This window comes from Salmo trutta, chromosome 16 (assembly GCF_901001165.1).
Source record: "Salmo trutta chromosome 16, fSalTru1.1, whole genome shotgun sequence".
Lineage (NCBI taxonomy): Eukaryota > Metazoa > Chordata > Actinopteri > Salmoniformes > Salmonidae > Salmo > Salmo trutta.
Window position 1 is genome coordinate 31,302,725 of NC_042972.1, and position 144,179 is coordinate 31,446,903.

A 144,179-nucleotide genomic window follows, 5' to 3' on the forward strand; every position below is an offset into this window, starting at 1 on the left:
TGTGGTTGGCGGTTTCTGAAGCCAATGTAGCATGTTGAATTTTTTGTGTTCCTATGAATTTGTCTCTAGCGTTTGAACCGTTTTGGCTATAAGCTATTCCTGAACGTTTAGACTCTCTAGAACATGGACGTGCCTTCTGTTCCCCTCAAAGGCTGCGCCAGGTCTCCTGCATGTCACAGCACCAATATAACTACCTGGGTTCGAAATCAGGCCTACTGCACAACAGTAACAGTTTCTGTGGCAAACAAAGCAGACAGATTTGTGCACCCCATTTAATGAAAGTGCAACAGAGGTGGTTTGGTGATCCAAGCACTCATGTTCCAGAGAGTCTAAGAATACAGCCAAATTCATAGGAAGAAAATAAATGAAACATGCCACATTGGCTTCAGAAATCAAATCAATCATTAGGGTTATGTCAGGAGGAAGTTGGTGAAGAGCAGCCTCAGATATCAGCCTTAAGTATATATTTAGCGTACACATGAATCGCGGCAAAACAAATGTTTTGTGTAATGATGTAGGCTAATCTTTATAGTTGCTGTCATATCGTAGTTCCAAAAAAAAGAACACTACTTGACTGCCTGTCTGTCTCCTGAGCCGCTTAACCAATGTTTGCTATGATGATGAAAAAATAACATTCAATCACTAACTAGACCGCGTGTCTGTGGGCTTGTTCGACATTGCAGCCGACAGTGCAGGCGACTGCCAACTAACTGATCTACAAATAACCTTGCATCATAAATAATGACTTATTAGTATTTGTAGATCAATCAGTCAGTCATAATTTAGCCATGATACATCACGGTTGTGATGCTCTCGTACACAGCCTGTGTCTTGCTGTGTTCCACATCTGGGCAGCCGGACATTCTAGGCAGCCGAGCGTGTATCCGGACCAGTAAAAAGAGTCTGACAATGGGTCTTTTTTTTGCATTGCCCGGTGCCATAGTTATGCCATATGCTGATATCATGGTGAGAGTAAATAGCTGCATGTAACTCAGCAGCTGAGAAGAACATGAAATCACTAGACTGCCTGCACATGGGTAGAAATATCCATATTGGGATACAGAAACTCTCTATCAGTAGCCACTCCATATATTCAATATAAGGTACAATCGTTACCGCACTTTGAAATGTAGGTGGGGGCAATGTGCTGGCAGGGATTCATTAGCATATGTGGGGCATGGTCTAAAATATGTTGTATTTCTGCCAACCATTAATGAAAGTGTTGTACCACTTTAAGTGGTTTTATCATTATATTGATGAAGGTTGACCAACTCGTTTGTCCACTTCAGTTCTACAATTGTTGTAAAAGCTTGTGACAATCAAGAGCTGCACTGTTAAGAGGTTACTGTGCCTTTTCCAGTAACTTAATAGCAGTTGGCGACAGGAAGTTCCTGGTTATTTTTCAATAAGTTACTGTCAGCTTTCTGCAACTAATTATTGTAAAATTCACAGTAACTTACTATGGCTGATCTCTGTCACACACACTGACCTGATGGTGTGCAGAAAGGTCAGTTTGCTGACAACCAAGAGGTTGAGGCCAAGTCTGGCAAAGAATGCTTAGTAGTTGTCAACTAATATTAAGCTATCTTGTAATCAGAAATGTTCAGTGAAAGTATAGTCAGTTCTGGCAGCTAGTTGCAAGTACAGTAACCCACTAGGCACACACTTGTTGAATTAACGTTGTCTCCACATCATTTCAATTAAATTATACTAAGCCAACGTGGAATAGACGTTGATTTGATGTCTGTGCCCAGTGGGAAGTTACTAGCACTTACTGACTATTAAGTTACTGTGAATTTTACAAGAACTTACTGACAGCTGGTTGCCAGTTAGGTTAGATTAGTCTATAATTTTGATGTACAGCCAAAATTATTTTTTTGGCATGTATTCTACTGTAATACATGTTTGTTCCTGTCAAATAGCGTTGGTTCCTGTCAGATGGCACAAACAGTCTAATTTTAAACTTCACTTTTTGTTTCTAAAGATTTGTATGGCAGGAAAACCATTCAACAAAAGCATAAGAGAGCTCTGTTGTAAAGCAATGAACCATCATCAGACAGTGATAGATACAGTGCATTCACACCCCTTGACTTTTTCCACATTTTGTTGCTACAGCCTGAATTTAAAATTGATTGTATTGTCATTGGCCTACACATAATAAAAATGAAACGCTGAAATGCCTTGCCTGGAAGGGCAGCTATTGGTAGATGGGTAAAAAAAAGAAAGCAGACACTGAATATCCCTTTGAGCATGGTGAAGTTATTAATTACACTTTGGACGGTGTATTAATACACTAACTCAGTTGCCGGAGAGGAAGGAAACCGCTCAGGAATTTCACCATGAGGCCAATGGTGATTTTAAAACAGTTACAGAGTTTAATGGCTGTGATTAGGAGAAAACTGAAGATGAATCAACAACAGTGTGGTTACTCCACTATACTAACCTAATTCACAGAGTGAAAAGAAGGAAACCTGTACAGAATAAAAATATTCCTAAACATGCATCCTGTTCGCAAAAAGGCACTAAAGTAATACTGCAACAAATATGGCAAAGAAATTAACTTTTTGTCCTGAATACAAAGTGTTATGTTTGGGGCAAATCCAATACAACACATTGCTGAGTACCACTCTCCATAATTTCAAGCATAGTGGAGACTGCATGTTATGGGTATGCTTGTAATCGTTAAGGACTGGGGAGTTTTTCAGGTAAAAAAATAAATGGAATGGAGCTAAACACAGGCAAAATCCTAGAGGAAACCCTGGTTCAGTCTGCTTTACACCAGACACTGGGCGATTAAGTAACCTTTCAGCAGGACAATAACCTAAAACACAAGGCCAAATCTACACTGGATTTGCTTACCAAGAAAACAGTGAATGTTCCTGAGTGGCCGAGTTACAGTTTTGACTTAAACCTACTTGAAAATCTATGGCAAGACCAGAAAATGTTTGTCTTGTAATGATCAACCACCAATTTGACAGAAATTGAAGAATTTTGAAAAGAATAATGGCCAAATGTTGCACCATCCATAGAGACTTATAAACATACACAGAAAGACTCAGAAGTATTGACTCCGGAATGTGAATACTTATGTAAATGATATATTTCTGTATTTCATTTAAAATAAATTTGCCAACATGTTTTCAATTTGTCATTATGGGGTATTGTGTGTAGATGGGTGAGAAATAAAATGGATTTAATCCATTTTGAATTCAGGCTGTAACACAACAAAATGTGGAATAAGTCAAGGGGTATGAATACTTTCTGAAGGCACTGTAAATCTGCACAAGATGTGTGTTTCCCTTATTCTGTCCAACTCTAATGTGTTCATTTCTATACTCCAGAAATGTTCAATACTGAAATGTAATTAACTTTGAAAAGGGGACTTGGGGATTAATGTGTACGCTGCTGTGTTTAAGCTGACATGACATGTCTGCTGACAACAAGCCAGCACAGGCACTTTGCCACCTCTGCTGAAGAGAGCTCATGAACTGTCATCTTTTGTCACTTCTAGATTAGACTACTGCAATGCTCTACTTTCCGGCTACCCGGTTAAAAGCACTAAATAAACTTCAGTTAGTGCTAAACACGGCTGCTAGAATCTTGACTAGAACCCCCCAAAAATATCATATTACTCCAGTGCTAGCCTCTACACTGGCTTCCTGTTAAGGCAAGGGCTGATTTCAAGGTTTTACTGCTAACCTACAAAGCATTACATGGGCTTGCTCCTACCTATCTTTCCGATTTGGTCCTGCCGTACATACCTACACGTACACTACGGTCACAAGACGCAGGCCTCCTTACTGTCCCTAGAATTTCTTAGCAAACAGCTGGAGGCAGGGCTTTCTCTTATAGGGCTACATTTTTATGGAATGGTCTGCCTACCCATGTGAGAGACGCAGACTCGGTCTCAACCTTTAAGTCTTTATTGAAGACTCATCTCTTCAGTGGGTCCTATGATTGAGTGTAGTCTGACCCAGGAGTGTGAAGGTGAACGGAATGGCACTGGAACAACAAACCGCCCTTGCTGTCTCTGCCTGGCCGGTTCCCCTCTCTCCACTGGGATTCTCTGACTCTAACCCTATTACAGGGGCTGAGTCACTCTGAATGATTGGCTATGAAAAGCCAACTGACATTTACTCCTGAGGTGCTGACCTGTTGCACCCTCTACAACCACTGTGATTATTATTATTTGACCCTGCTGGTTGTCTATGAAAATGTGAACATCTTGGCCATGTTCTGTTATAATCTCCACCCGGTGCAGCCAGAAGAGGACCGGCCACCCCTCATAGCCTGGTTCCTCTCTAGGTTTCTTCCTAGGTTCTGGCCTTTCTAGGGAGTTTTTCCTAGCCACCGTGCTTCTACACCTGCATTGCTTGCTGTTTGGGGTTTTAGGCTGGGTTTCTGTACAGCACTTTTTGACATCAGCTGATGTAAGAAGGGCTTTATAAATAAATGTGATTTGATTTGATATTCCTTTAGTCAAAGACCTGAGTGTGCAGAAATATGTTTCACTCACATTCAGATACAGTACCTGCCGTATCAGTTAGCTAAGAGGAAATGGAGTCACCTGACCAGTAGGCATAGACCAGTGTAGAATATAGCATCTAATTGATCTGATCTTAATAGCTGACATTCAATGTCTTAAGGTTTTGAGCTCAGATTCACTGATTAAGGTCAATAAATCATCCTGAGCCAATTAATAAAAAATGGTTATTTCAAAAAAATGTGTTTTCATTCTGATCAGAATCGTGTGCACATCCAAGACCACAAGGGGAGACTCAAGAGCCATAAGTGGGTTGCTTATGCATACTCTGAATAAGAGCTTTGACAGTAAAGGAAATTATTATTTCTCTACGTACTTTTTACAAATGGTAAACAGTGAGAGCAATGTTGACAGGTCTCTTAACATGATGAGTTAGTCTTTAACAAGCTGAAAAGTATACTGAACAAAAATACTGTATAAACGCAACATGCAACAATTTATAAGATTTTACGGAGTTACAGTTCATATAAGGAAATCAGTCAATTGAAATACATTCACTAGGGCCTAATCTATGGATTTCACATAACTAGGAATACAGATATACATCTGTTGGTTACAGATACCTTTAAAAAACAAGGTAGGGGCGTGGATCAGATAACCAGTCAGTATCTGGTGTGACCACCATTTGCCTCATGCAGTGTGACACATTTCCTTCGCATAGAGTTGATCAGGCTGTTGATTGTGGCCTGAGGAATGTTGTTCCACTCCACTTCAATGGCTGTGCGAAGTTGCTGGATATTGGTGGGAACTGGAACACGCTGTCATACACATTGATGCAGAGCATCCCAAACATGCTCAACGGGTGACATGTCTGCTGAGTATGCAGGTCATGGAAGAACTTGGACATTTTCAGCTTCCAGGAATTTTAAACAGATCCTTGCAACATGGGGCTGTGCATTATCATGTTGAAACATCAGTTAATGGTGGTGGATGAATGGCACGGTATCTCTGTGCATTCAAATTGCCATCAATAAAATGCAGTTGTGTTCGTTGTTCATAGTTTATGCCTGCCCATGCCATAACCTCACCGTCACCATGGGGCACTCTGTTCATAACGTTGATATCAGCAAACCGCTCGCCCACATGACGCCACACACGTGGTCTGCGGTTGTGAGGACGGTTGGACGTACTGACAAATTCTCTAAAAAGCCGTTTGAGGCGGCTTATGGTAGAGAAATGAACATTCAGTTGTCTGGCAACAGCTCTGGTGGACATTCCTGCAGTCAGCATGCCAATTGTACGCTCCCTCAAAGCTTGAGACATCTGTGGCATTGTGTTGTGGGACAAAACTGCACATTTTAGAATGGTCTTTTATTTTCCCCAGCACAAGGTGCACCTGTGTCATGATCATGCTGCTTAATCAACTTCTTGATATGCCACACCTGTCAAGTGGATGGGTTATCTTGGCAAAGGAGAAATGCTCACTAACAGGGATGTAAAGAAATGTGTGCACTAAAATTGAGCGAAATAAGATTGTTGTGCGTATGGAAAATTTCTGGGATTTATTATTTCAGCTCATGAAACATGGGACCAACACCTTACATGTTGCATTTATATTTTTGTTTAGTGTAAATACTCCACTGAAAAGACTTGTTAGGTAGACCTAACAATGTGCGTCTAAAGAGTCCATAAAATGTTTGTTTTTTGTTATAAAGCCTTGAATCACGAGCTTAATTTGATTTCCCCTACAATAATGTATTATGTTTTCAAGACTAACTCAATTGATTTGTCCTTGTAAAAACTTTCACCCTAATGAAATTGGCCTTATGCTATGCATTGACATGAGGAAAATGTAATTGGCAATAACGAATTGTCTATGATAAATTAAATGAGATGAATGAGTAAATTAGATATTGTATTAATACTGCATTAATCATGTTTTAAATTTATCACTGACGACAATTTCATGAAACACTACATTTCCCATGAAGCAAAGTAGGTGGGCGATTCGCACTGGGTCGTCACTAGTTAATACAGCCACACAGTTATAAACCCCGCCTATTTCTACAATGTATCTTCTTAAAATCGGATTTTAAACCTACCCCCAACCTTAACACTAACCTTAAGCACACTGCTAATCGTATGCCTATCCCTACATTTAAATTAAGACAAAAATCACATTTTTAGCATATACTTTGTGGCTGTGTTATCTAGTGGAAACCCTGGCACTTTGCTGACTTGGGAGGTGACTGAACTGTCTTCGGTTTGTTGGGCAGAGAGGAACTTCACAGCTGCTACGGGTGTGGTTTTTAACGTGATAAATCTTAACGAAGAGAATAGTGCATAACATCACTCACACACTGAACGACCAAAGTATAACACAGAGGAAGAGGAGTAACAGCTCAGCGTCACAGCGGTTTATTGAATTTTGGTTCATTGCAAATTGGCATCGGAAATCGATCTGCTCCGCCGTCTTCACAGCTGGAATACTTTTGCTGAGGTTCCGTGACCCTTTTTCTTGGTCTAAAACGTGAACTCAACTGATTTTATTGACGCGCCCTCAAAATAAACTGTTGTTACTCAAAGTTTGTGTCCTCGTAATGACAAACAAATGACATTTTTGTGTCGGCTTGGATAGAATGTCACTGGAGTTTCAGAAATAGGCCTTAAACTTGGCTTACAAACGAGGAAACATCTGTAATAGAAAAGTGAATTCGGACTAAATTTAATAAATCATTTGGATGCTGGTTTGTGGGTGAATCAAACTTATTTGCCAGTCGTATTTCTCAAAGGGGAAGTTGCATTTCTCAACCCCACAACACTGGACTGGGAACTATTTAAAAAAGAAATAACACTCAGAAATAGAGCCCTAAATAGGCTACATCATTTTTGTGTGATATCGTTCCGATAAACAGCAGTCCTGAAGCGTGCACTTGGAACCATGGGGTGTACAGTGAGTCAGGAAGATAAATCCGCGGCCGAGAGGTCCAAAATGATTGACAAAAACCTTCGAGAAGATGGAGAGAAGGCGGCGAGAGAAGTGAAACTGCTCCTTTTGGGTATGTACCACCAAACATTATATTCCTTTGTCTAAATCCATTCAATGAAGATTCGCATGAACGTTGCATTGTATCCAGCTTTATGATCGTGAACTGGCAATCTAATTTGTTGCAATGTTGCGAGACATAGAGGAAATGATTCATGGTAAAAGCTTTGAGGTAGAGTGTGTGTGTGTGACGAGGAGTAGGCTGGGTAAACTCACGAATCTCCCTCATTAGCCATTTTGATGTAGCTACATGCCCGAGATTTTGTCCCATTTCAGTGGAGGTTCTCTAGCCTCCAGTGCACAACTGGAACAGATTAATCAGAACCAGTAAACATAAATCTGAGACTGCGCTGCTGCTTCTGTTATAAATCAGAGGATTGCCTCTCACCGCGGGAATTGTCTTAACTCTCCAAGTATTCAAAACAGAAAACTTGCTGTCAACGCACAATAGGCTACTTAGGCTATGTCAATGTTTAATTACACTCAAGTAGCAGGCAATACAAACTATCCTATCATAAGATGCCTTCAAAAAAAAGTGTTTGCTGATTGATTCCCATAATGTAGCCTAAAAGTGTAATCAATCACTAGCCTACAACTAACCACTGGATCGACCGTTCCATGTCATTTCAACAAGCCATGACACCACCGACTCAGATTGTTCTGAAATCGTTTCTGTAGTTAGAAACAGATAAAATAAGCATTCTGGCAACATTATTTTCATGAAATATAATTTGATCTCTGAGAAATTACACTAATTGCTTGCACCCAAATTGGCCATTTTAATTTATAAAATGTATATAATATTCAGTAATTATAGTACCTAACATCTGATTTGGACTAAACTTTTTTCTAACATATAAAGAAAATGCATATATGCATATAAAGAAAAAAAAATTGCTTTCAGTAGAACTGCATGCATATATATATATATATATATATATATATATATATATATATATATGCATGCATGCAGTTCTACTGAAAGCAATCTTTTTTTCTTGAGGGTTGTCAGACAGAGAACTGATACTATATACTCGTTGTTGGGGTGGGATGTCATATATATATATATATATATATATATATATATATATATATATATATATATATATATATATATATATATATATATACTGCTCAAAAAAATAAAGGGAACACTAAAATAACACATCCTAGATCTGAATGAATGAAATAATCTTATTAAATACTTTTTTCTTTACATAGTTGAATGTGCTGACAACAAAATCACACAAAAATAATCAATGGAAATCCAATTTATCAACCCATGGAGGTCTGGATTTGGAGTCACACTCAAAATTAAAGTGGAAAACCACACTACAGGCTGATCCAACTTTGATGTAATGTCCTTAAAACAAGTCAAAATGAGGCTCAGTAGTGTGTGTGGCCTCCACGTGCCTGTATGACCTCCCTACAACGCCTGGGCATGCTCCTGATGAGGTGGCGGATGGTCTCCTGAGGGATCTCCTCCCAGACCTGGACTAAAGCATCCGCCAACTCCTGGACAGTCTGTGGTGCAACGTGGCGTTGGTGGATGGTGCAAGACATGATGTCCCAGATGTGCTCAATTGGATTCAGGTCTGGGGAACGGGCGGGCCAGTCCATAGCATCAATGCCTTCCTCTTGCAGGAACTGCTGACACACTCCAGCCACATGAGGTCTAGCATTGTCTTGCATTAGGAGGAACCCAGGGCCAACCGCACCAGCATATGGTCTCACAAGGGGTCTGAGGATCTCATCTCGGTACCTAATGGCAGTCAGGCTACCTCTGGCAAGCACATGGAGGGCTGTGCGGTCCCCCAAAGAAATGCAACCCCACACCATGACTGACCCACCGCCAAACCGGTCATGCTGGAGGATGTTGCAGGCAGCAGAACATTCTCCACTGCGTCTCCAGACTGTCACGTCTGTCACGTGCTCAGTGTGAACCTGCTTTCATCTGTGAAGAGCACAGGGCGCCAGTGGCGAATTTGCCAATCTTGGTGTTCTCTGGCAAATGCCAAACGTCCTGCACGGTGTTGGGCTGTAAGCACAACCCCCACCTGTGGACGTCGGGCCCTCATACCACCCTCATGGAGTCTGTTTCTGACCATTTGAGCAGACACATGCACATGTGTGGCCTGCTGGAGGTAATTTTGCAGGGCTCTGGCAGTGCTTCTCCTGCTCCTCCTTGCACAAAGGCGGAGGTAGCGGTCCTGCTGCTGGGTTGTTGCCCTCCTACGGCCTCCTCCACATCTCCTGATGTACTGGCCTGTCTCCTGGTAGCGCCTCCATGCTCTGGACACTACGCTGACAGACACAGCAAACCTTCTTGCCACAGCTCGCATTGATGTGCCATCCTGGATGAGCTGCACTACCTGAGCCACTTGTGTGGGTTGTAGACTCCGTCTCATGCTACCACTAGAGTGAAAGCACCGCCAGCATTCAAAAGTGACCAGAACATCAGCCAGGAAGCATAGGAGCTGAGAAGTGGTCTGTGGTCACCACCTGCAGAACCACTCCTTTATTGGGGGTGTCTTGCTAATTGCCTATAATTTCCACCTGTTGTCTATTCCATTTGCACAACAGCATGTGACATTTATTGTCAATCAGTGTTGCTTCCTAAGTGGACAGTGTGATTGACTTGGAGTTACATTGTGTTGTTTAAGTGTTCCCTTTATTTTTTTGAGCAGTGTATATATATATATATATCTCTCTATGGACATCCCACCCCAACAACGAGTATATAGTATCAGTTCTCTGTCTGACAACCCTCATGACAAAAAGATTGCTTTCAGTAGAACTGCAGTTAGAGTGCATTATAACTGCAGTATGATGCAAATATTGTGTCCAAAATAACTTTTTTTTTACTGCAGTAATTTTGCAGTATAGCTGCAGTTCAAATGTAATATGCATGCAGCAGATATTTTGCAATTATTGCGTCCAAAATACCACTGTCGACTGCAGTTACTGCACTTTTACTGCAGTTTCAAAACAGCCATCTTTTTTTGTAGGGAAGTAGTATGGGGCTGCGGCTCTGTGTATTTTTATTCATCCAATATAATGTATTCTCAGTGAATTTGTTAGTTTTTTTCCCTCTTGTTCAGAGAAATTATTCATTGAAGTTGTTAGGTTTATGTTCCATCCTACATCTTGATATTACCAAGTTCTGAACACTAGATGGTTAACCAAAATTACAAAAATGACTTATTTATTTTCTTACCCTGTAAGCATTTTATGGAGCAGGTATGATGGCAACCAATGCTTTAGTTTTGTTTATCTGGCCACTGTTTTAAATGCAATTTTCTTTTTTAGCAATTGTGGCACGAGTCATTTGTACCTATATAAGCCTTTTTGCGCTTCATATCCAAATAATCTATAAGTAAGATAATTGAGCTACACAATACATTTATAGATACTTTAGGATGATTTGGACATGAAGAGTAAAAATTCTAATATAGGTACATTGGATTTGTGCCACAAATGCTAAAAACAGTATACTCGTTCTTGGGGTGGTATTTTTGGGGATTCCACATGTCTAACTCATTGTTAGAAAAAAAAAGAAGTTTGGTCCAAATCGGATGTTAGGTACTATATTTATAAAAAATTATGTTCATCCTATAAATTAAAATGAAAAAAAATTGTGCAATCAATTAGCTTAATTTCTCAGAGATCAAATTATATTCAACAAAATGATGTTGCAGGATTGCTAATCTGAGATGGTGTTGAAATACTTTTTCTTGTGCTTTTTGAGGTGGAACGACCCCATGAGATCTGGCCTCCCCTCAACATTTTAAACTAATGAAGAGAATATTCTAAATTGCTGTCATAGCTCTCCAGCTGTGCCTATTAATGACGAAGCCATTACATCCATAAATAGGTTTTCAGACCTCTCCAAGCAATGGCAGATCATTCACCTTATGGTGTCTATGTTGGTCCTATTAATGACTGATTAACGGCAAGCAATAGACTCTGGTTTACAGTTTTGCAGTCTGTAAAGTGCTCACTAAGTCAGAGAATTGAGCCATTTTTATAAGTCACTTTAGGTTAGGCAAGATTTTGTAATGTTGTCTGTACCATTGATCTGTTCAAGTTGCCTCTCTAACTCATAACACCCCCACTTGTTGCAATCAATGTGAGCCGCATGGTTAATAGTTGTGTCAAAGCTTATTGACAGTGACTTTAGTGGTTTTAGATCAGGTGCTTTGGGAATAGCAGAGTGAAATAAAGCTGTGGCCACCTTGGGGCACTGTAATAAAATATTTCATTAACGTGAAGTGAGTGGGTTTGTTTGCTGTTGAAAGGACTTGACCTCCTTTATCCCCTTCTTAGAGGACTTTCCTGAGCGTGTCAGAGTAGGGACTGTCGTGGAAGACAATCATTTGGATCCTGTCTTGTGTCAACTTTTGCATGACTCTGCTCTGAGAGGTTTTTGACAGAGGTCATATCATAGCCACCCTCACAACCCCCCATGCTGAACAGTGAAGTCTTGCTTGCTGTGTACTTTGCTCCCTTTCTCTGTATTGTTTTGACAGAAACACAGGGCTCCTGTTGGGAATGTTTTGAATAGGCTGGAGCCCAAACAGCCGACCAAATCATGTGCTTGAGCCAAAACAAAATATTCTGTTAAAATGTTGGCGGATGGTGACTGGCATGAGCCCCAGAAAGAAGCGTAAAACTCAAAATGCTTCCTGAGAACTGAATTCTGAAGTAAGAGGGCATCCTGGCATGTTGTTTAGCAGTAAACTAGAAACAAAGGGTGGTCCCACTGTATTCTTCTTCAACTTTCCCATTTTCAACCAATCATAGAGACATAAAGTCACATACTCTTTTTTATTTATTTATTATTTTTTAAATATTTTTTTTAAGAAAGCCATCTGACCAATGAGAATAAATGACAATATGAACAATTAACATAAATGCTATATTACAACACTCCCCTGTTCAGGTCATTGACATAGATATTATCATCCGCATACAATTCAATAACGGTGCACACATGCTTTAGCATAAATACTATCTGGAATATGAACATGTACATCCACACGGGATAAGAAACTTCTGCTTTCCCGTACCCTGAATAACTATTTGGCTCTTGAACGCATCCCATTGCCAGTCAATTCTCTGAACAGGAAATTAACAGACAACCCTCTACAATCAATGAGGAAATATCAGGTAATAATTGACCAAAAGGACATCACTAACCCCACGTTATACCATTAATAAATATACACTACCGTTCAAAAGTTTGGGGTCACTTAGAAATGTCATTGTTTTTGAAAGGCAAAACAAATTGTCCATTAAAATAACATCAAATTGATCCGAACGCACGCACGCACGCAGTCTCGCTCGCACGCAGTCTCGCTCGCACGCACGCAGTCTCGCTCGCACGCACGCAGTCTCGCACGCACGCACGCAGTCTCGCACGCACGCACGCAGTCTCGCACGCACGCACGCAGTCTCGCTCGCACGCACGCAGTCTCGCTCGCACGCACGCAGTCTCGCTCGCACGCACGCAGTCTCGCTCGCACGCACGCAGTCTCGCTCGCACGCACGCAGTCGTAGTCTCGCTCGCACGCAGTCTCGCTCGCCCGCAGTCTCGCTCGCCCGCAGTCTCGCACGCACGCAGTCTCGCACGCACGCACGCAGTCTCGCACGCACGCACGCAGTCTCGCACGCACGCAGTCTCGCACGCACGCACGCACGCAGTCTCGCTCGCACGCACGCAGTCTCGCTCGCACGCACGCAGTCTCGCACGCACGCAGTCTCGCTGTCTCGCACGCAGTCTCGCTGTCTCGCACGCAGTCTCGCACGCACGCAGTCTCGCACGCACGCACGCAGTCTCGCACGCACGCACGCAGTCTCGCTCGCACGCAGTCGCAGTCTCGCTCGCACGCAGTCTCGCTCGCACGCACGCAGTCTCGCTCGCACGCACGCAGTCTCGCACGCACGCAGTCTCGCTCGCACGCACGCAGTCTCGCTCGCACGCACGCAGTCTCGCTCGCTCGCACGCAGTCTCGCTCGCACGCAGTCTCGCTCGCACGCAGTCTCGCTAGCCCGCAGTCTCGCACGCACGCAGTCTCGCTCGCCCGCAGTCTCGCACGCACGCAGTCTCGCTCGCTCGCACGCAGTCTCGCTCGCCCGCAGTCTCGCTCGCCCGCAGTCTCGCTCGCCCGCAGTCTCGCTCGCCCGCAGTCTCGCTCGCCCGCAGTCTCGCTCGCCCGCAGTCTCGCACGCACGCACGCAGTCTCGCACGCACGCACGCAGTCTCGCTCGCACGCAGTCGCAGTCTCGCTCGCACGCAGTCGCAGTCTCGCTCGCACGCAGTCGCAGTCTCGCTCGCACGCAGTCTCGCTCGCACGCACGCAGTCTCGCTCGCTCGCACGCAGTCTCGCTCGCTCGCACGCAGTCTCGCTCGCACGCAGTCTCGCTCGCACGCAGTCTCGCACGCACGCAGTCTCGCTCGCACGCACGCAGTCTCTAACAAAGCAATGTTTACAATGTTTAAAAAAAATACTTGGCTAAATGTTAAACATCCATTCTAGCTGTATATCTGACTTAATCCCAAATATGAGGCACTGGATCTGATCGAATAGAGTTCTAGGCTGGGATTCGATCCAATTTTGCTTTGTGGACAATGCAGCATTTAAAGGTAATTTCTGGTTGAGCCGACATATGCAACGTTTACCATGAATGCGATCTCTGTGAACGCGGGAACATTGCCTTTTTAAAAGGTGCATTGCCGACAAAGCGCGATCAGATTGAAACCCGGCCCTAAAGTATGTAAGGTTGCATTGTCTTAATTCAAGAGATATCGCTGGAGTCTGCAGGATAAAGTGTGTTGGATCAATTCTTGACAGGTTACAATCACACATTCCCTCCTCGGCTTGGACTTGTAAACTAAAGTCAGTGTGCAGTCGGCCTGTCAGTGTGGAATAAGTGTGGCATCCTCTCAGAAGTGCAACATCTCGTCTCCCTCCAAGAAGCCCGTTTAGTTCCCACATCTGCTGCCGTGGTAACTTGCAGAACAGCTGAGATAAGCCTGTTTGCTTGAAGACACCAGGGAGAAACCTCTTCCCGCCTGTCTGCCCGTGATACGTGTCCTCTGAACTACCCTCCCCCCTCTCCCTTCCCCTCCCCTAAAGGAAACTTTTTGAGATTAGGAGTGCTGTGGGGCTGGAGATGAAGGATGGAGCCAGCTGCTATTTTTGGACCTATGGCAGATAGAACAAAATGCTGGATCTCTTCTCCCAGAACTGGGAGTAAGGGCTGTGGAGGAAGCAGGGAGTGCTAACCAGACACTACTACGTTACTAAAGAACCTCAGCTGTGACATGGGTGTTCGCATGTATGATTTAATGTAACAGAGAGGAGTTTATGCCTCCTCAAGGCTCCAGTGTTCATTAACAGGAAGCACACATTTAATGACTTCCCTTCAGATTTTGGACTTTGATCGACGTTCAATCTCCTCCCTCCAGCAACATGAGCCTCTGTGAATTCTGTCATTCTCTCTCTGTTTTATTTTTCTTGTACTTCGGTTTTTCTAACCTCACATTTTCAGTTCAACTGGGATGGATGTTTCTCTTGACAGCTTCTTCCTCTCCCTTAAACTGTGTGTGAGAGTGGCAGCTTGGTCTTCGCGAACATGTCTGTACAATTCACTGGCTTGACTGTAGACACAAACACGTTTCTCTCTCTCTTATTTATTTATATATATATCACAAACACATTGCTTGTAGGCATGCTTAGGCATGCATTTATGTAAAAATATAGACACATGGTTGCATGCCCATACAATATGGGGGGCAGGGCATAGTAAGATGTTATGTCATGTGTATTTAATGCTCAAGAATGTTTAAAAAGTGTGTGTTTGTGAACGTCAGAGAAAGATGCAGGTCTGAAATTGTGTACTGTGTACATCCACGTTCCTCCCCAGCTGTCTGATTGACAGGGATGATATGATAAATGAAGCAAGGCAGAAACAATGGATGGCTTCTTTACAGGAAATTACAAAAGTTGTTTTATTGGACTATGGACGAGGAATGCAGATCACGTTCTCGGGGCAGAAACCTTGTCTATTTAGAGTTGGAAAAACAGCTGATATGGCAGCCCTGTTATTTTTTTCCATTGGTAATGAAAGGATTGTTACTTTTATGACATGATACACGTTAACATGGCAACTAATAGTAACAATGTAAGGTTGCAATTCTGTATTGCCTCTGCCTTTTTTAGTCACAGTCCTAGGGGTCACATAATTGGCTACAGTGCTCATTAGTTATAGTACACCATAAGGACTGAAACTAACTTGACCAGGCTTTTGTGCTTCTAGGCCAAATGTATCAGGCCTTCTGTTCTGTGTGCGAGTGCTGTGGTGATGGGACTCAATTTATGACGCAGCGCTGATCACTTAGAGATGTGAGTATGCACCGGTGCTGAGCTGATCATTCATGTTTTAGAGATGTGAGTATGCACCGGTGCTGAGCTGATCATTCATGTTTTAGAGATGTGAGTATGCACCGGTGCTGAGCTGATCATTCATGTTTTAGAGATGTGAGTATGCACCGGTGCTGAGCTGATCATTCATGTTTTAGAGATGTGAGTATGCACCGGTGCTGAGCTGATCGTTCATGTTTTAGAGATGTGAGTATGCACCGGTGCTGAGCTGATCGTTCATGTTTTAGAGATGTGAGTATGCACCGGTGCTGAGCTGATCATTCATGTTTTAGAGATGTGAGTATGCACCGGTGCTGAGCTGATCGTTCATGTTTTAGAGATGTGAGTATGCACCGGTGCTGAGCTGATCATTCATGTTTTAGAGATGTGAGTATGCACCGGTGCTGAGCTGATCATTCATGTTTTAGAGATGTCAGTATGCACCGGTGCTGAGCTGATCATTCATGTTTTAGAGATGTGAGTATGCACCGGTGCTGAGCTGATCATTCATGTTTTAGAGATGTGAGTATGCACTGGTGCTGAGCTGATCATTCATGTTTTAGAGATGTGAGTATGCACCGGAGCTGAGCTTTTTTTTTACAGACCACCGTTGCTGCTCAAGAAAGAGGGACATCTGACGTAAGCTTTCTTCAAGCAGCAATTACTTCTCTCTTCCTCCCCAGCCCAGACTCTCCTGCCCACAGACAGGGAAAAAACACATGACACCAAGTCAGCATTCATTCTCTCTTCCTATTTTTATCCAGCCTTTCACAACATCTCTGGGTTTCTGAGGCTTTCTGATTGGGAAAAAAAGACATCATAGTAGGCTAACGTTACATACATACCATTTGTATTTAATATTTATAGCTTTGCCTATTCAATCTAGTTACTAACATAGGCCTATGCTATTGCACCAAATTCTTGTCTCAAAACATCCAATCGGTGCTTCAGAACGAAAAAGTTGTGCGTCTTGACTTTAGACCAATGACCAGTCACTAGCATTGGCATGCAAAGGCGGGTGCGAGTTTCCCAATTAGTGACCAAAAAGCACTTGTTTCATTTTATTCAGTTTAGTAATCTGCAACGGACACATCTGTGCCAGAACAATAGGCTACCAGGCGATTTCATTGATCATTTTTCATATTTCAGATAGGCCTAGTTTAGGTGGCTACTGGCTATTTCTAAAGATAGCTATAACATCACACTGCGGCCGGTAGCCTAGCTGTTAGAGAGGTGAGCTGTCAACTAAGGACAACCCTAGACAACCTAGAGTTCGAATCCCGGGTCCGATGTGAAAAATCTGGTGGGAACTGGGCTTGCCTAGTGGTTAGAGCATTGGACTAGTCACCGAAAGGTTGCAAGATCGAATCCCCGAGCTGACAAGGTACAAATCTGTTGTTCTGCCCCTGAACAAGGCAGTTAACCTAGGCCGTCATTGAAAATAAAAATGTGTTCTTAACTGACTTGCCTAGTTAAATAAAGGTAAAATAAATAAAATATCAAATCCTAGATGCCATTGCCTGCCATTGTACCCTTGAGCAAGGCACTTAACCCCTCACAACAGAAGCTCCACTGGGTGCCCAATGTGGCACCTCTCCCCCCAAAAAACAATGTTTATGTATGTGTGTCTTTTGAAGGGTTTAGGTTAAAAGCAGAAATCAGATTTCAGTTGGCCCTCGTGTAAAAATATACATGCAAAATGTAAAGTGTTGGTCTCATGTTTCATGAGCTGAAATAAAAGATCCCAAAACTGTTCCATACGCTCAAAAAGCTTATTTTCAAAAATTGTGCACAAATTTGTTTACACCCCTGTTTTTGAACAATTTATTCTTTATCATGATAATCCATCCACCTGACAGATGTGGCATATCAAGAAGCTGATAAAACAGCATGATCATTACACAGGTACACCTTGTGCTGGGGACTATAAAAGGCCACAGATGTCTCAAGTTTTGAGGGAGCATGCAATTGGCATGCTGACTGCAGGAATGTCCACCAAATCTGTTGCCAGAGAACACTGTTTTAGAGAATTTGGCAGTACGTCCAACTAGCCTCACAACCGCAGACCATGTGTAGCCACGCCAGCCCAGGACCTCACCATCCGGCTTCTTCACCTGCAGGATTGCCCATTTGTGGGGAAAAACTCATTTGGAGTGGGTGGGCCTGATAGTTTGGTGTTTTTCTAGATTGCAAGAACTGATATTTATAGAATGCAGAACGGTGAAAAACCAGCCTACATCTTGGAATTCCATATCACTGATCAAAGTAATCTAAGGACAACCCTAGACAACCTAGAGGAAATCCCTCAAGCCTAATACCAGAAATAGTTGCCACTTTCCATGCCTCAGCAGGCATTGATTTCTGCCCTCAATCTGATTTACAGCTTGAGCTGACATTTGCATGTGGCTTATTTCCCTATATATGACCAAGACCGTGCACTCCCTTATCTATCACTGTGAAAACACTACACCAGCCAAGTACCAAAGTTTGACGCACATACCTCTCCTTCTCTGGGAGTGCTTTCCCCCCAGAACGTGACATCAATTGTTGTGGCTGTTTGTGTGTGTTCTTCCTCTTAGAGAATAAAGGAGAAAGCCGACTGCTAGAGGATAGGATTTTTGCTGAGCAATTTCCTCCTGTAGCTTCATGGAGGATAAACGGATGCCATTATTTCTCTAAATGTTTTGATTGAGTCTCTTCTACAGACCTACACCCAGAAAACAGTATTGATCACAGTGAGGGGCTGTATTGACCTGCCTGCTGGTGGTGAGAGCTATCATCAACTGGAGCAAGGCCCAGGCAAAAATCTGAGAAACGACATTGGTGTGATCTTTTGAGCGGAGTGGTAGTGACTCATTTACATTACATTACATTTAAGTCATTTAGCAGACGCTCTTATCCAGAGCGACTTACAAATTGGTGCATTCACCTTATGATATCCAGTGGAACAACCACTTTACAATAGTGCATCTAAATCAGAGGCATGGCTGCCATCCTCATTTTGACCAGAAACCTGCAGACTATTGCATATGTATTATACAGAGCCTTCAGAAAGTGTTCAGACTCCTTGACTTTTTCCACATTTTGTTATGTTACTTCCTTATTCTGAAATTGATTAAATTAACAATGTTCCTTATCAATCTACATACAACACCCCATAATGACAAAGCAAAAGCAGATTTTTAGATTTTTAAGCAATTGTATTGTAAAAATAAAAAACATACCATCTTTACATAAGTACTCAGACTCTTTGCTATGAGACTTGAAATTGAGCTCAGGTGCATCTTGTTTTCATTGATCATCCTTGAGATGTTTCTACAACTTAATTGGAGTCCACCTGTGGTAAATTCAATTGATTGGACATGATTTGGAAAGGCACACACCTGTCTATGTAAGGTCCCACAGTTGACAGTGCACGTCAGATTGAAACAAACATGTCTGCAGCTTTGAAGATCCCCAAGAACACAGTGGTGTTTGGAACTACCAAGACTTTTCCTAGACCTGGCCACCCGGCCAAACTGAGCAATCCGGGGAGAAGGGCCTTGGTCAGGGAGGTGACCAAGAACCCGATGGTCACTCTGACAGAGCTCCAGTGTTCCTCTGTAGAGATGGGAGAACCTTCCAGAAGGACAACCATCTATGCAGCACTCCACCATTCAGGCCTTTATGGTAGAGTGGCCAGACAGAAGCCACTCCTCAGTAAAAGGCACATGACAGCCCGCTTGGAGTTTGTCAAAAGGCACCTAAAGACTGAAGCATGTTGGTGGCAGCATCATGTTGTGGGGATGTTTTTCAGCAGCAGGGACTGGGAGACTAGTCAGGATAGAGGAAAAGATGAACAGAGCTGTACAGAGAGATCCTTGATGAAAACCTGCTCCAGAGCGCTCAGGACCTCAGACTGGGCCGAAGTTTCTCCTTCCAATAGGACAACGACCCTAAGCACACAGCCAAGACAACGCAGGAGTGGCTTTGGGACATGTCTCTGAATATCCTTGAGTGGCCCAGCCAGAGCCCGGACTTGATCCCGATCGAACATCTCTGAAGAGACCTGAAAAAGCTGTGCAGCAATGCTCCCCATCCAATCTGACAGAGCTTGAGAGGATCTGCAGAGAAGAATGGGAGAAACTCCCCAAATTCAGGTGTGCCAAGCTTGTAGCGTCATACCCAAGAAGACTCAATGCTGTAATTGTTGCCAAAGGTGCTTCAACAAAGTACTGAGTGTAGGGTCTGAATACTTATGTAGATGTCTAAAAACCTGTTTTTTGCTTTGTCATTGTGTGTAGATTGAGGGGGGGGGAAACTATTTATCAATTTTAGAATAAGGCTGTAACGTAACAAAATGTGGAAAAAGTCAAGGGGTCTGAATACTTTCCGAAGGCACTGAACCTGTTAGAGCCCTACATAAACCAGGTTAGTACCCCTCATTACAGTTGGTAGCAGAGTTCTGTGGGCTGGAGCGTAATTACAGGACACTGATTACACAGATGGAGCAGTATTTCTCTGGAAGTATCAGAGTCTGTCTGCCGACATCAACAAAAGTCCCTCAGTATGTCTGCTGCTCTCAGCGACTCAGCCATGACTTCGAGCACCAGCAGAGATGGCAATAAAGATCTAGTGAAATCAGTCTAATCTAATGTTACATTATTACTGTTCACAGCCAGGCGCTGAAATTATAATGCTTTAGGGGAAGACCTGTTCACCGTCAAGTAAGCTCCAGATGTGATACAGTGCAAGCTGTAAGAATAAAGCCTGGTCCTGCAGACACTAGGTCTCAGTGTGGGTCCACTGGGATCACGCAGGCAGCACCATCCACCCTGCTCCCTCTAAGAGCACTGATAACAGGATGGATACATTACAGCTGAATGCTCTACTCTCTTCTCCTCCTTCACCCTCAACTTCCCCTTCCCTCTCTCTGCCTCAACATACACAATATCCTCACTGGTCTCCCTGGCTGCTTCATAAGAACACCAGAATAACATCCTCACTATTCCAGTTATAAGAATAGGCCACTGGGCCAATTTGGGCTTGCTGTTTTGCCTCTATGTAAAGACGTGAGAAAGCAGCAAGCAGCAGTATCTGTACTAAACACACACCCAGACAGCCCTTTGCTGTGTTCTGCTGAGCTAGGCACTGCTCTGCTCTGGTCACACTGGTGTGAGAGGAAGGGACAAGCAGAGAGAGATCACAGGGCAATGCCCTTCAGCTCTGATACTGTCTGTGTGTGAGGGCACTGCTGCATGCTTGTCTGCAGACAAGCCTGTACAGGAACTGTTGAGTAATTCCACATCTGAATCTTTTCTTTGTGTCAGACTGGGTTCAAACGCCTTCCGTAAAGTGTTTCTGTAGTTGTCTGTATTTATTTGTATTAATATTTTTACTGCTCTGGGGTTATTATTATTGCTTGGATAACCTTATTTATGTATTAAGTTATTTTTCATTCTTTATGCGCTAAACACTGGAAGAATTATCACTGTGAATTATTGTAATGTTTGTTTGTCAGTTAATCCCGTAAAGGATGGATTGCTAACTGGCAATTTGACAAGAAAATGCAATTAATGAATGTGTGCGTTTGTGTGTGAGAGTGGTTATGTGTCCACTTACCACTGCAGAGATATGTACTCGACGTTTATGTATTCCTATTGGTTGGATGAATTTACTTACCAATAAGGTGTTATGCCATTGGTCATGCTTACAGAGAGGGGGAGCTTGTGAATGTCAATTCTTCCCAGTCTGATATTGATATGCAAGTGATTCATGCTATCGACAGCCATCAACATCATTGAGCTCTGCACATGTAATGTGCTGTTTTCTATTGTCAGAAAATAAACTACCGATCAACTGGGACCGCTGGTTGGCATTCCTTTCTATATTACTCAATGCAAGAGAGAGTAAAGATCACATCTGTTACAAGAGCAAGAAGAAGAGATTTTGCTTGGCCCATAGGCAACACTCTACTAAAACTCTGCTTTACTCCACTGTTCTGTGTTCTGTCATTGGCCCTAGGACGAAATAAGCATTTGTCTATTCCAGATATAACCCTGGCTGCCCTGCCTGCCACCATACACTAGCATGACCCTTTCAATCTGTCAACTACTCTGAAATCAAAACAGATTTGCCAACAGCTGCAAACCACCAATGAAGCCCAAGACCTCTTTAGCATCATAGCACAGGTTTCCTCATCAGATTGTTTACATTCTCTCTCTCTCTCTCTCTCTCTGCATGTGTGTCCATGCCATTAAACACATGCAGAAACCCCCAAATGACATTAGCTCCCTCCACTTCCTCCCCTCATTGGATTAATATCATCACAGTTTGATTTCCTGCATGGAGATATGATGTAGGATGTTTAATGTGCTCCTGGGTTCCCCTCAGGTCACACTATCCTCTGCCTGTAGAAGTACAAGTGGGAATCAGCCCACAAATGTGTTCTGCCAATTGTAGGGCTGTCAGTCCTGCCAAGAAAAGAGAACAACGACATGCGATAAAGGCCCTCATAAGAACACGGCCTTCAGGAGACCATTGGTACAGGATGGGAGTGAATGGGATAGGATAATGCCATTAGGCAGACGCTTTTATCCAAAGCGATTTACAGTCATACGTGCATACATTTCACGTATGGGTGGCCATGGGAATCAAACCCACAATCCTAGCGTTGCAAACGCCATGCTCTACCAACTGAGAAATAGAGGAGAGGAGGAAAGGATATGAGAGGAGCGGTCAGTACTCCTGTGTATAACTCCTGGGCCCGGGGTGTGAGCTGCACTGTTTTATCAGCAGGGTGGCTTTGCCAAACTGCTACCATTGTTCACAGCTATGCCCTAATCTGATCTCCTCTAGTGTTGTCTTTTCCACCTCCAACACAATAATTCTGAAACTCCTTTAAATGCGTGTGTGTTCTGTGTCAGAGAGAGCTAGAGGGAGGGGAGGGGGGAGAGAACGATTAAGTAGCCGCCAGACTGCGTCCTGTCTGTCGACTTTATAATAGAGCAGAACAGCTCACGTAGATAACCTCTGGAAACATTTTAAAACATGTCTTACTGTGAGTGTATATCTGTTCTTTCCCCTCTACTGTCTTGGTGGGTCCTAGATGATGATGATGATGATGATGATGATGAACCTGTCAGAAACCTAACAGAGGAGTTAGTAATGTGCTCTCTCCTCCTTCCCCTCAACCCTCCCTGAGGGAGCATTTTATTGTATCCGGTGGAAGAACTTTAGCCCCACCCGTAACCCTAACCTTAACCTTGATGTAACTGTGCCACCTACACCTCTGCTCTGAGAAGTATTTTGATCAGCTAAAGCCCTTAGCTAGGGTCTAGTATGACTATTATAACTGTTTTATTATGACTTTTCCTGGTCAGTTCACATGGTCAGGAAAAATCCAGGGCACCAAATATTATGGGGACCACTTTTCCAGTTTGTGCGTTTTGTTTCCAGAGCTCTCATTGTTCATACTGTGTGGATACATAAAGCAAGTTGTGTCCATCTTGTACCAGTGAGGCTCCACATTGCTTCGGACAGGCTTGTATTGTGGTGGTAGATGGTGGTAATAGCTGGGCTGTCCCTGGGAGGTATGCTTGGACTGCAGCAAGCCAGGGGGCCTAGGTGTTAATGTTGTGACAGCTGACCCATCAAGACAGTAATTGAATGTCAATTTTGTTTTGATAGGATCTCCTACCACAGGACTGCACTGACATGACCTACAGCTATCCAGTGTCTGGAAACTGGACCAGTTTAGACCATTGGGATTAGGACAGGAAGGAAGTTAGCCACTCATCATACCTTTCCTTCCAGCTCATGTTAACCAGAAGAATCACTTTTTTTCTCCTGGCTGCTATCCTTTACTGACTTCTCACTTTCCTCTGTTTAGAATATTCTAGTATAGGACACTGGAGCTGTGGGGCTGTGTGTGCTCTGGCCAGTGTTTCCCTCCTTGTGCTGAACTCCTACTGGTTATGCACCCCTGCCAAATGCCCTGATCATTATAAATATTCCACTGAGGCTGCAATAAATCGATTTTAAGGGCACAATATTTGACTTTGGTTGAAATTAAATATGGGATTTTCTATGTGTAAATGACTTGCTACATCCAAACATTATGTTCACCTTCCAAAAGGAATCACAGCTCCCCTTGCACTGTGAATGAAGGGCCTCCCTGGATAGTTTTCAATTTCATGGTTGTAGAGTAAGATGTGCACATATGGAGAGGAAAAGAAGCCCCAAACCATCAGCGTGCACGAGCACATCTTTTCACTACATTCTTTTTCTGTTCGCCTTGACTCACATGGAAGCTATTTTAAACTCTTAATTAAGGTTGTTGAAATATCTTCCGAGGCCAGATGCCGATAAGAAAGCACTCTGCTTTATTACCTGAATATAAATCTCAAGTAATAAGCTTCCTCTACATTTAACCCCCCAAATGGATTATGTTCTTTTTTTATCAGCCTGGCATACCACCTTCAAGGCTTTCCACTCTCTCGGTTCCACATGAGATTTAAAGGCTATAGCCCATAGCCGAGTATTTTGTGGAGCCGATGGAGTGATGTCATTTCCTGTCCCAACCCCCCTCCCCCACGTCTGACTTCCTCTTTCGGCTGGCTGCAGTAACAAGAAGTAGATGCTTATCCTTTGTTCCGCTGGCTCAGGAAACCAGCACACCCATCCTGTGTCTGTTGGCTGAGCCATGCAGAGCTACAGGCTGGCTCTGACTGACACACAACTACAACTAAAAGGAGAAAGAGTGTTTTAAGTGCTATTAGCTTTTTAGCACTCAAATAAAACACCCAATGACTCAGTCTATCCAGTCTAAATCAGCTGTCTGGCTTCTCTTCCTTCGTGTCTGTTTTAGTGGTTTCTATTCTCCCACCTTTGGAGTAGACTCACATTTGCCATGTCAAACCAAAACATCTCTTCCTCTTTGTCAGCGTTGTCACTGCCCGTCTGCCTCGTTTCCAGTGTTGATATGTGTGTGTGTTACTTAGGGTCAATGGCCAGACCACAGCTGGATAAACTTCCTAGATGTGCTTTGCTAAACTGTTGACCCTGAGGTCACACAGAACTCTGCTGTCCCCTGGTCTTTTGCACTAATTGTTTTTCATTGCCTCCATGCGCTCGCTCATGATTCATGAACTATGTCATATATAGCCAGGGCTGTGGGCAGTACTGTATGTATAGGGTTCTCCAGTCATTTTGTGTATAGGACCTAACATGAAGTTGACTCCTATTTGACAAGTGAGAAGTTTACTAACAAATCCTCTTTTGCCCATAATTGAGACCTTAGTCTTTAGTTCGTTTAATGAGAACACCCCCAGGCTATTGATGATTTAGGTTTTGTCCTTTGGGTTTGCTCTTTTGTTTTCCACCCCATAAAAGCAGCTCTTAAAACGGTGGGGAGCCTGTAGGGAGCTGTGGGAAGGCCCCATACTGGTCCTGCTCCCCCATTTGGCCCGGCCCAGAGTGTGTAGTGTGTGTTTGGGAGGGGCGGATGGCAGTCTGATAGTGACTGATCCAGAGAGTCAAAACTCCTCCACACATTGCATGGTCAGTATTGGCCTGAGAGATGCATCTGGAGATGCAACAGAAAAGTGTAAGTCTCTCTGAGGCTGAAGCGTGTGCTAGTGAGTGTGATGCCTAGTGTAACACACACACTTTTGTTGGCTGATGTTGAGTTGGTTAGAGAGACATTTTTAAGGAGAAGTAGTACTGATAATTGTGTGTTATTACCTGAGTTTTGGTGGTAAAGAGAGAGGTAGAAAAGGCTGAGTCTGTGTCTGAATAGCAGCGTTATCTACACGGATGATGTGTCGTCACAGGGAAGGCTTTAATTAGACGAGCTGGCAGGCAGGGGGCTACAGGTACTCTGTCAACCAAGCTGTGTGTGTGCCTGTCCCCCGCTAGCGCCACACAGGGGTGTGTAAGGGCCACACACACAAACCTCTCTTCTGTGTGCTCCGTTTTATCGGTAATGTCTCCTGTTTGATCTCATCCCCAAATGGACACACCCAGAAACCTTCCAAACCAGGCTGGGCCCCTGTCCTATTGTGAGGCCCCAGGTTGAAACCTAACCCACTTCTCGTTAGCCATGGATAGGAGGTCAGAGCTGCGACGGGAAATCCACTGGAGATTGACTCTGACTCTGAGCACAGATCTAGTAGTACTAGTACTCACTCCCTCCAAAACAGTTGAGAGCTACTGAAATGTGATCCACTACATGTCATGAAAACTATGCGTCATCCTTAAAAGTAGCTGAGCTCTTTGAATGTGGACTCTGCACTTGCTTTTCTTTTTTTAATCTAGATGTTGACGTTTCAGGATTACAACCAACCATGAAATGTCTTTCTCTCACCTACTCGTTATACAGCAGGAGTTGACTCACATCATTGACTAACGTCTTGCAAGCCTCCCCCTTTTTCCTCCAAACATAACGATGGTCATTATGGCCAAACAAGCGGACATTTCTCCAAAAAGTACGATCTTTGTCCCCATGTGCAGTTGCAAACCGTAGTCTGGCTTTTTTATGGCGGTTTTGGAGCAGTGGCTTCTTCCTTGCTGAGCGGCCTTTCAGGTTATGTCGATATAGGACTCGTTTTACTGTGGATATAGATTCTTTTGTACCTGCTTCCTCCAGCATCTTCACGAGGTCCTTTGCTGCTGTTCTGGGATTGATTTGCACTTTTTGCACCAAAGTACGTCCATCTCTAGGAGACAGAACGCATCTCCTTCCTGAGCGGTATGACGGCTGCGTGGTCCCGTGGTGTTTATACTTGCGTACTATTGTTTGTACAGATGAATGTGGTACCTTCAGGCGTTTGGAAATTGCTCCCAAGGATGAACCAGACTTGTGGAGGTCTGCAATTTTTTCTGAGGTCTTGGCTGATTCCTTTTGATTTTTCCATGATGTCAAGCAAAGATTCAGTGAGTTTGAAGGTAGGCCTTGAAATACATCCACAGGTACACCTCCAATTGACTCAAATGATGTCAATTAGTCTATCAGAAGCTTCTAAAGCCATGACATAATTTTATGGAATTTTCCAAGCTGTTTAAAGGCACAGTCAACTTAGTGTATGTAAACTTCTGACCCACTGGAATTGTGATTAAGTGAAATAATCTGTCTGTAAACAATTGTTTGAAAAATTACTTGTGTCATGCACAAAGTAGATGTCCTAACCGACTTGCCAAAACTATAGTTTGCTAACAAGAAATTTGTGGAGTGGTTGAAAACGAGTTTTAATGACTCCAACCTAAGTGTATGTAAACTTCCGACTTCAACTGTAGCTGTTGAAATAGCTGTTACAGTTGAAGTCTGAAGTTTACATACACTTAGGTTGGAGTCATTAAAACACCATCCCAACCGTGTAGCATGGGGGTGGCAGCATCATGTTGTGGGGTGCTTTGCTGCAGGAGGGACTGGTGCACTATACAAAATAGATGGCATCATGAGGAAGGACAATTATGTGGATATATTGAAGCAACATCCCAAGACATCAGTCAGGAAGTTAAAGCTTGGTCGCAAATGGGTCTTCCAAATGGACAATGACCCCAAGCATACTTCCAAAGTTGTGGCAAAATGGCTTAAGGACAACAAAGTCAAGGTATTGGAGTGGCCATCACAAAGCCCTGACCTCAATCCCATAGAAAATGTGTGGGCAGAACTGAAAAAGCGTGTGCGAGCAAGCAGGCATACAAACCTGACTCAGTTACACCAGCTCTGTCATGAGGAATGGGACAAAATTCACTCAACTTATTGTGGGACGCTTGTGGAAGGCTACCCGAAACGTTTGACCCAAGTTAAACAATTTAAAGGCAATGCTACCAAATACTAATTGAGTGTATGTAAACTTCTGATGCACTGGGAATGTGATGAAAGAAATAAAAGCTGAAAAAAATGATTCTCTCTACTGTTATTCTGACATTCTTAAAATAAAGTGGTGATCCTAACTGACCTAAGACAGGGAATTATTACTAGGATTAAATGTCAGAAATTGTGAAAAACTGAGTTTAAATGTATTTGGCTAAGGTGTATGTAAACTTCCGACTTCAACTGTATATTTCCATGTTAAAATGTTATGCAATGCATTTTCTCCCTTGTTTTTTATGGTAGCCATCTCTGGTAGGCCTACATTATTATCAAATAGCCACAGTAGCCTACTTGGCCATTGTTAAAACTGTAACATAAAGCGGTGTGTTCACAGTAAATGCATGCCGAAAGTTGCACAGAGTTTTCACAACTTTCAACATTTTTTGAGGGAACATTGGTAACAACTCAGTATTGAGCCATGCCAGGCAGGCCGTGTGTGTGTGTGTGTGTGTGTGTGTGTGTGTGTGTGTGTGTGTGTGTGTGTGTGTGTGTGTGTGTGTGTGTGTGTGTGTGTGTGTGTGTGTGTGTGTGTGTGTGTGTGTGTGTGTGTGTGTGTGTGTGTGTGTGTGTTGTTTACACAGGCAGCTCAATTCTGATATTTTTCCACTAATTGTTCTCTACACATCAGATCTTTTTCAGAGCTGATCTGATTGGTCAATTAGTGAAAAAAAACTATTAGTGAAAAAAATATCAGAATTGGGCTTTTAAGTGCCATCATACTCATTGTTGACTCTCCTCTCTGCTTGCTTATTCTAACCCAGCCAGCATACACATCATCGGCCCCCAGGCTTCTCCAGACTAGTTACCCCCCCATTGAGCTTTAAAGTATGACGTCTCTACACATAGCTCTGTCTCTACTTGTTCTAAGGAGATGTTATTAAACGACGGGTCATCACTTGGAACTAACATCTTTAGATCTTTAAACAGGTCAACATTCACAAGGCCGCAGGGCCAGACGGATTACCAGGACGTGTACTGCGAGCATGCGCAGACCATCTAGCAAATGTCTTCACTGACATTTTCAACCTCTCCCTGTCCGAGTCTGTAATACCAACATGCTTTAAGCAGACCACCATAGTCCCTGTGCCCAAGAATACTAAGGTAACCTGCCTAAATGATTACCGACCCGTAGCACTCACGTCTGTAGCCATGAAATGCTTTGAAAAGCTGGTCATGGCTCACATCAACACCATCATGCCAGAAACCCTAGACCCACTCCAATTTGCATACCGCCCCAACAGATCCACAGATGATGCAGTCTCTATTGTCTCTACTGCCCTTTCCCACCTGGAAAAAAGGAACACCTATGTGAGAATGCTATTCATTGACTACAGGTCAGCGTTCAACACCATAGTGCCCTCAAAGCTCATCAATAAGCTAAGGACCCTTGGACTAAATACCTCCCTCTGCAACTGGATCCTGGACTTCCTGATGGGCCGCTCCCAGGTGGTAAGGGTAGGTAACAACACCTCCGCCATGCTGATCCTCAATACAGGGGCCCCTCGGGTGCACGCTCAGCCCCCTCCTGTACTCCCTGTTCATTCATGACTGCACGGCCAGGCACGACTCCAACACCATCATTAAATTTGCCGATGACACAACAGTGGTAGGCCTGATCACCGACAACAACGAGACAGCCTATAGGAAGGAGGTCAGAGACCTGGCCATGTGGTGCAAGGACAACAACCTCTCCCTCAACTTGATCAAGACAAAGGAGATGATTGTGGACTACAGGAAAAAGAGTACCGAGCATGCCCCCATTCTCATCGACGGGGCTCAAGTGGAGCATGTTGAGAGCTTCAAGTTCCTTGGTGTCCACATCACCAACAAACTAACATGGTCCAAGCACACCATGACAGTCGTGAAGCGGGCACGACAAAACCTATTCCCCCTCAGGAGACTGAAAAGATTTGTCATGGGTCCTCAGATCCTTAAAAGGTTCTACAACTGCACCATCAAGAGCATCCTGACTGGTTGCATCACTGCCTGGTATGGCAGCAGCTCGGCCTCCGACAGCAAGGCACTACAGAAGGTAGTGCGTACGGCCCAGTACATCACTGGGGCCAAGCTTCCTGCCATCCAGGACCTCTATACCAGGCGGTGTCAGAGGAAGGCCCAAAATATTGCCAAAGACTCCAGCCACCCTAGTCATAGACTGTTCTCACTGCTACCATACGGCAAGCGGTACCGGAGCGCCATGTATAGGTCCAAGACGCTTCTAAACCAATTCATCATAGCCTAACAGGAGCCTTTTCAAGTGATGTCAGTACAGTAATGTCCTACAGTGTATTATTACTTCCTGTGCATTCTTTCTCAGATATGGGCATACATTTGTTGAGTGGACTGTGTGTGTCCCATTCGATAAATAGGAAGGTTCTGCATTGTTTCTTTAAGCACCACTTCATTTGGACTGAAGGAGAAAACATCCTCTGATGAACACTGGAATGATTATACATAGAAAGGTGGTCAACAAAGCACAGGACAGGAGAATGAAGAGAAAGTCTGATTAGACTTTGCAGTACTCTTCTCTTCAAAAACTCCTCACTATTAATTTCCATGAAAAATCCATGGTTCTATTTCACGGCACATTGAGAGCTCATAGCCATGGATGTAGCTAGGCAGCATAGCAATAGCCCAGTCAAGCTGAAGCCTTTCCCATCTGTCCTGCTGTTTCTATGTGTACATGTAGCTGTGGGGTCGTTCCACCTCAGAAAGCACAAGAAAGAGGTTTTCGACACCCACCCTCTCAGATTGTTCTGAAATCGTTTGTTAGAAGCAGATAAGATTAGCATTCCTGCAACATGATTTTGTTGAAATATAATTTCATCTCTCCGAAGCTAGTCAATTGCACCCAAATGTATAGGATTCATGTATTATTCAATAAATGTAGTACATAACATCCAATTTGGATCAAACTTCTTTTTAACAATGAGTTGAACATGGGGAATCCAACTAAATTTTCAAAAGCCAGCCACATACCCCACACACACCATGCCAATCCCACTCCAACAACAGTTATATAGTATCTATGGAGCATGCGCTGACCAGCTGGCAAGTGTCTTCACTGACATTTTCAACCTCTCCCTGACCCAGTCTGTAATGCCTACTACACAGGGCCGGATTGCTGAATGGGCACACAGGATTGGGGCCCCCCTGGAGGTCAGGGGACCCCCTGATAGGATTTGATAGCAGAATGTGTAGAATTGCATGAAATTTGCTTTAAAATGGCTATATTTTCTCTCAACCTCATGGCAAAATGTGAACAAAAGCATTACATGAGCTAGAGAACAAATGTTTTTCTCAAGGCCCCATGGGACAACTGTAGAATTTCAGGAAATTAGCTTTAAAACTGCAACATGACAAAATGTGCAGAATATCATTATAAAAGTACACATTCTTCTCTCTGCACCATGCCAAAATGTGTTGAAATGCAGTAGTTGGCTGATATCCCCCCCCCCAAAAAAAGACCACCATAGTCCGTGTCCAAGAACTCCAAGATAACCTGTCTAAATGACAAGCCCCATAGAACACATCTGTAGCCATGAAATTCTATGGAAGGCTGGTAATGGCTCACAACACCATAATCCCAGACATCCTGGACCCACTCCAATTCACATACTGCCCCAACAGATCCACAGATGATGCAGTCTCTATTGCACTCCACACTGCCCTGTCCTACCTAGACAAGAGGAACACCTATGTGCGATTGCTGTTCATTGACTACAGCTCAGCGTTCAACACCATAGTTCTCTCCTAGCTCAGGACCCCTTGGACTGAACGCCTCCCTCTGTAACTGGGACGCCCCCAGGTGGTGGGGGTAGGCAACAACACATCCAGCACCCTGACCTTCAGCACAGGGGCCCCTCAGGGACATGCTTAGTCTGCTCCTGTACTCACTGTTCACCCACAACTGTGTGGCCGCGCACGACTCCAACACCATCGTTAAGTTTGACGACACGATGTTGGTAGGTCTGATCACTGACGATGATGAGACACTCTAAAAGGAGGAGGTCAGTGACCACAACCTCTCCCTCAATGACAGCAAGACAAAGGAGCTGATTGAGGACTACAGAAAACGGAGAGCCGAGCACGCCCCCATCCACACTGTAGTGGAGAGGGTCGAGAGTGTTCATTTCCTCTTTGTCCACATCACTAAGGAATGAACGTGGTCCACACACACCAACACCGTCGTGAAAAAGGCACAACAACGCCTCTTCCAGTACATCACTGGGGCCGAGATCCCTGCCATCCAGGACCTCTATACCAGGCGGTGTCAGAGGAAGGCCCTAAAAAATGTCAGACTCCAGCCACCCAAGTCATGGACTGTTCTTTCTGCTACTGCATGGCAAGTGGTACCGACGCACCAGGTCTGAACCAACATGATCCATACCAGCTTCTACCCCAAAGCCATAAGACTGCTAAATAGCTGCCCTGACTTTCTGCATTTACCGTTTTTGCACTAAATCTGTTGACTCATCACATATGCTGCTGCTACTGTTTATTATCTATCCTGTTGCGTAGTCACCTTACTCCTACCTATATGTACATATCTACCTCAATTACATTGTTTCCCGGCACATTGACTCTGTACTGGTACCCTGTGTATATAGCTAAGTTATCATTACTCATTGTCTATACTGAACAAAAATATAAACGGAACATGTAAAGTGTTGGTTTCATGATCTGAAATAAAAAGTCCCAGAAATGTTCCTTATGCACAAAAACTTTTTTTCTCATATTTTGTGCACAAATTGGTTTACATCCCTGTTAGTGAGCATTTCTCCTTAGCCAAGATAATCCATCCGACCTGACAGGTGTGGCATATCAAGAAGCTGATTAAACAGCATGATCATTACACAGGTGCACTTTGTGCTGGGGACAATAAAAGGTCACTCTAAAATGTACCGTTTTGTCACACAACACAATGCCACAGATGTCTCCAGTTTTGTGAGCGTGCAATTGGCATGCTGTTGCAAGATAACTAAATGTGCCCCTGCCCAGTCATGTGTAATCCATAGATTAGAGCCTAATTATTATTTTTTTAATTGCTTGATTTCCTTATGAACTGTAACTCAGTAAAATAATTTAGATTTTGGTGTTTATATTTTTGTTCAGTATATTTATTCCTTTTGCTCTCTGCATTGTTGGGAGGGCCTGTAAGTAAGCATTTCACTATTAGTCTGCACCTGTTGTTTACGATGTATGTGACAAATTAAAATTAGATTTGATGATTTGATCAGTTCTCTGTTTGACAAGTAGTATGGAGCTGTGGCTCAGGCTATTGTTTCTTCATCCTATATAATGTACTGTATTTTCAGTGATAAAAAAAAATGTATTTACTTTTTTCTGTTCAGAGAACTGATTCATTGAAGTTGATGGGTTTTTGTCCTGTCCTACATTCTGATTTGACCAGGTTCTGACCACTAGATGGTGCTGTTCCTGTTAGGCGATACATTTTTTTAAAGAATCCCCCCCAATTGTTAAAGGGATAGTTACAGAATTATATATTTGTTTTCTTACCCTGTAAGCAGTCTATGGACCAGGTATTACAGAAACCCATGCTTTGGTTTTGTTTACCTGGCCACTGTTTCAAATACTAACTTGTTTGCATTTGTCACAAATCCAATACAAGTCAATGGTACCTATATTAGCATTTTTCACACATTATGTCCAATTCATCCTAAAGAAACAAAGAATGTATTGCTTAACTCAATGATGTTACTTAGATCATTTGCTAATATAGGTACCATTGTCTTGCATTGGATGTGTGCCACAAATGCAAAAAAGTTAGCATTTGAAACAGTGGCCAAGTAAAAAATAAATATAAAATAAGCATGGGTTTCTGATACTTGGTCCATAGACTGCTTACAGGGTAAGAAAACCAATATGTAATTTGGGTGGACAATCCCTTCAACAAAAATCACCTAATAGCAGGAACAGCACAATCTAGTGGACATAAACCCAACAACTTCAATGACAAATGTATTTGAACAGGTGGGAAAAACATCACCAAATTCACGGAGAATACGCTACATAGGATGAAGAAACAATACTCCAAGCCACAGTTTCATACTACTTGTCAGACATAGAAGTGATACTATGTAGTTGTTGTTGGGGTGGGATTGGCGTGGGGTGTGGGGGTTCTGTGGATGGCTTTTGACCACTTCTTCGGATTCCTCATGTCTTACTCATAGTTAGAAAAAAGTTTGGTCCAAATCGGATGTTAGGTAATATAATTATTGAATATTATATGAATCCTATACATTTAAAATGGACAATTTGAGTGCAAGCAATTAACTTAATTTCTCAGAGATCAAATTATATTTCCCCCCCCAAAAATATTCTGAATACTTATCTTATGTTTCTAACTACAGAAACAATTTCAGAACAATCTGGTGGGTGTCATGGCTTGTTGAAATGATATTGAACGACTGTGGACAACTCCTTTGGCCGCCTTTCGTTCCAGTTCTCTGCTGCCTGTGACTGGAACGAATTGCAAAAATCGCTGAAGCTGGAGACTTATATTTCCCTCACTAACTTTAAACATCAGCTATCTGAGCAGCTAACCGATCGCTGCAGCTGTACATAGTCCATCTGTAAATAGCCCACCCAATCTACCTACCTCATACCCATATTGTTTTTATTTACTTTTCTGCTCTTTTGCACACCAGTATCTCTACTTGCACATTTATCACTCCAGTGTTAATATGCTAAATTGTAATTACTTCGCTACTATGGCCTATTTATTGCCTACCTCCTCACGCCATTTGCACACACTGTGTATATAGTATGTAACGCATGTTTATTCCATGTGTAACTCTGTGTTGTTGTTTGTGTCGCACTGCTTTGCTTTATCTTGGCCAGTTCGCAGTTGTAAATGAGAACTTGTTCTCAACTAGCCTACCTGGTTAAATAAAAGTTAAATAAAACATTTAATTAACCGGCACCGGCCTTGGCTCACGTTGAGACGAGAGAGAGCGAGAGAGAGAGAGGCAGCTTGAGCGAATGGGAGAGAAAGGAGGTGAGGAGGGATAAAGGGGGCAGGTGTTGGAGCAGGGTAGGGTGCAGCTGAGCTTCTGGGTCAGGCAGGCACACAGCACTGAGGGCTTTATTGTGATTTGTAATTTAGTGGTTTTACTGTTTGCTGCTCTCCCACACTGGGGCTATTTTTAGCAGGAGGATACTGGGAAACCCAAAGAAGGGGGGAACCGAGAGAAAGAGAAAGAGCGAGGAGGCTTTAACTCTCCCAGCCAGCTTCACCCTTAGAGGGAACAGAGAACACTACAGAGCCTTTTTCTGAATTCCAAATGGACCCATAGCCTGTTGTGTAGAGGCAGGTGTATCCCACCTACTGTACCTTATCTGGGGGGCAAGGTGGAACTATGTATTGACATGTTGCTGATATTACCTATCCAACCTCTTTCATGAAGTACTTAGGGTTAGTGGGTAAGGTTAGGGGTACATTTGGAATTCAGCATCTGAGTGTGTAGTGAAGGGACATGGGGTACCAAGGTTTAGTTTAGAAGACAGAATAGAGTTGTCACCCACTGGTTGGGATTAAGTCAGATATGAAGGTTATGAATTATGTTGACATTCAGTTAATTTGGTTCTCCTGTCCATAAGCACAGACACGTGCTGTATGACGTGTATGTTTTATTGAATGTGTGTACTGTAGAGCCGGATGGCCCCACTGAGTTCTATAGATCTCCTGCTATGCTAGGTGAATCTGCTGCATTCTCCCCATCGGGACTGTAGGACTATGGAGCGGACACCTGATATCAACACAAATCACTAGGCAGCTTAACGACCACATTGCTTACTGTGTGTGTGTTTTGTTAGCGGCTTTGTTTTTTTTTTCAAAATATAGGATATATTTGTTGTCTTAAAGGGGGAAGGGGTTACAGGCTTTGTTTATTTCATTTATGTTTTGAGGTTGGACTTTAGCACGTATAGCTCGTTAGCATGTAGGGCGCACCGATTGGTGTCACCTTGTTAGTCAGTATGTGTTACACCTGTGATGGTCCAGGTTCTATTTAAGAGTGTCTGGCCCAGTGCTCCAGTTGTCTTGAGAGATGTGGAGGGTAACACCTTTAGTTGGCTTTCCCTATTTTGATTTCTAGAAAAACTATCCTTTATCTGATCTTCCCTGTTTTTGTTTTGCTTCCTGTCTTTAAGTTTGGTGTGGGTTTTTCTTTTGTTTGCTTCTTAATGGGAAAATTTAGTGGGCGCTCATGGTGGGTGTCTTACAGGTTCCAGTTGTTGTTGCTAGTCAACTTTCAGAGGACACCACCATGAGTGTCTTTCAGAACCCCTCTTAAAACCCCCCCTGGTTGTTGGTTAGTGACTGTTAGTTCCCTCTTCTGTTTGAGTGACATTTTTGGTTTTCTTGCAATGTTTTCTGTTTATTTATTTGCATATCTACATGTATGTGTCTGAATAGATTTGTATTCATTTGCATGCATTTGTGTGTGTGAGGCAGGACAGTGAACTGAGTGGGTCAGGTCTTGGGCTGTCTGAGTGTTTGTTTGACTGATGGAAGTGCGCTGGCCAAAGGCTCTGGTTTCCCAGGCCCATGCTGACTGAGAAATGGCTCTTTCATTCTGCACTTCCTTAGGAGACCCACACAGGCATCGCCTTACCACCCTGCGAGAGAGCAACTGAGGGGTTGAGAGAGAGAGCAAGAAAGATGGGGAGGGAAAGAGAGGCCAAATCAATGTTCCCCAACTGCAAATAAACAGGAAATGGATAGAGTGATGGAGGAAAGACTGGAGGGGAGTGGAGGAGGGGCCATATGGCTTGCGGAATGCTGGTTTCTTGTGGTGTGGTCTGTCTTTTTGTTGGTCTGTCTGTCAGTGCTGCCGGCTGTCTTGAGGCAAGTGGACAGCTGGTCTCCGTGGACTTTTCCAAAGTACTGTCTCTGGCTCCAAGTCCACTCATACCAGTCTAATTGTGGTCCGCTGGGCTTCATAGCCAAAATGTCCTCTATGTTCTGGCTAGCTGCTCCATTTGTTCTGCTCTGGACTGGCTCTGTGGTCTGAAGTCCCACTGACCACCATCATATATTCAACTGCAGTATTGTATCAGTCTGTGAGGCAGTGTTGAATCCTACAACAAAGCCATTCATTCAGCTAGTGACTGCATCAAAGCTAAACTGATAATCTGATGTGAATAGCCTCCATGTAAACGTCTGGATTCGATAATAAAGCAAAGTCCAGACAGATGCAGTAGTATGCATTGAGTGTAGTGTAGTCTGTCTGCCAACCCCTGGCAGTTGCAGATGTTTTATTTCCTGTTTTTCTTCAGTTCTGTGGTTGTAGTGCCTATCGTACCTGTTTTGACATTTTCAGACAGTGATTGAAGTGCGTCTGTTTTCTCTGTTTTACTAAACCTTTGACTCGATGCTGTTGCGTGAGACCTTCTGCTAAACGCACACACAGACTCGCACACAAATGCACACTACTTCACAGCCAGAGGTGTGGTTAATTTCTTTAGAGTAGATGATAGTACATTTTCTGAAGCGCTGATGTGCGGTTATCCTTGGTCCTATGTGATGGAGACAGACAGACGGAGACACATGGACACACACACAGCCGTGCAGTGTCAGACTCCGACCCCCCCAGAACAGAACCCTACAGTAGGCCAGACATACAGGATGACAAATTAACTGCTCTTTGCACTGGAGGTTGATTTAAAGACTGAGAAATGTACCATTGAGACAATTGAGTTAAAGTTATACTAGAGTTAAGGAGTGCCTCTCCCTCCCTCTCTTCTCCACCTCCCCAATCATCATCTCCTCCCTTCCTCGTCTCCCCCAGCTTCTAAATACAGGCCTCGTTCTCCCTACAGACGGAGTGTTTTGTTAACATTGTCACCATGCAATTACAGCCCTGTGCATGCAGTTCCACCCAGGCAATGTGTAATCCTGATGTTTTTCAATGCTCTGTCTGCCTCAGCATTTCAGAAGATGAGATGAGCCACGTGTCTCAGTGGTTTAGAAGCCAAGGCTAGGTGGTTGGGAAGCAAGGGGCTAGAGTCCTGTTTTAACTACCAAGGCTAGGGGGTTGGGGTAGATCTTAACTCTATAAGTAGACCAGAGAGAAGGCTACAGTATACACTGTTCACAACGAGAGAGAGAGAGAGAGAGAGAGAGAGAGAGAGAGAGAGAGAGAGAGAGAGGAGAGAGAGAGAGAGAGAGAGAGAGAGAGAGAGAGGAGAGAGAGAGAGAGAGAGAGAGAGAGAGAGAGAGAGAGAGAGAGAGAGAGAGAGAGAGAGAGAGAGAGAGAGAGGAGAGAGAGAGAGATAGAGAGAGAGAGAGAGAGAGAGAGAGAGAGAGAGAGAGAGAGAGAGAGAGAGAGATATTCCCAAGCCAATAAAACCCATTGAATTGTAAGTTATCCATTGACACCCTGCTGACGCCTGACCCCTCGCTCACACTTGACTTAAACACTGACTGAACCCAGAGAGAGGGGGAGGGAAATGAGCACCCGGAGAGACTGAAGCCATTCAGATTAAACACATGTACAATATTACTTAAAATGTTTGTTCACCTTAAAGGGGTTTGACACATTCCCTTTGATTGTACATACTGCTGAGTTCACTTGATTCTGACGGGGAGCCACAATGATGCAACAGTATGGCATCCCACTGAGACCCAGTGTCTATTAGGAGTGATATTTATCAATGGGCTGAGCCTGGATCAAATCAAATCAAATGTATTTATATAGCCCTTCTTATATCAGCTGATATCTCAAAGTGCTGAACAGAAACCCAGCCTAAAACCCAAAACAGCAAGCAATGCAGGTGTAGAAGCACGGTGGCTAGGAAAAACTCCCTAGAAAGGCTAAAACCTAGAGAGGAACCAGGCTATGAGGGGTTGCCAGTCCTCTTCTGGCTGTGCCGGGTGGAGATTAACAGAACATGGCCAAGATGTTCAAATGTTCATAAATGACCAGCATGGTCAAATAATAATAATCACAGTAGTTGTCGAGAGTGCAACAAGTCAGCACCTCAGGAGTAAATGTCTGTTGGCTTTTCATTGCCGATCATTGAGAGTATCTCTACCGCTCCTGCTGTCTCTAGAGAGTTGAAAACAGCAGGTCTGGGACAGGTAGCACATCCGGTGAACAGGTCAGGGTTCCATAGGGCTCAGGTCCTCCGAGAGAGAGAAAGAGAGAGCATACTTAAATTCACACAGGACACCGGATAAGACAGGAGAAATACCCCAGATATAACAGACTGACCCTAGCCCTCCGACACATAAACTACTGCAGCATAAATACTGGAGGCTGATACCCCCGGACGGGGCCAAACAGGCAGGATATAACCCCACCCACTTTGCCAAAGCACAGCCCCCACACCACTAGAGGGATACCTTCAACCACCAACTTACCATCCTGAGACAAGGCAGAGTATAGCCCACAAAGATCTCCGCCACGGCACAACCCAAGGGGGGGGCGCCAACCCAGACAGGAAGACCACGTTAGTGATGATGCCAGGTCCACACCACACATCTAGGGGTGGCAGTGACACACTGATTCATTTGGCAACACAAATACAATTTATGTATTCATTCCAGTGTGCTCACTTTAGGCCTACCACATTAACATTTCACCACCTTTTGACAGAAATGACACTGTCAGTAGGGATCTAACTTGACATTAGTTTGTTGGCGGATCAAGCTGTCTGTGACCTTCTGGATGAAAGGAGAGGAGGAGGGAGAAAGGAGGAGGAAGGAAGAGAGCAGAGATTACTCCGATGCTTGGGACTCAGACGCTTACTTGACATTAAATGAGAGGGGCATACACACACACACCAGACCAGAACAAGTGTGTGTCTGAGTCTGACAGAGATTATGTGCTGAGAACTGGAGTACGTTTCTGGAATATGTGTGCCTTGGCTCAATAGCTTCATGCACTGTTTTGTGTTTTACATGAAGTTTGTCAATCGAAACTGTGATCTCAACATTGTCTTAGCATGTGTCATTTACAAAGGTGGGAGTGACAGATATAAGATAAGTTTGACTTTATTTTTCCCTTCAGGACAATTAGATTCTGTTGCAAGAGATCTGCAGTATAGATACTTACTGTATTTTTATATTCCCTTATTTATTTTCGTCAACAGATTATTTTCATCTCTGCTCCCTTTCTGAGAGCTGTTTAACTAATGAATATTTGCTAAACTAATATTTATTTTATTTTATTTATTTAACCAGGTAGGCTAGTTGAGAACAAGTTCTCATTTACAACTGCGACCTGGCCAAGATAAAGCAAAGCAGTTCAACACATACAACAACACAGAGTTACACATGGAATAAACAAACATACAATCATTAATACAGTAGAAAAAAATGTATATACAGCATGTGCAAATGAGGTAGGATGAGAGAGGTAAGGCAATAAATAGGCCATGGTGGCGAAGTAATTCCAATATAGCAATTAAACACTGGAATTTTAGGGCGTGCAGAAGATGAATGTGCAAGTAGAGATACTGGAGTGCAAAGGAGCAAGATAAATAAATAAATAAATAAATAAATAGATTATGGGGATGAGGTAGATTGGATGGGCTATTTACAGATGAGCTATGTACAGGTGCAGTGATCTGTGAGCTGCTCTGACAGCTGGTGCTTAAAGCTAGTGAGGGAGGTAAGAGTCTCCAGCTTCAGAGATTTTTGCAGTTCGTTCCAGTCATTGGCAGCAGAGAACTGGAAGGAGAGGCGGCCAAAGGAAGAATTGGCTTTGGGGGTGACCAGTGAGATATACCTGCTGGAGCGCGTGCTACAGGTGGGTGCTGCTATGGTGTTCAAGTAGAGATACTGGGGTGCAAAAGAGCAAAATAAATAACAATATGGGGATGAGGTATTTACAGATGGGCTGTGTACAGGTACAGTATATTAGATGTTCAACGAACACAGTTCTGAAATTTAATTTGATATATTTCCATAAGTCAAATCTTCAGATTGGTGCTGGCATGTGCTTTAAGTCCAGGCTTCTGATACATTCTGGACTGTGCTTTATCCATGCATAGTTTCAAGATTTTGCCAAAATGTGATTTATTTTACTTCTCTTCCAACCTTCACTTCCCCTCAGCAGTGAAATACAGTGTGCCAGGCCAGCACTACAGACTGGTCTGTCTTCCTCTTGAAGAGACACAACACCAACTTTAGAGGATGTAGAACTACATAGACTAGAGCCTCTTTGACAAACTCTCAACTGACATACAACTAAGCCTCTCAGATAAGTTTGTTTGGGGCCATTGATGTGTTGTTCTGAAAAATAAAGTGGGCTGAGTGAGTGTTCTGTAGCAGAGCTGGCAGAACGTGTTGACTCCCTGAGTGTTGTACCTGTGTGTGTATAACAGTATCTTCATGTAAAACTACAGACAATTGAGATGAGTACTTCATTTGTCTTTGTTCACTTTCCTATATTCTCTCTCTTTGAGACTACTGTACAGTTCACTCACCACAGCTCCTTTGTCCTACACAGCATCAGGCCTATGGAAGCTCTGGGCTGTGGAGCTCATTGGAACACTGATGAACAGTATTGATAAGGCTGTCAGTTAAGGACAACAAAGACGTCTCTTATCACAGTCTTTCTCTTACATGTTCCCCTCCATGTGTCCAGAATGCTCATAGTACAGGTTGTCAAGGAAGAATAAATCTGCTTTGTCCGCCCATCTGTTCTTCAATATTAGAGTGCTATCTGACAGTGCCTGTGTGCAGTCTCCGGTTCAGTGGGGTGTTATTCTGGAGGTGTGGAAAGGCTTTGACACCAATGGGTTTCACTCCATGTGGTTGCCATGGCATTTATCACTGTGACTGATTTGTGTTTTGAAAGCAAACAGGTCTGTTTTGGCCCTCACCAGCTGAAGGGTAAGAAGGTGACAGTGGGACAGTTGTTTCATGAAGACGTCTGTCTGTCTGTCAAATGAAATTGTATTTGTCACATGCTTAGTAAACAACAGGTGTAGACTAACAGTGAAATGCTTACTTACAGCCCTTCCCAACAATGCAGAGAGAAAGAAAATAAAATACATAATAGAAAGATAATAACACAAGGAATAAATAGACAGTGAGTAACGGTAACTTGACTATAAACACTGGGTACCAGTACAGAGTCCATGTGCAGGGGTATGAGGTCATTGAGGTAGATATGTACATAGGTAGGAGTAAAGGGACTAGGTAACAGATGGACGATAGACAGGAGCAGCAGCAGCCTTCAGAAAGTATTCACACCTCTTGACTTTTTCCACATTTTGTTGTGTTACAGCCTGAATTTAAAATTGACTAAATTGAGATGTTTTGTCATTGGCCTACACACAACACCCCATAATGTCAAAGTGGAATTATGTTTTTGGACTTGACTTTTTTTTTTAAATAAAAAATGTAAAGCTGAAATGTCTTAGTCAATTCAACCCCGTTGTCGTGGAAAGCCTAAATAAGTTCAGGAGGGAACACGTGCTTAACAAATGACATAATACCTTGCATGGACACTCTCTGTGAGCAATAATAGTGTTTAACATGATTTTTGAACGACTACCTCATCTCTGTATCCCACACATACAATTATCTGTAAAGTCCCTCAGTGGAGCAGTGAATTTCAAACACAGATACAACCACAAAGACCAGGGAGGTTTTCCAATGCCTCACAAAGGGCACCTATTGGTAGATGGGTAAAAAGAAAAAAAGCGGACATTGAGTATCCCTTTGAGCATGGTGAAGTTATTAATTACACCTTCAATGGTGTATCAATACACCCAGTCACTACAAAGATACAGGCGTCCTTCCTAACTCAGTTGCCGAACAGGAAGGAAACCGCTCAGGGATTTCACCATGAGGCCAATGGTGACTTTTTAACAGTTAGAGTTTAATGGCTGGGATAGGATAACTGAGGCTGTATCAACAACATTGTAGCTACTCCACAATACTAACCTAATTGACAGAGTGAAATGAGGAAGCCTGTACAGAACATGCATCCTGTTTGCAACAAGGCACTAAAGTAATACTGCAAAAAATGTGGCAAAGCAATTAACTTTTTGTCCTGTATACAAAGTGTTATGTTTGGGCAAATCCAATACAGCACATTACCACACTCCATATTTTCAAGCATAGTGGTGGTTGCATCAAGTAATGGAAATGCTGGTAGTTGTTAAGGTATTTGGAGTTTTTCAGGTTAAAAACTAAAAGGAATGGAGCTAAGCACAAGCAAAATCCTAGAGGAAAACCTGGTTCAGTCTGCTTTCCACCAGACACTGGGATATGAATTCACTATTCTGCAGGATAATAACCTAAAACACAAGGCCAAATCTACACTGGAGTTGCTTACCAAGAAGACAGTGAATGTTCCTGAGGGGCTGAATCTATGACAAGACCTGAAAATGGTTGTCTAGCAATGATCAACCACCAATTTGACAGCTTGAAGATATTTGAAAAGAATACTATTCAAATGTTGCACAATTCAGGTGTGGAAAGCTCTTAGAGAGTTACTCAGACTCACAGCTGTAATCACTGCTAAAGAAACTTCAAAAAAGTATTGACTTAGGGGTGAGAATATTTTAATTTTCAATACATTTGCAAAAATTTCTAAACATGTTTTCACTTTGTCCTTATGGGGTATTGTGTGTAGATGGGTGAGAATGTATTTTTTTTTTAACCCATTTTGAATTCCAGCTGTAACACAACAAAATGTGGAATAGGTCAAGGGGTGTGAATGCTTTCTGAAGGCTCGTATACTCCGGAATTGTATGTTTACTGTCCGGGTATTGTATATTCTATATGATGTCTATGTGGACTGTATTCTGGTTTTTATATTGTCTATTGCAGGCAGCACCTTTCACTAAGGCAAATTCTGGGTATGTGTAAATGCACTTGGCGAATAAAGGTTATTCTCATACATCTTACTGTTGTCATAGCTGATAGGCGTTACACACAACACACACAATCATTATTTCAATGTTTTTGTAGAATGTCGTTGCTTTATTGTATAGATAATTTTGCCATTTCATAGTCATGTCTGTTCCACTTCCTCATAACATTTCAAGGTGTACCCTTGTGCTCACACCACAACATCAAACTGAGTCACACAGCCACTAATGGTCAGCTGCAGGATGTGTGTAAGAATGGACCATACTCTTCTCTCAGCCCCTGGCCTTTGTAGTTAAAGTGTAGAGTCCCCATGTGCTCCTCAGCCCAGAACACATCTGGTATTAGAGAGCAGGCAGTAGCTAACAGCTATATAACAGCCTAATGGTCTGGTCAAGTGCTCCAGCTTCAAAGAGCCCATGCTTACTTGCACTGAAATCTGATCTGCCTTTGGGATATTTTTCCACTCCATGTATTCCACCGTGGTCCTAGTGCTGTGGTGTCTTTTGTAGTGAACCACTGGCCTAAACTTTGGTGTGCGTTAGAATTCACCATGGACTGTGTGTCCACTGCCTTGGCTTTTCTACGGAATCCATCTCTGTCTCTGTCTGAGGGCAGGGCCATTGTTACAGCTGCAGGGAGAGAGGGATGTCTAAAGTAAGTGGAATGAACAAAAGCAAATCAAACAAAGCTGCAGCTAGTTAGTGAGGCTTTAGAGGTCCAGGCGGTTCAGGGTCAGTGCGCTCAACACAAAGAGCTCTCTGTCAAAGTGGTGGCGCAACCCGCTCCGTATTCCTGCAGAGTACTCACACACGCCACAGGGCTTACACACACACTTATTCACTCGCTCTCACACACACAGACATGAAATGAAACATTGAGTAACCAGAGACGAGCACGGTGAAAGATATTTGTGTTTCAGTGTTACATATCACTAATATGTGAACTATATTTTTTGATGAACAAATGTTTCGTTTTGTCATTATAACAAGGTGAACATCGTTGTGGAAATCTGTTGCAGCTCAAGACGACTTCAAACCCCACAATGCATTGCTCTCTCTGGGCTGGTTAGCTAGCTAGCAAACTTAGCTACACACAATAATACCATAGTCAATATCAGCATGTAATGTAGCTAGTTAGCTGTAAAATCGCCTAAACAAACTGCACTATCAATTTAGGAGTCTATCTCACTGGGTTCAACTTGCAGTTCCTCTCTGCCCAGAGCGAGTGTCGAGTACGTTGAATAATTTGATACAATGTTTAGGTTGAGTACATCTAAGTAAAATATATACTTGGTTATGAAGGGATGAATGTGTTCTCGACAATTATGCACATACCATCTATTGACTGATTTGGTGATCTGGAGTGCAGGTAATTGTTTTAAGTGTTATGAAATGTGATATTGTGTTATCTCCAGTGACGAGAACCATGTATCTATGACGCGTTCCTACAGGATTTCCTGATTTCACAGACAGACCACTTAGAAGTTAAATCACTGATAGAATTTGGCTTTCACCAAATTGACAGGAATTTCATGATTTTTATTTCTGGGGGTGGATTATCTGAATGACCAGCACAACTTTTTAACACCTCTCTCTCTGTCCATTAGCAACGCACTTACCGTCAGGCTACTTTAAGTGTTATTACTCCTCTTTTAACACTGATAAGTTGTCACTTCCTTTATGGGCAGCTTGTTTCCCTGATCACAGCTGTAATAAAGGCCCCAAACTTAACCTGAGCTGAATTACACCCTGGCTTCTGTTAGCCTAATACGCTGCTCTGCTGAGCTAAGCTCCTCTAGCCCTGGACTGGCTCTCCCTTCCTCCCTACTGCTGGGGAATCCACCAGTAACTCCTAGTATTGTTGATGCAGGTGGCTAGGCTTTCACACAGCACACATGCTAAAGCTCAGTGTCATCCTGCTCAGCTGGGAAGAGAGAGGTCTATACTACTGATCCTGGATCTGCTATAGTTGTATCTCTATCCCTCCCCTCGGGGCTCCTCTTCAAGCACTTAATCGCTCTCTCTCATGGACCGGAGGGAACTGTAACGGGGGCTTATCCATAAACACTAACCTGCTACCGATGTTTGTTTTATTCCACTCTGCTTTATTACCCCAACCACAAAGCCTCAGCTGGGCCCAGAGGGCAGGTTACACCAACTAATGACCAGGAAAACACCAGCCAGGAGACTGCCTCAGAAACCACTCACAAAGTTCACAAACCAAACTTTTCTCTGAGGCTGAGAAGATGACTTAAAGGGGCAGTTTTATATCTTGAACCACATCTGTGGGGTGAAATGAAATTGACTTTCTGTCTGCGAGAGGATTGGTTGCCGTTGGAATGTGATGCATCATGGTTGTGTTGTCAGGGCTTTAGTGCTGTGCAGTTGACCCAGTGAAAATAGGAGTGGGAGTGGAGCATATGGCGTTACTGCTGTTGTTGTGGAGCCAAGTGTGGGCCTGGGCCCAGGAAGGGAAAGGGGATGAGGCAGGCAGAGTGGGGTGGCCTGGCCTGGGGGGACAAAGCGAGGCAGAACAGGGCAGCCCAGCAGTGTCACTGAGCCGTGTGCCCAGCCGGGGCCTCATAGGTGGAATGTAACGGAGCAGGCAGAGGAGACAGTCCAACAGTCTGGGACTGCAGTCACACCCCCCCCTGCTTTGTCCTGCAATGCTGTCTGCAGTCACACACAGATCTGATCTTGGAGGGTGTCCATTCGGATACATGTACATGTAAGGATCAACTGTGATGGTTGTGCATGCTGAAGAGCTGCCATGATCCAGTTGGGTTCTGTGACATTGAAATTGTGAACTCTGAGAAGCTATTTTCTCACACTAATGACATTTAGTCATATTTACCACCATGACAAGTGTTTTATGCTTCTTTGAAACAAAGTGGTCATGATGTGTTTTTAAGTCGGGGTCGTGTTCAGAAGGAAACGGCGTAATAGAAAGTTCAGATAAGAGCATATTGCTCTGTGTGTAGACACGCTCTCTCCTTGACATGTCTATCTGCAAAGTTGTGAACATTACACCCTCCTGAACATGACACACGATGAAGGAGGGATAGAGGGTTTCAAACCCACTCAAACGAAAACTCACTCAAACAGCCCCGGAGGATAGACACTGCAGAGAGAAATATCTAACTCCTCTGTCTTATAACTCCTCTGTCAGTTCAATTTTGATCTCATGATTTATTGACCAGACTTATGCTATTTCATTCAGTGGCTTTGGCTGGCCCTGCGCAGCTTTCATGATGTTGACATTATTTAATTCAGCAAAATGTGTTAGTGAGCCGCCTCAGTCCTGTGTACTCTGAGGGAGATGTTTGAGCCATTTGAAAATCCTCCCACCCTCTTTTTATTTCCTGTGGGGTTTTTTTTCAACGGACTTCACGGGGAGGGTGTTACCATGGCACCACGCAGTAAAAAATCAACTTCCTGCCTGTGGTAGGGCTGTTACGGTGATCGTATTACCGCCACACCAGTAGCCACGAGTCATGACTGCAGTCAAATTCCACGTGACCGTTTAGTCACGGTAATTAGGCTTCTCCAAGCTCTGATGCTGCTGATGGGCATTAGTAGCCCACCAAACTTGCTAACTGCCTGGTACCCTGCACTCTAGTGTCCCTCTAATCACTCTGACATCTGTGCAAATGTATCAAAAATCTAATCAAACCCTTTATGAGAAACCATGAGCTCTTGTTGCACCATATTTCTATAGGCTATGCAACTGCATGAGAAAACAGAGTGATGGCCTCTATTAAAAAAATGAGGATCTCATCAGCTTTCTATAGGCTAGGCCTGCTATATTTATTACTCAACTTTCCTAATATTAAGCACGTTGCTTATATTTACAACAGGAGTATAGTCTACCTGGTTGGCATGAAAATGAACCACGTGAAAAGCGTCCTCCATTCGCTATTTAGGTGCATAGATGACATGTATTTTTTCCCCTGCTCTAGTTTCGACACCGGTGCATGATAATGGTCCATTCTAAATCAAAACAAAATTCACACATATATTATTTTGTATGTGTAAAGACAAGATTAAATCATGAATAGTCTGATGGGTGACAATATTGGCCTATCACTTGTGAATTATATAATATCACTTGTGAATGATGCCCAGCTTGTGTGCAGTAAGGCAAGAAACAGTCAAAAATGATTCTGAAATAGACTACATTTTCTTCATATCATGTTTCTTTAGACCTGTCTAAAATAAATAATGGATTTATTGTGAAGGTGTAGGCTATATTACATGGATTTATTAGACTTTTTCAAATGTAGATGTTCCAAAGGTCTGCATCAGTGGCTTGTAGGCTTTGTGGAAGCCAGGAGATGCTAAATGTGTTTGTTAATTAACGGTCAATTACTGTGAGACCGGCAGTTATTTGCTTGACAGTCACCAGCTGACAAAATGTCATGACCACCACAGCCCTACCCTGTGGTTGACTTCTCTCTTTGGGCTCCTCTTGTGATCCTTCTCAAAAGCGTCCTTGTACTCTTCTGACATTGATTTCACACTGTATGGCTCATCAGCATCTCAATCCTCTGTCTAGTGTATGCTTACGTTATGATTACGCTACATACTTCTGCCTCACCATGAATGTGCACTGTGCCGAATGCATTGGTTAGACTCTCTTGTGTTTTGCTTTTGAAGAGTATCAAATGGATGAATTCGCTCTTGTTCATGACCCCAAGGTCAGTACCAGTAAAACAGCTTGACCTTCTTTTCATATAGCTCTATTTAATTTCATGGTGGTAGCCTACAGTTAAACGCCTGCAGAAGATAAATTCTCTCTACTTTTCAGAGTATTGTCTTGGGCTGCAGCGATAGAGGGGGCTTTTCTGATGTAGTCTTTCTGTTAACAAACAAGCCTTTTTTTATACATCACAGGTCCTCTCACTCAGCATAGAGCCTTTTCACCAGACCACTTCCTGCTGTTATTTCTCCAGTATGAGACTTTATGATCTGACAGAGAGCATTATGTTAAGCACTGCCAGTACACCTTTCCTGTTTCAAAAAGGGCCACAATGTGTGGGCATGCTGAGTGTCTTATCTAAAAATAGACCATTAGACGTTTTCATTTTCCATGAATTTAATCCTGCCGCCCTGCTCCCCCTCGTCCTGCCAGTTTACAGCGGTGAACACTGGCTACTGCGCTGCTTTAAACCAATCCCAATGTCAGGCACAATGTCACACAGCACTTTGACAGAGGTAAAAAATAAACACCTAGCTCTAGCTAGCCGATTTGATCTGAGAAATAACAGGAATGACGATGATGGAGGAAGAGAGGTCCGATTGAGTGCCCAAAGTGACAGATCTGTCTGTAAGGCATTGTGGACTATTTTTTTATTTAACGAGGCAAGTCAGTTAAGAACAAATTCTTATTTACAATGACGGCATACAGTCATTACTAAGGAAGACCTGAAGGGAATCTGCAGGGAATGTTTTAGTCAATGCCCTGCCCTTACAGCTGTCGCTTAAAGCAGAGTTCTGTGGGATATTTAATTAACATGCTTATTTGCACTTTCCCTCCACAATGGCCATGAAAAGGTTTATGGATAGAATTGAGTTGGGGATTATGAGGAGTTTTATATGGCGAATGTGAGCGGGTAGAGGTGTGGTCTTTCCTAATTGCTTAACTCCAGTCTTTATGATATCATACAGACAGGTCCTTAATCTCATCTGACCTCTTTCCTGACAGAGACAACCATGGTGTATGTCTGGTAAACAGATGATATCTCCTCCCACTAAGCCTTCTGACTGTCAGCATAAACAAACCTACTGGAACACAATGTAGTACCTAACACAATGTCTGCTGTTACACAATCTTAACACATGGTCCACTCCTGTTATCAAATAAAATAACATGTTACTGGCCACATACACATATTTAGCAATAGTGCAGCAATATCTAACAATTCACAACAATACACACATCTCAAAGTAAAATAATGGAATTAAGAAATATATAAATATTAGGATGAGCAATGTTGGAGTGGCATGTACTAAATACAGTATATACATATGAAATGGGTAAAACAGTATGTAAAAATGATTAAAGTGACAAGTGTTCCAAGCCTATGTACATAGGGTAGCAGTCTCTGATATGCAGGGTTGAGTAACCGAATGGTAGCCGGCTAGTAGGGCAGGTAGTGCACCCCCGGTGATGCGTTGAGCAGAGTGCACCACCCTCTGGAGAGCCCTGCGGTTAAGGGCGGTGCAGTTGCCATACCAGGCAGTGATACATTCTGACAGGATGCTCTCAATGGAGCATCTGTAAAAGTTTGTGAGGGTCTTAGGGGCAAAGCAACATTTCTTCAGCCTCCTGAGGTTGAAGAGGCGCTGTTGCACCTTCTTCACCACACTGTGTGGGTGGACCATTTCAGATCATCAGTGATGTGTACGCCGAGGAACCTGAAGCTTTTCACCTTCTCCGCTGCCACCTGTCTACCTAAGTGGAGTAAAGGAAGGCGAGCTCTTATTATTTCTGACAGGATTCCCCCAGTCTCAAAGGCATGTCAGTTTTCACCATACGTCAGATTTAGCCTCTTCTGGTAGATGTTGTCCTAACATAAGACAACTTACTGGTTACCACTCTAATGTCGGATCACATTTCTGGAACTACCTCGCATGAAAGTAGCAACAACTTCTGATGTGTTCAGATGGGCCTTCACACTTCAACAGACAAATGACAAAAATCATGAGAAGGGCTTAACAAGAAAAACTTCCAAAAGGACTAGTTTGAGGTAAAAAGGGAGTTGGAGTACTCAACAAAAGCTCACTTTAATCCATTGTACAGGATGCAAACAGGCAACTGACGTTTCAACTCCAAGCTGACATCTTCCTCAGAGTGACCTAACCATTGCACTTAGCTCCTATTTATAGCCTAGTGTCCCATTGAGACGCAACAATGTAAGAAAATAATAATGATATGTAAATAGGTCAATTCCAAATTATAGCACACAATAATATTTATAATAAGAGAAATAGTGGGTCTCGCTAATCAATAGGCCATGTCAAAATATACATGGGTGATATTTGGGTGTCTGTGATTCTGGAGACACAGAGATTCAAAAAAATCAAGGCAACAACATTATAGAAACGAGGACAGTAAAACAGTCATCATTTAGCCCCTTAGGATCCACAGTTTAATGAGTACTGCCAGAATGCCTATCTTTTGTTTTAGTTTTCTGATATGTGTAACCGTTTGGTTTCATTAATCACTGACGTCAGTGGGCCATAATGTATAATACGCACTTTATACGATATGTCTTTGGACTATTCCGGAGTTTGGCCTCAGAGATCAGGCGCCCTTTCACAAATAAACAAACTACCTTCAAAATCTGAGTTTACAGCATTAGGGACCTGAAGGTCTTGTAAAAGTGACTGGGTTTTAATATCACATTTGAATAAGTTCCGTTGAGATGGTGAGGGATGATGTCTACTCTCGAACCACCTTGTGCGCATCAGCCGGCGGCTCCTTTTTTCTTATCGGTCTGGAAGGCGACCATTTTCTCCGGTGGTGCCAGGAGAGGTTCTGATTGGTGGGCTGTGAACTATGGCAGCGTTTGCTTTCTTCTTTATTATTGTGCTAGTTACAGAACTGCAGGGTCTTGGGAAGTTTAATTCAGTGTTCACCATTACTACGCACTCCAACGCCAAGAGGTATTACACAGTTGATTGACTGATTATCAGATAACTTATCTGAGCTCTAGAGTAATTTGAACTGCTTATACTGTACTGTAGGACAGGTTATTTGTGTTTTGCTGGGAAATGTTGTCATATGAGCCAAGTGTAATCACCATAGATCATTGCCTTTTGAAGAGATATACCCATGATGGTCTCTTGAGAGAGAGAGACTGCTAATGGAGGTATGTATCAGTTGTACATTTGCAGTGGCCCATTGCAGTGTTGTTACAGTAGCGTTACCTGTCCACCCCTCCCAGACCAGACAGAAAGGGGAAGATCAAAGTCAGATCACTCCTGATGCATAGAGGACAGTGGAACATGTTCAACCCTTATTTTCTTCAATGAACTATCGTTAAAAGGCTTCTATAAGCGAGGGAACAATCTCAAGGTATGCACATTTTTAAAAAGCCCAGCACTCACAATTGATTAAAGGTTTTTGGGATCTCATGATTGTGAATGTCACAGAAAGCACGTACACACTAATACCTTCTTTGTTGTGATTGTGACATGTTGTGCTGGGTTCTTCCCTGTAAAGATTTGCCGGAACATGTTGTCCCCACTGTATTTGGTAGTAACACTTTACCCTGAGATGAAAGTTGTGTATTTGCTGTAGCAGGTCTCCAGGGCCTGCGTTGGCCTGAAATGCCTGGTACAGATGTTTAATGTTATTACTCCGACAGGGCCGCTCTCACAAACAAACACTGAGCTAGTCAGCATCCATTATGGATGAATCTTTTCCATCTGTTTCTCTCTAATTAGTGGTGTGGTCTTACATATAGGGTTGATAAATCAAATGAAACTTTATTTGTCACATGCGCCAAATACAAGTGTAGACCTTAAAGTGAAACGCTTACTTACAAGTCCTTAACCAACAGTGCAGTTCAAGAAGAGTTAAGAAAATATTTACCAAATAAACTAAAGGAAAAAATAATCAAAAGTAACACAATAACATAACGATAAGGAGGCTATATACAAGGGGTACCAGTACCGAGTCAGTGTGTGGGGGTACAGGTTAGAGGTCATTTGTACATGTAGGTAGGGGTGAAGTGACTGCATAGATAATAAACAGTGAGTAGCAGCAGTGTACAAAACAAATGGAGGGGGTGGTCAATGTAATAGTCCGGTGGCCATTTGATTAGTTGTTCAGCAGGCTTATGGTTTGGGGGTAGAAGTGTTCAGGAGCCTTTTGGTCCTAGACTTGGTGCTCCGGTACCGCTTGCCGTGCGGTAGCAGAAAAACTGTCTATGACTTGGGTGACTGTAGTCTCTAACAATCTTTTGGGCTTTCCTTTGACACCACCTATTATATAGGTCCTGGATTGCAGGAAGCTTGGCCCCAGAGACGTACTGGGCCGTACGCACTACCATCTGTAGCGCCGTATGGTCAGATGCCGAGCAGTTTCCATACCAGGCGGTGATGCAACCGGTCAGGATGCTCTAGATGGTGCGGTTGTAGAACATTTTGAGGATCTGGGGACCCATGACAAATCTTTTCAGTATCCTGAGGGGGAAAAGGTTTTGTTGTGCCCACTGTCTTGTTGTGTTTGGACCATGATAGATCGTTGGTGATGTGGACACTAAGGAACTTGAAACTCTTGACCCGCTCCACTACAGCCCCGTTAATGTTAATGGGGGCCTGTTCGGTCCGCCTTTTCCTGTAGTCCACGATCAGCTCCTTTTGTCTTGCTCACATTGAGGGAGAGGATGTTGTCCTGACACCACACTGCCAGTTCTCTGACCTCCACCCTATAGGCTGTATCATCATTGTCGGTGAGTACAGGAGGGGACTAAGTACACACCCCTGAGGGGCCCCAGTGTTGAGGATCAGCGTGGCAGATGTGTTGTTGCCTACCCTTGCCACCTGGGGACGGCCGTCAGGAAGTCCAGGATCCAGTTGCAGAGGGAGGTGTTTAGTTCAAGGGTCCGTAGCTTAGTGATGAGCTTCGTGGGCAAGCGTCAGAGCCGGTGTAGTAGGATTCAATCTTAATCCTGTATTGTCACTTTGCTTGTTTGATGGTTCGTCTGAGGGCATAGCGGGATTTCTTATAGGTGTCCGGATTAGTGTCCTTCTTGAAAGTGGCAGCACTAGCCTTTAGCTTGATGCGGATGTTGCCTGTAATCCATGGCTTCTGGTTGGGATATGTATGTACGGTCACTGTGGGGACTATGTCGTCAATGCACTTATTGATGAAGGCAGTGACTGAGGTGGTGTACTCTTCAATGCCATTGGATGAATCCCAGAACATATTCCAGTCTGTTCTAGCAAAACAGTCCTGTAGCGTATCATCAACGTCATCTGACCACTGTACTATGGTGGTGGTTACAGCACTGAGATCACTGTTGAAGTTATATCATACTTAACATTAGACCTGAGGGCACAGGGTAGAGCTGGGTGATATGGACAAAAAGTTATATTGCGATAAATTGACAAATTTTTCTTTAAATACATAAAAGATGTATGTTTTGTCACATACACCGGTATGGTGCAGTGAAATGTGTTGTTTTAACAAGGTCAGACATAGTAGTACGGTGCCCTTGGAGCAAGTTAGGATTAAGTGTCTTGCTCAAGGGCACCTCGACAGATATTTTTGTTGTTCACCTTGTCAGCTCAGTTATTTGAACCAGTGACCTTTTGGTTACTGGCCCAATGCTTTAACCGCTAGGCTACCTGCTGCCCATTAGTGGAAGGGCTCTAGACTGACTTTTTCTAGTACCAAGTAATACATGAAAAAAGTTAGCTATTTCATGTAACATGTTCATGGATTGCATGATGAATATTTTTATCTACAACATGTCACAATAGAATCCGGAATAAACATCTCTCTTTTTGGCTCTTTAGAGATTCATTTGCCTGCATGTTTTTTTGTGCATATTGGCCAGGGATATATGTTACATAGTTTACCACAAAGGATGTAGGAACCTAAAACACATTATCAATATTGCTAACTCTAAATATGATACATCTCATTTACATACTCCATTTGACAGTTGAGAAAAAATGTCTACTCACATAAAGTTGACTCTCCTCTTTGCTAACAATAGTAACAGTAGTTGTTCCAAAAATGGTGTCTTTCCTGCAATTACATTTTGAAATGTTAACTGTCAGTATGCTTGCGCTTATCAGAATGCATGTCTCCCTTCACTCTGTGTGCAAAGGGGCGGGCGGGAGTGATCCAGAAGGGGCGGGCGGGAGGGAGTGATCCAGAAGGGGCGGGCGGGAGGGAGTGATCCAGAAGGGGCGGGCGGGAGGGAGTGATCCAGAAGGGGCGGGCGGGCGGGAGTGATCCAGAAGGGGCGGGCGGGAGGGAGTGATCCAGAAGGGGCGGGCGGGCGGGAGTGATCCAGAAGGGGCGGGCGGGAGGGAGTGATCCAGAAGGGGCGGGCGGGAGTGATCCAGAAGGGGCGGGCGGGAGTGATCCAGAAGGGGCGGGCGGGAGTGATCCAGAAGGGGCGGGCGGGAGTGATCCAGAAGGGGCGGGCGGGAGTGATCCAGAAGCGAAAAAGGGACAGGGCAGATACTTTCATTGCAGGAAGCCAGTTAATGCACATTACTGTTGACCAAATAAAAGTTTTAGAACCAAAACAATCTGCAGGAACGTTGTGTAGCCTTGTCACCAAAGTTACCGACAGAAGAAAAATTGCATTCGAAGGCAATGTCGGCATATGTAATTTTTGGTTTATTATCTCTAGCACAGGGGCAGGATGGTAGATTAGACATGAGACAAGAAATTAGGTCTATGTTTAAGTCAGTCAGTCACTTCAAAACACTCAGTATGAGTAGGTTCCAGAGTTTTTCTTTCTCCTGTTTTCACATAGTCTGGAAAAACTCTTAACTTTGACACATCAGTATAGAGTGCTTAAAATATGATGCAGACAATGAAAATACAATTTTTGTTGAACACTGACTAAGTAGTACTATTTTTCCTGAGCCAACAGCAGCCTAGATAATGGTGATTATAGAGTAATTACAGTGTTGATGTTTGTACAGTACATTTACAGTAGTGCTAGTTTAGTGTGTAGTAGGCAGGCAGGATGTAGCAGGCAGAGAGTGGTGGAGCCAGGATGGGGTAACATGGATGAGCTAACCACCTCAGTCACCGGCTTTGTCCCCACAGTGAAGGTTCGCTGCTTCCCCAATCAAAAGCCATGGATTAACACTGAGGTTGGCGCAGACAGGAACAAGTACAAAAAGTCCCGCTACGACCTCCGCAGACTCACAAAATGAGCAAAAGAACAATATTGTAATAAGGTGGAATCATATTACACAGGCTCCACCACCCGCCTCATGTTGCAGGGGCTACAGTCCATTACGGATTACAAAGGAAGACCCAGCGGTGATCTGCCCAACAATGGCTCTCTACCAGACCAACTCAATGCATTTTATGGGCGCTTTGACAATAACACCATGCCTTGTGTGAGGGCCCCCACCAACCCAGACTGGGTGATCTCGCCCCACGAGGCCGACGTGAGTCTTTAATCAGGTCAACACTTACAAGGCCACGGGGCCGGACTATATCCCAGGGTGCATTCTGAGAGCATGTGCAGAACAGCTGGCAGGCATATTCACTGTCATTTTCAACCTTTCCTTGTCCCAGTCTGTAATCCCCACATTTTAGGAGGTTGAAAATGTTTGGCACGGGCCCTCAAATCCTCCAAAAGTTCACTGCTTGGTATGGCAACAGCACATCCCTTGATCAAATGACTCTACAGCGGGTGGTGCGGCCAGCCCAGTATATCACTCGGGCCGAGCTCCCTACCATCCAGGACCTCTATATCAGGCGGTGTGAAAGGAAGGCCCGAAAAATCGTTAAACTCCAGCCACCCAAACCATAGACTGTTCTCTGCTTCCACACGGCAAGTGGTACCGGTGCATTAAGTCTGATACCAATAGCTTCTATCCCTAAACCATAAAGCTGCTAAATAGCGAACAAAATCTCTACACAGACCCTAGAGTTGACCCTTATTTTCTCTATGCCCACTCACAGGACCCTACACACTCACACACAGTGACACTCCAACTCACACACAGACTTACTTCATTTGTTCACGCACACACAACATGCACACATTTATACTGACGCACACGCACACACTTGCATACAATTGTCATATACGCTCTGCTACTCTATCATACATCCTGATGCTTAGTCACCTTACCCTCCTCTTCTCCCTCCTCTGTTTTCAGTTCTTCCTCTCTCTTATGTCTGGCAGGGTTAATTAGCTGCTGTCCTGTTCCTCTTAGACTTCCATCAGCACCCTCTCTCTTCCCCTCTACCCCCCCTCTCTCAAATCTCCTGTTTCTCCCCAGTCCTTTACCCTCTCTCTCTTTCCCTGCCTTCCCGATGCCCTTGCCCCCTCTACCCACTCTCTCTCCCTCTCTCCAGTGGATAGGAAGACAGGTGGTTTAGAGAGATGACCTGCTTCACCTCCTCCCCTCAGTCTCCCCTCAGTCTCCCCTCAGTCTCCCCTCAGTCTCCCCTCAGTCTCCCCTCAGTCTCCCCTCAGTCTCCCCTCAGTCTCCCCGCAGTCTCCCCGCAGTCTCCCCGCAGTCTCCCCGCAGTCTCCCCTCAGTCTCCCCTCAGTCTCCCCTCAGTCTCCCCTCAGTCTCCCCTCAGTCTCTCTAATTAGACTAACACGTTGTTTCCTTATTATTTTAACAGGGCCACCAGAGAAAGAGGGTGTACGTGTTTGTGTGTGTACGTGTCTGGGTGTGTCGGGCTGGGGAAGGGCCAGGGTAGCTGTAAGACAGGGGGCCCGAGAGGAAAGGCTGTTGACAGGGGAACTGAGAAAGATTGCTTTAGGAGAGAACAACTTAAAAACGAACTTAAGAATACTTTGGGCGATGACAAGAAAAAGCCAAATGTTGCTCTCTGCCATCTTATCCAACTCACAGCACTCTCCCTATTCCAGTTTGATATGTTTATATTCTGTCATTAATGGACAGAGATGATAGAAACTGCAGGTGCCAGTCTATCTCTGTGACATTGCTTTTGTCTAATAAACCTGGGTCAATGAAAACCTGACATTCACTCAATTAGCCATGTCAGATTACAATTTTCAGATTGGTTAGTTAGTCTAGCCAGCTATCTAAACTTATAGTAATCATGGCTGAATACGGACCGGGCACTCAGGGCACTTTCCCAGGGGCCCTGAGATCCAGGAGGCCCCCATTTGATTTTGTTTGTCATTCTCTTTGATATCATATTAACATGGCATAAGCCATTACAAAATGTGTAGAATTGCAGAAAACTTGCTTTAAAACTGCAACATTTTCCCTACACCCCATGGCAATATGTGTAGAATTACAGGAAATGAACTTTAAAACTTAAATGTTTCCCTCCACCGTCAAGAAGGGAGCCACTAAAATGTTTTGAAATCTCGCTTAGGGCCCCCAAAAGCCTAGAGCCAGCCCTGTCTGTCCATCTTGTGGACTTTATGAGAAGGGTGGATGGGTGATGGGTGGGTGTCGTGTTTTGACTGCTCCAGAGTTGTGAGGGAGGACGATGTCTGTGAGTTGTCTGTGTTTTACTTCCTGTTGATGACCAAACATTACTGTCAGGAGTGTTGCATGTACAGTCACATATACATAATCTCTCTCTCTCTCTCTTGCTCTCTCTTCTTGCTTACTCTCATTTACACCCATTTCCAGTCCCTCTCCTGTCATCCTTCCCAGCAGCAGTTGTCAGTGCGCTGTCCTTACTTGCTCTCTGCTGGCCCGGGGGGGTAGCCTAGCGGTTTAGAGCATTGGGCCAGTAACCAAAAGGTTGCTGATTTGAATCCCGAGCCTACTAGGTGAAAAATCTGTTCATGTGCCCTTGACCAAGGCACCTAACCCCAATTGCTCCTATAAGTCACACTGGATAAGAGCATCTGCTAAATGACTAAAATGTAATGTAAAGAGGTCTCTCTCTCTCTCCCTCCTTTCAATCCCTCCTCTCTCTCTGCTCTTGCTTACTTACTCTTATTTACACCCATTTCCAGTCCCTCTCTGGTCATCCTTCCCAGCAGCAGTTGTCAGTGTGCTGTCCAGACTTGCTCTCTGCTGGCCCGGGGGGTTGTAGCCATTGGAGGAGAGAGAAGGTCTCCCTCCTTCTGGCCCTCAGATGGGTCACAACAGCCAAGCCCCAGCCCTGTGTGTGTGTATTGATGCCCTACAGCATAGATTCAACAAAGGATCTCCCTCCCTCCATTTTCTCCCTCCCTGCAGCCTGGAGTAGGAAGTAGAACTGAGCCATCCATCCAGGCGGGGAGGGAAGCAGGGAGAGAAAATGTCTCCCTCACAGGTCTGCTGCTGCTGTATGCCTCCGGTGACTTCACAGACCTCCGTCCACTCTGGGCAGGAGGGTACACAGCCTGGGCTAGAGAGAGGAACTTACTAGTTTCTACTGTGGGTTTGATTTGATTAGTCCAACGTATCGATGCGGTTCGATATGTCTCAATGCACTAACAATTGTTGCATGAACATATTAATTTTCCATTCTAAGTGAATATCTGATACTGATGGATTTAGGAGCTGATCTAGATCTGTCTGAGCTGAATTCTCTAAGCTGAATGGCCGTGTGTGTGTGTGCAATTTCTATTTTTGGCCCCTCACTTTTTATCAGAAATTCTCATCACCCACTGATTAACTTGTCATATAGCAGATTAAAATGTTTTGAGCTATTCATGTCATTATTTATATTTAGAAATGATCAATGACATGCATAGCCAATTAATATAACACAGCTTTGGATTTCACCCTGTCTCAAAAGCCTGTTTGGAACTTTACTGGAGAGCTGCTCTCTTCTCCCGTTCTGACCAGGGGAGCAAATATTATTGCTGTCCTTGTTATGAAATTACACCTTTACCCTGTTCATGTACAAATGACTAAATGCACTGATTTTGTTTAAAGCAGAACTACCCAAAATATTTAGTACTGTGAACCTGGCAAACGAAAAGCCCCAATCAGCAGTTAGATGTGCAATCAGCAAGATGTGAGTTGTCCACTCCGGTAACCTGCCCTACACAGCTCCACTGGTAAAATACAGCTCATTTGATAACAATGACCCAGCAAATTATATTGGTTGTCCATCAATTAATAAAGCCTATGATTTAATATTGCCAAAGCCATTTTACAAACAACTGAATGCTGAAGGTGCCGCGTAGATGTAGCCTATGAATATTAGAACAGGGATAGAGGGTAGGCCTACTGTAACTCTTGTTGGCGCAAACAGCTGCATTTCCCACAGTGTGCGCACAGTTATCTGACTTGTAGATCAATGTCATATGCAGTTACCGATATAGTAGTTCGGATGGCTGAAGGAGAAGACACATCAATTCAGCCACAACATATTAGAGGTATTTTCGGAATAAAGCAGAAAAAGATAATAGGACAAAATAATTAGTGAATCGGCGATTCGTAAAGTTTGAATCGGTTTTCTTACGGATGCATGCTTCATTTGGATCGGTTTGGGTTCCTGTGTTAAACATTTGAACCTGGGCCCGGAATCGTTACATCCTTAGATAACACAGCGCTTGGTAGTAAAATATGACATTCAAATTTCACTCCCCGCGGAGACGCCGGTATTCACCAGTCAGCGCTTTAGAGAGGCACAATAAATGGGCCTCAGATGAGCCCAACAGCATTCAGTCCTCTCTCGCGTGGATATTGATGTAACACGTCATAACCCTGGGGCTTTCTTTCTCTCCTCATCCCTCTGATTGATTGGTTCTTTGAATCACAGGGCCTTTGAAAGTAGCTATAAAATATACTGCTCAAAAAAATAAAGGGAACACTTAAACAACACATCCTAGATCTGAATGAAAGAAATAATCTTATTAAATACTTTTTTCTTTACATAGTTGAATGTGCTGACAACAAACCACACTACAGGCTGATCCAACTTTGATGTAATGTCCTTAAAACAAGTCAAAATGAGGCTCAGTAGTGTGTGTGGCCTCCACGTGCCTGTATGACCTCCCTACAACGCCTGGGCATGCTCCTGATGAGGTGGCGGATGGTCTCCTGAGGGATCTCCTCCCAGACCTGGACTAAAGCATCTGCCAACTCCTGGACAGTCTGTGGTGCAACGTGGCGTTGGTGGATGGAGCGAGACATGATGTCCCAGATGTGCTCAATTGGATTCAGGTCTGGGGAACGGGCGGGCCAGTCCATAGCATCAATGCCTTCCTCTTGCAGGAACTGCTGACACACTCCAGCCACATGAGGTCTAGCATTGTCTTGCATTAGGAGGAACCCAGGGCCAACCGCACCAACATATGGTCTCACAAGGGGTCTGAGGATCTCATCTCGGTACCTAATGGCAGTCAGGCTACCTTTGGCGAGCACATGGAGGGCTGTGCGGCCCCCCAAAGAAATGCCACCCCAGTGAAATGGCAGTGCTTCTCCTGCTCCTCATTGCACAAAGGCAGAGGTAGCGGTCCTGCTGCTGGGTTGTTGCCCTCCTACGGCCTCCTCCACGTCTCCTGATGTACTGGCCTGTCTCCTGGTAGCGCCTCCATGCTCTGGACACTACGCTGACAGACACAGCAAACCTTCTTGCCACAGCTCGCATTGATGTGCCATCCTGGATGAGCTGCACTACCTGAGCCACTTGTGTGGGTTGTAGACTCCGTCTCATGCTACCACTAGAGTGAAAGCACCGCCAGCATTCAAAAGTGACCAAAACATCAGCCAGGAAGCATAGGAACTGAGAAGTGGTCTGTGGTCCCCACCTGCAGAACCTTTATTGGGGGTGTCTTGCTAATTGCCTATAATTTCCACCTGTTGTCTATTCCATTTGCACAACAGCATGTGAAATTTATTGTCAATCAGTGTTCCTTCCTAAGTGGACAGTTTGATTTCACAGAAGTGTGATTGACTTGGAGTTACATTGTGTTGTTTAAGTGTTCCCTTTATTTTTTTGAGCAGTGTATTATAGGAGGTGTTCCATGGGTCAGCTAGATGCTGCAGGTCAGATATTGTATTCACCACATTTTTTTTATTTTGTTTTTATTTCACCTTTATTTAACCAGGTAGGCAAGTTGAGAACAAGTTCTCATTTACAATTGCGACCTGGCCAAGATAAAGCAAAGCAGTTCGACAACATACAAAAACACAGAGTTACACATGGAGTAAAACAACATACAATCAATGATGCAGTAGAAAGAAATAAGACTATATACAATGTGAGCAAATGATGTGAGATAAGGGAGGTAAAGGCAAAAAAGGCCATGGTGGCAAAGTAAATAAAGTATAGCAAGTAAAACACTGGAATGGTAGATTTGTAGTTTGAAGAAAGTTCAAAGTTAAAATATAAAGAATATGGTGCAAAGGAGCAAAATAAATAAAATAAATAAATACAGTAGGGGAAGAGGTAGTAGTTTGGGCTAAATTATAGATGGGCTATGTACAGGTGCAGTGATCTGGGAGCTGCTCTGATAGCTGGTGCTTAAAGCTAGTGAGGGAGATAAGTGTTTGCAGTTTCAGAGATTTTTGTAGTTCGTTACAGTTATTGGCAGCAGAGAACTGGAAGGAGAGACGACCAAAGGAGGAGTTAGCTTTAGGGGTGACCAGAGAGATATACCTGCTGGAGCGTGTGCTACAGGTGGGTGCTGCTATGGTGACCAGTGAGCGGAGATAAGGGGGGACTTTACCTAGCAGGGTCTTGTAGATGACCTGGAGCCAATGTGTTTGGCGACGATTATGAAGCGAAGGCCATCTCATTACCCATCCTTTAGTTTTCACATTAGAGTAATCTCCTTTAGGAGTGCTGGGCTTCTTTACAACCAGAACCTGTACATTCACCCCAGTTCTGAGACAGAAATGACAGGACCGAAGGGAACCTTCATCCCATTGTGGATTCAAAGGAAATTCCGAACGAGTGGCTCATCAATATTCAAGTCTGTTTTCAGCTATGGCCTTACTGTGTGTCTGTAATAACAAAGGTGTGTGTCATATTAAAACATGAAGATTGAATAACAGCCTCCATCCAGCCTTCCTTCCTTGTGGCACTAATTATTTGACCAACAAGAGTCTAGCTTTTATTAACTATCCAATCCACAATCCTAGCACTGCAGAACTCATCTCTACTGTTACCAGAATAACAAGCCAGACATCACCTCAATAACACACTCAGCTCAGCTGGCTAGTCCTGTCAGACAATATGAAGATTGTTTAAATACTGTAAATGGAAGAACCATCACAGTGTATTTAAAGGGCTGGGTAATAAGGGCAAAATCCCATATCACGATCATTTACACAATACCACAGTATGCGCTAATGATGAGAGACGAGCAGCTCTTTTGTTCAATACATTGTTAGTTTGAGAAGGTTAGCTCTTGTTTGCAGCAAGGCAACCTAGTAAATATTACTCAGGTAAAGTGGTTACAACAACATTAGGCTTAATATGTTTGGGCATGTGGAGAGAGTGTTGTGGAATTTTGAAATCACATCCATAGGGATAACAAATACATTACATATCCCAAGCCTAACAGTATTGCTGCATAAAAACGACCAGCTTTTAGTATTTAGTATATTGGATCATTTGACTGTATCCAAAGAAAAGCCTGATCGAATAACTGATCAAATCAGAATTAGAAAATGCTTCTGAACTGAAAGTATTGTCCTCTTAGAAGTTATTCAATCTACAATGGGAAATTGGGTTTGATAAATAAACTTGGATAATGTCAGATGAAAACAGATTATATTACAATGCTATCACAGTAGGTACAGTTCATGCTTAAAAATCAATTTAATCCATGGTTTGTTTTATATTTGTATATATTATTTGTTTATACAGGTGATCCCACTGATATTAAAAAAACGTGTCACAAGGGAGAGCTGTAACAAGAAAGACCGAAGCAATCAACAAAAACTGTAGTGCTTCTACTGCTTCCAATGCCATTCAGATTATAATGCTGCTTAACTTTAGGGCCGGTTTCTCTGACATTGATTTGGGGTGGCAGCGTAGCCTAGTGGTTAGAGTGTTGGACTAGTAACCGAAAGGTTGCAAGATCAAATCCCTGAGCTGACAAGGTAAAAATCTGTCGTTCTTCCCCTGAACAAGGGAGTTAACCTACTGTTCCTAGGCCATCACTGAAAATAAGAATTTGTTCTTAACTGACTTGCCTGGTTAAATAAAGGAATTTTTATTTTTTTTAAAAGCCTAGGACTAAAAAGCATACTAAATGGAGATTCTCTATTGAAAAAGATTTTTAGTCCAGGACTAATCTGGGGAAACTGGCCCAAAGTCAACTCGTTGCGCTCTCTGTTTCAGACTTGTAAATAAGTAATATGTTTTGTCCACCTCTGTTTCGGCCACTAAGTGATGCAGAGTCATTCGGCGAGGCTGCTTTGTTAATCACAGATGAGGACAGTGAGTGGATGTGAGGTGACTGAGGGGATGTGAGGTGGCGGTGGCTGTAAAGGCGTTGGCCTAAATGACAATCAACAGTAGCATGGGCCCCCACACTGCTGCTTTTGTATGTCCCTCTCAGTTCCCCCAGGACACACAAGCCAGAGCCAACACCAACATCCTGCCATGGGAAGCAAACACACTCAACCAAGGCATCATTTGAATGTTGGAGGATATAAACTCAGCAAAAAAAGAAACGTCCTCTCACTGTCAACTGTGTTTATTTTCAGCAAACTTAACATGTAAATATTTGTATGAACATAAGATTCAACAACTGAGACATAAACTGAACATGTTCCACTGACATGTGACTAACAGAAATGGAATAATGTGTCCCTGAACAAAGGGGGTAACAGTCAAAAGTAACAGTCAGTATCTGGTGTGGCCACCAGCTGCATTAAGTACTGCAGTGAATCTCCTCCTCATGGACTGCACCAGATTTGCCAGTTCTTGCTGTGAGATGTTACCCCACTCTTCCACCAAGGCACCTGCAAGTTCCCAGACATTTCTGGGGGGAATGGCCCTAGCCCTCACCCTCCGATCCAACAGGTCCCAGATGTGCTCAATGGGATTGAGATCCGGGCTGTTCGCTGGCCATGGTAGAACACTGACATTCCTGTCTTGCAGGAAATCACGCACAGAACGAGCGGTATGGCAGGTGGCATTGTCATGCTGGAGGGTCATGTCAGGATGAGCCTGCAGGAAGGGTACCACATGAGGGAGGAGGATGTCTTCCCTGTAACGCACAGCGTTGAGATTGCCTGTATTGACAACAAGCTCAGTCCGATGATGCTGTGACACACCGGCCCAGACCATGACGGACCCTCCACCTCCAAATCGATCCTGCTCCAGAGTACAGGCCTCGGTGTAACGCTCATTCCTTCAACGATAAACACGAATCCGACCATCACCCTTGGTAAGACAAAACCGCGACTCGTCAGTGAAGAGCACTTTTTGCCAGTCCCGTCTGGTCCAGCGGCGGTGGGTTTGTCCCCATAGGCGATGTTGTTGCCGGTGATGTCTGGTGAGGACCTGCCTTACAACAGGCCTGCAAGTCCTCAGTCCAGCCTCTCTCAGCCTATTGCGCACAGTCTGAGCACTGATGGGGACTGTGCGTTCCTGGTGTAACTCGGGCAGTTGTTGTTGCCATCCTGTACCTGTCCCGCAGGTGAGATGTTCGGATGTACCGATCCTGTGCAGGGGTTGTTACACGTGGTCTGCCACTGTGAGGATGGTCAGCTGTCCGTCCCGTCTCCCTGTAGCGCTGTCTTAGGCGTCACCCAGTACGGACATTGCAATTTATTGCCCTGGCCACATCTGCAGTCCTCATGCCTCCTTGCAGCATGCCTAAGGCACGTTCACGCAGATGAGCAGGAACCCTGGGCATCTTTCTTTTGGTGGATTTCAGAGTCAGTAGAAAGGCCTATTTTAGTGTCCTAAGTTGTCATAACTGTGACCTTAATTGCCTACCATCTGTAAGCTGTTAGTGTGTTAACGACCATTCCACAGGTGCATGTTCATGAATTGTTTATGGTTCATTGAACAAGCATGGGAAACAGTGTTTAAAAGTTATTTGTATTTTTACGAATTATCTTTGAAAGACAGGGTCTTGAAAAAGAGACGTTTATTTTTTTGCTGAGTTTAGGATGGTGATACAGATATGAGAGAAAGCAGTTGATGTTAAGCACAACTCTAATCCTCTTGCCTTGGCAAATGGGATAAAAAGGGAAGAGTTTTTTTGTTTCCTTTGTGCCCATGCCCTGTGTTATATCATCCCTCTGTAAATAAACTGAAGCTCTGGCACTTAACTCCTAATGCCTGGCCGTACTAAACACAACTCTCTGGGTTACATATAAGAGGGCCCAGAGTTTTTTTTTTTTCCTGGTGACCTGACTTGACCAAAAAAAGGCTTGGAGTTTTTCCTGCCCTATTCATATAGTAATGTGCTGTTTAGACAGAGTATAGTGCTGTGTCACACTAAACAACAGACAGAGGATGCGTGGGACCAGTCACAGTACAAGAGTAGTGAGGGAACCTGGCTGCCCTGTGGCAGATGTGGAGGTGTTCAGCTCCAATTGTCACCACCCTCTAATCATGCTGCAGAGCTAGCTACACGCCAACACACCCACCGGCATATAGGCATCATTCACTGAGCTAGTGAAATGCTAGGCTAACAGACCCACAGGCAAAGCCTAGTATTGGCTTCATTCACAGGCAGTGCCAAGTGAGGGTTCAACCCAGTCTACTACAGAGTTCTGTACAGAACAAATGAATCACTTATCAGCTCCTCTCCTGCTGACTCAATCACAACCATCTTTCCATCGGAGATGCTCTCTGCTATACCAATGGAATACCGAGGCAATCTCGCTATTTTAGGAACACTTTCTATGACCCCAAAACATGACCCTCCACTGAAAGATCAGAGAGACGAACAACTTGATCACTGTCTCGTTGCCTCGAAGTGAAAACCTTTTCCCAGGCATATTGTTGGATGCGATAAATAACTATAGTAGTACTTGCAGGTGCAGAATAATGTCGAACACGTCTTTGAAAAACACTTTGCTCAGAGCTTGAGGAAGGTTACCATCGATACAATACTTTCCCCCACAACCATTTGTCTGTTAGCTCCTGGTAAGGTCACTAGACTGAACAGACAAGCAGGACAGACAGTGTCTCCTTGGTACATCTGGCATTGAAACTACATCACTGCTATTATTTCTCCTTTCATCAAACCTGTGAATTGATTTTAAGTGCTGTTGAGTAATTCACTGCCCTCTATTAACACCCATAGCAATGAACTATTATTAGAAACCTTGTGGATATGGATGTTCTGAAATTAATCCAACGCTGGATGATTGTAACAGAACAAAACCAGCAGCCTGTTGGTAATACCAGCAGTCAGTTAGCAATACCAGCAGTCAGTTAGCAATACCAGCAACCTGTTGGCATTACTAGCAACTTGTCAGCAATACCAGCAACCTGTTGGCATTACTGGCAACTTGTCATTAATAACAGCGGGCAACCAATTGGCTATACCGGCAGCCTGTTGGCAGTAGCGAACCACAGGATGGCAACACAAGGGGCCATATTTTTCTTGACCTTTCTAGCTACAGTTGCCCCTATGATATAATCCTTATTTACCAAGACCTGAGGCCTCATCAGCCCTGCTCTTATTGCTGTTCATGGCCAATTACTGTTATTCAGCATCGTCAGAGCACTAATCAATGAGTCCCATGTAGGCCAATATTAATGACTGTAGCCTCTTCCTAACCACCCAGTGTATACACTTTAATTAATGAAAGCCTGCTTCCTCCCTCCCTTGGGTCAAATACATAGATTGTTTTTGATTTCTTCCTCTACCTCAGGGATAGGGCTGTGGCAGTCACAAAATGTCATCAGTCGGTGATTGTCATGCAAATAACTGTCGGTCTCATGGTAATTGACCGTTATTTAACATAAACACATTTAGCACCTCCTGGCCTACAAGACACGAATGCAGACCTTTGGAACAGCTACATGTTAAAAAGTCTAGCAAATTTATGTAATATAGCCTACACCATCACCATTATTTATTGTAGACAGGTCTAAAGAAGCATGATATGAAGAAAATGTAGTCTTTCAGAAGAACAGAATAGCATACTCTGAGTTGTCCTGATGTGGCTATGCCATATGGCTGTGGGCTACACTAGTTCATTTAGCAGACAAGATTTGCTTAGAATTCCGTGGCTTTATTTTATAGTATGAAGAATACAATTGAACAAAGCTGAATAAAATAGAAAGGATATTTTCTCCAAATGATTTGAGTGAGTGCGCACATGTGGCTATTATGTGTTGAGCAGTTAACAAAGAAATAGGTATTCTTATATGCTTCATTTATAGTTATTAATGTAACTTTGTTGTTCTACAAATGTTAATACATTGTAAGGCTATATGATGCGACTCTAATGATTTGAAAAAAGTTGTTTGAACGCAATGAGCTCTGCTTTGTTTTTGGCGCAGGCTGTACACACTTCATCAGTCACTCATTCACAATTTGACCAGCACTTGATAATGCCTCAAATTTCATGTCAGAATCCCCTTTGTGTGGCCGTAATGGACCCTAAAAAAAAGACATGCCTTTTGCGGCCAGTGGCCGTTGTTCTCTTCTCCCTGAGTGCGGCACGCTTGGAAGCACCTCTCTCACATGGCTTTCCATCACATGATCGGGTCTTTCTCACAGGCTACAAGTGAAGGCAGACACATCGGCGACGTAACTGCACATGTCCGTATCCAATTCCGAGGTGCATATTGAAGATATTGGAAGAACTGTCCACATTTTACTTTTCGTCAGCCAACAAGATGAGTAAGCCTAACGAACAGCAAAAGCACTAGCCTATGTTAATCTACTATCCCCCATAGTATAAAAGTCAACCTATTCTATTCTGTGCAAGAAATAAATATTCCAAACATAGTCTGGGACATTTGTGGGATGCGATGGATCCCAAATTAATACAACCACTAGCATCCCCCCAAAAATGTACGAGATGTGGCTGACGCAACAGATCAGAATGTTTAGCTTAAAATGTTGATAAACTATTAGGCTATTTATTCACATTATAAGTGCAGCAATGTACACATGGTAGTAGGCTATAAGTGCGAATGTTCCATTAGCGGAAAAACACCATTATCAAAAGTGACCACAAATGTGATTATGCATGTAATGCTTTTATTATAAAGGTGCATTTTTATGGTGAAAATTATCTTCCCCAAAATTGAAACTCATGTGCTGCTTATGTATGCCAGTTAAGCTCTACACCCCTTGTAAAGCGGATTAATGTGCTTAATTTTAAGAAGTTATTTGGCCACTGTAGTTATAAACCTTATCAAAACATATAGGTCTATGGGCTAGGCTACATGAGGTGTGTGATTATGATTCGAAAAAGTTGTTGTTTCTTATGCTGGGCATCATTCACAAGACCTATATAAATGATATGCTAATATTGTCACCCATCAGACTATTCTTGATTTAATCTTGTCTTTACATATATGCCTTTACATATACATACACCTGTATCGAAACAGGGGCAGTGGAAAAAATACATAATCTTTGCACTTAAATAGCAAATGGAGGACGCTTTTTCCGTGGTTCGTTTTCATGCCAGCCAGGTGGGCTAAAATCCTGTTGTAAATATAAGCAACGTGCTTAATATTAGGAAAGTTGAGTAATAAATATAGTAGGCCTAGCTGATAAAAAGCTGATGGGATCATCCTCTTTTTATTAGAGGCCATCACTCTGTTTTCTCACGCAGTTGCATAGCCTATAGAAATGTTGTGCAACATGAGCTCATGGGCTCCCATGAAGTGTTTATTAGATTTTCGAACACATTTGCATTTATGTCAGAGTGATTAGAGGGACAATAGAGTGCTGAGTACCAGGCAGTTAGCAAGTTTGGTAGGCTACTAATGACCATCAGCAGCATCAGAGCTTAGAGAAGCCTAGTTACCGTGACTAAACGGTCACATGGAATTTGACTGCCATCATGACTCGTGACCGCCAGTGTGGCGGTAATACTGTCACCGCAACAGCCCTACTCGGGATCAATGCGTTCTCCCGTTATTTTGCTATTAGTGGTGTAGCTCTGTGGGCTGGGTGCTATCAGGTACCTCATGATTTAAACATCTCATATATACAGCTTGCTCAAGTTCTTCTCCTAAGACATGGATATTTGTTTAGAAAAATATACAATAATAGTTTTCCCCCCCAGGACAGATGATTTAAGTGGGTGTGTGAGTATGAGCTTGTTTGTTTGTTTCTGTGTGGTGGGGCTGTTTGTATGTCTGGATTGTACCCATGTTCTGTAGAACAGCTCCTAGCTAGACTCATATTTTCAGAATGAAATGTGATTGAAACTGGTGAGCTGGCTCTCCCTGGCTGCTGTGGTAATGTCAGTGCTCCGTGTTGTTTTCTCTCTACCCTTCATAGACCTGGCCCTGGGTTTGTACCGCTGCAGCTGGGTCTCATTTATTCCAGTGGGCACCCTGGCGCAGCCACCCCTGGCATAGCACATCCACCCCTGGCACATTCTCCTCTGTTGGTTGTGCTCCCTCTCCTCCCCTACCAGTCCACACTGGGCCTGATTGATAATGAGGCAGTTTCCTGGGTCATGGCCCTTTTCCCTCACCCCCACCTCTTTTTTTCCCTCTTTCATGCTTTTTGGAAAAGGGCCTCCCTACTCAGCTCAAGTCAATGGATGTAACCACAACTATCTCCTCCATTTGCCTGGTTGCTAGGCAGTGGGGCAGTATTTGTTTTGCTCATATTCCTGGAATTTTCTGGTCTCTGTAAGTGGAGCTTGATCCCACTGTTCTCTTCCCCTCCCCCCATGTAAAACTTATGTTTACATTGCCAGAGCAAGTGAAATAGATAATAAACAATAAAACATGAACAGTAAACATACTTTTGGAACTTTTGTGAGTGTAAAGACATTTCAAATGTCATATGTATATACAGACTTGTAACAATATGGAAATAGTTAAAGTACAAAAGGGAAAATAAATAAACATAAATATGGGTTGTATTTACAATGATGTTTGTTCTTCACTGGTTGCCCTTTTCTTGTGGCAATAGGTCACACGTCTTGCTGCTGTGATTGCACACTGGTATTTCACCCAATAGATATTGGATTTGTTTTGAAATGTTTTGTGGTCTGTGTAATCTGAGGGAAATATGTGTCTCTAATATGGTCATACATTTGGCAGGAGGTTAGGAAGTGCAGCTCAGTTTCCACCTCATTTTGAGGCTACAGTATGTGCACACTCTAATGAATACTCAGGGAGAAAAAGGTGTAGATTCACGTGCAGAGCGCGGCAGGTGTTTATTTCGCCTTCGCAGAAGGCAGGAACCGTGATCACAGGCAGGCAATGGTCATACACAGGTAGTCAAACAGGCAGGTGAATCAACTACGACTGAAGGCTATAACTGGGTCTCACAAACAAGCTAGGAAAAGGCTTAGTAGAGTCAAAAAAAACAATACCTCAAAGGCACAAACAGAATGAACTGAACTAAATAAGGAGCTGATGAGACCAGGTGAGTAATTAACACAGGTGAAATCAATGAACAAAAATGAAAGACAGGGTTACATTCAAGAACACACAGAAACAGGGCTACGTTCAAGAACACAACGAAACAGAACACAAGGTTGACTAAGAAAATAAATACAGAACCTTACACACACTGCCCAATCTTCTCTTGAGAGCCTGGCCTTTCTCAATTCAAGTGTTTCTTTACCTAATTGGTATGTCAAACTTTATATTCCTTTTGATAGCATAGAAGGCCCTTCTTGCCTTGTCTCTCAGATCGTTCACAGCTTTGTGAAAGTTACCTGTGGCGCTGATGTTTAGGCCAAGGTATGTATAGTTTTTTGTGTGCTCTAGGGCAGCGTTGTCTAGATGGAATTTGTATTTGTGGTCCTGGGAACTGGACATTTTTTGGAACACCATTATTTCTGTCTTACTGAGATTTACTGTCAGGGCCCAGGTCTGACAGAATCTGTGCAGAAGATCTAGGTGCTGCTGTAGGCCCTCCTTGGTTGGGGACAGAAGCATCAGATCATCAACAAACAGTAGACGTTTGACTTCAGATTCTAGTAGTGTGCTGCAGACTGTTCTAGTGTCCTCACCAATTCATATATATATATATATATATATATATATATATATATATATATTGTGTGTGTGTGTATATATATATATTGTGTGTGTGTGTATGTATGTATGTATGTATGTATGTATGTATGTATGTATGTATGTATGTATGTATGTATGTATGTATGTATGTATGTATGTATGTATGTATGTATGTATGTATGTATGTATGTATGTATGTATGTATGTATGTATGTATGTATGTATGCATGCATGCATGCATGTATGTATGTATGCATGTATGTATGTGTTGAAGAGGGTGGGGCTTAAGCTGCATCCCTGTCTCACCCCACAACCCTGTGGAAAGAAGAGTGTGTGTGTGTGTGTGTGTTGCCAATTTTAATTTCACACTTGTTGTTTGTGTACATGGATTTTATAATGTTGTATGTGTTTCCCCCAACACCACTTTCCATCAATTTGTATGGCAGACCCTCATGCTAAATTGAGTCAAGTTTTTTTAAATCAACAAAGCATGAGAAGACTTTGCCTTTGTTTTGGTTTGTTTGTCAATTAGGGTGTGCAGGGTGAATATGTGGTCTGTCGTATGATCATTTGGTAAAAAGCCAATTTGATATTTGCTCAGTACATTGTTTTCACTGAGGAAATGTACGAGTCTGCTGTTAATGATAATGCAGAGGATTTTCCCAAGGTTGCTGTTGATGCATATCCCATGGTAGTTATTGGTGTCAAATTGGTCACCACTTTTGTGGATTGGGGTGATCAGTCCTTAGCTAACGTTACGTGATGTGAGTGATCTTAAACATGTGTACCACACCTGTTGAATATTGCCGGTGTCAGTAAAAGTCTGCAAAAAAGCATAATGAAATTGGTTACAGTTATCGCCTTTGAATGTTTTGGTATCTAGTGAAGAGGTCTTCTTTGTCTACACCCATTCAGCATCGTTCACACCCTCTTAAACTTTAGCCCCACCCATCTCGTTTCGCTCTCGGAGCGCACACTTGACACTGACCGATGATTTGTTTACCTCTTTATAACATGAAAACAGCCTAAACAGCTCTACTGGCAACAATTTCATTGCGCTTTTTTGCAGACGTTTACTGACACCGGCCATATTCAACGTGTACACACGTTTAAGATCACACACGTCCCGTAACGTTAGCTAATGAGCCAGCCAGGTAACGTTAGCTAGTTAAACAACAATGAACAAAGTGCCAACATTGCCACAGTGCTGGGAGCTAACATTAGGATCTAACTAGAAAAGCAAACGGCTCTGGGAAACAAATAATAATGCCAGCCAGCTAACGTTAGCTAGTTAACTAACAGTACACTTTAGCTTGAAATGAAACCACTTTCTGTCAAAATTAGAAACATGTAATATCTGAAAATATAGCTAACTAATGCTAGACAATCTTACCTGTATACATCATCATTCATGACGGACGTGTCTCCCTGTCAGGAATGCCATACCACGGTTGCCCTTAGTTTGAAGATGTAATCCAGAGACAGGTGATTTCTCCATATCTTTAGCTATCGTACTCTAATTCCACTGATTTCAAAACTTGATCCTCCAGAAAGTGGAGATCGACATGTATGCAGCTTCACTACACAATACATTTTTTTTAAAGCCACGTTTGACAGGATTACCAACACAGACTGACCAGCTCAAATAGATAGTAGCCTTCAATATGGCAGACCAATCCAAACTCCTCTCTCGGCTCCTCTCTCAGCCAATCAATGGCTAGTAGGAAGGTTGCTGTCTTTTTCTGTGGCTTAACCAATAATGTTAATGTCTGCTTGACATTTTTAGGTTTGATAGGGAAGCTGAGAGGTCAAGTATACTGTTCAGGTTTTCCTACTGCCAAGTTTACACCTTCAGTATTACAGTGGAGGGAATGCTGTCACCTCCGGTTAGGTGTTTGTCCCCCTGCGGTTCAGAAACCCAACACGGGTGTCAGCTCCCCTAGCTCTTGAAAATCTTCATTAGAGCAGTGGATGAATGAGGTCAAGTGATGCACCCAACCCAAACACACACACAGTCCCAGTCTTACACTCAGCACACAGTGAACAATTGTGCTGCCCTGCAGGGAGAGTTTCCACACTGTGTCATGAAGGATTCTGGGCTGTGGAAGCACCGTATGGGGGATACAGTGTGTGTGTCTGTGCTACTGTCATCATGCTTTTATTACAGTGGAGGGACGCTCTCAATGGCCCTATATCCACTCACACTCATCCTCCAATCTGAGTTCCTCTGTCAGGCAGGAAGACGAAACATCCTCCTCATAATGGCTTCCCTCTGCACAGCTTTAATCTGCTCAACGACCAGCCAGTCACCATATCAAAGAGGCGGTCAGAACCCAGGCTCAGATTGTTTCCTCTTTGTAGAGTGAAAGTGAATAGTCGGAATGGGATTAAGGCTGTTTGTTGTGTTAGAGAGAGGGAGTAGTCCCCTATTGGGGCTGTCCCTTGCATTCCTCCATCTGGAGAGGGGGAGGGAGAGGGGGGAGAGAGAGAGAGATGGGTAGAGCTGGTACAGTGATATCTGCAGGCCAGTCTTCAACAACAGCCATAACACAGCTCTGAGAGTCCGTGCTGATGGAAGCCCACACTTGAATTTGTTGAATTTGATGCAATTGAATTCTATTACATTTTACCATTCAAAGACCTGTTCTAGTTGAAAAATCAGATAACACAAGGCTTGCATAGGTTTATGTGGCTTACAATGTAGCACAAATTACTTTGGTTGAGTGTGTGTTTGCACTAGTCTAATGTATTATTTTGTATATGTGTGTACATTATGTGCTTGCACGCATGCCTGTGTATGACTCAACTGCATGTGTGCATGCATCTATGCGCTGTGAACATCATAGCAGTCTTTTGCAGGTTGGCAGGTACATGAAATATTCAAGGTCTTCAGTGCAGCGCTGGCTCGCCTGCACATGCATCCATACATTATTAATGCAGGGGAATGGTTCAGGAGCAGCAGTGTGATAACACACCACCATGTCTGAGAGTGTGTGTGCAGCTACCTCCAGCTTAACCAGTGAGGCAGTTTACATTGTCATTAACTGGCATTCCCTGTAGGCAATGTTTCTGTTTTTCCACATAAGCAAGTAAGGCAATGTAAACATTGAGTGTTTTTTTGGGGGGGGGGGTTTAATGTTGCAGATAGATTGTAATTGTTTGCATAATTTCACATTTATTTTTCTCTAACTTTTTTTCTTTTACCCTACCACCCCTACCCAGATTGGAGTAAACTAACGGACAACAATACTTCTACTGCTACTTACAGCTATTATGTCTCACATCTACAGTACCTGTAGTTAAAGAATTGACATATTCATAATTTCCTCTTCAAGTGCTGGATTTTCACCCACTACGGCCAATACACCATTCATTCTGATCTTAACTACAATACTCTGATGTCCACAGGTGAACCCATCTTTCCCAGTATAATGCCATTTTGCTATTTCCTTTTGCAATACATCCCTCCCTATTTGTAGCATTTCTGCCGATATTGCCCTAAAAATAAATACTTGACCCAAGAGTATAATGATATTTCCCATTGACTGATCGTGTTTTTTCAGATCCCCTAACAATACAGTTTGTAGATCTGAACCCTGATATTATGACATAAAAAGCGAGCAACCGATGGACAGTACCAGAAAATATGTTGTATTGATTCTGTTTCCTTGCGGCAGAGTCTGCACAAGGCTGACTGTTCAGTGCCCCATATATTGAGCAATCATTTTATAGACTAGCTTAAATTGGAAAGAACCAATTGATGTGTCAATTGTTGTTTTATATGTCAGTTTATAGAGCCGATGCCATGCCAAGTGATCTTGATGGGCATGGTCTTTTTCACAATGTATTGCATCTCAAAGTTACCTTCACATATCAATCAGATGTATTTATAAAGCCCTTTTTACATCAGCCGATGTCACAAAGTGCTGTACAGAAACACAGCCTAAACCCCCAAACAGCAAGCAATGCAGGGGTATTATAGCTGGAGGACACACACATTTTTAGAGCACAAACTATCAAACCCACACAAACACTTACTAACCTCGTACTCATATACACTAATCTGGTTTTCAGAGGTCAGTATGGAAGGTATCTGTCTATAGGAGATACTTGTGTGTCCAGTCAATAGATCTCCTCTCTTGTTGTCATAAACCTCAGTGTTGTACTGTTCCTGTCATTCCAGATCATAATGTCCTCCGCTTTACTGGACAAACTCCAAAGGTTCTATTTACCATTGTCATCATGGCAGGAGGGAGGGAGACAGCGTGAGAGAAAGAAATGGGGCGAGAGCAAGTGAAGGGGGAAAAATCTGGTGTGTGTGTGTGTGTGTGTAAGTGTGTGTGTGGGGAGAGAGGCCTAGCTGGGTTCAGTCACATCACGCCTCTGTGTTAACAGGTCTATGAACTCTCTGGGAGTGTGTTTGCAGCTTGGCTCTATGTAAACTCTGGACACACAACCTGTGTCTGTAGCACTCTCTATAGGCAACCTGGTAGCATTCTGTCTCTCTCTCTGTCCCCCCATTTATTTCTATAGAATATCCTGTAGGAAAATCAACATTGGAATCTGCTTTTTATAAAGTTTCCTTACAGTGGACTGTATAGTGTCTGCCTGTGTACAAGGCCTGTGGCTCTAATCTACTCTGGACAATATGTTATTGTTGAAGGATTGTCAACATGCTCAGACAAAACCATGGGTTATTAGGCTCACATCTCATATGATTTATTCATAACGTATTATTGCTTCAACCCCATCATGCACTTGAGAAAATACACATATGAATCAAAATAGAGTGTACACACACAATGCGCAAGTGCCCAAACATGTATACACACACACACACACACACACACACACACACACACACACACACACACAAACACTTTCCACTGTGTCTCTGAGTCACTTCCCTCTGTGTTCAGTTAGGAACAAAATTACAATTTCAATTCTCGCTCTAGGCTTGGAGCCTGAGATGCCTCTCTCCTCCATTTCGCCTCCTTTTTCTTTATTTCAGCTTATCAACTCAGCCCACATACTGGAGCAGATCAGTGCAGGGTGACTTGCTAACTGTTGGGAGCTGAGAGAGTGGCCTCTTTAGAATGGGTAATGGAGCAGAGGATGTCTCTCTTAGATTGGCCGGTTAGCATGGGGACTATAAGGAGGTTTAAATGGAGAGAATTCACCCAGTCTGACTGTGTGTCTGCTCTGTGCTCTGTATTTACATCACTGTTGTGATGGAAAGTAGAATGTCAGTGGCTTGTGTTGTTGGTGGAAGATTATGGTTACTGTTGGGTAGCGTGCGATCTGACACACAGACACACACTGCATATAAACAGTGAGTGTTGTTGGGTCAGAGTGACCATGACCCTAGTGGTGGACTGCGGGTCATTTAGCGCTGTGTGATTAGTTAACTACTCAGTGCTGCTGCCCTCTAATCTAGACAGCCAACTACTTAACATTGCAGTACAGTAGTGGAAACTAGTCCAATGACTTTCTTATGGACCCTGAACATGAAACAAGCAACATGACGTCATCTGAAAGAACAGGCCCATGTCCTGTTTGTGAAAGCACTCCGAAGTTTTAATTTAACGCTAATGATGATTAAGTGCCTTGTCTCAGCGGCTGTGGAGAGGGAGGGTTACAATACGACGGCTTCCTCTGAAGTTAACACACAGGTCGTGCTGTTGACACAGGAGTAATTGGGTATAGGAAACTCTGTGAAACCCTATGAGACAGGGGGCCTCGGCATAACAATACTACCGTTTATATTATGCACTACTGTAGATTGACATGACTGTTAGGCTGTAACTGGATAGGGAGTGACTGGGAGGAATATGAAAAGAGACAGATTAACTCAGAGAAAGGAAGGAGAGGGAGAGATGCATGTAAGCGTTAAGGCCTGAGGAAGAGGAGGGGGTTTAGATGGTCCCGTGTGGCTCAGTTGGTAGAGCATGGTGTTTGCAACGCCAGGGTTGTGGGTTCGATTCCCATGGGGGACCAGTACGGAAAAACATTTTTTTAATGAAATGTGTTCACTACTGTAAGTCGCTCTGGATAAGAGCGTCTGCTAAAATGACTAAAATGTAGATGTGAGGCAGCCTTGCTTGCTGCCTGTTTACATTTCTCCACTAACAGGGGTGTATTTTTAACCTCTGGCTGTTTTTGTTCTTTGTGCAGGTGCTGGAGAGTCAGGGAAGAGCACTATTGTGAAACAGATGAAGTAAGTAGAGCTCCATGCCTGGCTGGCTGGCTGGCTGGCTGGCTCCTCATTGTTTTGTTTTGCTGCTGTTCCCGTCAAGCATGAGCAATTAACCCAATATCACAACCTGACTCTGATGTCATTGTCAACACAAGCAGACAGGGACAGTACATTCTTAAACTAGATACCCAGAATCCTCTACATATCCTTTCTCATGCTATAATCTATACAAGGTGTCCCCAATTACATTCAGCCAATTTTATTCTTCAGCGGATGATAGGGGGGCCGGAACATAATTATAAATAATTTTTACACTGCAAATTTACCACAAGAAGCCCAAACAGATATAGTATTTGACAAAAACATAATAATTTAAAACCTTGATTACATTGGGATATGATCACATATGCCTCTTTATCTATGCATGGGAATACTTGGGAATAGATTTTCTAATTTAAAATCACTTTGAACTGATTTCCTGGTCATTTTACCGTCTTTAATGTCCCCTCCCTGAAAAATCTCAGAAAACTCGGGGGGCCAAATCCAATCATTCGGCCTGCCTATTGCGGAACCCTATCTGCATTGACCCTTCTTTCACTAACTCTGTTGACTCATCACATACGCTGCTGCTCCAGTTTATTATCCATCTGTTACCTAGTCCCTTTACTCCTACCTATGTACATATCTACCTCAATGACCTCATACCCCTGCACATGGACTCTGTACTGGTACCCAGTGTATAGAGCCAAGTTATTGTTACTCATTGTGTATTTATTTCTCGTGTTATAATTTTTTCTATCATTTTTCTCTCTGCATTTATGGGAAGGTCCCTTAATAAGCATTTCACTGTTAGTCTACACCTGTTGTTTACGAAGCATGTGACATAAAATTTGATTTGATCTATAAAGTGCATACTACTTCCTATACTTACAGTCGTAAACCTGTTTCTTTCTCAACTGTTACATAATGGGTTTGAGGTCTCCCCGGGAATGGGCAGCCACACACACACACACACACACACACACACACACACTGATAAAAAGGTATGGACCAGAGGAGTTTTTCTCTCCATGATTAATGCATTGACTCCTTCCCTGCTAGCTCATATTCCAAGGAGCTACTCTGACAATAGAGAATACAGTTATCTTAAGTCTACGCTGTACAGGATGCTTCCTACTAGACACGCTGGAGCATTTGGAACATATAGAGAAGATACAGGTTGTTAACCTGGTAGCAGACCTGGACCTGTATGTTCTGTAGCACATTACTCTTTTGTCATGTTTGTCATGCCAAACATTTATGCACAAACTGGAAAGCACATCGAATAGGTTAGTTACTGGTTGGTGCCCTGTGCATCTGAACATCCAGCCAAACACACGCCCCTGTTTTGTGTGGCCTCTGGCTGGGTGTATTATAACACCTACTTCACCTGTTCTTGAACCATGCCGTTTTTTCAGGAGCGCTGGGGTAAATCTGTAGGACTAAAGCTGATGGTTATGAGCACCTTGGCTCTGGAGGCACTGTTGTCTCTGTATAATCCTGCTGCTCAATCTCACAAATGAAAACACACACACACTTAAACCCTCAATCCCTCTCACAGACATTCTTGAAGACAAACACAGACGTTACTGCCTGAAATACCGAAACACACACACACCTACCCCCCACATACACATCAATGCAAGCACACACAATGATCCTTTATATATTCACACACACACACACACACACACACACACACACACACACACTCTTCAGTGGTTGAATTATTCCTCCACATTCTCGTCGTGCCATGCTTTCAATCCCTTTTTCATCCACTCACACAGATCACTTCAACTGATGCTATTAAACCATTTCACACTGGATTAATAACACACACCACACACACACCCCTGTAATACATGGGCAAAACACTGTCAAAGACATCCTGATGATGAAATCTCTTTCTACGTCACCCATTAGCCAGCAACTTGTTTTGACTTGAAAATGATTGTATTATACTGAACAAAAATATAAACACAACATGTAAAGTGTTGGTCCAATGTTTCATGAGCTGAAATAAAAGATCCCAGAAATGTTCGCTCCAATTTTGTGCACACATTTGTTTACATCCCCATTAGTGAGCATTTCTCCTTTGCCAAGATAATCCATCCACCTGACAGGTGTGGCATATCAAGAAGCTGATTAAACAGCACGATCATTACACAGGTGCACCTTGTGTTGGGGACAATAAAAGGCCACTCTAAAATGTGCAGTTTTGTCACACAACACAATGCCACAGATCTTAAGTTTTTAGGGAGCGTGCAATTGGCATGCTGACTGCAGGAATGTCCAACAGAGCTGTTGCCAGAGAATTTAATGTTCATTTCTCTACCATAAGCCACCTCTAACATCTTTTTAGAGAATTTGGCAATACGTCCAACTGGCCTTAAAACCGCAGACCACGTGTAACCACGCCAGCCCAGGACCTCCACATCCGGCTTCTTCACTTGCGGGATCATCTGACTGTAATAACGCCCTTTTGTGGGGAAAAAAAAGATTCTGATTGGCTGGGTCTGGCTCCCCAGTGGGTGGGCCTATGCCCTCCCAGGCCCACCGATGGCTGCACCCCTGCCCAGTCATGTGAAATCCATAAATTAGGGCCTAATTAATTCATTTCAGTTGACTGATTTCCTTATATGAACTTTAAATCAGTAAAATTGTTGCATGTTACGTTTTATATTTTTGGTCAGTATAATTGCCTTTAGTATAAATAACTTGAGGGCTCCACTAACAAGGAAAAGGCTACATCATGATTTGCTTGGAATTTCAAAATGTAACTTAAAATTAATTCTGCTGTGGTTCTTCTTGACTATTACCATTATGAATTTGCAGTCTCATCTAGGAAATGTCTGTTTCGGCATGAAATCTAGTTATTTTACATTTTGGGGAAATTGAACATGACTTTAAACAAATAAGTCTCCCTGGTTCACCTCCAACCTACCCAGCCAGCGTGGCGCTTTGGTGTGTTGTCTCCGCTGAATTGTAACTGAGAAAAAACACTTATGTTGGCTCATGGGGCGGCAGGTAGCCTAGTGGTTAGAGTGTTGGACTAGTAACCGAAAGGTTGCAATATCGAATCCCTGAGCTGACAAGGTGAAAATCTGCTGAAAATAAGAATTTGTTCTTAACTGACTTGCCTAGTTAAATAAAGGTAAAAACATTAAATAAATTCTTTAAGTCCATTTGGCCTTCATCCTAGCACGCTCCCTTGCATTCCAATTAGTTTGATTGAGAATGCCTCACCGCAGGGCCCAGTCCATGCTCCCAAGGGGAATTGGTGTGACTAGACGGGGTAAAATATTTGTTTCATAGCGTAGGAGCTCCTGTCTTGGCCTGGCCACTTCTTACTATCAACATATTTTTTCCGTTTCCCTCCTCCATCTATTTGTTTTCGTTGTAGTGTTCTCTCAGCAGAGACCTGAGCTTCCCCCACAGACCAGTAACATCAGTCTGAACTGAGGTATTCAGTATGCATAGTACAGCCAATGATTAAAGTAGATAGTACTTGTTTCAATTATTAAATACATGTTCCGAAACTTTGGCGACTAGTAAGTATTTTTTAAACCTCCAGCTTTCACACATGCATAATATATGAGCGGAATTACTGTTTAACCTCAATTAGCCACGAAATCCCTAGATTGAAAGCGACTGTTTTCTGGAAGCTGTGCTGCACCATTTTCCCTACATTTTCCCCCATGTGGGCCAGCCCCTTAGCAATTTGAGTTTCAGCCAATAAGCTTCAACCCCTCGCCATATGAGTGACACCTAGCAAGAGGCTCATTATGCACTCACAGTAGAGCGAGAGAGAGAGCAATGACATGGTGTAAATATCTGCACATACACTAGATGACCAAAAGTATATGGACACCAGCTCGTTGAACATCTCATTCCAAAATCATGGGCATTAATATGGAAGTGGTCCCCCATTTGCTGCTATAACAGCCTCCACTCTTCTGGTAAATCTTTCCACTAGATGTTGGAACATTGCTGTAGGGACTTGCTTCCATTCAGCCAGAAGAGCATTAGGGAGGTCAGGCACTGATGATGGGCGATTAGGCCTGGCTCGCAGTCGGCATTCCAATTCATCCCAAAGGTGTTCGTTGGGGTTGAGGTCAGGGCTCTGTGCAGGCCAGTCAAGTTCTTCCACACCATTCCAGCCGACGCTTGGCTATGGAGATTGCATGACCCACCACTCTCCCTCCTGTTTAAATGACCCACCTTCTCTCTTCCTCCTGTTTAAATGACCCACCTCCTCTCTCCCTCCTGTTTAAATGACCCACCTCCTCTCTCCCTCCTGTTTAAATGACCCTCCGACTCTCTCTCCCCTGTGTCTGTCAGGATCATCCATGAGGATGGCTACTCAGAAGAAGAGTGTAAACAGTACAGAGCTGTGGTCTACAGCAACACCATCCAGTCAATCATGGCCATCATCAAGGCAATGGCTAACCTCAAGATCGACTACGAAGTGGCCGCTCGAGCGGTAAGACACACACACACACGTGTCTGAGTGCATCCACCTGAGCAGCCACTGTTCTCTCTGCATACACCCCACTGCTGCTCCAAAAGCCAACCAGCCCTTGAACTGCTCCCACTCTACTCATAAAACAGACTTCTTCACTTTATCCCTCTTCTCTAGTCCAGCTCTAATCTGTCTGAAATGAGACGGGGGAAATTATCTATGCTGAAGTATCTCTTCTTCCTGAAGTGCTAAGTGACAATAGCCTCCAGACAGTTTAGAGTTTCGAGTAGTATAGCCTCCTAGACCTTGTTTGAGGCGGCGTGTGTGCCATACAGTGATGCGCCATGTGTACTCAGTCCTGCTGCCCATGTGTATCATTAGACTAGGGGGACCACTGCAGAGCTAAGCTGCCTGTCTCCCCATGGGAACTACTGAGAGATATGACACAACAATAAAAAAAAACGATCCATGTGTTGTTATAGTCATGCCCCCCATGTCTCTCCCAAACAGGATTTACACTTCCTCTCTATGCAAATAGGAATCTTATGAAATATTTTCCTGTTCTTTATATTACCAACCTAACAGAAGTATTATTAAGTGAGCCATCTGCTCACTCTCTCGACCAAGTCCAATTTTGGATTTGATCAAGTGTTGAGATAAAGACGTTATTTTGTACTACTTGCCAGTGTTACTTTCCTGTGCAGAGGAGGTATGGCGAGGGAAGAGTTCTCCTGCTGGTATGTGTCACAGTTGGTTTATTGGAGGTAGCTAGCTCTGCAAGACATATTCCTGCTACAAATCTCTGCAGGTCTGTTGGTGTCTCTCAAAATGATATAAAAAAAAAACGAAATCAAAACTTCACAGCGGTGAAACTAATTCAGTGTTATATATTATAACTTAACCTGATTGTCATAATGAATTCAGAATGATAATGTTGTTACACCGTAAGACAGGCTGCATTCTCCAACAATGGGCTTTGTGGATTATGCTGCTCTACTAGCTCTAAGCAGAGCCATGTATTTAGATATATGGCTCTGGAGACAAGGAAGCTTGAAGAGGAAACACTCATTCGTATACCTAGCATGTGACTGATGAACTGTCCCAATATCTGGAGTGAGGGATGTTGCTTAAGATTGCTTTGTGAAGCAGTAGATTTGGATGTATCATAGTAAGTGTTAGACCTGGCCGGCCATACCTTTCTATTTCATTTAGGTGAATAGTTGTTCTGTCTTTATACATGGTGGTTGATAAAGTGATTTACATTGTATGGGACTAATGCATCTCATTCACTACCAATGTACAGCACCCATGCCTATTGAGATAGGCCTTTTGTTAAGTAATTTAGGTGTTAATAATGATGGAGTAGGAATGGGCTGTAGGCTTATTCTTGTCTCAGACCAATCTGTACACACACACACACACACACACTACAGCTTGCTCATCTAATACACTCCCAGTGACTGTGTAGTGCTGAAGGGGGCAGGGCTCTCAGTATATCTATCAGGTGTATTCACTGCTGCAGCGGTTAAGTCAGCCATGCTAACTTCCTTTACAAAGCAGCTCCCCAGGGGTGAGACTGTAAGAGGGAGTGCTACTCAAAATGTACTGGTGTCTTACTCTCTTGGCCTGATACTTTAGTTTATTACATGTTCTGTAGATTAGCTGTTTAAAGTATTTGACTTAATGTAACAACAGAGATCTGCCCTAGTTTTCATTTACACACTTAGTGTTGTGAAATTCCGGTTACTTTTCAAAAAAATCCCAGGTTTTCCAGAAATCCGGTTTGGAGGATTTCTGCAATCAGGAGGGAAAACCGTAATCCTCCAACCAGGATTACTGGAAAACCAGGGAATTTAATTTTGCCACCTATACACACCATACTGTTCTCTCTTATTGTGCACACCTTAAGGGCTCTTGAAGGGAGGAGGTGGGCTCAGGTGTCATAGTCTTGACACGATACAGAACATCCTCCTTCAGTCACCAAAAAACGAGTCTGTTTATCACAGACTTTAATTACCACACAATACACTCACTCAAGTACACACACTATTCCTGTGAGCTACTTTAAAGAGGCCTTGAGATCACCTGGTGTATTTGTTTTGATTCCTCTTCTTAGAACTCCCTCCATCACTTATTAACCAGTTAATGGGCTGGACTGGGTTAGACTGGGGGTGGACTGGGCAGACACAGGTTAACCAGCTGTATGGAATTTATGTCTCTTCTCAGTCAATGCAGCTTTAGGAGTTTGTCCATCTTTTCCCTGGAAAGCATAGATGCATGGAGGGATGGTCAAGAGGGTTTTGTGGGCAGTGCACTAAGCCGATGTGGGAGCTGTGTAATAGGGCCTTCTCATGCTCTGTGTGCTTGTGTCAGTGTGGGACCATGCTAGGGGAAAGCCCTACACCACATTCTGTGTGTAAGTCAGGGCTGAGACCTGGCGGAAACCTGCCTGTGTCTACAGGTATAATGACCTCAGTCATCCTGTTCTCATGGACCCTTCCAGAGGGGTGCTGTACCCTGGGGTGCTCCCCTGTGGCTACTCTGAATGATGAGTCACCTGTATGGCTTGCTCGAATACACACAGACACACACGCACGCGCACACAGAGCTCTGAGAAAGAGTGACGACAGTCTCTCCAGTGGATAGGTATGATTACTGTGTTTAATGGCTCTTCTGTTTGTAGTGCAGACTGTCTAATTGTGTCCTCCAGTCTAATTGACCTTGTGAGACCTGATCTATTACTGTCTGCTTTACCATGGCCAAGTATATTAACGTTGATTAGTTAAGGTCTCTTGTCTGTTCCACTTGGTCTGACTCATTCCTAACCCTGTGTGTGTCTGTGTCGCCTCCAGGACGATGCCCGCCAGCTGTTTGCCCTCTCAGGGGCTGCTGAGGAGCAGGGCATCCTGCCAGACGACCTATCGAACGCCATGCAGAGGCTGTGGGGCGACGGAGGGGTGCAGGGCTGCTTTACGCGCGCCCGCGAGTACCAGCTCAACGACTCGGCTGCCTAGTGAGTAACGACCAACACCACTCTGCCCACTTGGCTACGTACCTCTGCCAGGCTCATAGTCTACCTTGTCATGTTCCTCCTCTTCTCCATGTTACCATATAGTACCTGTAAGGCTGTACCCAAAGATATGCAAGATATGCAATTTTGATATGTGATTTCTAACTTTTAAAACATTTTTGGGAAACTACAAAAACCTTAATGGCCTACCTGTAACTTATTCACACTCTGTAAGAATGTAACTTTTGGAAGACCATCAAATCAAAATTTATTTGTCATGTGCTCCGAATACTTTAGGTGTAGACCTTACAGGTAAATGCTAATTTACAAGCCCTAACCAACAGTGCAAAAAAAAGTTCAATGACAGTTAAAATAGCAGTAGCGAGGCGGTACAGAGTCAATGTGCATGGGCACCGGTTAGTCGGGCTAATTGAGGGATTACCGATGAAATCTGAAGTTTACATACACCTTAGCTAAATACATTTAAACTCAGTTTTTCACAATTCCTGACATTTAATCCAAGTAAAAATTCCCTGTTTTAGGTCAGTTAGGATCACCACTTTATTTTTAGAATGTGAAATGTCAGAATGATAGTAGAGATAATGATTTATTTCAGCTTTTATTTCTTTCATCACATTCCCAGTGGGTCAGAAGTTTACATACACTCAATTAGTATTTGGTAGCATTACCTTTAAATTGTTTAACTTGGGTCAAACATTTCGGGTAGCCTTCCACAAGCTTCCCACAATAAGTTGGGTGAATTTTGGCCCATTCCTCCTGACAGAGCTGGTGTAACTGAGTCAGGTTTGTAGGCCTGCTTGCTCACACACCCTTTTTCAGTTCTGCCCTCAAATTTTCTATGGGATTGAGGTCAGGGCTTTGTGATGGCCACTCCAGTACCTTGACTTTGTTGTCCTTAAGCCATTTTGCCACAACTTTGGAAGTATGCTTGCGGTCATTGTCCATTTGGAAGATCCATTTGCGACCAAGCTTTAACTTCCTGACTGATGTCTTGAGATGTTGCTTCAATATATCCACATAATTTTACTTCCTCATAATGCCATCTATTTTGTATAGTGCACCAATCCCTCCTGCAGCAAAGCACCCCCACAACATGATGCTGCCACCCCCGTGCTTCATGGTTGGGATGGTGTTCTTCGCCTTGCAAGCGCCCCCCTTTTTCCCTCCAAACATAATGATGGTCATTATGGCCAAACAGTTCTATTTTTGTTTCATCAGACCAGAGGACATTTCTCCAAAAAGTACGATCTTTGTCCCCATGTGCTGTTGCAAACCGTAGTCTGGCTTTTTTATGGCGGGTTTTGGAGCAGTGTCTTCTCCCTTGCTGAGCGGCCTTTCGGCTTATGTCGATATAGGACTCGTTTTACTGTGGATATAGATACTTTTGTACCTGTTTCCTCCAGAATCTTCACAAGGTCCTTTGCTGCTGTTCTGGGATTGAGTTTCACTTTTCGCACCAAAGTACGTTCATCTCTAGGAGACAGAACGCATCTCTTTCCTGAGCGATATGACAGCTGCGTGGTCCCATGGTGTTTATATTTACATACTATTGTTTGTACAGATGAACGTGGTACCTTCAGGCGTTTAGAAATTGCTCTCAAGGATGAACCAGACTTCTGGAGGTCAACAATTATTTTGGGCTGATTTCTTTTGATTTTCCCATGATGTCAAGCAAAGAGGCACTGAGTTTGAAGGTAGGCCTTAAAATACATCCACAGGTACACTTCCAATTGACTCAAATGATGTCAATTAGCCTATCAGAAGCTTCTAAAGCCATGACAATTTTCTGGAATTGTCCAAGCTGTTTAAAAACACAGTCACCTTAGTGTATGTAAACTTCTGACCCACTGGAATTGTGATACAGTGAATTATAAGTGAAATAATCTGTCTGTAAACAATTGTTGGAAAATGACTTGTGTCATGCACAAAGTAGATGTCCTAACCGACTTGCGAAAACTATAGTTTCTTAACAAGAAATTTGTGGAGTGGTTGAAAAACAAGTTTTAATGGCTTCAACCTAAGTATATGTAAACTTCCGACTTCAACTGTATGTACATGAATGTATAGTTAAAGTGACTATGCATAGATGATGAACAGAGTAGCAGCAGCGTAATGCAAATAGTCCAGGTAGCCATTTGATTGCCTGTTCAGGAGTCTTATGGCTCAGAGGTAAAAGCTGTTGAGAAGCCTTTTGGCCTTTTGTCTTTGACAATTTTTAGGACCTTCCTCTGACACCGCCTGGTGTCAGAGGAAGGAGGCCGAGCAGTTGCCTTACCAGGCAGTGATGCAACCAGTCAGGATGCTCTTGATGTTGCAGCTGTAGAACCTTTTGAGGATCTGAGGACCCATGACAAATCTTTTCAGTCTCCTGAGGGAGAATAGGTTTTGTCGTGTCCTCTTCGCGACTGTCTTGGTGTGTTTGGACCATTCTAGTTTGTTGGTGATGTGGACACCAAGAAACTTGAAGTTCTCAAGCTGCTCCACTACAGCCCCGTTGATGAGAATGGGGGCGTGCTCGGTCCTCCTTTTCCTGTAGTCCACAATCATCTCCTTAGTCTTGATCACGTTGAGGGATATGTTGTTATTCTGGCACCACACGACCAGGTCTCTGACGTCCTCCCTATAGGTTGTCTCATTGTTGTCGGTGATCAGGCCTACCACTGTTGTCGTCTGCAAACTTAAGGATGGTATTGGAGTCATGCCTGGCCATTCAGTCGTGGGTGAACAGGGAGTACAGGAGGGGACTGAGCACGCACCCCTCAGGGTCTCCAGTGTTGAAGATCAGCGTGGTAGATGTGTTGCAACCTACCCACACCACCTGGGGGCGGCCTGTCAGGAAGTCCAGGATCCAGTTGCAGAGGGAATTGTTTGTCCCAGGATCCTTAGCTTAGTGATGAGCTTTGAGGGCACTATGGTGTTGAACTCTGAGCTGTAGTCAATGAATAGCATTCTCACGTAGGTGTTCCTTTTGTCCAGGTAGGAAAGGGCAGTGTGCAGTGCAATAGAGATGGCATCATCTGTGGATCTGTTTGAGCGATATGCAAATTAGTGAGTTTTGGGTTTCTGGGATAATGGTTGTAATGTGGGCCATTACCAGCCTTTCAAAGGACTTTATGGCTACAGATATGAGTGCTACGGGTCTGTAGTCATTTTGGAAGGATACCTTAGTGCTCTTGGGCACAAGGACTATGGTGGTCTGCATGAAGCATGTTGGTATTACAGACTCAATCAGGGACATGTTGAAAATGTCAATGAAGGCACCTGCCAGTTTGTCAGCACATGCCCGGAGCACATGTCCTGGTAATCCGTCTGGCCCAGCGACCTTGTGAATGTTGACCTGTTTAAAGGTCTTACTCACGTCGGCTACTGAGAGCTTGATCACACAGTCGTCCGGAACAGCTGATGCTCTCATGCATGTTTCAGTGTTACTTGCCTGGACGCAAGCATAGAAGTTATTTAGCTCGTCTGGTAGGATCATGTCACTGGGCAGCTCGCGGCTGTGCTTCCCTTTGTAGTCTGTAATAGTTTGCAGGCCCTGCTACATCCGATGAGCATCGGAGCCGGTGTAGTACGATTCAATCTTAGTCCTGTATTGGCGCTTTGCCTGTTTGATGGTCCGTCAGAGGGCATAGCAGGATTTCTTATAAGCTTCCAGGTTAGAGTCCTGCACCTTGAAAGCGGTAGCTCTACCCTTTAGCTCAGTGCGAATGTTGCCTGTAATCTTTGGCTTCTGGTTGGGGTATGTACGTACGGTCACTGTGGGGGCAACGTTCTCGATACACTTATTGATAAAGGCAGTGACTGATGTGGTGTACTCCTCAATGCCATAGTACCATTAGCTCAGCCACTCTCCATGTGCCCCTCCTAGATCACAAACCTTAATGGGTTCTGTTGAAGTAGGCTGGGCTGGGATTTTACTGGATTTACCTTCTGAATCTGGGGGCAAAGCAATCAGGGGGAGTTTTGGGGAAGCAGCAGCATCACAGTAGATCAGTAAGCTCTGATTCTAATGGCTTCACACCACAGTGACTCCAAAATTCCCTCCTCCTGTCCCCCCTCGGTCTCCCATCTATATCTTAAGGGGATTAAGAGATCAAGGCTGCTTGCGCTGTGTTATCGCTTTGTTTAGAAACCAATTGGTTTATTAATGGGGGTTATTCTGACTCTAAACTTCCAGGAATTTACACAAACCTAATTTCCCCCGAATCAATTTCTGAAGAGAGGACCAGTTCCTGAGATAATAGATTGGATCAATCCACTTTGATGATGGGAGTTAAGAAATGACCTGAAAATAAGGGAGAGCCGCACACTCTAGGAGCTCAGATGCAAAAAATGTATAACCAACGTTTCGACAGCCAAGCTGTCTTGATGAAACGTTGGATATTACATTTTTGCATCTGAGCTCCTAGAGTGTGCGGCTCTCCCTTATTTTCAAGTTTTCTACTCCGCTAGCCAGCACCTCGCCTTAATAGGTGTGCGTTTCTTTTTCTTCTAGATAGTTAAGAAACAACCAACATGTTGTTTACAAATGGATGACTTATGCTTGTTTTAGAGAGCGGTTTTTAATTCACCTGTATAGTCCCCAGCCTGAATATGTTTTTTATGGTGTTAGATTTTTTTTATGGCCAAGACAAATTAGAGGTGAAAAGAGACAAGCAAATGCTATCTTCTAACTGCAGATGGTGTTCATTTAATAGTTCCATTTGATGTTCTAAAATGTCTTTCCTTTGATTTAGCTTACCAACAATATTTCTGGAGATGGGTCTGAATGTAGTTTTAGTTCTGTTCTGAAACCTCTGTGTAGTTCTCTGTGTCCAAAGTCTGACTGCATTGGGACAGCCTGCTCAGCTCCCACGCTAGTAGAGCTGTCCTGTCCTGTCCCTCTGTGTGTGGAAATAGCATGGAAATGCCACTGAATAGCAGCGGGAGCTCTGAAGTCAGGGTGGAGGACATTGTGGTTTCACAGTGACTGCTCACATATGCAGTCACTCCCTCTTTCCCTCCTCCCTCTTTCCCTACTTCTCCCTCTCTGCTGGCCATGAGGCAGCCATCAGGAAAATGTAGCCTGAATGAGGGAGTCACTGGGGTATCCAGGGATTGGTGGCAGTGTGTGTTTGGAACCGACCATGTCAAGCCTGGTTGCAGCCTTTAGTCCAGGGCTATTAAAATCCTGGCTCGAGGTCTGCAGTACTGCTGCTTTTCTGTTCTACTCTACCTGGCTCTTGATCAATGTCATTGATTATCCAGAGAGATCACTCACCTGGTGTCCCAGCTCTGAGTCTGTCCCTGAAACCAGCAGTGCTATGCATCTCTGCGCCCAGATTCAAGGTTCTGTGCTCTGGTTCTCACAGCGACCAGTCAACAGATGCTACAGTGTAAGGCTATGCTATTGTCCCAGGTTAGTCCTTTATAGTGACTCCCATTGTAAGTATTCCTCTATGTAGAACAAAAACAGGTCTCATGTCACTTCCATTTAGGTCTAGTCATGCTTCTAATGTCTGACCCCAACACAGCCGGCCTGCACGCCGCAGGCTGTCAGCTCTGTCTGGAGCCTCTCCACAGAGTCGCTCATTAACATTGAGGCCTTTAACTGAGTCCATGTAATGTAATGCTCCGTCAGTGTAATCTAGTGCTAAGTTGTTGGTCTAATGATGAAAGAAAACACACTAATACTGCAAGGCTCTCTCTACCCAGTGCTGCTGTAGCGTGGTGTAGGCTAGAGTCCCTTATCACCGGGGCCCACATGGCCCCTCAATCACTCTATATGGAAATGTTGAGAAAACACAACACATCCCCTGATTCCACTATTCCTGATATACTCACCATCTATGTGACTGGAAAACCACTTGTGCATGTATCCCCACCTGCAACAGAGGGAGATTGTTGTACTTGTTCTTAGGCGAGTCCATTAGACACAAGGCCTCTTGGTGAGATTGCATGGTGCCAAGGAAATGGGCTCTAAAATGCACGACAGGATAGTGTGTCACAAAATGATTGCCTGGCATCCGCTAAATATTAAACGAGCAGAGGGAGCGATATTGTTCCCTCTCCCCCTTTTTGTATTACCAAGTCTAATCATAACTTTTTAATCCCTAGCTCGCTCACTCGCGCTGCTCTTATTAAAGCTCAGGCTTTCTGGTAGGTGTACTGTTGTGATGACCCCCAAGAGGTTGTGGAGGCGGTGACGAGGATTTACATTATTTCATCAGGCCTCTCCAGAGCACTTTGACTACTGTAGTTAGAGAGACTTCCTGTGTGCTTCAACAATATCAGCCTCCAGACTGTCATCTATCTCAGAGCACAGGGAGAGGCCCGATCCCCTCTCAGCAGGCTAGAATCACTCACTCCACTACTGTAACTCACCTCCTCTCCAAAGGCCAAATCCATGAGCAAATGAATCAAAGCATAGAGCTAATAACCACAATAATGTTTAACCACTGTTAGAGGGAGGAGGTACAGGGGGAGGAGGGTTTGTAAATTGTAACTGTAAGCCCACAGGATTCAATTAAGCTCTGGATACTAGAAATCGAAAGCTCATATTAAGCAATGTTTCAATATGTGAATCCCTCACAACAAAGGAGGCCTTTCTCTGTAGGGCGTGGGATTAGAATCCTTCAATCAGAGACGTTGGTTTGTGATGAAGAAAGGAGTGTGTGTGGAGAACACTTTTAATACACGCACAGACTTGTTTTAGGCAGGATTACAGCGAACACGAACACTTTGTTTTGTGATGAAACGCTGTGCCACGATATTGATGTACAATCATTTGTGTAAACCTCAGCTCAGGGCACACAGTTTATAGAACAGTCTCTAGAACTCAACCTCTGCAGGTATAAACACAGAGGGAACCTGAGATTGTGAGGGTGGTAAATCGTGTCAGTCTGTAGTCCAATGATAGGTGAACATGACGGTGGCTGATGGTACCATACAGTGACGAGGCACACCCTCCAGAACATCTTTGTAAGGCAGAAGAATAACTGTGTGAGTAAAATGTTGAGCCATTGATTTGATCCAAAATGTGAAGCCCATATCACCCACTAGTCCCAGCCTCCCATCACCCGTCTCCACCCAGCCATTCAGATAGAGGCGTCAGAGGGCCAGGAAGTGGCGTCAGACAGCCAGGAAGTGTCCTCTGTATTCAAATAACGTAACGGGCTGCTGCTGCTAAATAAATGAACAGACAGCTGTTTCCAAACAAAGCTTTATTGCCAGGAATTTAAGGCCTTAAAAAACATTGAATTACCTTCTGGCTGACCGGCTGACGCCACATGAGAAGAATCTGACAGTATCTGACAGGGCCCGCTGCCCTGGCTGTCTGCAGCACGATGATGAGCACAATTGTTTTCTCTCTCAACAGGCGCAATCAGATGGTTTTCCAGGGATCAAATGCCATTGTCATTTGTGTGTGTAAATGTGTTGAGTCAGCCTGTCGGCATCTCCTGGCAGATTGAGTGCTGATGTGTATCGTATCCACCATAGATTGGGCACTTCAGATAGTCAAGCAAATAGAAACTGACGGGTCTCTATCCACTTAGTGGTGAGTTTATATTGATGATGGTTAAATAAACAGATAGCACCAATACCATTAACAACGTGGCCACACCAGTGGTGCAGAGTTGGAGCCCTGTGACCCTAGGCTTTGTGAGGGTCCACCTGGTTTTTAATCTGACAGTTGTGTGTATCTGTATTCTGACGTGTGTTGTCCCTGTCAGCTACCTGAATGATCTGGAGAGGATAGCCAAAGCAGACTACATCCCCACACAGCAGGACGTGCTGCGGACCAGAGTCAAGACCACCGGCATCGTGGAGACACACTTCACCTTCAAAGACCTGCACTTTAAGTGAGTGGACCGCTGACGTACTAGTGCGTGCGTGATTCATTTTGAACCCCCTGCTCGTATCATTGCCCAAACACAAAATAACCTCTCTGTTTCTGTGTGTGCTGTTAGTTTGTGTGTGCCTCGGTGTGTATGGTGGGAAGGTTGTGTGAGAGTGTTGATGGACTAGTTGACGTGTTCACTGGCGGTGGCTTCAGAAATCCATGTTCATTTGAATGTGAGAATTGGGTCCATGCCTCCATTACTCCTTATCCTTGATAACAGAACTATTTCTCAGTCGTCTATCCATGTCTTAATTATAAAATACTGAGGAAATTCCTGTTTAAATCTCAATACCCCCACCACTTTTACACATCAAATGGAATAGAGGCTTCCAAATGGAGTCAGGATACACTATTTTCAAAGCACTGGAAATCAAAACGTGTGTGCGTGCACAAGGCTGTCTAAATAACAGAACGCCCCCTGCCTGCCCTGCAGCAGTGATAGCTAGTGTTTATCTGGTCTGATGGAATCAGGTTACAGTGAGTGATATTAAAGCTGATGAGAGCCCTGTTGAGGTGAGTACTACTCATTACAGCCCTGAACATTACAGCCCTGTGGTAATGAGCTGTACTTACACAGCCTGCCAACACATAGCATAGTAGCACTCCATTACATAGGAACTTCACACAAATATCAGCTGAATTTCTGGCAGGGCTGCCGGTACAACAACTAAACTGATAGTCTGTCTGCTATTTGACAAACATCAGACTTCCATGCCACGGTCTCAGTATTTATTATTATTCTCCATGTTTTGAAATGCAACTTCCTTGGTGGTGGTGATTAGTAAATATCTCAGATGGGTTCTACAACCCAGACTGGAACTGGGAAGTGGGCATCCTCTCATCTCACCCACGTGCCCGGTCTGTGGGTTGGTCGATGTCCTCATGAAAAGTAATGCTTGGCTCAATCGTGTCAACAAACAAACATTACCAGATCGCCTCCCTCAGCGGCTCAGACCCGTCCGTCTGCAGCCTGCCTGCCTCGTAACCACGGCAATGTCACTGTACCAATATACCAACAAAATGCCAGGGTCTGTCCAGCGAAGGGTCTTGCCCAATGGAGACAGAGAGAGAGAGACATAAAGAGAGACCGAGAGAAAGAGAGACAGATGGGGAGAGAGAGAGAGCGGTAGAGACTGAGAGGAGGCAGAGTGACTGCAGTGCACATGGAGAGAGAAGGTCCCCAGAGGAAGGCTAGCTGCTCTGACTACAGAGATACCCTCAGGCCTCCCCTCTCCTCCAGGCCCAGCCTGAGTTAATTAATGGAGATTGGGAGCTCCTCCAGGAATGTCAAATCATCATGGTGCTTACATGTTTTTGGTGTAATTATAGATCCCAATACGGAGGTCATGAATGGCCCTGCAGAAAACATCCCCTCCTGTGTTTCCAGATCCAAATAGACCAAATAGGTTTAAGCAACATTGGGGAAGATAATGTAAAAAACGTAAAACGTTGAGGGGGAGCCAGCACCATATTGTTTACACCTATCCACTTATTCCAAATCTGCACACATCAAAGGAGTGACAGGGCTAGACTAGAGGTTGATCTGGGGGTTGTGGGTGGGCATACGGCACCACTAGTAAACGCCAGTAAAATGGGGACCCTAACTGTCTCCTTGTGTTCCTGCAGGATGTTTGACGTGGGTGGCCAGCGTTCTGAGAGGAAGAAGTGGATCCACTGCTTTGAGGGAGTCACAGCCATCATCTTCTGTGTGGCCATGAGTGCCTATGATCTGGTGCTGGCTGAGGATGAGGAGATGGTGAGGAGGCAGAGCACTGTTGTCCTTTAAGTGCCACTGATTAGATCTCTCTTATCACTTTAAATGATATTTTATTTCTAAAGGAAATTGCTTCACATTCATTTTGAGTTGTCTGGATCAACTGGAATGAAATAATGTTTTGTTTTCATTCCCTTCCTCCCTCCCTTGCTCTCTCTCTTTCCATCTCTCCATAGAACCGTATGCACGAGAGCATGAAGCTGTTTGACTCCATCTGCAACAACAAGTGGTTCACAGAGACCTCCATCATCCTGTTCCTCAACAAGAAGGATTTGTTTGAGAAGAAGATCACCCACAGTCCCCTGACCATCTGCTTCCCAGAGTACTCTGGTAAGACCAGAACTCTGCATCCCCTGAATGTTCCATATTCTCTTGTAGTTGGCAGTGTTTGTATGTTGACATTCTCATGTTAGACTAGGAGGAGGTATAGTTTTTACCAGTAGAAGAAATCTAGTGGCAAGATGTATACACTACATGACCAAAAGTATGTGGACACCTGCTCATCAAACATCTCATTCCAAAATCATGGGCATTAATATGGAGTTGGTCCCCCCTTTGCCTCAATAATAGTCTCTACTCTTCTGGGAAGGCTTTCCACTAGATGTTGGAACATTGCTGCGGTGACTTCCATTCAGGCACAAGAGCATTAGTCAGGTCGGGCACTGATGTTGGGTGATTAGCCCTGGCTCGCAGTCGGCGTTCCAATTCATCCCAAACGTGTTCGATGGAGTATTGGTCAGGGTTCTGTGCAGGCCAGTCAAGTTCTTCCACACCGGTCTCGACAAACCAGTTCTGTATGAACCTCACTTTGTGCACGGCGGCATTGTCATGATGAAACAGAAAAGGGCCTTCCCCAAACTGTTGCCAGAAGGTTAGAAGCACAGAATTGTCTAGTATGTCATTTTATGTTGTAGTGTTAAGCTTTCCCTCAACTGGAACTAAGGGGCCTAGACCGAACCATGAAAAACAGCCCCAGACCATTATTCCTCCTCCACCAAACTTTACAGTGGGCATTATGCATTTGGGTAGCGTTCTCCTGGCATGCGCCAAACCCGATTTAGTCCGTCGGACTGCCAGATGGTGAAGCATAATTCATCACTCCAGAGAACGCTTTTCCACTGCTCCAGAGTCCAATGGTGGCGAGCTTTACACCACTCCAGCCTACACTTGACATTGTTCATGGTGATCTTAGGCTTGTGTGCAGCTGCTCGGCCATGGAAACCCATTTCATCAAGCTCCCAACTAAAAATGATTGTGCTGACGTTGCTTCCAGAGGCAGTTTGGAACTTGGTAGTGAGTGTTGCAACCGAGGACAGATTATTTTTATGTGCTATGTGCTTCAGCACCTAGCGGTCCCGTTCTGTGAGTTTGTGTTGCCTACCACTTCGCAGCTGAGCCATTGTTGCTCCTAGACGTTTTCACTTTACAATAACAGTGCTTACAGTTGACCGGGGCAGCTCTAGCAAGGCAGAAATTGTATGAACTGACTTGTTGGAAAGGTGGCATCCTATGAGGGTGCCACGTTAAAAGTCACTGAGCTCTTCAGTAAGGCCATTCTACTACCAGTGTTTGTCTATGGAGATTGCATGGCTGTGTGCTCGATTTTATACACCTATCAGCAACTGGTGAGACTGAAATAGCCGAATCTACTCATTTGAAGTGGTGTCCATACTTTTGTATATATAGTGTAGCTTGACAAACCCCATGAATCCCATCGGTAGAGCAGGTCCACTTCTCCACCTGACACTAGTTTTCTCCTGGCATGACGCATGCTGACTCAGTAGAACAACCTTTCTAATTCTATGGGCACAGCACTCCTGTCTTAACCTCCTCTCCTATACCCAGGTCCCAACAAATTTGAAGAGGCACAGGCCTACATCCAGACCAAGTTTGAGGACCTGAACAAGAAGAAGGACACCAAGGAGATCTACAGCCACTTCACCCAAGCCACCGACACCAAGAACGTTCAGTTTGTCTTTGATGCCGTCACCGACGTCATCATCAAGAACAACCTGAAGGACTGTGGTCTCTTCTAGAGCGAAACCTGAGGAAGAGTCAAGGTGAGCTGCTACACATAGTAAAATGTGTGTGCTCTATTCTAACACATGCTCATGGACTACACACTCACACACACGCATGCACACACGGATATATATCTGTTCGTAAATGTACAGAAACCTCCACTTAATGTTCTTTGAATGCAACTTAAAGGTGAATCTTGGATACATTAACCTCTCCCTCTCTCAGTCTTCCCTCAGATTACTTGAACAGCTCTGATGACCAGAAGGAAGGATGGGGAAGACAGACTGCACTGGCCAACCACGATTTCTGCTTTTATCTGCATTTTTTTAAAGACACCTAAGAGACTGAGAACTCGGAGAGCCTTGCAGAATTTCAACGATTGCTGATCCAGTTGCTCAAAATTGTTAACTCTTTGGCTAAGACCATGAATCAAACATTTACTGTCTTTTTTGTTTTTTTTGTTTATTTTCAATTATTAGAGGGGAAAATGGAAGAGTTTTTATTAAATGCTTTCATGTTACTTTACAAAATCTGATGTGCAAATTCCATTAAACTTTTAATCACATAAGAATTTTTTTTAAAGAAGCACAGGCATGAATAGAGAATATTAATCGAAAAGGAAGTGCTTTTTTTTAATAATGTTTACATATGTTCCTCATTCATAGCCAAACCGCATATTGTTCTTGCATGACACAGGATATATTAGCTCTGTAATCTGCACACAATATTTTAACATTCCTTTTAGAAAATCTAAATTTAAAAAATATTAAAAAGTCAAACAAAAAAAAGCCTCACAACCAGGGGAAAGAATAGCAAAAATTCTAACTGATATTTAAAATATGTACTTAACATTGTTATTTTTTTATAGTACCATTTACATGTCTTTTGCAGTGTTTGTGCCTACACTTCAGTTTACAACTGATTTTTAGATATACTTTTATCAGTAGTGTTCGACCGACTGTATGCATACGTTTTTCTTCCATTTTCGTCAAACCATCTTAAGGATAAATAGTTCATAAGGAAAGACAAAATCTAATTGAGAGATAGGTTAGGGTTTTTGGTAAATATTAAAATGCTTTAAAAGTCCTTATAAGATTATTTAATTTAAATAAAAATAGCACCTGATACACTTGCTCGTGTTTTCCTACACATTGTTTAATTCATTTTCACATATACTAATGGACAAGTTGTTCATATAACACTACAAATATAGTTTTATTCCACCAAAATAAATCGTTATCCCACAATGGAGAAAAAAGCCGCCGAAAGGAAGAGACAAAACAACTTTTATTGTTATTGTTGAGCAGAACTACATGAGTACACACAGTAATCTCTCGTGGAAAGATCTACACAAACATAAGGGATACCATAGAATCTGTCGGGACTGAACGTGATGCATAGGATAACGAGCAGCTGTACTTCCGGTGTTTGGGTTTTCCGTCACTGGTTATTTGGACAAATCACGACTTTGCAGGTGTTAGCATATTTTGGAGGACCCAGAACTTAATCGAGCAACTGACCAATTACACAAGGAATAGTCCTTTAGGAGTAGCCTCCAACACAGGATGTCAGCATGATTATGTATTCAATACAGTATATCTTTTCAAATATTACAAACTTCACATCGACCTGTAATTGAAATCACAATTACGCTAAAATGCCTGACTGCAAACATATGAATCCTCTTCAGGCAGAACCAGATGGTGTAAACAGCAGATAGATCACTGCAGGGTGTTGATGGTAGACGTCCCCTACAGCCAACATTGTTATCCTGTGGTAGAGTTCAACAGGTAACAGCAGCCTGAAACTAACCAAAAACATGTTTTAGGTTTACTTCACATTTAGGCCTGAAAACATTGGATGAATTAATATATTTTCATTAATTCTAGAAGATGATTTGTTTAATATGAATATTAGAACATTTTGAAACCGGTTTATAAGCACAGCTTTTTCCTGGATCTTGTGCCTTCCCATCAAATCTCTGAGAGAACAGAATTGACAGGTTAAATCTATCAGCCTGTACCTCATGCTGAGACTGTACTGTAACCCATTATAGAGTTTTCCTAAGCAATGAACCATCAGCTTCTCTTGTATGCTCACTTTAGACAGACCGAGGGTGCCATCTAGTGAGGCCTAGGAGAAACACTTCCAAAAGTAAGCCCCTGCTGTTCCACATCCTTCGTAGGATCAGAGAGGAAGAGGCGAAGTGAGAGGATTTACTCCGCCCAAAATCTCTCCGTGTGAGAAACCCTTTTTTTGTACGCAGGTCTATGTGAGAGTGTCGAATCACTTGAGGCTTATTTGATCGAATAGAAGTTTTGTAATGTTTAGCCTGTTACAAATGTACTGATATAAGTGGATGCACGTGGCAATCTGGCAACTTTGAGAAAAACTACTTAGTTGTGCCTGTTGTTTACACGCGTATCTGCCCTCTTATTGGCTAGAATGGTCTCACCTGATCTCACTTGCCTTCAATCATTGAGGACATTTCCGTTGTTAGAGTGGTCACTTGGCTATCTTGTCAATATAATAAATCATCTTTAGTTGGATGCAATTGGAAACCATCGACCCAAATGTACCTGGTCATTCTCTATGGCTCCATTTTGACTCCCTTCTGTGCTCGGTTTGTTCATGTCTTCCATGCTCAGATAACATATTACACAGTAAGGTGTGAGTTAGTGGTAAACGTTGCTTTTTAACAAGTATGTCTTATAATTCCCAACTTGGTTCTCTAATGGCACTTATGTCTGTCTCCTTCGATGGACATTCAGGAACGTCTTTTGGTCCCTAACCATAGGTATTAACATAATATACATAATATACTTACTTATACTTATTATGGACTGTTACAATACCCGAACCCCTGCCGAAAACCTTGATGCTTCCATGGGAGAGCAGATCTTGTGAACTTTACAGTGAGGAGGGACAGCAGAGAGATCATAGTCTCTTATGGGTCTCCTATTGTAAAAGGTTTTCCTTCACATACAGCACTGTGTTACAGTGGTGTGTACCATGTCTCCACAGGGCTGATCTTACTGTAGTAGTAGTAGGAACACTGTTGGTCCAGGGGACTACATAGATGTAGGCCATCTGACACAGAGAGTGTGATCTCAAACATGGTGTGGTCATAGACCCCATCCACCACATAGGAGAACACATTCCTGGAGAACAGACTCATCCTGGTCATCAGAAAACGGTCCACTGCAGCAACTGCGATGAATGCGATCATACATGCTCAGATGTGTAGAACATGCAAACAAATAATATACTTTAGATTAACAAAAAATCTTAAACTGACTTAGCCTGAAAGTGTGCTGGGGAATGTTGGTGTAAACAGTAAACTCCGTTACACAGGGGCATCATGCACCCCAAAAATATGAGTGGGCACAAAGTATGTGAGAATGGCTGGAGGGTGGTCTGAACGGGGAGAAATTTTGCATTTTTCAAACACATGAAACAGATTTCCTGCAATCTAGAGCCATAACCATTATGCTTAATTTATCAAATTAAAAAAATCTGCATATCTAAGCACACCTCTTAGCTGTCTGTATCCTCCTGACTGGTTCCTCTTTTTAAAAGAAACTAATAATGCTTCTTTGCAACTCTACTATAATCTGGGTAAAAGATTGAAAGGAATGTGAGTCTTATTCAATGCATTTAGCTATTGCTTGCTTTTCTAAAGTCTACCAGACTTGCCAGCAGGTATGCCAGCTAAGATAGTTAGACAAGCTAGCTACTCTAACTTGACTGATACCCTGAAATGGCTTCTTGGTGTCTAGTTATGAGGCTGGGAGATTGGGAACTTATCTGGGCTTCATTAAATTGCTAATGACTAGAAGCATTACAGAGAGAGAAAAAACAAACAAAACAAAAAAATATATATAATACATTTTTTCAGCACAAATCTGAAGGGGGGATGTGCCCCTGTGCCACATATGGACATGAAGCTTCTGTAGTTACATACTCACACTGAGTACCGTTAGTGATGGTGGCTGTTAGAAAGTCGTTGTCTGCATCAGTGCAGCTGAATGAGTGCATGGGGAGCAGTGTAGACACTGGGTCACACAATGTAGCATTATCATTTACATTCTGGCAGGAGAGGAGAAAATGAATACACAGTAGATTTCACAGTTTACATCCAAAACTACATTATCATCAGAACAGCCTATAACCTAGATCTGGAGGCGGAGCTCGCCCTGGCCCACAGTGTTCTATTGGTCAGAGCCTGGAACACTCCGCTACAGCCAGCGTCACGGTCAATATACTGGACGTCAATGAGTTCCCACCTTTCTACTCCCCCTAAGTATTTGTGTAAGTAACACGACTCCACTGGATCACTGGGCACTAGACTTAGCAAAATAATCCTTATGTTCCTTATGTATATTTTTGATAGATTACATTAGGTCAGGTCTATGTTCAGGAGTTTTCCACATTATGTGACCATGACTTTAACCACTACAACTTGGGTCCATAGTTTTTTCCTGATTATGTTACATGGTCCGAAGAAACTTGGGTGAAGTCATGTGTGGACTGCAGGGCCTAAAAGCCTGACTCAGGGGGAGGCAGCGTAGAGAGGACACGGGTCTATAGTGTTAGAGTAATGGTGGTCATTAGGACTAGACAAGCATCATACAGTCTGATCTCCTTCACTACAGATGAATGACCACCCAGAGTCTGTATGGCCTACTTCATACAGTCTGATCTCCTTCACTACAGATGAATGACCACCCAGAGTCTGTATGGCCTACTTCATACAGTCTGATCTCCTTCACTACAGATGAATGACCACCCAGATTCTGTATGGTCTACTTCATACAGTCTGAGCTCCTTCACTACAGATGAATGACCACCCAGAGTCTGTATGGCCTACTTCATACAGTATGATCTCCTTCACTACAGATTAATGACCACCCAGAGTCTGTATGGTCTACTTCATACAGTCTGATCTCCTTCACTACAGATTAATGACCACCCAGAGTCTGTATGGTCTACTTCATACAGTCTGATCTCCTTCACTACAGATGAATGACCACCCAGAGTCTGTATGGTCTACTTCATACAGTCTGATCTCCTTCACTACAAATGAATGACCACCCAGATTCTGTATGGTCTACTTCATACAGTCTGATCTCCTTCACTACAGATGAATGACCACCCAGAGTCTGTATGGTCTACTTCATACAGTCTGATCTCCTTCACTACAAATGAATGACCACCCAGATTCTGTATGGTCTACTTCATACAGTCTGAGCTCCTTCACTACAGATGAATGACCACCCAGAGTCTGTATGGTCTACTTCATACAGTCTGATCTCCTTCACTACAAATGAATGACCACCCAGATTCTGTATGGTCTACTTCATACAGTCTGAGCTCCTTCACTACAGATGAATGACCACCCAGAGTCTGTATGGCCTACTTCATACAGTCTGATCTCCTTCACTACAGATGAATGACCACCGAGACTGTATGGCCTACTTCATACCCACCATCATTATCCCTGTCAGACCACAACCTAATGATCAATGATGATCTGTGTTATTGGACAAAGGTTGGAGATAATTGGGACGTATGGTCTTAGCTGAATTACTTTAGAACTGCTTTGAATCAGTGGACAGCTCCAGGTAAACCTGATAAGGACACAATGCATAACATTTGATGTTCTATTACTATTAGTGTGTATTGTTGTGCTTTTAAAATATGTTGTGTCTTGATAAATCAAGTGAATCTTCCTGCAGGGTGAACAACACTCTAGACTATGACTCTGCAGATATAGCCGCCAATAACTTCCAGTATGAGGCCACCATCTTGGTTACAGACACAGGCACCCCTCCTCTCACATGTTCCCTGGGTGTGTCTTGTACACAGTACTCCATCGTCTATGTGGAAGGTTACATCAAGGTCATATGATGGCAGTGATGTAACCCAGTCCTTTCATCTGTATCCAGCCCAGGTGCTGGTGACTGTGACCCCAGTCAATAAGTTTGACCCAGGGTTTCTGACTGTGGGTTTCAGTGTCTCAGAGGGCACCAGGCCTGGTATGGCAGTGGGGACGGTGGAGGCCAGAGACAGACTGGCCCTTTGACATAATCCGCTACTCCATCACTTCAGGAGAGGCCATGTTCACTATGGACCCTCAGGGAGGTGAGGCCACAGCTGAGCACACATGGACCATCACCTAAGATTTTTAGGTTCCATAGAAACAGTCCAACAGTTAACATCCATCCATATGTTGCATGTACCAACCTGTAGAGTGACCTATTCTCTCTCTCCAGGGGAGCTGTATCTGGGTGGAGAGCTGGACTTTGAACAGCAGCAGGTGTATGTAGTGGGGGTTCAGGCTGAGGACTATGACCTGGATGTGGACCGTACCAACCACAAGTGGAGGTGATGAATGGGCAAAGAGCTAATGCATCCTTGTACATTTATCTAGCACAGTATAACAGAATACATCCTTTCAGACATGTATCCATACAGTATAATACCATAGCTTAAATATGGTACCATCCTCTGATAGGACAAGAGACAGGAAGAGAGACAGATTTAAGTGAAAATGTCAGTTAAACGTGGAAAACATAATTTAGGATTCAGCTCTTTCTGTTTTTCAAAGCATCGAGGATATTATAAAACATTGATTTTCATGACATAATATCGGAGATAAAAATTTGACAATTGTAATCTTGAAAGGTAGATCTTTCACAAAACTGTAGAGTGCATCAGGGTTAGTGCTGACAGTGGCTATAATATCCTCGGGTCCTTGGTTTTCAAAGATTCTGGGAAACTACACTGAGAAGAGATTTGGGTTAAACACACTTTCTACATCTGATGAACTCAAAATTGTATCATAAACCCTAGAAATGAAACCTCTTAAGACTGGGAGGCGGGTAGCCTAGCGGTTAGAGCGTTGGACCAGTAATCAAAAGGTCGCTGGTTCAAATTACTGAGCCGACTAGGTGAAAGGCACTTAACCCTAATTGCTCCCGTAAGTCGCTCTGGATAAGAGCCTCTGTTAAATGATGTACATATAAATGGGAGTGATAGGGCTCCCGAGTGGAGCAGAGGTCTAAGGCACTGCATCTCAGTGCTTGAGGTGTCACTACAGACACCCTGGTTCGATTCCAGGCTGTAACACAACTGGCTGTGATTGTGAGCACCATAGGGTGGCACACAATTGGCCCAGCGTCATCTGGGTTTGACCGGTGTAGGCTGTCATTGTAAATAAGAATTTGTTCTTAACTGACTTGCCTAGTTAAATAAAGGTAAACAAAATAATAGATAAATATTCAAAAGACATGGTCTCATTCATCTTGATCCTGACTGTCCCAGTGTAGTTAACCCCTTGTCTGTCTCTCACAATCATAGACAGCATCAACTTCTGTTCAACATCACACGAGGAGGAAATCATTTTGATAAAACAAACTTTTAAAACCTGCCATTATACGTAAAGATCAACCATATCACTCCCTCACTCTTGGTCCTCTGCAGTAGTTAAAGGGTTTGCTAGAGATGATGCTGCCATCTCCAGTGATGTGAAACGGTTCTTTGGAGTTGGTTAGGACTGATAGAAAACTGCAGCACAAACACACAAACCGGGAAAAGTATCAACACTCACTGTCTAAACCTGTACTAAAGGGAAGGGGAAGGGGATACCTAGTCAGTTACACAACTGAATTGCATTCAACCGAAATGTGTCGTCCGCATTTAACCCAACCCCTGCCTTAATCGATGTCCATGTCATCGGCGCACGAGGAGCAGTTATGGGGATTAACTGCCTTGCTCAAGGGCAATATGATAGGACTATATATTGGTACAGTAATACAGTTGAGGTCATAAAGTAATAAGGAGGTTGTGTGTATATTACAGAGTGTGTCATTGCGGACTGGGCCGGAGGCCAGGACAGTGTAGAGAGTCACAGGAACAGGTTCTCTGGGACATGAACCTCAACTGTACACAAACACTCATCAGACCATCAATAAATTACAATGTCCCTCTTAACAATACATGAACCTTAGACCCTTGTAATAACATTGTAATAAACATGTGATAGCCATGTAAACACTGTGTAAACACTGTGTATACTGTACGTGTAGTGATTGAGGTGAGGGTGTGTTACCAGGCAGCTGGAATAGAGATTCACACTGTGGCGTGTTCTCATCCAACACTCTGATATGGAAGGTCTGCTCTACATGGCCTGATGCAGTGACCAGGCCCTGACAAACACTCACCCTGCTGGCCTTCTCGTAGTCCAGAGAACCATTCAACACTATCTACACGTACACAATATTAGTCACAAAATATTTCTCTTCACTAATGTCTCACTTGTTCATGTGGAAAACAGGGGTTAGGGTTAAGCAGGGGTGTGGATTAGAGGCTAGGGTTAGAGTTAGGGTTGGAGTTAGGGTTGGAGTTAGGATTGGAGTTAGGGTTGGAGTTAGGGTTAGAGTTAGGGTTGGAGTTAGGGTTAGAGTTAGGGTTAGAGTTAGGGTTAAGCAGGGGTGTAGATTACAGGCTAGGGTTAGAGTTAGGGTTAGAGTTAGGGTTAGAGTTAGGGTTGAAGAGACATGAGAACTGATATTTGACGAAATTGTCTGTTCCGACCTGGACATTGAAGATACCAGAGACGTTAGTAGGGTTGACGATGGGCGTCTCAAACACTGCTAACTCTGGGGTGAAAAGAGAGGATGTTGACTGTAGGGAGAAAACTGGAGCTCTGCACCTGAAACTCCACCACCACACTCCTGGAAGGGGTACTTTTCTGACACAGACACAGATGCAGGGAGGTCTATGAACGCTAGAGGGAGCCACAGCACAGTGACCACTGCTCTAAATACTAAACAGAACATTCAGAGCTTGTGTCGACAAATACAGCATGAGGTTATTGCACAGAACAGAAATACATAGGGCAGGGCTACTGATATATTATACTGGCATATTATATGTGTGATTTTAGAATGTGAGGAAGAAAAAGAGTGTTATGGCTTGTGGTGCGGTGGCAGGGGTGGATTGGCTATCTGGCATTTCTGGCAAATGTCAGATGGACTGGACCCTATTTGGCCCAGGGGGCCTGTCTAACTTGGGGAGGGGGATTTGCTAATTTGATTAATGGGGGACACGGGAAAAATCGAGGAAAAAATGGGCCAGTGTGGGGGCATCAAGGGAAAAAAATGGCCAGTGTTGTAGAAATGCCAGGGCCGATTTCTGCTCCAAATCCGCCCCTGTGTGGTGGGGGTGGTGGTTGTGAGTGTGATCGTTGTTAGAAGCAAAATGCTAATTATCTGATTACTCTCTAATATCTCTGGATAAATGTGAATACTAAAATAGTTATTTCGAAGTGCCATGTGATTCAGTTATAAAATGTTGCAGGCAAATCTATACAATTATTTTCAGTGTGCATATTTTTTGCATGGCTGGCATAGGGCAATTCCACGGTAAGAGAGTAACACTGAAACTCCAATTTTTGAATGCAAAGTTTTAAAAAAGAACATACAACAAGAACAATTTTTAACAATTTCCACTGACAATTTCCACTGAACATTTTACAAAATACATTTACTTGCAATGTGTAGTAACAGGATGACGGCACAAACAGCACAAACCATCATTCAAATCAAATCAAATTTATTTATATAGCCCTTCGTACATCAGCTGATATCTCAAAGTGCTGTACAGAAACCCAGCCTAAAACCCCAAACAGCAAGCAATGCATGTGAAAGAAGCACGGTGGCTAGGAAAAACTCCCTAGGAAAAACTCCCTAGAAAGGCCAAAATCTAGGAAGAAACCTAGAGAGGAACCAGGCTATGAGGGGTGGCCAGTCCTCTTCTGGCTGTGCCGGGTGGATATCATTCTGTTACCAAACTTTGTATCTGTGTCTACGTGGTCTGCAGCCATTAACAATAACATGCGGTGTTATTATATATGTATATATTATATATGTATATATGTATGTGTGATTGGCTTAGTGTTCTGTCACTCATGGGGACACTATGTCACTGCAAAGTCTAAGGGTAGAGCAAAAAAATTCAAGCCCCTTGGGTGCTGCCATAGAGTTACATTAGAAGTGCCCATCCAAGAAGGCTCAAGGTCAATGGCCACAGATAAAATGGCATCAAAAATTGTATATCTACAGTAGCTTTGATTGGACTGATCATGTCAACATCATACTTTCAAAATCAAATCTTAGCTAGCAGCCATCATCATGAATAAAGTCGACAATCTACTGGCAAATCCTTTTTAATCCTTGTCATTTGAAGAGAAATAATGAAGAGAAATTATAGATAAAACATATCAGTGCTCATTGGCCATTGGACATAAAAATTACAAAATCGCAAATTCAACAATGAGGAAGGAATCAGTGGCTAACTGCAAGCATTGCAAAGCAATCACAAGTCTGCTTTTCAGTGCAGTGGGTGTGTGGTCCCAATTCTGGGTTTAAGGGTCTATTTTCCAAGCTTAAAATTATAAACATTCAACATTGGCCATGCTGTAAATCCAGCATAATTTCTACCGTGCTCAAAACAACTGATAACTCGGAACTGGGAAATCTGACTTCAGTGAGTTCAAGACAACTGGGAACTCAGGAAAAAACTAGATCTGACTGGGAAATATGTTTTGAACGGTCATCCAACTCGGAATTGTAAGTCGGGAACTCTAGCCTCTTTCTAGAGCTACGACCTGAAGATCACTGACGTCATCATGATTCGACCTAGTGTTTTTCAGAGTTCCCAGTTGTCTTGAAAGCACCATAAATCCAGAGAATGCCAGACTTTGATGACAACATTTGATGACAAAATGTGCCCTCAAGGACTGCCGCACCACCTTCCTGTTCAAGTGAGCACAGCACAACAAGGTGAGTCCAAAAATGTGTTGTATGCTGCTGCATAAATGATGTAATATGCCAGGGAGATATGTATATTGTAGCTAAGAAAGTAATACTAAGTGTATTTTGTGTAGTAAGCTGTTAGTAGCCCATGTGCCTCATCGTAATCATTCCCCCTATTAATTTTGCCTACTGTTCTGACTTGGTGGTACACATGTAGCCTATAACCTGTTTTAGAGAAATGTAATCATCGAATATTGTAAGAGCTTTCATTGTCTGCTTATATGCCCCCTTTATTTATCCTACGGTTCGGACTTGGTGTACAGAGAGAACACTGCAAGAATGGCCCATGTTCTGAATTCTGTCGCAGTACATTTTAAAAGTGCTGAACAAATAGCTATATTGACTACATCTGTCCTAGCTCCCTCATGAATGTCTTAATTGAAATTATGGATTGCCTCTTATCCGCTTATGCCATAGTTTGTACATCTCAATTGTCAGTAGAAACCACATTTGTTTAAGCAAATCAGCCATATGAGCTATGTTTTTTTAAAAGGCAGTATATTATATTATATCATCCATATATTTATATATTCTTATTCCATTCCTTACTGAGATTTGTGTGTATTAGGTATTTGTTGTGGAATTGTTAGATATTACTTGTTAGATACTGTCGGAACTAGAAGCACAAGCATTTCGCTACACTTGCAAAAACATCTGCTAACCATGTGTATGTGCCAATACAATTTGATTTGATTTGATTTAAATGAGGCTGAATGAACTGTTTTGCTGCCAGATAGGCTCCGCTGATAGCCAGATAGGCTCCGCTGATAGCCAGATAGGCTCCGCTGATAGCCAGATAGGGTCCACTGATAGCCAGGTGTAGCAGTGGTAAGATGTTGGGACTGCTGTTGGGACAGTTTTATGTAGACCCTAACAGTTTGTGGGCACCGTTTGTTATAGTGCAATGAATGTATTTTTTAGTGTTGTGCTGTGTAGTGGCTTTGCTGGCATGCATCCCCCCCCCAAAAAATTGGTTTGCCCCACCAAGATTTACATGCTAAAATCGCCACTGATATCGACAGGTGTGTGCCTTTCGAAATCATGTCCAATCCATTGAATTTACATCAGGTGGACTCCAATCAAATTGTATAAACATCTCAAGAATGATCAATGGAAACAGGATGCACCTGAGATCAATTTTAAGTCTCATAGCAAAGGGTCTGAATACGTATGTAAATAAGTTATTTCTGTTTTTTATTTTTAATACATTTGCAAAAATGTCTAAAAAACAGTTTGCTTTGTTATTATGGGGTATTTATTGTGTGTAGGTTGATGAAAAAAATATATTTAATCTATTTTAGAATAACGCTGTAATGTAACAAAATGTGAAAAAAGTCAAGGGGTCTGAATACCTTCCGAATGCAATGTACTCCACCTCAGATATGCAGTACATGACCACATCAACTCTGCCTGGTCTTGCCACATTTCTGATCCTAAAATCAAGATGAACTGATAACATGTTCTATTATCTAACAATCACATTAACAGGAAAGAGATTGGAAACATGAAAACTGCATATTAATTCATGTATACTGGCTGACACATTAGAAAGAAAGGCCTGGATGTTCCTAAAATGAATTCACATTTCGATCGGTCATAATGCAGTAATGGTCACAAACCCATTCAAAAGAAGTGGCACAGTGTAATTACTTAGGCCTAATGCATTTAACGAAACAGTCATAATTGATCCAAAATGTAGAGGCAGCAGCATTTACAGCTTCTATTACACACATAAACAGGTTTAGAATGGAAGTGTGCAGTTGTTAATGGACATTAAATGATGATGGACGCTTTTATAGAAAGCAGTGGCCCTTTTCATAAAAACACATCCAAAAGACCCTAAAAGCATCTTGTGAATTACCTAATTCAAACATGGCACATCATTATAAAATCAGCCCCATGGACACTACAAGATGTCATTGAGGTAGCTGGGGCTGGTTTTAGTACATTAGAATAAGCATTGGAGGACTGAGTTGTCAGGCATCTGGAGAACTAGGTTATACGTTGGATTTTGAACCATATGGAAAAATATGTGTGGACTAAATGTGTTGAACTACTCACTTCCAGAAAAAGGACAAGTTGTAGAAGCAGGTTGAGACATGTCAGGGAATATGATGCATCTACACAGATCTGGTCCCATCATGGTTGATGAGATGAAAACATCTGCACATGAATAGCAGACCATCACATTTGGATTTGTCCAATTAACAGTGAACAGTTGTACATCAGGCACCTTCCCACTGACTTGAATAACAATACATGACAAAAATGGTGCAAATGGGTGACGACCCATTGACAGTAAGTGATTATCACCTGCTCAGTGGCTTTCAGCATATATCTCACTAGATGGCGACAAATGTGTCCCTATACATTTCTATCCCTGTGGCAGCCCTCGTGCTTTAATTTTCAAACATTGAATTAATCTGTAATTTCAACCATTTCAGTAATGTTTGTGCGCAATATACTTAAAGCACTTAGCTATGTGTTTAATGTACTTAGACTATAGATTACATTCCGTTGGAGCCTCCACAACATATAGGGCAGCTTTGACATTTCTTTTAGGGCTGATTTAATTTTTAACAGCGAATTGAGTTCCATTTGCTGGAATACCGTAAAATCTTTGCATAGCTTCAAGTTAAAATAATCGTCAAAAGCACAATGCAGCCTCACATACTTTAAAGACTTAACTGTTTCCCATTTGGGATTGCTGGTTCCACAGGGGTCTTCCAGAGAATAATCGTCGTGACAAATTGAACTCGTGACCTCAGAGACGCCTGAAGAATTTCTCAATCTATATTTATAGTAAGTAGCATGCCCTAGGGGTAAAATAAAAAACGGGCATGTTTAGTACCAAAAAAATAACACTAATATTTCTACACATCTGTCATTGATAAAAACATGGTTTTAGTAAATGCATAGCGACCATTTTTATGACAAAGTATTTTTTTTTAATGTCGTAAACATAGTCCCACTTTGACATTATGGGGTAGTGTGTGTAGGCCAGTGACACAACATCCATTTGAAATGACATTTATGCCACCGATGACAAGCGCATGATGTGTGAATGTCTAGAAGATCATGATACAGATGTGTGTAGTAAAGAGGTGGCGACTAGCTATTCACTTGATCAGATTTCAAACTCTGATTGGCTGCTTCACTGCTTCAGAGATGCGACGCTCTATAACTGGCTTGAGAGCGCACGCTGGAGAAACCAAACGGACAAAATCACTACAACTTCACCGTGCACCTTCAGTCGCGAGGATTCATACCAACAGCTGTGCGCGAAATTGACTTTATGGGAAGATATCAACCCTTTAGGGATTAATGTCAAACTGGATGCAACGTGCCATATCAAATGTGAGTATCAACAGACTAATTATAGAATTATGAAGGATTTTGCTCTTACTGTATTTCTAGACTAAAACGTGCATGAATTAATCTCCTCTTTTTTTTCTATTTTAGGAGTTAATTGTGACGGTGATGCTTAAATAAATAAAATGGTAAGTATTTTTCCCTTCTGTAACCTAAGCATAGATTATCATGCAATACAGTACAGTAGTGGACAATGGCATTGTAATTGGTTTATGCACATTCTTATCAAATTGGCATTATTCTGTGCGTAAAGCGACAATGAATTAGATCAACTACAGGCCTACCATATTTAAAATGAAATAGGCGCCATGTATTTATAAACACTAAATTAACTGTCAGTCCCTGAAATAATGGCATTATACACCAGCATATGGGGACCACAGACGAGCTCTGTCCACAGACGACGTTGTCCCGCATAATGACTATAGATGCCCATGCCCAAATGCCTCTGCTGAGTGGTGCTATCCGCTGCAGGCTATGCCATGTGTCGGGTAAACAAACAAATAGCAGTTTGTTAATATGTTCTAAATTTAGGAGGCATATGGTTGTTTAATTTGCTAGAGATGATTTAAATGTTCTCTGTATGGAAAGGGTTCCATCATCATGTCCTTCCTAGTTGTATTTAACTTGACTCTTGAAAGTAGATATGGTGTAATCACTTTGTCCTTTTTGGACAATTTTTTTTGCATCCCTGCAGGAAGTTTATTATACTATAGCTAAATTATAATGTTTAATCTAAGTCTGACTTTTATAGGCAGTGGTGTGTCTATATGAGAGTACCACACAACCTGTGTTGTGGCTGTGGACTCAAGTTCCTGCTGCATCTAATAATGTTGTCATAAAGAGCAAACAGAGGCTGAAGGTCTTGGCACATTAACCTGTGTCTCAGAGGGCTTCATGTCTCTCCTCCTCCGGTCTGCTAAACATTTATCACCTCATTGTCAGATCAGTCCCCCCCCATAAAGGGCTTGAAGGTGAAGGTCGCAGGCCATCATGACTATTGTAATGCCATTTGGGACTGTTGTATTGTATTATCACTGACATGAAAAGAGTTAATGGATCCTCTCAATGTTTTATTTTTAACTAACAGTTACAATCTCTGCCAGGGCTACATGATTTACTCTTCCATCCCACTTTTTTAAGTATCAGTGTGTGTGTTTTGTTGTGTATGTTTTGTAGCCCACCTTTTTCCTTCAGAGGTAATGTTGTGTGGTTCACACACTTTTATGCTCGGTCAACCCTGTTTGATTTTGAGTGTAAGCCGACGCTGCTCACTGGTTGGTTTGGACCAATCAGAGTGGGTCCCTGTGAATCAGAGGGAGAGGAAATTAGAGCATATGGTCTTTAGTATGTCACAGCTGACTTTCATATGCAGGCACACAGCACTCTTAAAGAGACACACACCAGTATACCTACATGCTGTGCCTTGAACTACATCAGAGAAACCTCAATCCCCTGCAGATCCCCCTACAGAAAAGTAGCCATAATTTCCATAAGACTTCAGGCTTTATATTGCAGTGTTAGGAAGAAGGGAGACTTGTTGTTTAATATTGTTAAAATAAAACCTCAAAGACATTATAGTGTGGGCGGATGATGGTTGTGTTACACACATTTAGGCACAAGTGTGGTGAAGTAAATTAACGTACAGTAGGTGTGGTGGGAGGTAACTTTGATATTAAATTTGGTGTGGGTGGATCTATATGAAAACTGGTCAAGTGTGGTGTGATACAGTTTTGTATCTGAGAAGGGTGTGAGGAGCAGGACAGGTAGAGCGTGGGTATTTTTTATTGTGGCTGTGTGTTGCTGTGGAAGTTCAACATTACAGAAGAGGTGTAGCTCTTTCATACAGGCGAAACATAGCAGCAGTCACCCAATCAGCAAGTCTGAGCCTGTCCTACAGAGCCTGTCCTACAGAGCCTGTCCTACAGAGCCTGTCCTACAGAGCCGGTCTCTATTATAGTCACCAACAAATGCAGTGTGCTTATTAGAAAGAGTTCACCAGACTTCATAAAGAATGTTCAGTCTATCAAACATCTGCTGCAGGCTGGACATTATTTACAACATGCATTATATGATTTTCTATTCACCGGCTTAATAGAAAATATTTGCAACAATAAAAGAATAGCACTCAACCACTAACTTTGTTTTCTTTAAGTGAACATAGTAATGTGTCATAGTGTGTGTGTACCAGCCTGTGTCTGACTCTGTGTACTCTCTGTCTCTCCCAGCTGTGTCTGACTCTGTGTACTCTCTGTCCCTCCCAGCTGTGTCTGACTCTGTGTACTCTCTGTCTCTCCCAGCTGTGTCTGACTCTGTGTACTCTCTGTCCCTCCCAGCTGTGTCTGACTCTGTGTACTCTCTGTCTCTCCCAGCTGTGTCTGACTCTGTGTACTCTCTGTCCCTCCCAGCTGTGTCTGACTCTGTGTACTCTCTGTCTCTCCCAGCTGTGTCTGACTCTGTGTACTCTCTGTCTCTCCCAGCTGTGTCTGACTCTGTGTACTCTCTGTCTCTCCCAGCTGTGTCTGACTCTGTGTACTCTCTGTCCCTCCCAGCTGTGTCTGACTCTGTGTACTCTCTGTCTCTCCCAGCTGTGTCTGACTCTGTGTACTCACTGTCCCTCCCAGCTGTGTCTGACTCTGTGTACTCTCTGTCTCTCCCAGCTGTGTCTGACTCTGTGTACTCTCTGTCTCTCCCAGCTGTGTCTGACTCTGTGTACTCTCTGTCTCTCCCAGCTGTGTCTGACTCTGTGTACTCTCTGTCCCTCCCAGCTGTGTCTGCGTGACTCTGGAGGCTGCCTGCGGGACCAGATGCACTACATGATGAGGTCCCTGCAGGACCTGAAGCATTTGAGAAGGACCTGCCCTGCTGCTGCGCCTGCAATCACCCCTGCCCACCGCTCTGCAGTGGCACGAGCCTGCCATCAGAGGGCACTTCAGCTGGAGCGCCGTACCCGCCTGCGCATCTCTGACGCTAGTACGGCCAGCACCTATGACTCAGCCTGTTGTCTGGCCAGTCCTCTGGAGGAGGAGGAGGATGCAGGCAGCCGGCTGGGTCTGGGCCTTGGCCTGGGTCTGACCTCCCCCAGCAGTGAGAAAAGTCTAGAGTTTGACTCTGGCTACTCTGAGGCCTCCTGGCAGGACGAGGGCGTGGTGCTCAGGAGGACCAGGAATGTACGGGTGTCCTCCTCTGCCTGCCTCCGCACCAACCTGGCCCCCAGTGGCCGGGTCCGACCCAAATCCACATCAGATGCATCCCTGGAGAGTTGGACCTCATTCGAGGCCAATGACCCTGAGGACTGGACCACATCGCTGCTGACGCGGGGACGGAACAGACAACCTCTGGTACTGGGGGACAACAGCTTTGCTGACCTCATACAGAACTGGATGGACCTACCGGACTTCCCTGAACCAGCAGAACTGAAGCCCAGCTCTGGGTGCAGACTGGCTCGAGGCTTCTTGGTCAACATGAGGCGGAAAATAGCTGGCATGTCAAAGAGTGTAGAGGAGAGAGTGAGGATGAGGTCCTCAGATTCTTCTTCTCGTGTGAGTCGGACAGCTATGGCCCCCAAACGACTCTCCTGCCCCCTAGGGGTGCAGGCCCCTGCCCCGCGCCAGTCCCCCTTCTTCCACCAGTCCCACTCTGGCCTGCATGATCTAGACACAGACTTCTATCAATTCACTGCCCTCATGAAGACTGGCAGCAGACAGCCTATTATCTGTAATGACATCATCGGCTACATCTGATTCCAGGTCAGCCACTAACAGACTCATTCTAAACAATAGACAATTCCCAAAGTCACAATGTTTTTTAAATGTTAATACTATGTTCTGACTATAAGCTGGCAAAAATAAAACATTGTATTATTTGAGATGCTTCCATTAACTTTTCCATCGATTTTTTTTGCATAGAAAATACATTGCCTTCAGGAAGTATTCATATCCCCTTGACTTACAGTGGATTAAATTGCTGTTGTTTTTTTGCCATCTACAGACAATACCCCATAAAGACAAAGTGAAAACATGTATTTACATTTTTGTGCAATTTACTGAAAATGAAATACAGAAATATCTAATTTACATAAGTATTCACAAACCTGAGTCAATACTTTGTAGAAGCACCTTTGGCAGTGATTACAGCTGTGAGTCTTTCTGGGTAAGCCTCTAAGTCACCTGGATTGTGCAACATTTGCCCAAATATTAATTTTAAAATTCTTCAAGCTCTGTCATATTGGTTGTTGATCATCGCTAGACAACCATTTTCAGGTCTTGCCATAGAGTTTCAAGTATATTTAAGTCAAAACTTTAACTCAGCCACTCAGGAACATTCACTGTCTTCTTGGTAAGCAACTCCAGTGTAGACTTGGCCTTGTGTTTAAGGTTATCCTGCTGAAAGGTGAATCCTCTCCGGCAATGGAGTTAGGAAGGACGCCTGTATCTTTGTAGTGACTGGGTGGAAAATATTCAATGTCTGTTTTTTTTTGTTTTTTTTACCCATCTACCAATAGGTGCCCTTCTTTGCGAGGCATTGGAAACCCCCCATGGTCTCTGTGGTTGAATCTGTGTTTGAATTCACTGCTCGACTGGCGGACTTTACAGATGTGTATGTGTGGGGTACAGAAATGAGGTAGTCATTCAAAAATCATTTTAAACACTGTTATTGCACACGGAGTCAATGCAACTGTAACAGTATAGCTTCCGGCCCTCTCCTCGCCCCTACCTGGGCTCGAACCAGGAACCCTCTGCACACAGACAACATTCACCCTCGAAGCATCATTACCCATCGCTCTACAAAAGCCGCCGCCCTTACAGAGCAAGGGGAACAACTACTTCAAGGTCTCAGAGCGAGTGACGTCACCAATTGAAACGCTATTAGCGCACACCCCGCTAACTAGCTAGCCATTTCACATCGGTTACACTCACCCCCCTTTTGAACTCCTCCTTTTCCGCAGCAACCAGTGATCCAGGTCAACAGCATCAATGTAACAGTTTAACTTCCGTCCCTCTCCTCGCCCCTACCTGGGCTCGAACCAGGAACCCTCTGCACACATCAACAACTGCCTCCCACAAAGCATCGTTACCCATCGCTCCACAAAAGCCGCAGCTCTTGCAGAGCAAGGGGAGCAACTACTTCAAGGTCTCAGAGCGAGTGACGTCACCGATTGAAACGCTAACTAGCTAGCCCTTTCACATCAGTTACATAACTTGTTAAGAATATTTTTTACTCCTGAACTTATTTAGGCTTGCCCTAACACATGGGTTAAATACTTATTGACTCAAGACATTTCAGTTTTTTGTTTTTAATTAATTAGTTAAAATTTCAACAACAACAAAAATATAATTCCACTTTGACATTATGGGGTAAAATAATAATTCCACTTTGAACGCAAAGCAGGGTTTAATTACTGGGTTGTTCCATTTGATGTCATTCACTTTTTGACCGAACCACTTTTGATTTGAACGACACTTTCCATACACATTTGCCCATAGTAGAAGTGGTCAGAAAGTTACTTTTTGGACCTGAATGCCAAAACATTCAGGAGATAGAGGTGCTGAAAGTTACCACATTTTGCATACCCCACACTACCGTGAGATATCCTTGTTTTCATCACTGAAAAATATAAATGGCTGAGTTGGATATAATTGAAAAGCTTACAAACAGGGTTGTCAAACTATTTAGTCATTTCTTGAAATAAAATGTTTTTTAATAAAAGTTATGTCAACCATCTTTGTGCTACCATTTGAAAGAGGAAATTAAACATGTATTCCCATTTTAGTACATTTATCAGCCAAAACATGACACCCGCCCTGTATTCAACAGCATGTTGTCTCAACCGATGGCTGGCACAACACAAACACCTCCGATTATGTGAAATACGGTCTAAGGCACAAAAAAAATCTATGTTTACCTGTTTTTAGATAATTGGCATTAATGGTTAAAAAGTGACAATTAAAAAAAATATAACATTTTAGAAATTATAAATAGTTTGCCAACCCTGTTTTTAAGCTTTTAAATTATATAATCCTCAACCGTTTATCTTTTCCAGTGATGAAGACATGAATATCTCATGGTAGGGTGGGGTATGCAAAACTTGGAGCACCTCTATCTCCTAAATGTTTTGGCATTCCGGTTCAAAAAGTTACTTTCTGACCACTTCTACCATGGAAAAATATGTATAGAAAGTTTTGTTCAAATTAAAAGGCGTGCGGTCAAAAAGGGATTGAAATCAAATGGAACAACCCTATGTTGTTAGTTAGAAACATCCAGAACTCAAGGCAAATAGCATCAAGGGTGGTAGAAATCATGCCAGCTTGAGAAGAGACAGTAAACCATTTGGACCGTTTAGTCACCAGACTACTGTTTTTCTTAAACCGTTTTATCATTCCAGTTATCAAATAATTGAATGATAAAATGAAAGACCACAAAGATTTCTTTACAAAAGTTGGAAAATATTATATTTTCTCATCTAATTTGCCCTCATTTGTAGGGTGGCAGGTATCCTAGCGGTTAGAGTGTTGGGCCAGTAACCAAAATGTTGCTGGTTTGAATACCTGAGCCTACAAGGTAAATAATCTGTTGATGTGCCCTTGAGCAAGACACTTAACCTTAATTTGCTCCTGGGGTGCTGTACTGCTATGGCTAACCCTGTAAAACCACACATTTCACTGCATATATATATTTTTCATGTATTCCCTCAGGGCATATATTTAACTGAGTTAAAACACGATGTCCTCACATAAGTGGAGGCTGCTGAGGGGAGGAAGGCTCATAATAATGTCTGGAACGGACTTTGATGTATTTAATACCATTCTACTCATTCTGCTCCAGCCATTACCAGAAGCCAGTTCTCCCCAATTAAGCTGCCACCAACCTCCTGTGTCTCACTGCTCCACTCTGCTCCACTCCACTATATTACCCTACCTACAGGGACTGAATATATCCCAGAGAGCGTAAAGAGGACAACCAAGATATTTACAGACTGTGGGGAGAGAAAGGGTGTATCAACACAAATATCTGCCTGCCTCAGCCCCAGCTGCATCTGTCTTATGAGCAAATGTCTCATGTGTCCAAACAGAGCTATGCGAGGAGAAGTTGAGCAGAGCAGCTGTGTTCAGATTGAGCATAAGTTTAGTCTACTCCTCATCCCTCGCTTTACTAAGCAGGGCTCTCACTAGCAAACTAACAGCCCACCGCCTCCTTTATCCAGCTCTAATAGTCACTTGGCTGCTGGACTCACAGATAGTGCCCACTCATCCACAGTCATTGGCTAATGGAGGGTACCATTTGTTTCCACTCATTCAGTACAAAATGCTAGCTCACTCAGACAAGTTACAGATAAAGGAAATCTACACCAAAATATGATATACACTAATTTAGGGTTTCCTCTATAATTATTATGTCCAGTTTAATGATAAAAGTACACTGACAGCATTAAGAAGTAAAGAGGAAAAGAGTTTCCAGCATAGAATCTCACACATTCTCCCAGAGTTCCATAGGGGCAAACAGCCCCACCAATCACATGTGATAAGGAGGACTCAGGGGAGGACTCGGGGGATTAGAGAAGAGAGATGACTCTCTCAGGGTGTCGTCTATCTTTGCCTGTTTATCTAGGTTTCCTACAAGAAAGCCAGCCAGGCCCATTCTACCTGAGGCAGCTGTGATGAGGTCAACCCTTATCCTCCAATGTCTTAAGTTTCTACATTGAAAAAAAGGACAGAAAAATGGCTGAGAAAATCTTTTTATAGAAACATGCTCAACAAAGAACAGGCTGGATGAGAGTGGTTTGTCTAGTATTTGAAGAAACGAGGGTTTGAACTTAGGAGTTTGTATGGAAGTATTCTGAGTGCGTATAGCTTCCTTTTTAGAAATATTAGGTACCCCGGCTACTATGTGCATCAATCTGTCTCCAGCTCTGGGAATAATTTATAGAGGGATAAGAGATATAGAGAGATGAAGCTGTGGAGTTGTGGAGCAAGCAACTTTTACTAAGCCTACTTTACACCAACATACAGTTTCCAAAAAGTTTTTCTTTGTTCCTCCACTTGACTTGGTCTATAGATCATAGTTTGAGTCGGTAGATGCTTGAGGTGTTGTGTTTTTTGCTGATTTAGAATAAAAAGTGTTATGTGCTGATTGTAGAAGTCATTAAAGGTGCCACTAATGAGCCTGGTCCTCTTATCCCTGTCCTTATAGTGCCCTGTGGCACAGGCGGCTCACACAGGAGTGGATGACAACTACTAAACTGAGATGAAGCTGTCGTGTCATGTCTCCTTCACACCAGGGTTGGGTAACAGCCAGAGACGTCTACACTACTGTATGAACTCTGGTCCATTGAATAGTAGTATCTAGTGTCGTTCAAATGCAATCATTTCAACAATACACCATTAAATTATCCTTGACTATCTTTAATAACATTTACATTTGAGTAATTTAGCAGACACTCTTATCCAGAGTAACTTACAGGAGCAATTAGGGTTAAGTGCAGTGGAAGCTGCTGAGGGGAGGACGGCTCATAATTACGGCTGGAACGGCACAAATGGAATGGCGTCAAATACATGGAAACCAATTGTTTGATGTATTTGAAACCATTCCACCTATTCTGCTCCAGCCATTACCACGAGCTGTTCTCCCCAATTAAGGTGCCACCAACCTCCTGTGGTTAAGTGCCTTGCTCAAGGACACATTTATAGATTTTTCACCTAGTCGGCTCAAACCAGTGACGTTTCGGTTACTGGCCCAACGCTCTTAACTACTTGGCTACCTGCTGCCCTAATAAGACCCTACAGATCTGTGATTACAATAGTAATACCATAGTAATCCTCAGAAGACTTATGAGTGGTCAACTCTAGCTTCTCTACACAGCTTTATCATTACTGGGGTTCTGAGGACTGTCAGTGAGACAGCCAGACGGGCAGACAGACAGGTGTGTGGATGCCGGAGGTGTGATGGTTTAGAGATCATGCGATGCCATGCAGGTGAGAGGATGAGGGCAGCGAGCGATCAGCTCGGGCAGATGATCTGAGGCAGCAAGCCTGAATCAAACAGACAGACCTCTGTTAAAGTTTGACATGTTTGTCATTCTTGTGGCTTTGCAGTGTCAGAGTAAACCAATTTCAGTCAGAGCTTTTCTAAACTGCAGTAGATCAGTTTGTAAGGAGAAAAGGGTGAAAGCCAGGTATAATCAGTAACCCCCAAACCTGAAATGCACCAACACTCTGGGAACAGTATAGACACAGACCGGATCCTAAACGGGCTCTGTATTTGAATGGATTCAATAGGGGCTATCTGAGCAGGGGGTGGACGAATTGTCTTTGTGACATCAAGTGGACAAATGTCGCAGAGGGGATGGGGTCTCAGATGAGAGGTGTGAGCAGCAGGGGGCTAACTACTGGGCAGGGGGCTAACTACTGGGCAGGGGGCTAACTACAGGGCAGGGGGATAACTACTGGGCAGGGGGCTAACTACTGGGCAGGGGGCTAACTACTGGGCAGGGGGCTAACTACAGGGCAGGGGGCTAACTACTGGGCAGGGGGCTAACTACTGGGCAGGGGGCTAACTACAGGGCAGGGGGCTAACTACAGGGCAGGGGGCTAACTACTGGGCAGGGGGCTAACTACAGGGCAGGGGACTAACTACTGGGCAGGGGGCTAACTACAGGGCAGGGGGCTAACTACAGGGCAGGGGGCTAACTACTGGGCAGGGGGCTAACTACAGGGCAGGGGGCTAACTACAGGGCAGGGGGCTAACTACTGGGCAGGGGGATAACTACAGGGCAGGGGGCTAACTACAGGGCAGGGGGCTAACTACAGGGCAGGGGGCTAACTACTACACAGGGAATGGAGATGTGCAGTGCTTGAAGTGGACTGAAATAGGTACTGGGTCTCGTTGTGGGTGCTGGTACTCTTTATATAGTTAGGTGCGGGTAGAGTCAGTATTCTATAAGAGGAGCTGGAGGTCAGGCAGTACAAAACAGTTTGTACCAGCTCAATTCAAGCACTGGAAATTTAAGCACTGGTCATGCTCTTCACAGAGAGACTAGAAATGAGAAGAGAGGAGTTGTGGTGGATGGGTGACAAAGAACTTTGTAGCGTACCTGCCAACAGCCCCTCCAATCAGCCCTAGAGCTGCTCAGCCATGGTAATGACCCAGACAACAATTGCCACCACTTTTAGCCTGGGATAAAGGTGTGAAGGCCATAGTCAGTTAGCATTTAGCATACATTTGTCTCATACCTCTGTGCAGTCTGTGTAGTATGTTCAGGATTTTGCCTAGTTCGAAACTCAATTCAAAACACAACATTTAGATTATACTCGCTATATGTGGTTTACATAGAAAACCAATATAATAATTAAGTGGGTGCTTATATTTAACACATGTACAAGTGTGTATTGTATTTCTTTTTTTTGTTGCATATCCCTACTCCCCCTGAGAGTGAGGTCATGGCCAGGGTGTCCCATTATCAATGTTGACCTCGGCGCAATGAGGGTTAAGTGCCTTGCTCGAGATCACATCAACACATTTTTCACCTTGTTGGCTCGGGGCTTCAAACTAGTAACCTTTTGGTTACTGACACAACGCTCTAACCATTAGGTTACCTGCCGTGGTTGATATCCCACCCCAGGAAGGGTTTCAAAACAGCAGTTGATATCTTGTGAAGACAGGGAACGTTGTTTCTTTCTCAATTTCCAAAGGAGAGTGGAAAGAAGTAATAAAACAGTTCAGTCATGGTGTTTTTACATTTCACCATACATTGGAAGCTGCAGACGCTGATTACACGGAAGATGATTGATTTATGCACGTTAGTAAAAGATGTCACCTAGAAGTCTGATTGGCCAAAAAAACATAATGGTTGTTACATTTTTTGTCAGAAGCCCTGGTTTTCCGTAACCACTTCCAGGGAATGTGGTTTGGTGTCAGGATCAGAGATGGAGGGAACGTGAGGGGGATAAAGGAGCATGTCTGCACTCATCCCACCGTGCTGGCTACTGGGTGTCAACAAGCTACAACTAGGCTAAGCATTTGTCTCAACATTGGGGTGGCAGGTAGCCTAGTGGTTAGAGAGTTGGGCTAGTTAACGAAAGGTTGCTGGATTGAATCCCCGAGCTGACAAGGTAGAAATATGTCGTTCTGCCCCTGAACAAGGCAGTTAACCCACTGTTTCCTGGTAGGCTATCATTGTAAATAAGAATTTGTTCTTGACTGACTTGCCTAGTTAAATAAAGGTTACATTTACAATTAAATAATAACATAAGCCTGGCTGTTTGTTGTGCTCTTTCTCCAGAATACTTATCTATAGAAAGTCTGATCCTACTGTCAATGCTTCTATTAAATTCATTATCTACCTCTTAAACAACCGTTCATAAACTTCCCTCTCTGGAATGGAAATGAATCAGCCAAGTGTAGCAGCAGTGTTCCTCAGTGAGAATCAGTATAGTTCAGTAAACTCAGGAGGGTCAAAAAACATCCTGAGGCCAAACATGTGGACAACAACAACACCATATGTACAGTAATGATCTCACAGGATGTCTGTTATATTAGAGAAAAAGTAACTGAGGACAACGTAGTTGAAGAGTTAGCTTTTGAATGCTAGAAAATAATTATGACCACTGTGGGCCTGCAGACTCTGCAGAATCTAAAGCAATATAAGGATAAAAAAATGTGTTGGAGCCCTGCCCAGTGCTGAGCTTTCCACTATCAGACCCAGACTCAGACAGACTGAGGATTAAGGATATATCTGCCACTGGGCTAGACCACTTCTGTCTCTGATAGAAGATATAATCAACTCTTTCTCCCTCTCTCGCTCCCTTCTGTCTCTGATAGAAGATATAATCAACTCTTTCTCCCTCTCTCGCTCGCTTCTGTCTCTGATAGAAGATATAATCAACTCTTTCTCCCTCTCTCGCTCCCTTCTGTCTCTGATAGAAGATATAATCAACTCTTTCTCCCTCTCTCGCTCCCTTCTGTCTTGGTGCCACGTGAGAAGAGGTGCACACACACAGTGATACACAAACACACCTACACACACATGCAAGCGCGCACGCAAAAACACACGCACACAATTTCTTCACTCGCTAATCTTCCACAGAGAGAGCATGGTAGGCAGGAAGTGGAGGGGGGTGTGTGTGTGGATGGAGTCAGTCAAGGCTGGAGTCTGAGAAAGGCTGACAAAGGCTGAATGTGATTAATGCCCATCTCTCTCTGAGAGGACTGGGTAAATAAAATCAATCAGAAGGTGCAGTCAGCAATGAGTCCTCCTCACTCAGCACACAGTAATCACTCCACATATTCACAGACACAGCCTTCACAGCATTGTCAGGAGGACTAGAGGAGCAAGGTATATCTCATTTTCAGCCTAGAATTGTGCCTTTAGTTTTATTATATAGTCTTAAATCATGTAAATGGTTATTCATCTTGCCATCAAATAAGAAGAAACGTTATCTTATTCATGAGAATTAAAGGTTGTATAATGAAATGGCCCTAATCCATTTGTAAAAGAGCAGACTTTTTTAATATGTTCTGCTTTTATGATCTAGTGACAACACACAGCTGTACTCCTCTACATGTCATGATGTGTCTTAAACCTTAACCACGAGGTTCATGGGAAACATAAGAGGGGCTGACACACACAGAGAGAGGGAGCATCCCACAAGGCCTTGGCTTGCACTGAGCCCGGCCAGCCTGCCTGGGTTTTCATGGCCGTAACGCAATGAAGGCCAAACATGACCCCTGGGGTCAAACCCCTCTTCCTCTGCTGGCCCAAACAGGTTCTTTCACATGCAAATAAGACATGACTCAGTATAAATACGACCTTTGCATGTACAGCCATGCTAAAGGTCGAATCACAGTTGATGTAGGAGCCTATAAATCATGTGAAGGTTGTGTGTTTTCATGCAGTGCAGTGTTTTTTGGGTTATAGTGAGTAGATTCATGTAGGAACACTGCATGATGGACATTATACTCTGTTTGCATGTACAGCAGTGGAGGCTGGTGGGAGGAGCTATAGGAGGACAGGCTCATTGTAATGGCTGGAACGGAGTTAATGGAACGGAGTAAAACATGTGGCTTCCATATGTTTGATCTGTTTGTTTATTCCATTCCAGCCATTACAATGAGCCGTCCTCCTATAGCTCATCCCACCAGCCTCCTCTGATTTACAGTAGATGCATTATTAGCAGTGTGAGAATGGTAAGATTTTCTCAGGATCAACACACGCTCACACACACATGCATATTGACGCCACACACACATAGACACACTTTCACACTCTTCACATATGCTGCTGCTACTCTGTTTATTATATACCCTGATTGCCTAGTCACTTTTACCCCTACCTACATGTACATACTGTATTACCTCAACAACCTCGTACCTCTGCACATTGACTCGGTACTGGTACTCCTTGTATATAGCCTCGGTATTGTTATTTTATTGTGTTACTATTTACTTTTTTCTTTAGCAAAAATATGTCTTATTTTTAACTCTACATTGTTGGGAATCGGCTCATAAGTAAGCATTTCACTGTAAAGTGTACACCTGTTGTATTCGGCGTATGTGACCAATGCGATTTGATTTTGATTTTAGATGTGAGCCGCTCCTCTCCAAAAACCCCAGCAGTCACGAACAGAGACTAAAGCACAGCCGCTGCCAGCCACAACCGTGACGTCTCCAAGCATCGGAAACAGAGAAAAAACACCACAATAGAGGAGAACGGAAAAAACATTATCTTCTCTGGAGCCAATTAATGCCCTTTCTGAGTTTAGAAACTCTTGTTTCTAAACTCGCATAAAACAGAGCCCAGTGCCCCCTTTGTCTAAGAAAAGAGACGTCCAAGTAAGACTGTCATGCAATAATAGACAATTGTTAGAAACAATGGCACAAGCAGAACATTTCACATCGCTGTGTAGTCTGTTTATGTTTGTTTGTAAAGGGAAGCTTATTGAGGGCAATTGGCCCATGCAGTATCAATGCCAAATGACCATTGCATACAATAAGAAATCATAGTTTGACATGTAGGAATTCAGTGCATTTTATACAGTGATCAACTGCAGTAACATAATGAGAGTCACAAAGAGACCTCAACCCAAGCATGGAAAGCTGTGAAATGGACACATATGGAAAGAAGATCTATGCATTCCTCCATGCCCCTGCTATAAGAAGAAGCTGCTGTCTGTGTGTCGCTCTGTGTGTGTGCTCATACAGGAAATGACCAAACTGTAAGAAATACTGTTTGGAGAGACACACTCTCACTGCCAAACACACAAATATCCACACTCTCCCAGACACACAAACAGAGTCACCAGAATCCTCACATGCTTTCTCTCTCCAAAACACACAGACTCTGAGGGGTAAAATCAATAAATCAGCCTCTTCTCCCTAGTTCTTGTCTTTATACCCAGCAGGACCTGTAGAACTGAGCTCCAGAATATTTAGTATTATTACAGCTACCATACCACTATAAACATTCCCTCTCCAATCACAACATATTAGGGATGGGCAAGAGTAATCAGGTACTCGAACGGACATCAAAGCTCGATCTTTTAACCAGAGATTAAATTTTTTTTTTTAAATACTGTAAAACTATTTGGTGGAATGTGCTTTGTGGATGCCCGAACGGGCAAGTTAAATTGTCTTGAAGACAACGTTAATTTGCTTTGACTCTAGTGTTCCATTTGTACATGTGCGTTTGCAGGGCACAACAAAAAAGAAACCAAGCCGAGCATCACACCATTTTTCTCCCTAAATTCCCTTTCCCTTCTTTGTTTCATTCAATCATGTGTGCTAAGTGAGCACACAAGCTCCAGAAATAAATGCCTATAAAAACATATTTAAATGATGGGATACACAAGCTACATTCCTTGCCTAAAACAACAGTTTTATTACAAATTCTATGTGCACTGATTGATTGAAGTAGGAAAATATGTGATCCAACAACGAGCTGCAATTTTTGAATAATTGTGTCCAATCTATTTTCCGCTTAAGGTACTTTGCAAACTGCTAGTGCCATTTAGAATTGGTTAGCCTAGGCTATAACCCCCGTAAACATACAAGTTCCACACTGAAAATATGCAAAAATATTAGATTGTCACCAAACAGATGCCATGGCCGTAATTCATCACCATGCAGTGTTCAATGTGGAATTGTTAATCCATTTTGAAAATTGTAACATAGTTCATGTAAATCCGGGATATTTTAGTTAGTTTGATATGGAGGTTAAGGTTCGTATGGTGTGTATTCATTTGTGGATGTCCATCATCCATTTCGTATGTATGTTATGAATTGCTATTCGTACAATACACTGAGTGTACAAAACATTCAATGACTGACCATATGAATCCAGGTGAAAGCTATGATCCCTTATTGATCACTAGTTATATCCACTTCAAATCAATGTAGATGAACGGGGAGACAGGTTAAAGAAGGATTTTAAGCCTTGAGACAATTGAGACATGGATTGTGTATGTGTGCCATTCAGAGGGTGAATGGGCAAGACAAAAAATGTAGGTGCCTTTGAACGGGGTATGGTAGTAGGTGACAGGCTCACCAGTTTGCGTGTATCAAGAACTGCAACGCTCCTGGGTTTTTTACGTTCAACAGTTTCCTGTGTGTATCAAGAATGGTTCACCACCCAAAGGACATCCTGTCAACTTGACACAACCGTGGGAAGCATTAGAGTCAACATGGGCCAGCATCTCTGTGGAACGCTTTTGACACCTTATAGAATCCATGCCCTGATGAATTGAGGGGTTTCTGATGCCAAAAGGGGGAGCAACTCAATATTAGGAAGGTGATCCTAATGTTTTTTACCCTCAGTGTATGTTACAAATTGCATTATGTACAATATGTTACGAATTTGCAAAATGTATGATATGTTACAACTGCCAATTTGTTGTGGCTAAAGTTAGTTAGGTGGCTAGGTTGCTAATGTTTTCTTAGGTGGCTAAGGTTAGCTAGGGTGGGGTTAGGGTTAGGAGCTAGGTTAAATCAAATCAAAGTTGATAGGTCACATGTGCCGTATACAACAGGTGTAGACCTTACAGTGAAATGCTTACTTACAAGCCCTTAACCAACAATGCCGTTTTAAGAAAAAAAGTGTTAAAGTATTTACTAGAATTAACTGGAAAAAAAAATAAAATAAAAATGAACAGAAAATCAATCACAATTTTTTTATTTATTAAATAGCTCCAATAAAATAACAGTAGCGAGGCTATATACAGGGATTACCGGTACAGAGTCAATGTGCAGGGGCACCGGTTAGTCGAGGTAATTGAGGTAATATGTACATGTAGGTAGAGGTAAAGTGACTATGCATGGATAATAAACCAAGAGTAGCAGCAGAGTAAAAATGGGGGTGGGGTGGGGACAATGCAAATAGTCTGGGTGGCCATTTGATTAGCTGTTCAGGAGCCTTATGGCTTGGGGGTAGAAGCTGTTAAGAATAATTTTGTATCTAAACATGGTACTCCGGTACCGCTTGTCATGCGGTAGCAGAGAGAACAGTCTATGACTAGGATGGCTGGAGTCTTTGGCAATATCTTTGGCCTTCCCCTGACACCGCCTGGTATAGAGGTCCTGAATGGCAGGAAGCTTGGCCCCAGTGATGTACTGAGCCGTACGCATTACCCTCTGTAGTGCCTTGCGGTCGGAGGCCGACCAGTTGCCATACCAGGCGGTGATGCAACCAGTCAGGATGCTCTCGATGGTGCAGTTGTATAACTTTTTGAGGATCTGAGGACCCACGGCAAATCTTTTCAGTCTCTTGAGGGGGAATAGGCATTGTCGTACCCTCTTCATGACTGTCTTGGTGTGTTCGGACCATGATAGTTTGTTGGTGATGTGAACAACAAGGAACTTGAAGCTCTCAACCTTCTCTACTACAGCCCTGTCGATGAGAATGGCGGCATGCTCAGTCCTCCTTTTTCTGTAGTCCACAATCATCTCCTTTGTCTTGATTACGTTGAGGGAAAGGTTGTTATCCTGGCACCACACTGCCAGGTCTCTGTCCTCTCTGTACCGCTACTCCCTATAGGCTGTCACATCGTTGTCGGTGATCAGGCCTACCACTGTTGTGTCATCGGCAAACTTAATGATGGTGTTGGAGTCGTGCTTGGCCATGCAGTCATGGGTGAACAAGGAGTACAGGAGGGGACTGAGCACGCACCCCTGAGGGGCCACTGTGTTGAGGATCAGCGTGGCAGATGTGTTGTTACCTACCCTTACCATCTGGGGCGGCCCATCCGGAAGTCCAGAGGGAGGTGTTTAGTCCCAGGCTACTTAGTGATGAATAGCATTTTGTCCAGGTGGGAAAGGGCAGTGTGGGGTACAAAAGAGATTGCATCATCTCTGGATCTGTTGGGGCGGTATGCAAGTTGGAGTGGGTCTAGGGTTTCTGGGATAATGGTATCGATGTGAGCCATGACCTGCCTTTCAAGGCACTTCATGACTACAGACGTGATTGCTACGGGTCGGTAGTCACTTAGGCAGGTTACAGTACCTTGGTGTACTCGGGCACAGGGACTATGGTGGTCTGCTTGAAGGTGGAAAGTTTTATTAAGTTCCTGGGCATACACATCTCGGACAAACTGAAAGGGTCCACACACACAGACAACGTGGTGAAGAAGGCGCAACAGCGCCTCTTAAACCTACGGAGGCTGAAGCAATTTGGCTTGTCACCAAAAACACTCAAACTTTTACAGATGCACAATCGAGAGCATCCTTTTGGGCTGTATCACCGCCTGGTACGGCAACTGCTCCGCCCACAACCGCAAGGCTCTCCGGAGGGTAGTGAGGTCTGCACAATGCATCACTGGGGGCAAACTACCTGCCCTCCAGGACACCTACACCCCCCGATGTCACAGGAAGGCCAAAAAGATCATCAAGGACAACAACCACCCGAGCCACTGCCTTTTCACCCTGCTATCGCCCAGAAGGCGAGGTCAGTACAGGCACATCAAAGCTGGGACCGAGAGACTGAAAAACAGCTTCTATCTCAAGGCCATCAGACTGTTAAACAGCCATCACTAACATTGAGTGGCTGCTGCCAACATACTGACTCAAATCTCAAGCCACTTTAATAATAAAAAGTTGGATGTAATAAATATATCACTAGTCACTTTAAACAATGCCACTTTATATCATGTTTACATACCCTACATTACTCATCTCATATGTATATACTGTACTCTATACCATTGACTGCATCTTGCCTATGCTGTTTGGCCATCGCTCATCCATATATTTACAGTGGGGCAAAAAAGTATTTAGTCAGCCACCAATTGTGCAAGTTTTCCCACTTAAAAGATGAGAGAGGCCTGTAATTTTCATCATAGGTACACTTCAACTATGACAGACAAAATGAGAAAATGAAATCCAGAAAATCACATTGTAGGATTTTTTATGAATTTATTTGCAAATTATGGTGGAAAATAAGTATTTGGTCACCTACAAACAAGCAAGATTTCTGGCTCTCACAGACCTGTAACTTCTTCTTTAAGTCCTCCACTCGTTACCTGTATTAATGGCACCTGCTTGAACTTGTTATCAGTATAAAAGACACCTGTCCACAACCTCAAACAGTCACACTCCAAACTCCACTATGGCCAAGACCAAAGAGCTGTCAAAGGACACCAGAAACAAAATTGTAGACCTGCAGCAGGCTGGGAAGACTGAATCTGCAATAGGTAAGCAGCTTGGTTTGAAGAAATCAACCATGGGAGCAATTATTAGGAAATGGAAGACATACAAGACCACTGATAATCTCCCTCGATCTGGGGCTCCACGCAAGATCTCACCCCGTGGGGTCAAAATGATCACAAGAACGGTGAGCAAAAATCCCAGAACCACACGGGGGGACCTAGTGAATGACCTGCAGAGAGCTGGGACCAAAGTAACAAAGCCTACCATCAGTAACACACTACGCCGCCAGGGACTCAAATCCTTCAGTGCCAGACGTGTCCCCCTGCTTAAGCCAGTACATGTCCAGGCCCGTCTGAAGTTTGCTAGAGAGCATTTGGATGATCCAGAAGAGGATTGGGAGAATGTCATATGGTCAGATGAAACCAAAATATAACTTTTTGGTAAAAACTCAACTCGTCGTGTTTGGAGGACAAAGAATGCTGAGTTGCATCCAAAGAACACCATACCTACTGTGAAGCATGGGGGTGGAAACATCATGCTTTGGGGCTGTTTTTCTGCAACGGGACCAGGACGACTGATCTGTGTAAAGGAAAGAATGAATGAATCTCATGTATCGTGAGATTTTGAGTGAAAACCTCCTTCCATCAGCAAGGGCATTGAAGATGAAACGTGGCTGGGTCTTTCAGCATGACAATGATCCCAAACACACCGCCTGGGCAACGAAGGAGTGGCTTCGTAAGAAGCATTTCAAGGTCCTGGAGTGGCCTAGCCAGTCTCCAGATCTCAACCCCATAGAAAATCTTTGGAGGGAGTTGAAAGTCCGTGTTGCCCAGCGACAGCCCCAAAACATCACTGCTCTAGAGGAGATCTGCATGGAGGAATGGGTCAAAATACCAGCAACAGTGTGTGAAAACCTTGTGAAGACTTACAGAAAACGTTTGACCTGTGTCATTGCCAACAAAGGGTATATAACAAAGTATTGAGATAAACTTTTGTTATTGACCAAATACTTGTTTTCCACCATAATTTGCAAATAAATTCATTAAAAATCCTACAATGTGATTTTCTGGATTTCTTTTTCTCATTTTGTCTGTCATAGTTGAAGTGTACCTATGATGAAAATTACAGGCCTCTCTCATCTTTTTAAGTGGGACAACTTGCACAATTGGTGGCTGACTAAATATTTTTTTGCCCCACTGTATATGTACATATTCTTATTCATTCCTTTACAGTAGTGTGTATAAGGTAGTTGTTGTGAAATTGTTAGATTACTTGTAAGATATTACTGCACGGTCAGAACTAGAAGCACAAGCATTTCGCTACACTCGCATTAACATCTGCTAACCATGTGTATGTTACCAATAAATTTGATTTGATTTGATTTGGCACGTTTTTATTACAGACTGGTCAGGGACAGGTTGAAAATGTCAGTGAAGACACTTGCCAATTGGTCAGTGTATGCTCGGAGTACACGTCATGGTAATCCGTCTGGCCCTGCGGCCCTGTGAATGTTGACCTGTTTAAAGGTCTTTCTCACATCGGCTACGGAGCATGATCACACAGTCGTCTGTAACAGCTGATGCTCTCATGCATGCTTCAGTGTTGCTTGCCTCGAAGCGAGCATAGAAGTTATTTAGCTCGTGTGGTAGCCTCATGTCACTGGGCAGCTCGCGGCTGTGCTTCCCTTTGTAGTCCGTAATAGTTTGCAAGCCCTGCCACATCCGATGAGTGTCGGAGCCAGTGTAGTACGATTCAATCTTAGTCCTGTATTGACGCTTTGCCTCTTTGATGGTTCATCGGAGGGCATAGCGGAATTTCTATGTGTCCGGGTTAGCTCAGTGCGGATGTTGCCTGTAATCTATGGCATCTGGTTGGGGTATGTACATACGGTCATTGTGGGGACGATGTCATCGATGAACTTATTGATGAAGCCAGTGACTGATGTGATGTACTCCTCCATGCCATCCGAAGAATCCCGGAACATATTCCAGTCTGTGCTAGCAAAACAGTCCTGTAGCTTAGCATCAGCGTCATCTGACCACTTCCTTATTGAGCGAGTCACTTGTACTTCCTGCTTCAGTTTTCGCAGTAATCAGGAGGATACAGTTATGGTCAGATTAGCCAAATGGAGGGCGAGGGAGAGCTCCGTGTAAAGGTGGCAAAGGTGGTCTAGAGTTTTATTTCCTCTGGTAGCACATTTAACATGCTGGTAGAAATTAGGTAAAACGGATTTAAGTTTCCTTGCATTAAAGTCCCTGGCCATTAGGAGTGCTGCCTCTGGATGAGCATTTTCTTGTTTGCTTATGGCATTATACAGCTCATTGAGTACGTCTTAGTGCTAGCATTGGTTTGTGGTGGTAAATAGACAGCTACAAAAAATATAGATGAAAACTCTCTTGGTAAATAGTGTGGTCCACAGCTTGTCATGAGATACTCCACCTCAGTCGAGCAAAATCTTGAGACTTCCTTAATATTAGATTTTGTGCACCAGCTGTTATTTACAAATAGACACAGACCGCCACCCCTTGTCTTACTGGAGGCAGCTGTTCTGTCTTGCCGATGGACTGAAAACTCAGCCAGCTGTATGTTATCCATGTCGTAGTTCAGCCACGACTCGGTGAAACATAAGATATTACAGTTTTTAATGTCCCGTTGGTAGGATAATCCTGATTGGAACTCATCCATTTTGTTATCCAATGATTGCACATTGGCTAATAGGACTGATGGTAGAGGGGGATTACTCACTTGCCGTCAGATCCTTACAAGGCACCCCGACCTACTTCCCCAATATCCCTTCTCTCTTCTTCATGCGAATGACCGAGATTTGGGCCTTGTCGGGTGTCTGAAGTAAATCCTTCGCGTCTGACTCGTTAAAGAAAAAAATCTTTGTCCAGTACTAGGTGAGTAATTGCTGTCCTGATATCCAGAAGCTCTTTTCGGTCATAAGAGACGGTGGCAGAAACATTATTTTTCAAAATAAGTTACAAATAACGAGAAAAAACACACAACAGCACAATTGGTTAGGAGCCCGTAAAACGGCAGCCATTTCCTCCGGCTCTATCAGGGTTAGGGTTAACTAACATGCTAAGTGGTTGCAAAGTTGCTAAAAAGTAGTAAGTAATTAGCTAAAATGCTAAAGTTGTCCATGATAAGATTCAAACACACATTATATGCCCACCTATCGACTCCGACCAGCCACCCTACTTTCGATGTTGCCTTAAGTAACCTTCTGTTTTATGTAACCATACCAAACGTAACATATCATATTAATGTGAGTGTCACGGATTTACATTTACTGTGTTATGTCTAGTCTATGAGACCAGGCTGATATGGGGCATTTAGCAATTAGGATTTGTTATCTGTAACATCTATGATAAACTAGGCATTGTTGCGATCTGTTGACATATAGATAAATGCATACATTTCTGTTCCAGTGTGGGCCTTGTGTTCTAAAAATGTATATGTATATTTTAATGTCCCATCGGTAGGATATATTTTTTCATTCGAGTGCTCAAAAAAATATATTTGCGAGTACTCGGACAATACATATTTTTTTAAATGTCCATCCCTACAACATATAAAGCCTTACTGACAACCATATGCAACTATACATCCATTGAAATTCTATTTCCCATTTAACACAACATCAGAGAGCAAGCGTGGCATGTAAGCGTGACATACATCACCTTTAACCACTGTGGCGAGTCTGTCTATAGGGGCATAATACAGTCATTCACTCTCAGGCTAGTGAGAGCAGAGCTGAAGGCCTGCTGACTGACCTGCCCACAGACTACTATGGAACAAACAAGAGAGACTGCACAATCCAGGACCCTAATCTACAAACTAACATGCCTGGCTAAAACGGGCTCATGTGATTAGAATATACATTGGTGAGAGGGAGAGCAATAACCGCAGCTCTACAAATGTTTCGAGACACAGGAAATGTCTTGGACTGGGGGAGTGAGGAGGGGTGGAGCGACTTCTGGCTCGTGGTCAGATGAACCCAAGGTCTGGGGAGATAAGGAGAGGCTCCGAGGATGAACACAAAGCCAGCTCTGTGAGGAGAAGAGAGGAGGAGTGTGAGTTGTTTGAGCTGAGGAGGAAAGGCTGTATGATGGTGAAACACCACAGGGATGTGTGAAAGAGAGAAATGGTATCCTGGTCCGAGATCTGTAGTGCTTAAAGTTGAATCAACTGCTCTAACTGTCGTTCTTATGTATGGCCTGCCTGACAGCGTTAGTCAGACGTGAGGACTAAATACAAATGTTGAACCCACTGACTTGGACCAGGCTGGTACAGCAGTGTGGACAAACTGCAGTGATGAAGTCAGTATACGAGCTGCACAATGGATCATTCTGGCAGGCAGGAAGCTGAGGTCAGAACAGTGACCTTGATAAGTTGTCTTCCTGTCGCGGACCACAGTGGAACCCAGCATGGCTGTGTCACAAATTGTCCCCTCCACGGCTCCATAGAGAAGGCCCTCCCACAGTCTTCAGTCTACAACAAAGGGGCCATTTTCCAGACCCAGACACGTTGTGTTGAGGGGACAAGCAGTGGACAGGCACTGTGTTGAGGAGACAGCCATAGAGAGGACAGGCAGTGTTTGTCTCAATGTGGTTAATGTGCTCTCACTGACCCACTTCCTCCTGCTCTGTTCCCTGTGTCATCCTGACTTCCTACAACATTTCGTCATCCCATCAAACAGTTGAAACTATTGGAGTTACAATATAACCTAAATTGTCAAATTATTATTATCTTTGTTCCTGGCAAATGCATGGTTGCTTCTCAGACTTGCAGATCAGAGAATATTCATCACTCTACATTTTTCCTAATGTTCCATTAGACTTGTGCGACTGGCTGCTGTTTTACCCTTGGTCTGTCAGTGTTGGAGCATAGTTTGTTGTATGAGGGCAGAATCTGTTAAATGACCTCCTGTCTTGATGTAGAGCAGAGCTGAGTAGCTGTACATATAAATGGTGGGAACACAAGCAGATGTTGATGTAGTGAGAATATGGTGGTGAAGGAGGGTATGTGGGGTCAGACACACAAATCAGACTCCTAGGCTGGGCAATCCCCTCTGGGTCACAGCAGTGGTGATATCCCACAGGCCTTTCTCTCCAGGACTCCAGAGGAAGACCTACTGACGGTTACTGTCTTTAAAACAGTCAGCAGAGCCAGCACCTAGGACTAAAGATATCATTAAATTCATCCTTGTTATGCAACAACAAAAAATAGGAGATTCTTTTTTTCCTCTTTCCAAACGGATGACATGACACAGAGGGTTTACAGAACTAATCACAAGGCTATCACGCTGCCTTTTGCAGTGAAGAAACATTTGGTTTCACACAGCCTTTGTGCCCCTGAATTTGCATGAATTGTGCCCCCCCCCTCAAGCATCCCATTGGTTCCTGCATGACTGCCCCCGCTAAAGCATCCCATTCGTTCCTGCACAAACGTCTCCCTCGAGGATAACATCTTCATGCTTGTGTGTCACTTGATATTTGGGATTTCCCCTGATTGTCTATGCGATTAAAGTGTTTGCCAAAAGGGAAATTAGAGTTTTTCGGAGGCGAAAGACACTGTCTACCTGTGTCATAGCTAGCTAGCTACTGTTGTCGGCCCGCCTCTTCTTCTTAACTTCTATGGACTACGTGGGACTCTAGCGTCCACCTGCGGGACACAGCCAGTGAAATATCAGGGCAGCAAATTCAAAAACAACAAAATGTCATAATTCAACTTTCTCAAACATACAACTATTTTACACCATTTTAAAGATAGACTTCTCCTTGATGTAACCACATTGTCCGATTTCAAAAAGGCTTTACAGCGACAGCAAAACATTAGATTATGTTAGGAGAGTACATAGACAAAAATAATCATACAGCCATTTTCCAAGCAAGCATATATGTCACAAAAACCCAAAACACAGCTAAATGCAGCACTAACCTTTGATGATCTTCATCAGATGACACTCCTAGGACATTATGTTATACATGCATGTTTTGTTCAATCAAGTTCATATTTATATCCAAAAACAGCTTTTTACATTGGCATGTGATGTTCAGAACATGCATTCCCACCCAAAACTTCCGGTGAATTGACTAAATTACTCATCATAAACGTTGACAAAATACATAACAATTATCTTAAGAATTTTAGATACAGTACTCCTTTATGCAATCGCTATGTCAGATTTTAAAATAGCTTTTCGGCGAAAGCACATTTTGCAATATTCTGAGTACATAGCTCAGCCATCACGGCTAGCTATTTTGACACCCGCCAAGTTCGGGCTCACTAAACTCAGAATTACTATTAGAAAAATTGTATTACCTTTGCTGATCTTCGTCAGAATGCACTCCCAGGACTGCTACTTCCACAAGAAATGTTGTTTTTGTTCCAAATAATCAATAGTTATGTCCAAATACCTCCGTTTTGTTCGTGCGTTCAGGTCACTATCCAAATGCGAGTGCATTTCGAGACAAAACAATTCAAAATGTTCCATTACCGTACTTAGAAGCATGTCAAACGCTGTTTAAAATAAATTTTTATGGTATTTTTCTCGTAAAATAGCGATAGTATTCCAACCGGACAATAATGTATTCATTCAATGAGGAAAAGAAAAAACAGCGTGCTCACGTGAATGCGCATATCCAATCTCTTTGTCACCAGGCAGACCACTTACAAACTGAGATACTATACTCTGCCCAGAGACAGAAGACGCCTCAATCCGCTTTCTGAAGGCTTTAGAGAGCCAATGGAAGCCTTAGAAAGTGCTATGTAACCCCACAGATACTGTAGTTTTGATAGAGAATCAAAAGAAGAACTACAAATTCTCAGACAGGCCACTTCCTGCTTGGAATTTTCTCAGGTTTTTGCCTGCCATATGAGTTCTGTTATACTCACAGACACCATTCAAACAGTTTTAGAAACTTCAGAGTGTTTTCAATCCAAATCTACTAATAATATGCATATTCTCGTTTCTGGGCAAGAGTAGTAACCAGTTTAAATCGGGTACGTTTTTTCATCCGGCCGTGAAAATACTGCCCCCTATCCCAAACAGGTTGGTTAAGTGGGGTTTATCGGTGGTTAGGGTGCTTATCGTTATGGTATATTACCGCCACCTACTGTACTGGAACGCCCCCACCTCCCACCTGTGTACCAGAGTCCTAGCTTAAAAATGAACCAATGTATTCAGAAAGTATTCAGACCCCTTCACTTTTTCCACGTTGTTACGTTAAAGCCTTCTTCTAAAATCGATTAAATCGTATTTTCCCCTAGATCTACACACAATATCCCATAATTACAAAGCAAAAACAGGTTTTTAGACATTTTTGCATATGTATTAACAAATAAAAATGGAAATATGACATTTACATAAGTATTCAGACCATTTACTCAGAACTTTGTTGAAGTGCCTTTGGCAGCGAATATAGACTCGCTACAAGCTTGGCACACCTGTATTTGGGGAGTTTATCCCATTCTTCTCTTCAGATCCTCTCCAAGCTCTGTCAGGTTGAATGGGGAGTGGCTATTTTCAGGTCTCTCCAGAGAAGTTTGATCGGGTTCAAGTCTGGGCTCTGGCTGGGCCACTAAAGGACATTCAGAGACTTGTCCCGAAGCTACTCCTGCGTTGTTTTGGCTGTGTGCTTAGGGTCGTTGTCCTGTTGGAAGGTGAACCTTCACCCCAGTCTGAGGTCCTGAGAGCAGGAGCAGGTTTTCATCAAGGATCTCTCTGTACTTTGCTTCGTTCATCTTTCCCTCGATCCAGACAAGTCGCCCAGTCCCTGCAGTTGAAAAACATCCCCACAGCATGATGCAGCCACCACCATGCTTCACCGTAGGGATGGTGCCAGGTTTCCTCCAGACGTGACGCTTGGCATTCAGGCCAAAGTGTTCAATCTTGGTTTCATCAGACCAGAAAATCTTGTTTCTCATGGTCTTAGAGTCCTTTAGGTGCCTTTTGGCAAACTCCAAGCGGGCTGTCATGTGCCTTTTACTGAGGAGTGGCTTCCTTCTGGCCACTCTACCATAAAGGCCTAATTGGTGGAGTGCTGGTTGCCCTTCTGGAAGGTTCTCCCATCTCCACAAAGGAACTCGGTTTCTTGGTCACCTCCCAGACCAAGGCCATTCTACCCCGATTGCTCAGTTTGACCGGGTGGTCAGCTCTAGAAAGAGTCTTGGAGGTTCCAAACTTCTTCCATTTTAGAATGATGGAGGCCACTGTGTTCTTGGGGACCTTCAATGTTGCAAAAATGTTTTGGTACCCTTCCCCAGATCTGTGCCACGACACAAGGCACAGATCCAGTCTGATCCAGTCTCTGAGCTCCACGGACAATTCCTTCGACCTCATGGCTTGGTTTTTCGAGTCTCATAGCAAAGGGTTTGAATACTTATGTAAAATATGTATCATTATTATAATTTCTTATACATTTGCACAAATTTGTAAAAACCTGTTTTTGCTTTGTCATTATGAGTTATTGTAAGTAGATGAGGATTTCTATTTATTTAATCCATTTCAGAATAAGGCTGTAACTTAACAAAAGGTGGAAAAAGTGAAGGGGTCTGAATACTTTCTGAATGCACTGTAAGTATAAAGAGGGGTTCCTGCAGATGCAGGAAAGACCACATGCAGGCACGCCCCAATTGCTGGCCTCAATTGCACCCTTCTCTTTATTTCAATGGTCAAATTATCACATGCTGAACCAGTTAATGCTGGAATCCATACTTAATGAAACTGTCATGTCTGCTTGGGATATTACAACAAAGAAGTTACTTCAAACAAACACTTTTTTTCCCCTTCAGACGTCATTGCACGTGTGATAGAACAGCAGAATATGTCCTGCAATTTTTTTTTACCACAATACTGTTTCATCAACAAAACAACAAAACAATAACAAATCACATTACGGAGATTCCAGCTTTAAAATGGAATCATATCAGGCTAACTGTGATCACTGATCATGAGCACCATTCTAGTGCTGTATAATTCTACCCTTCCAATGTAATTACTGGCAATGGGTTAATGAGAAGTCAATGTGCGTTAAATAACCATGCTCTATCAGAAAAATGTAGGTTGTCTAATGTGCAATAATGCATATCGCCCTGCCCCACAGAGCAACAGTGTGAAATCATAGAAAAGGCCCCTAATCAGAGAGTGGTTTGCTGATGGCCTGGCCGGTGTGTTCATAGCGCATAGCAGTCTGTATGTCTACAGAGTGTACAGAAAAATTCCTGCAGCAACAGGAAATGTGAATTCTTATGTGTATTATAATTTATGGGCATTTCTGTACGGTTGATACATTTTTTGTTAGGGCAAATCAAGTATATTTAGTTATTTTACTGAACCTTGCCAGCAGGTATGCCAGCTAAGATAGTTAGACAAGCTAGCTACTCTAACTTGACTGATACCCTGAAATGGCTTCTTGGTAGCTAGTTATGAGGTTGGGAGATAGGTTCCCAATCTGGGCTAGCTAAAGCCAACTTCATAAAATTGCTAGGTAGCTAGTATGATTACAGCAAAACAACAACAACAGCAACAAAATTAATATTATTATATACAGTACCAGTCAAAAGTTTGGACACACCTACTCATTCAAGGGTTATTCTTTATTTTTACTATTTTCTACATTGTATAATAATAGTGAAGACATCAATACTATGAAATAACACATATGGAACCAAAAAAAGGGTCAAACAAATCAAAGTATATTTTATACTTGAGATTCTTCAAAGTAGCCACCCTCTGCCTTGATGACAGCTTTGCACACTCTTGGCATTCTCTCAACCAGCTTCATGAGGTAGTCACCTGGAATGTATTTCAATTAACAGGTGTGCTTTGTAATAAGCTAATTTGTGGAATTTCTTTCCTTCTGAATGCGTTTGAGCCAATCAGTTGTGTTGTGACAAGGTAGGGGTGGTATACAGAAGATAGCCCTATTTGGTAAAATACCAAGTCCGTATTATGGCAAGAACAGCTCAAATAAGCAAAGAGAAATGACAGTCCATCATTACTTTAAGACATGAAGGTAAGTCAAACTGGAAAATTTCAAGAACTTTGAAAGTTTCTTCAAGTGCAGTCGCAAAAACCATCAAGCGCTATGATGAAACTGGCTCTCACAAGGACCGCCACAGGAAAGGAAGAACCCGAGTTACCTCTGCTGCAGAAGATAAGTTCATTAGAGTTTACCAACCTCAGAAATTGCAGCCCAAATAAATGGTTCACAGAGTTCAAGTAACAGACACATCTCAACATCAACTGTTCAGAGGAGACTACCATAATCAGGCCTTCATGGTCGAATTGCTGCAAAGAAACCACTACTAAACGACACCAATAAGAAGAAGAGACTTGATTGGACCAAGAAACACGAGCAATGGATATTAGACGAGTGGAAATCTGTCCTTTGGTCTGATGAGTCCAAATTGCGATTATTGGTCCAACAGCCGTGTCTTTGTGAGATGCAGAGTAGGTGAAAGGATGATCTCCGCAAGTGTGGTTCCCACCGTGAAGCATGGAAGAGGAGGTGTGATGATGTGGGGGGGCTTTGCTGGTGACACTGTCTGTGATTTATTTAGAATTCAAGGCACACTTAACCAGCATGGCAACCACAGCATTCTGCAGCGATACGCCATCCCATCTGGTTTGTGCTTAGTGGGACTATCATCTATTTTTCAACAGGACAATGACCTAACACACCTCCAGGCTGTGTAAGGGCTATTTTACCAAGAAGGAGAGTGATGGAATGCTGCATCAGATGACCTGGCCTCCACCATCACCCGACCTCAACCCAAATGAGATGGTTTGGGATGAGTTGGATTGCAGAGTGAAGGAAAAGCAGCCAACAAGTGATCAGCATGCAGTATGTGGAAACTCCTTCAAGACTGTTGGAAAAGCATTCCTTATGAATCTGGTTTAGAGAATGCCAAGAGTGTGCAAAGCTGTCATCAAGGCAAAGGGTGGCTACTTTGAAGAATCTCAAATATAACATTTGGTTATTACATGATTCCATGTGTTATTTCATAGTTTTGATGTCTTCACTATTATTCTACAATGTAGAAAATAGTAAAAAATAAAGAAAAACCTTTGAATGAGTAGGTGTGTCCAAACTTTTGTCTGGTCCTGTATATATTTTTTAAACAGGACAAATCTGAGGGTGCACACGCCCCTATGCCCCCTATGGGCATGACGCCTCTGCCCCGAGCCCACGCTCCTGGACTGCTCTTGATTTTAAACAGAGCTTTCAGATCGTAATGGAGACCGCATAACTAAGAGACTAGCCCAGCGTCACTGATATTAAAGTAAAATATTAAACTCACACACAGTTCAAACACACTCTCCCAGACCTCAGTACTGCAGTGCTATATACAAGTGACTAACCTATACTACATTTAACTTCTTCGGGGTAGGGGGCAGTATTCGGAAGTTTGGATGAATGAGGTTCCCAAAGTAAACTGCCTGTTACTCAGGCCCAGAAGCTAGGATTTGCATATAATTGGTAGTATTGGATAGGAAACACTCTAACGTTTCTAAAACTGTTAAAATAATGTCTGTATAACAGACATAACAGAACTGATATGGCAGGCGAAAACCCGAGGAGAATCCATCCTGAATTATTTTTGTTTGAGCTCCCCACTGATTTTAATGGGTGTCTATGGGAATATAAAAGGAATACCTCCCCAATTGCAGTTCCAAGGGCTTCCACTAAATGTCAATAGTCTTTAGAAAGAGTTTCAGGCTTGTTTTTTGAAAAATGAGCTAGAATTTGTAGTTTTTGTAAGTGGCTCCCATTTTGGCTGTAGTGTTTTGACGTGTGTGGATGAGAGCGCACACTTCGTTATTTATCTCCGGTAATGAACATACTATTCTCCGTCTTAAATTGTATTGTTTATTTACATATTAGGATACATGAGGATTGATTAGAAATGTTGTTTGACTTGTTTGGACGAAGTTTATTGGTAATGTTTGGGATTCATTTGTATGCATTTTGAACGAGGGAAGCAGGTGAATTACTGAATCAAGCGCGCCAACTAAACTGCCTTTTTTGGAATATAAAGAAGGACTTTATCTAACAAAAGGACCATTTGTGATGTAGCTGGGACCCTTTGGATTGCAAACACAGGAAGATCTTCAAAGGTAAGTGATTTATTTTATTGCTATTTCTGACTTTCTGCTTGGTTGGAAAATGTATGTAATGCTTTTGTACACGAGGCTCCTGTCCTCAGATAATCGCATGGTGTGCGTTTGCCGTAAAGCCTTTTTGAAATCTGACAAAGCGGCTGGATTAACAAGAAGTTAAGCTTTTAAACGATGTAAGACACTTGTATTTTCATGAATGTTTAATATTACAATTTTTGTATTTTGAATTTTGCGCTCTGCAATTTCACCGGATGTTGGCCAGGTGGGACGGTAGCGTCCCACCTACCCCAAAGAGGTTTTAGTTAGGATAATAAGTTACTACACTAAAAGGCCCTATTGAGTAGTTTCAAGATAACAAGCAAAAGAACCACAATTCATTACTTTGGTTGATTATGTTATAGTAGGCCTATGCTTAGATTTTCTTGGTGTTTATCTCAGCAGTACACATGAGTTATCAGGACAAATTCCACCTTATGGCAGTGTCACACTCTTGACCTGAATTTCAAGTCCTATGTTTATTCTCGGTTTAAGCTGCCAGTTACCGTTTATCGGTAATGTGAAGCCAACAGTCGAAGCTAAAGTGAAACAGGGGAAACACATAATGGAGATCAGATTATCTTTGTATAAAGAGACCCACCACGCCAGTTCATGTTTATTAGCCAGTCATGGGGTGGTTATTGTTGTCCTTTTGAGATCGAATGATGCTTTCTGATTGAGCTCATCTGATGACATTATCTGAAAATAGATTCGAGTTAATGACTGCTGTGGGCTAGTCTGATGTAGAGGTCAACCCTGCCCTGCCAGGCCCAGCCAGCCTCAACCAACCTGTCACACACCACACGCCACACAGCACAGTACAATACAGTACACAGCACACAGGGCACACAATAGCCACAAGCCTGTTTTCAGATATAATCACATCAGGCTGTCAAACCTTCCTATGCCTAGTTGTCCCAGAAACCATCCCTGGCCCAAGGAAAACCACCCTACTGAGGGGATATCTTGGTTCTCAGCTGTAAGGGACACAATGTATGTGTATGAACTGTCAGTGGGTCACTTGGTTGTGTGAACGGAGGCTAACTAGGTGAGTAAGACTGAGTCAAGGGAAAGGTCAGACTGCTCTGTGAGAGCAGTCATTGCAGGCAGCACCACAAGGCACAGTTAGCTCTCTACGCCACAAGGCACGGCAGAGAGGCATGGCTCTCTACATGGGAACTCTCCTCAGACGGCCGACTGGCAGAACCAGTTCAGCTGTTTAGCATAACGGAGAGAAGTGACAAATGTGATGCAGCGTGGGAAACTGTGTAACAGTATCATAACCATTACTGTCACCTCAACAATGTAGCCTTGGTGCCTTTTGCTTTTCAACGTTGGTTGTTAAAACTGGTAAGGCATGCATGATTGTTACTGCTCATGCATGCATGCATGCATACAGATACATGTGCACACACGCACACACACACACACACACACACACACACACACACACACACACACACACACACACACACACACACACACACACACACACACACACACACACACACACACACACATCGAAGAGGGTGAGAATAATGGAGGTAATGAATGGCTGTTTTGTCTTTGATGACCGTGCTGGACATCTTTGACCTATGATGCCATGTCCCCCAGCGCACAGCACCAGTGATGCTGCAGGGCAGGACTTGACGAGTCTTCACATCTGACCACACAGACTGATCACTGTCTGACTAATCACCCTGACCACAGGGCACTGACCCCCTTTTGATGGTCACCAGCCAGCCACTATACAGCCACCATCCCTCCCCCATTGTACTCATGACAAAAGTGAAAGTAGAGCTCCTCTTTCAACTGCAAACACATCCAGCATGGAATCTGCCTTTCATTTAGTCCATTTCCAACTGCATTTGTATTTATATTAGACTGGAATGAGAGTTTGTGGCTGTGTGGGAGAGACTGCCCTAGCCCAGCTGAGATCCTGACTAGGACCTGAGCTGCAATTTAAACAGTACAGCAAAAACAACTCCTGGTTCTCAGAAACAAGATGTTGCCTCAAAAGACATTGCCTCAAAAGTCAACAATCTTCAAACAGATGGACGCACTGCTTCTTTAGTAAGTTCAGTCAGTACTGTTAGCTCACTCTGTGGTCCCATGCACTACAGATGTAGGATCTTAGCAGGTCTTCACTCTACGACAGATTCTCTAGAGGTTTTGAGAGAATTACCTCGGCTAGACTTTTTACTATAATGTAAACTTGTGCACTTGTTACATCTCGACCCCTACCTCCAGAGGAAGCGCATGACACTCGCCTGACAGTTGCTGCCCTCTGAGCAGGGCAGT

At 43.3% G+C, this 144,179-nt stretch overlaps 2 protein-coding genes and 1 long non-coding RNA gene across 3 annotated transcripts; 2 read left to right on the forward strand and 1 right to left on the reverse strand.

The window, feature by feature from the left end:
* The first annotated feature begins 6,607 nt into the window (after positions 1 to 6,607).
* On the forward strand, positions 6,608 to 99,395 carry LOC115150537 (guanine nucleotide-binding protein G(i) subunit alpha-2). Its single transcript, XM_029693945.1, has 9 exons — positions 6,608 to 7,542; positions 77,596 to 77,638; positions 81,998 to 82,139; positions 84,971 to 85,131; positions 92,862 to 92,990; positions 94,658 to 94,787; positions 94,982 to 95,135; positions 96,651 to 96,865; positions 97,053 to 99,395. The coding sequence occupies exons 1-8, from the start codon at positions 7,425 to 7,427 to the stop codon at positions 96,839 to 96,841; spliced, it is 1,068 nt and encodes a 355-aa protein (XP_029549805.1). The 5' UTR covers positions 6,608 to 7,424; the 3' UTR covers positions 96,842 to 96,865; positions 97,053 to 99,395.
* Positions 99,396 to 103,094: 3,699 nt separating this feature from the next.
* On the reverse strand, positions 103,095 to 110,553 carry LOC115150538 (uncharacterized). Its single transcript, XR_003867122.1, has 3 exons — positions 110,382 to 110,553; positions 109,769 to 109,870; positions 103,095 to 103,182 (listed from the first exon to the last, which is right to left on the reverse strand). It is a non-coding gene; the product is annotated as an uncharacterized LOC115150538 (long non-coding RNA).
* A 317-nt stretch (positions 110,554 to 110,870) lies between these two features.
* On the forward strand, positions 110,871 to 114,957 carry LOC115150539 (PAK4-inhibitor inka1-like). Its single transcript, XM_029693947.1, has 3 exons — positions 110,871 to 111,064; positions 111,170 to 111,207; positions 113,848 to 114,957. The coding sequence occupies exons 2-3, from the start codon at positions 111,205 to 111,207 to the stop codon at positions 114,820 to 114,822; spliced, it is 978 nt and encodes a 325-aa protein (XP_029549807.1). The 5' UTR covers positions 110,871 to 111,064; positions 111,170 to 111,204; the 3' UTR covers positions 114,823 to 114,957.
* Positions 114,958 to 144,179: the final 29,222 nt, after the last annotated feature.

What these genes read in the sequence shown, in the direction of transcription:
- LOC115150537 (XM_029693945.1), top strand. Translation starts at nt 7,425, where the DNA reads ATGGGGTGTACAGTGAGTCAGGAAGATAAATCCGCGGCCGAGAGGTCC. An exon ending in ACGAAGTGGCCGCTCGAGCG is followed by an intron (nt 82,140 to 84,970) that starts GTAAGACACACA and finishes TGTCGCCTCCAG; the next exon opens with GACGATGCCCGCCAGCTGTT. An exon ending in CTGCTTCCCAGAGTACTCTG is followed by an intron (nt 95,136 to 96,650) that starts GTAAGACCAGAA and finishes TCCTATACCCAG; the next exon opens with GTCCCAACAAATTTGAAGAG.